This window comes from Quercus suber, unplaced genomic scaffold, assembly GCF_002906115.3.
Source record: "Quercus suber isolate HL8 unplaced genomic scaffold, Cork oak 2.0 scaffold_224, whole genome shotgun sequence".
In the NCBI taxonomy this organism is placed as follows: domain Eukaryota; kingdom Viridiplantae; phylum Streptophyta; class Magnoliopsida; order Fagales; family Fagaceae; genus Quercus; species Quercus suber.
The window spans coordinates 537945-682123 of NW_027069682.1; the positions used below are offsets into that span (position 1 = coordinate 537945).

General features: G+C 36.5%; 3 protein-coding genes and 3 long non-coding RNA genes across 6 annotated transcripts; 2 read left to right on the plus strand and 4 right to left on the minus strand.

Annotated features, from left to right (window-relative positions):
• Positions 1–12136: 12136 nt before the first annotated feature.
• Positions 12137–16018, plus strand: LOC111984387 (beta-amyrin 28-monooxygenase). The gene is made up of 5 exons (XM_065780045.1): positions 12137–12219; positions 13157–14133; positions 15302–15396; positions 15499–15591; positions 15686–16018. Exons 2-5 carry the CDS (start codon positions 13179–13181, stop codon positions 15989–15991), a joined length of 1449 nt encoding a protein of 482 aa, XP_065636117.1. The 5' UTR covers positions 12137–12219; positions 13157–13178; the 3' UTR covers positions 15992–16018.
• Positions 16019–16577: 559 nt separating this feature from the next.
• On the minus strand, positions 16578–17590 carry LOC136070290 (uncharacterized). The gene is made up of 3 exons (XR_010631570.1): positions 17454–17590; positions 16989–17350; positions 16578–16829 (listed from the first exon to the last, which is right to left on the minus strand). It is a non-coding gene; the product is annotated as an uncharacterized LOC136070290 (long non-coding RNA).
• Positions 17591–34627: 17037 nt separating this feature from the next.
• LOC136070291 (uncharacterized) lies at positions 34628–35921 on the minus strand. Its single transcript, XR_010631571.1, has 3 exons — positions 35359–35921; positions 35262–35298; positions 34628–35176 (listed from the first exon to the last, which is right to left on the minus strand). It is a non-coding gene; the product is annotated as an uncharacterized LOC136070291 (long non-coding RNA).
• Positions 35922–41379: 5458 nt separating this feature from the next.
• LOC112036701 (L-type lectin-domain containing receptor kinase IX.1) lies at positions 41380–43754 on the minus strand. The gene has a single exon (XM_024069530.2). It carries the CDS (start codon positions 43658–43660, stop codon positions 41663–41665), a length of 1998 nt encoding a protein of 665 aa, XP_023925298.1. The 5' UTR covers positions 43661–43754; the 3' UTR covers positions 41380–41662.
• A 225-nt stretch (positions 43755–43979) lies between these two features.
• Positions 43980–45943, plus strand: LOC136070292 (uncharacterized). Its single transcript, XR_010631572.1, has 2 exons — positions 43980–44373; positions 45046–45943. It is a non-coding gene; the product is annotated as an uncharacterized LOC136070292 (long non-coding RNA).
• A 29751-nt stretch (positions 45944–75694) lies between these two features.
• On the minus strand, positions 75695–93413 carry LOC136070305 (uncharacterized). Its single transcript, XM_065780097.1, has 4 exons — positions 93058–93413; positions 76892–76952; positions 76517–76788; positions 75695–76418 (listed from the first exon to the last, which is right to left on the minus strand). Exons 1-4 carry the CDS (start codon positions 93411–93413, stop codon positions 75695–75697), a joined length of 1413 nt encoding a protein of 470 aa, XP_065636169.1.
• Between the last annotated feature and the right edge of the window lie 50766 nt (positions 93414–144179).

Consider the following 144179-nt stretch of genomic DNA (forward strand, 5'->3'; position numbering starts at 1 on the left):
ATATAGTTTGCAATATTGTGTTATTTGGCCATTTTCGCCTATATCACACATCTTTTCACAATACACAATCCACTGTATTATCATAGGAATCATCCACAACCACAAATCCAAGTTGTTTAGGTTATTGCATAGCATCAACCATCTATCCTTTATTTTAATCAAACCAAAACACGTACAATATACACCTTGAATGCTCTCATCATGACCCTTCACCCTCTGATCCTGAGAAAACTTCTACTTATGATTTAGCACCTTGTAAAGCTTTACCAAATTATGATTTGATAGCCAAGAATGTATTGACCCCTTTGGTAATTTAATCAATTAATTTAGTCAAGTGAAATTAATTAGATTCAACTACATGCAATAAGCATGGTAGCACAAACAAATCATCAATAAAACTAAATGCAATAGAAAATAAATTTGAACAGGTGATTTGTTTACGAAGGGGGAAAACTACCGAGGCAAAACCCCACTAGGTGAATTTAAGGTCACCATTCCCAAAAATTGACTATTATCAAAATAAGCGGTTACAAGTAAAAGGAATCACAATATCTAATACCAACTTACAGTTAAAGCCTTACCCCAATACACAATTGGACTTGTAATGTAGTGACAATCCTTCCTTTTAATGCACAGCTCCCAGTACATGACTAAGCAATCGATGCATGGATCCAAGTACGTGACTAACACACCAACTTGAGAAAGATGTTGGCTACAAAGTTCTTCAGTTCATATAGACGATGAAGATCAAGAAGCTCCTTAGTTACAAAATTGTTAGGTTCTAAAGATTTAGGATTTTATGTATTTAGAACTCTAATTTGTATTGTTGGCAAACCATGATCAAAACAGGTTGTTCAGTTTTGTTTAGGCTTGCTCAAAGTTGGGTTTTTCATGTAAAGTTGGAATCGAGAGGCTGCAGATGCATTTGTGCATTTCGGCCTGGCTCAATCGATCGAAGGAAAGGCTCGATCGATCGAAACTCAGGCAGAATGTTTTTCTGCAGAATTTTCCAGCTCAGCCTTAACTCATTATACGTGTTGGGTTTTCTATTTTTACCTTAGGTATATAAAGAAAAACCTTAACCACGTTTTTAGAGTTGCTCCAGTTGTATTGTTGCTCATACTTTGTTGTTTTGTGTAAATCTCTTGTAAGATCTAGAGGAGCTTTCCTTTACACAAAACTTAGGGTTTTCAAGGTAGAGATTACTTCAACATCTTGATGATCAACTCGGTTGCTATCATTGAAGTTTAAAGAATATCAAGCGTGGGTGCTTGTAGCTGATTGAAGAATCCAAGAAAGAAGAAGTCCATTCGGAGCTTGCACGTGGTCGTGTCAGTAAGTTCTATTGGTTGGTAGCATTAGGAAGTCAAGCAGGGAGCTTGTAAGTTCTTTTGTATGAACTTCGATTCTTTCGCATAGTGGATTCAAGTTTACCTTGAGGATAGCTAGGTCAAATCCTCCTCAGGTTTTTACCGTGTGGTTTCCTAGGTGATCATATCATTGTGTCTTTTATATTTCCGCCGCATTATACTTATGATATGATTGTATGTTTGTGATAACCTAGAATTACTTAAATTGACTAAGTTAATCATTTAGCTAATTAACTAGGTTAATATGGTTGTTTTAAGGAGTATAAAACCGTTCAAGTGGTATCAAAGCGGGTAGGTCTCTTGTTAGAGATTTTTTGATCTCTGAGCTGATCCTTGACCCCTGTTGTCATAGAGCATGGACACTCTCTTGTTGTTCCTCCTCACTTTGATGGGAATAACTATGGTTATTGGAAAGTAAGGATGAAAGTATTTCTGAAATCTATTGACGAGAGGGTTTGGAATTTCGTTGAATACGGATGGCAGAAGCCCACTACTCCTATGAGTGATTGGCAAACTTCTGAAAAAGAAGCAGCAGGCTTCAATAGCAAAGTTATGAATGCCATCTTCAATGCTGTTTCTATGAAGGAATTTAAGAGAATCTCTAAAGTTGAGGTTGCTCACACTGCTTGGAAAATCCTCCAAACTGTGCATAAAAGCACAAAGGCAGTTAAGATTAATAAACTGTAGCAATTGACTTCTAGATTTGAAAGCATTAGAATGTCTGATAATGAATCTTTTGACGAATTCTATGCTAAATTAAATGATATTGTTAATTCTGCTTTTAATTTAGGTGAAATCTATGATCAACCTAAGATTGTTAGGAAGATACTTGGATCTTTAACTGAAGACTTTAGACCCAAAGTGACTGCCATTACTGAGAGCAAGGATGTGGACACCATCCCTATTGATGAGTTTGTAGGATCTCTTCAGTCTTATGAGTCTAACCTACCCAAAGTGAACAAATCCAAATCAATGGCTCTTAAGTCAGTTGATAATGTTAATGTTGGTGGATTTGATGATGAGCTCTCTGCTACAGAGATTGTTTACCTTACCAAGAACTTTAGAAACTTTCTTAGGAATAATAATAGAAAGGCAAGAGGTACAAACACTGTTGAACCTAGAAACTTTAGGAAGAATGATCCCACTAAGGTTAATAATTTTAAAAAACCTAGAGAAAAAGTTGGTCAATCTTCAAACAATCCTTTGGGTGCTTAGTGTTTTGGCTGTCAAGGGTATGGTCATGTGAAATTTGAATATCCTACATTCTTGAGTTCTAAGGGTAAAGTTATGGCTGTAACCCTTAGTGATAATGAGGTTTCTGATGATGAATCTGGATGTGACGAGGATGGAAACTTCATTGCTTTCACTGCTACTGCTGTAGTAAATGAAAGTATATATGTTGAAGAGAACCCTTCTGATGGTAAACTCTTTGAGGATGCAGATCTTCAAAAGGCCTACAATAAACTTTGCAAAATTACTGCAAAGGATGCTATGAATGTTGAACTTGGCCTGAAGAAAATTGAATCTCTTGAGCTTGAAAAGAAGAATTTGCTTGTTAATTTGTTTGATGCTAATGATCTTTTGAACAATGTTAAATATGAGAACATGCTCTTCCTTGATAAAGTTAAAACTTTGGAACATAATTTATCTGTTGCTAGATCTGCTAGTTCTAAACTTGATCAAATGTTAAATGTTCAAAAGTATCCTTCTGATAAATCTAGTTTAGGATATGTTGAAAGCAACTTTGATTCTGCACCACATTCCACAAACTTTGTTCCTTCATCTTCTTCTGAACCTTCTGCGAGTGAGGTTGTGAGTGAAACTGTTAAGCCCCCTGTGAGTGAGGTAGTCAAACCCATAGAAGTTTCACCACCTAGGAAGATTAGGGTTGATCTAGGAGAGTCTAAACCTAAGGATTCTACCCTTTCTAAGGACAAGATACATGGTAAACCTGCTTGGGTTTGTCACTATTGTGGCAAGTTTGGACACATTCGGCCTAAATGTTACAAGCTTCAAGCTGCTAAGAGAGCAAACAAACCAAAGGTGCCTGTGCCTCAAGCACAAGATCCTATGACACTCATTGGTGAATTGGTAAAGGCGTTGAACCTTTATTCCAATCCTAGAGTTGGAAATCACTCGAATGTGAATAAGAACTCCAATGCTCGTGGTGCATTTAAAAGGTTTTGGATGCAAAAGACTTAATCTAATTGAGTCTTTCTGACACGATCTTTGTGCTTCATTACTCATTCCTTTGTGACCATTGTTCTTTGGTTTTCTGTGTTTTTTGTTCTAGGACTTGCATTGCATTACATTCATGCATTTCATTCTAGGATTTATTTGTTTACTCTTTTAATATTAAAAAAAAAAAAAGGAGAAAAGCAAAATATGTTATGTCACTATGTTTCTTGGTTTTTGAAAACAAGGTTGGTCAATTTATTTACACATAACATGTCTTATGTACCTTGTTTAGCGTTGATGGGCTTATTTATTGCACTTGACTAGTTGAAACTTTGTAGTACATGTTGTGTGGGAAAGATGTTTATGGTTTTTGATCTTTTTGTCTTAATCTTGAAGTCACATGTTATTTGACTGTCGGACTTGATCCTTTTGAGAAAGGCGTAAATAACTATCTCACCACTGTTCACTAGCCAATCATGAACACCTTAGTGCATATCATAAGATTTTGTGTACTTGTTACACATGCACAAAAAGAACATAAGGTGATGCCACGGCTTAATTGCTTAATGCTTAAAATTGGTGTGTACTATTAGGCTTGATGCCATTTCACATAATTAAAATTGGTGTGTACTATTAGACGTGATGCCATTTCACATAACTATGAGGCAAAAATTCAAGAAACTTACATGATTGCAAGATTATGTTCTAGGAGATGTGGGAGTTATATGATGTAACTCTTTAGGTGATAGTCTCTTTTAAATTCTGTGTGATGAATTTTGTAGACTTTGTGATTGATTTTTATTTACATATCACCTCACATGTATCTTAAGTTTTTGCTAGTTTGCACACACTACACAAGTTACTCTTTGCTAAACACTGTACATGTTATTGTGTGTGTTTTTGGTCTGACCATCCAAATTTGAAATACCTTGAGTATTATGCAAAACATTTTTTTTTTTTTACTTGTGAATTTAAAGGAAGAATTGGCTGAAACTTTCCTTGGAGAAACTAGGATTACAAATTTGGGTTTTTGAAAAAGCATTCCATTTCATCTCATACTCATGCATTGTGTTTCATTGATTTTAATGCTTTAAGGAGTTTTCTTCTTTTTTTTTTTTTTTTAAATTTGGTTTGAGTTTTTCAAAACTATAATTTTTCTCAAAATACTGTGATCCACTGCCTGTTTCGATCAATCCATTCTGATTTTCGATCGATCGAAAATGTTTAAAATTCCTTTTAAAAATTTCGGAGTGATTCAATTGATCGAAAGTAATTTTCGATCAATCGAAAGTCGTGAATCAAGTTTTTTAAATAGTACTCTTTGACTGATTCAACTTACTATTTCAAAAGTTTTTTCAAACTTTCTTTTCTCTTTCTGACTAGGCAAGGATCTACAGCAATTTTTTGTCATTTTCCTCCAAAATTTTTGCAAGATTTCTCTTTCCTCAAGCCGGTAAGTCTCTTTTGCCCCTCATTTTTGAGTTTATTTGCATTTTTCATGGATTTTTCCTCATATTTTCGGACCTCTCTCTTTTTGGGATTTTTGATGTTTCAAGCCCAATTTTGTGAAATTGATCAATGGGTTTTTATGGGGACAAGCTATAAACATGATCTTGATAGTTTAATTTAATAAATTTTGAGTTTTGTGGAGAATTGAAATTTCTAGGGTTTATAATTGTTCCGAATTTGGGATTTTGTTCAATTAGGTTGAAATTGATGAAATTGGCTTGTTGATTGGATGTAATTAGGCATTATAATCTATGTATTGTTTTTTCTAATGCTTAATTCATTAATGTGCTTCAAAATTTTTCAAGTGGTTTTCAAATTTTTGGGGTTTTTGGTTAGAAACTCTATGCTCGAGCCAATTTTATGCAATTGAACTTAAAATTGGACTTTTGTTTACTGCATTAGTACATACATCATGACATTTTAACTATTCATGCATCATATAGTTTTTTTGCTCTATATTTTTTGGTGCTAACTTGTAGTCTGCCCTTGGTTTTTATTGTTTCTCTTTTGGTTTTATTTTGTGTCTCTGTCCTTTCGTTAGCATCATGCGTAGGAAAACTAGGGCTCGTAAGTCTATCCCTGTACCTACTCCTTCCCCTCCATCTTTTGACCGAGAGAAATTTCCTAGTGAGAAAAACCAGGAAATCTTTGAGAAGCTGAACCTTAGGTGTAAGATATGGTCTGAGTAGTCTGTCATTCTAGATGAGTTAGATCCTACCATTAGGGCAAACTTAGAGCGTAGGGGCTTGTTACCCTTGGTGGATATTTCTGATCCTCCTCCACCTACTACCTTGATTTGAGAGTTCTACTTAAACATCTTGATCTGCGTATATGATTTCAATACTTTAGTAAAGAGTTGGATATGAGGCATAGAGTACACCATTACTCCTACAATAGTGGCTAATGCTCTAGGGGTACCCTTGGTCCAGCACCCTGTCTACCCTTATGATGAGTCTCTAGTTTTGAGTGATGTCATGTCTTACAGCACTGGGTCATCTATCCAGTGGGGTTCTGATCCTAGGATCACTACTGCTGAGCTTTCTGAGCTACACTATCTTTTCTTTAGGATAGCGTGTCACTGTTTTTGGCCCATTTCTCATCTGCACACCATTCCTCTCGAGAGGTGTATATTTTTCTACGCTCTAGTTACTGATGCTCTTGTCAGTTTTGCCCATTTGTTCCTTCGTTCTTTGAACGAAGTGTATAGGAGTTCATCTTCTTCTTATGCCCTTGTTCATCCTATTTTTATCCATAGGATTCTTCTTTATCTTGATCTTAGTGATTTCCCTTTCTCGAAGCTTGTGCATGTCATTGGTACTATAGGTGCATCTTTTCTTAGACAGAGGGTTGCTCACCTTCGAGCTGGCTCTAAACACCCTAGGTCTACGCCTTTTGGGTCCGCACCTCCTTCCTCTTCTTCTACAGGTCCTACTGGTGAGGATGTTCCTGATCCTAATGCTGCTACTACTATTCCTCTGCCTCCATTGGATGATTTTGATATCCGTCGTACTTTGGAGACTGTCATGATCGTTCAGGCGGCTCATGGTCAGCTTTTGGTGGACCTTTTTGATGAGATCCGTGCGTTGTGAGCTGATCTGGCACATTTTCGTTCACCCTTGCCACCTCCTTTTGATTATGGATTATGATTGCCCTTTGGCATTCCGTCACAAAAAGGGAGAGTAGAGTTTGTGGAGGAGTTTTGTAGTTAGGGAGAGTTTTTTTGTTTTGAAGAGCTAGTGGAGCTGTTAGATTGTATTTAGGCACTTCACCTTGTATATCATTTTTTTTTTTTTGGGATATTCATGTTAGGGGGAGTAACATTGATTGATACACATGTTTTCTATTTGATTCTTGTTTCTTTGGATTCACTGTTTATTGATTTATATTCTATGAGTTATTCATTTGATATATGTCTTTATTATGTGTTATGTGAATCATACAAGAATGTTATACCTGTTTATATACTATTTTCTGTCACACATGCATTTATGCGTTTGTTGAGTATTTCAGGAATATACAGGTTGATTCAATTGAGCTGCTGTCTACACTTGCAACTGATGGATAGTAGTTAGGATTGAATTTTGGTTTGATGAGCATTATTTTTGTAAAGGGCTTTTTAATTGTAAACTTTGAGCTTAGTGTTTGTGTTTTGTCACGGATTGCCAAATGGGGAGTTTGTTAGGTTTTATAGATTTAGGATTTTATATATTTAGAACTCTAATTTGTATTGATGGCAAACCATGATCAAAATAGGTTGTTTAGTCTTGTTTAGACTTGCTCAAAGTTGGGTTTTTCATGTAAAGTTGGAATCGAGAGGCTGCAGATGCATTTGTGCATTTCAGTCTGGCTCGATCGATCGAATCTCGGGCAGAATGTTTTTCTACAGAATTTTCCAGCTCAGCCCTAACTCATTAAATGTTTTGGGTTTTCTGTTTTTGCCCTAGGTATATAATGAAAAACCCTAGCGACGTTTTTAGAGTTGCTCTAGTTGTATTGTTGCTCATACTTTGCTGTTTTGTGTAAATCTCTTGTGAGATCTAGATGAGCTTTTCTTTACACAAAACTTAGGGTTTTCAAGGTAAAGATTACTTCAACATCTTGATGATCAACTCGGTTGCTATTATTGAAGTTTAAAGAATATCAAGCGTGGGTGCTTGTAACTGATTGGAGAATCCAAAAAAGAAGGAGTCTATGGATTCGGAGCTTGTACGTAGTCGTGTTAGTAAGTTCTACTGGTTGGTAGCATTAGGAAGTCAAGCGGGGAGCTTGTAAGTCCTTTTGTATGAACTTTGATTCTTTCGCATAGTGGATTCAGGTTTACCTTGAGGATAGCTAGGTCAAATCCTCTCCAGGTTTTTATCGTGTGGTTTCTTGGGTGATCATATCATTGTGTCTTTTATATTTTCGCTGCTTTATTCTTATGATATGATTGTATGTTTGTGATAACCTAGAATTGCTTAAATTGACTAAGTTAATCACTTGGCTAATTAATTAGGTTAATCTGGTTGTTTTAAGGGGTCTAAAACTGTTTAAAAACCCTTGGCACAAAGATGCAGCAGCTTCTACAAGAGAAAGATGAATTAGGGCAAATTTTCTTTGGTCATAATATGCATGAGTAATCACTTTGCATCAAGTTGCAAAACCTTTGACAGCCCTTAAAATAATCCTTATATATGTCTAGGGTTTTAAGAAAAGAAATCCTACATAAATAACTTGAATATGCGTTGGAAATCTGAATTTCGTAATTCTCGATAGGTATAGCTTTTGTCGAGAGTTATCGAGAATCAGTCATTAAATCTCGATAGATATTATCTGTTGAGCTATCTGTCGAGTTTTAATGAACAGCAATTCTTCACTTGTTTCTTGGACAGATTTGCATAGCCTCAATACTAGACTTGAACTCTTGTTCCTTGAAATACTAAACCCATCCTAGATTTACCCAATTACAAGTAAAGTGTGTTTTCCAAAAGATTAGCCAATTTACAATAACATATGTTCTAACAAGTTCCACATATGTCCTAACATGATCCTCTAGAGTTTTAAGGAACTAAAGTTACTAAACTATGGAGTTTCTAAAATACTATTCATTCTTTTGAAATGCGTGATTGGATTTTATCACATTATCAATATTTAAAATAAATAATAAAATTATGATACTCCACATTCTTTTAATAAGATGGAGAAGAATTATTTTTTACTAAAGAATTTTTACTAAGATTGAGAAGATTTTTTTATTTTTTATTTTATTTATTTTTATCTCCATCTTTTATAATCAGCCCAATGAAAGGTATGTATAGCAAGTTATCAATTCTAGTCCTGTTTGGCTTTTTATTTTTTATTTTTTTTATTCTATCTGAAAACATATAGATAATGGTCATTTAAACAAAACAAAAAAAAATTGCTAAGGTTGAGAAGAATTTTTTTTCTTATATATGTAAAGGTAAAAAGTGGTTGTTTGTAAGGCCATTCGACTTATTAAAAAAATACCAAGATTGACAAGAAAATAATTGTATAAAAAATGAAAATAGATTGTTAAAGCTCACCTAAAAAATATTGATTTTTACATAGATTGACAAGATAAAAATGTAAAAAAAAAAATTAAAAAAAAAAAAAAGAAGAAAGAAAGAAAAAGAAAAAAAAAAGAAAAAAAGAAAAAGTGGTTGTTTGTATGGAGAAGAACTGGGTAGCATGCAAGGAAGGGCGGTGTATTGATTTGTAGGGAAACCCTAATTGAAATTCTCATTCTCATTTTGTAATGGCATTATAAAACAAATAAAAATAAAAAAGAATTTTTACAAAGATTGAGAAGATTTTATTTATTTATTTATTTTAAACTCCATCTTTTTTTTTTTTTTTTGAGAAGCAACTATATATAGCAAGTTATCAATTCTAGTCTTATTTATTTATTTATTTTTTAATTTTAACAAATTAAAAAAAAAACAATATTTTTTCAAGATTAAATAGGAAACTACTTAAAAGGGAAAAAATTTTGAAAACAAATTGGTAATGGTCATTAAAAAAAAAAAAAAAATTTTACTAAGATTGAGATTTGAGAAGATTTTTTTTTCTTATATAAGTAAAGGTAAAAAGTGGTTGTTTGTATGGTGGTTCGACTTATTAAAAAATACCAAGATACGCAAGAAACTAATTGTATAAAAAAAATGAAAATAGATTGGTGAAGCTCATCTAAAAAATATGGATTTTTACACAGATTGGCAAGATATAAATGTAAAAAAATAAAAGTTAAAAAAGTGGTTGTTTGTATGGAAAAAATAAAAAGTAAAAAGTGGTTGTTTGTATGGAGAAGAACTGGATAGCATGCTAGGGGAAGAACCTAAATTAATTTTTTTTTTATAATAAAAAACTAAAGAGAAAAAAAGAGTAAAAAGTGGTTGTTTGTATGGGAAATAACCAGGTAGCATTCTAAGACAGGTCCCGTGTTAATTGATGGTCAAGTTAAGTGTTTATAGATGGCTACCCACCCATGGTGGGTGGGGGTTACCTTCAACCCAAGAGTAAGGGTGCACGCTAAAGATAACTAGATGAACCTCTTCTTGATTGTTGTAAAAAAAATTTTTAAAAAAAAGACTTAATTATGCCCTTAAAATTAATTTGGGTTGATTTTGATTTTGCTCCCTAGCTAGAATTTAAAATTATTGATTTAATTTGTTAGGGTTAAATAAATCCAACATAATTCGTTAATGTTACCTATTGTTTTAATTAAGGACCCTTGCAACCATATCTATGTTGATATGTCACTTAAATGACACTTAAGTCTGTCATATATACTAGTAGGACCAATCAAATCTTTATATATCAATTAAACATGCCAAGTCAGTTAAATAGCATAAAAAATTCCAAAAACTAGAATAAATTCTCTAATATCTAAAAGTAAATCAAACTTTACCAGTTAACAAAAACAAAAAATTTCTTTCTCTCACTCTCATATAAATTTTTGAATACGTAGAATATCCCCTTGTGATTTGAATAAATGTATTTATGTAATTTTTATATGTTTTTGGATTATTAAAAAACAGTACGTGAGATTGTTGGATTCCTATTTAGATAACAAGAGAAGGCAGGAAAGATTGTTGTATTTATGTTTGTTTCCTAAGAAAATCAAATAGAAAATGAATATTTGATAGAAAAAGAAACTGGAAAAATAATAAGAAGTACATAAAGTATGAAATAATTTTTTTATTGACATGGAAAAACAACTACTATTATCCCTTTAAAACTACATTGTTTTGGGCTAGGCTGACATTTAATGTCCATCTCAGCATGAGCATGGCAAGAAGAATTCCCCATCAAAACAATAGATAATATTAGGAAAGTGAATTAAAATTTTGAAATTTTAAGGAATAAAATCAAAATTACCCTAAAATTCTGGGTAATTTGCAATTTAGAAGAAAAAAAAATACCAAGGAGCGAGCTTCAAAGGCATGCAATGGTTGAATATGATGGATAATATTTAGGCTATAATTTATTTTTTTAAAACTAATGCTATAGACACAAAATTTTGCAACATCTTTTACAATATTTGAGCCTACCAATGACACCACTTTTTGGCATATCACTAATGACACTAATAATTCTCTTGAGTGTGAAATTTGTGTCTGTATTCTATAGACTCTCTCTCTCTCTGTCTTTGTATTTAATGGAAGAAAAGATATTGCAATAATCAGGTGTAAAAGATACAAACTTGTCTTTATGAAATAGAAAATAATAAATAACCCTTAGGCTTTTAATTATAAGAAAAAAGAATAAGGTGCAGCAGGTAATTTCTGCTAAACCTCTACCATAAGTTTGGAAAGAACATAAATAAATAAATAAATAAGTAAAAAAGTCAGTTATTAGACCTTTTGAGCGTATTCACACAATATATACATATTCACTCACGTAATGTGGCAACCATGCAAAATGCAAAGTACGTACTTTGCATACATGTTCGTATACGCAACTGCAGAATAAAAATAATAATAATAATAATAATGATACATACATGTTCGTATCCAAAATATATATATATATATATATATATATGATACATAATGCATCCTTGCTTTAAAAATTTTAAAAATCATAATTGTTTTTGGGTTAGGTGACAATTAGTCAAAGCTTAGCCGACACACATGGAGAATAATTTATTTCCATTTTGCCTCTCGGCTTGTAATATAATTACAAGGGAAAACAACAGGGTCAACTTATTTCCTGAGTAGAAAATAATGAGTCCAAATTTTCTATCTCATTCTTCTTGTTCCACTCTATACTCCACAATAAATACTTGTCACGTGTTTACCTAATTGATTAAATGGTGTATAGAATGAAGCAAAAAAGTGAACAAAAGATTTGGACTCAAAAATAATATATAATTTATGTAACGCAAAAAAAAAAAAAAAAAAAAAAAAAAAAAAAAAAAAAAAAAAACCAAAGGGATCAGATTTTGAAGTAGCCACCTACCCGTTGTCTCCTCACCAAACACTCACAAATATCTTTCCTTATTTGGCCTGTCAATTAAGGGTCTTTTACATCTTTCTTTTCTTTTCATTTCCTCACATACACTCCTCTCTACTACTCCCTTACTCTCCCACCAGTATCCCTCCTCACTGCTTCCACCACCATTTTTTTGGGCAAAATCACCGGAAAATTTCATAAGAAAAAGGTAAGGCTCACTCATCTCTACTATTTAAAGTAAAAATTTCCAATATTTTTGGTGGGTTTATATGCTTTGTTAAATGCTTTTTTTTTTTTTATCTAAGCTTTGGTAATGATATCCATGTGATTTATGAGTTTCGGTAGTGATATTCATGCGTTTATATGTATGAGTGTTTTGTTGGTGGAATTATTTGATGTGCGAGTTTATAGTTTTTACAATGGTGGCTATCTAACGTGGTGAAGATTTTGGGGTTTTGGCTCTTTAATGTGAAATAGATGGTGAGTATAATTTTTATTGAGTTATTTGGAGCTAGTAAAATATTTAAATGGTTTGTGTTGGAGAATATTGTGATTTTGGTTTCATGGGTCTCTTGATGATGTGTAAATCTTATAGAAGCTACTCATAAATTGTTAAGATTTAGTATTAAGGAGATCATATTGAATGGGTTAATTTTATAAATTGGAGCCTATGCCTTGTGAATGAATTGGTTGAGAAACTTTGGAAGTGAAAAATATTATTTATGAGGCTAAATACTATGCTTGCCTACTTTAGTGCTTATTTGGCAATTCTTACTTTGTAGCTAGATGTAAGGTCTGTTTGAATACAACTTATTTTTACTGAAACTAAAAACTAAAAACTGAAAATTGAAAATAATGTAGCAAAATAATTTTTAAATGTGTGAATAGTGTTGTGAGACCCGTGAATAGTGAGTGAACAGTGCATTTTGTCTCCTGCACAATGAATCCATGTGATGTTAGTGTTCATGCGCTAAGGAAAAAAAAAAAAAAACGCAAAACTTGTAAACCCAGAAACGCAAACTTGAATCCAAACACATACATAATCTCAAGTTTTATGCTTATTGTGATAGGTTTGTTTGATATTGTTCAGGCTCTAGCTAACCTCCTTTCTAACTTGGAGAATTAGGTCTTGCTCATTTGTGCAGGCAAGAGGGTGTGGAAGTTGGTATGGATTTCTTCTCAAACCTGCTGCACCTTGTACTCCTTTGTATTTCCTTCTCACTCATCTTTCTCAACTATAAACAAAAATCAACTGGTGCCAAGTTTCCACCAGGTAAAAAGGGATGGCCTGTGATTGGGGAAACATTGGAATTTGGCATGGCTGGGAAAAGAGGCACACCAGAGATGTTCATTAACGACAGAATGAGCAAATACTCGCAGGAACTCTTCAAAACCTCACTGTTTTGTGAGAACATGGCTGTGTTTTGTGGTGCTTCGGGAAACAAGTTTCTGTTCTCCAATGAGAACAAATATGTCATCTCTTGGTTGCCGCCTTTCTTCCGAAAAGTTCTCCTTCCAGAATCTCTTGAAAACTTTTCCCCTGAAGATTCTATCATAATAAGGAGGGCTGTGGTTGAATTTCTCATGCCAGAAACTCTTCAATATTTCATACCTATCATGGACTCCATGGCAAAGAAACACTTGGAGACAGATTGGTCTCCTTACAAACAAGTCAAGGCTTTGCCGCTTTCAATGAAGTATACCTTTGCACTGGCTTGTAGGTTGTTTATGAGTATCACAGATCCCAACCATGTGACAACGTTTGCTGATCCCTTTGCCCTTATCGTAGATGGTTTAACGTCTGTGCCTATAAATATCCCAGGCACAAACTTTAACCGCGCCATTAAAGCAGGCAAAGTAATTCACCAGGAGCTTTTAGAAGTAATCCAACAGAGGAAGAAAGAGCTACTATCAGAGAATAATGCGACGGTTGCTCGTGACTTTATAACTCACACGCTTCTTGCATTAGATGAGAACGGCAGATCAGTAATGAACGACTTGTTAATTTCTAGCAACATTGTGGGCTTACTTCTTGCTGGACATGATACCACTAGTTCTGCTATCACATTCGTGTTGAAGTATCTAGCAGACTTCCCTCTTGTTTACAATGAGGTCTTAAAAGGTACTTCTTCTCGACCTATTATGGGCCTATGTCTTCTTTCCGTTAAAACACTATTATGCTAGACTTCTTTCGCTTCAAAAGATCTTCATCATAAGCGTATAATCTACCATTTAATATAGTATATCGTAGATTAACAACAATTTCAATTTAGAGAACATTTTATATATATATATATATATAATCGGTGTAATTCTCTCATAATGTTATGTTTAAAATGCATATCAAATTTCATATTACTTAAATATTATTTACTATTCGATTTATATCTCAAGTTTTGTGTATAATTTTAAATTACAATGACTTAGAATTCTAAATTGTTGTAAATAAGATAATTATTGATTTATGATGATAATGAGTTTTGCAAGTATGGAAACTAAGTGTGCGTTTGGGTAGAAATTATTTCTACCCACGTCTACATTTCCAGCGTTTTTTTTTTTTTTTTTTACAGCACACATTTCAGTGGGACAAAGTTACTGTTCACATTGTTTACGCATTTTTCATGAGTCCAAATATTTTGTCCAACTTTTCTTACTTCACTCTATATTACACCAATAAATACTTGCCACACATTCACCTAATTAATTAATTACTATCATTATTGACTTATTAATACTATAGTTATTAATTAATAGTAGTATTTAATTAATTAGTTGAACACGTGACAAGTATTTATTGGTGGAGTATAGAATGAAGTAGGAAAAGTGAGACAGAAGATTTGAACTCATTATTCATGCACTATTTACGGGACCCACAATGACTTTATTCAAAAAAATTTTAAAAATGGGTCCCACGATACTATTTACCCATTTAAAAATTATTTTGCTATAGTATTTTTTGTTTTTAGCAAAATAAGTTATATTCAAATGGACCCTAAATAGAAAAATGTAATTCTGTAGTAGATTTGTTAAAATACGTATCTAACAAAAATTATTAAAGAGGGAAGTGTGTAACATTATCAATACACACACGTTGTAGATGCAAAACCTCTCGAGGATGTTAATCAACTATATAGTGGCCCAATCTTTTAGCGGCCACCTGTAGCTAGTAATTAAGAAAAATACAAAAAATTCATTTAGTATACTGTATGTAGCTCTTGACACGAGACATACCTCATAAATGCGATTTTGAAAGATTAATCTAACGAAAATGAGGTCATATTGTTAAACAGAGCAAATGGAAGTTGCAAGATCTAAGGGTCCGAATGATTTGTTGAATGGGGATGACATTAAGAAAATGAAGTACTCTTGGAATGTGGCGCGTGAGGCAATGAGGCTAATACCGCCTTCTTCAGGAACATTTAGAGAGGCTATAACTAATGGGGATGACATTAAGAAAATGAAGTACTCTTGGAATGTGGCGCGTGAGGCAATGAGGCTAATACCGCCTTCTTCAGGAACATTTAGAGAGGCTATAACGGACTTCACCTATGCAGGATTTACTATTCCTAAAGGGTGGAAGGTATGTGACACGTACCAGTACATAAGCCAAATTATATAGAAATTTTCTATGTTTAAATAATGATTATTGATGCTCCGATTCCATGTTTTTATAGGCACATTGGACTCCACATTCAACACACAAAAATCCTAAATACTTTTCGAATCCTGAGAAATTTGATCCTTCAAGATTTGAAAGTAATGGTCCAGCACCTTACACATTTGTACCATTTGGAGGAGGACCTAGAATTTGCCCTGGGAGGGAGTATGCTCGATTAGAAATACTAGTTTTTATGCATAATGTGGTGACAAGATTCAAGTGGGAGAAAGCAATTTCGGATGAAAAGATTACTTGTAAACTATCACCTGTTCCAGTTGATGGTCTTCCGATTTACCTTAAGCCTCATAATCATATATATTAGATTGAGTCGGTGACAGGACATAATAAATATGACTTTGAATTAATATGATAATGAATGTAATTAGTATTACTTCAACAACATAATAAATAACAGTTTTAGATTACTAATTTTTTATGATTGATGACATATCAATTCATAAGTCTCATGTATAGAATTTATAAGGAAAGAATTGGCCTTTGCCCCTTTCAGAAAAACAATCTAACATTTTGCCATCTTTTTCAAACTAATTAGAGAAATGTCCCTCTTTTGAAATTCAATTTTCTCAAAATCGAGTTAAGCCATATAGTGACATTTTTAAAGAATTTATAATGACGTTTTGAGGACCTATAATAGCGTTTTGTAACTCGATGTCCATAAAGTCGAGTTATAGGTAAAAAAAGAAAAAAAGGAAAAAAAATTGCATGTAACTCAACTTCATGGAGATCGAGTTACAAAACACCACTATAGGTCCTTAAAACGTCACTATAGGTCCTTAAAACATCACTATAGAGCTCCAGATTCTTTTTTTCTTTTTTACTCGATTTTGAAAAACTGTTTGTACTTTGTTTGGTTGCTGAGAGAAAAGAAAAATAAAGGGAAATAAAAATACTTCAAATCCAATGCCTTTTAAATTATTCTCCTTTCAAAAAGCCAAAACTGTTTCTTTCTTTTTCAAAAATTTCTTGGCAAAACAATAGTGACATTAACTCCACATGGACTATAACCCCAAGCTCGGACAAGAAGTCGGCAGTCATTTCTTCTTGAGTTCCTCTTGTCAGTCGTTTAATCGCAACCAGCTGCCCATCTTCCAATGCGCCCTTGTAAACTTTAGCATAGCCTCCCTCCCCAATTAAATTATCTTCATAAAAGACAAACAGAAATTTTCTATCAGACTACAAATATAGCATTAAAATGGCAGAAGAAAAACATTCTTCCTTTTAATCAACATCAGTACAGTAAAAAGGTTAATCTTCACATTCAAAATGTAAATTAATATCTGAAGAAAGTAACTACTGACCATGGCTGAAGTTGTTGGTTGCAGCTTCGAGCTCTGAGAGTGTGAAATTCTTCCAGCAAGATTTGAAGTAGCAAAGTGCACCATCTATAGAAGGCCTGAGTGCGCCGGAACCATTTCCACTCTAATTCTTCTGCTTTTCCTCCTAGCGAGTTTTGGGACACTTTTCCATTTCTGAAAGCGCACATTCGGTCCTTTCTTCAGCATATGAAAGAAGCCATTCCAGCGTGTAGAGGCTCCTGGATCTTGGTTACCTTCTGAGTCAGAAGTACTGGCCCCGGGAGAAGCTGTTTCAGATTCTAAGCTTCTTGAGCTACCCTCAAGAACCCCTCTTGGAGAGGACTCATACATGCCCCCCTCCATGTCTATGGAATTTAACACTTGCTTTAGTACCATTACAGATGATCCTTAAGTTCAAATACTCATAAATCATGATATCTAAATGACAAATAAAGACAGATAATTTACCATGAGATGAAAAAGAGTCGGAGAACCCAGCTCGTGGCCTTCTGCCTAAAGATGTATTAGCTTCCCATCTTGATTTTGTGTGTCAATGTCATGAGAACCATTGCTGCACATATAGTCCTCATGTGTCAAAAGGCAACAAAGGATATGACAAAATTCAAAAGAGCTAATTAAGTGCAAATTCAAGGCAACCCACAATTGCAGGTACCAACTACCCAAGTTGGACAAATAAGAAGAAACGGCCAAAATTTTTTTGAAGAAATATCCCAAGATAAAATCAACATGTAATTGATTAGCATTAAGAAGAACCAATTAAATATAATGTCATAAAAGAGGAAGAAAAAGGAAATTAATGGACACTAGACAACAAAGCATTGATGTAACAGTAAAAAACATATTATTTTGTTAACAAGCTATGGCATATATTACCAAAAACAAAAACAGAAAACCAAACTTAACAAATATTGGCAAAACCCTGTATATAGGAAACAATCATGATGAGTCTAGATCATACAGTGGTACTTTTTAAGCCCCCACCTTTCATACAATTCCAAGTTTCCCTTTTCTTTTTTCACGTGTGTTTTCACAAACAAATGAAGCATTATGGAAAATAAGACCATATGCAATTAAATTTGCCATTGGCTTATTTTTTTTTTCAAATCTCTTAGTTAATAACATAAATGTAACCGTCCATATACAATTAATAAAGCAGAGGAACTCATCAATGCAGCCACAAAAGTAGAGGTTAGAAATAAAAAACCAATACCATCATACAAACTATAGAGAATCCCATCCCAAAGTACCCAAACCAGCCACATACCAACACATAATTCACAACAATCAAAATCCCCATATACTACAATACAACAAACTTCAATAACAAACACTGATAACTTTGAGAAATGGAAACAAGGATGAAAATACTACCTTGGAAGCAACCAGACCCCTAAGTGCCCCCTGAGAGAGACCACTCCCTACTCCCAAATGCTCCACTGAAGGACCAACTTTCACTGTTGATAGTTGAAGCCCCTAAAACGAAGGCAAGTTCCTCGTTGAAACTGACGATGATGTAAACTGAACTGTAGCTATTTCTGGGTCTACTCTCAAATCCCCAAAAAACAAAAAAACCATATATAAAATTAATAAGCCAAGTCTAGAAAGCTTTATTGAAAAAAAAAAAAAAAAAAGAGCTTTACTTGACCAACCAAATCCAAACACGGCTCAGTCAGAATTAATATACACAAAAAAAATTGTAGGAAAGTTAAGAGGAAAAAATAACAACCTCTCTTAGAGACAGACTTAAAATTAAAAGAAATAACATAAACGATGTAAGATTCAAATTCTGAACTGCAAAATGGATTGGCATCATGATTTTTATATAATTTTTTAATATTTCATCAAATTCTAAATTTCCAAATTACATTAACAGCGAAAACAATAAACGAATAACTTCTATATCTTTGTTCAAGTCTTGTTCCCAAATCAAGGTACTGACAAAGCAAAATCAAGCATTACCTGATGATCAAGACTCAATTTCAATTTTAACTAGCATTTTCATTATACTAATATATATAATGGAAATATTTTCTAAATTGAACTTCTTGTTGAACCCCAACTGCAATATACTATAGTAATAATGGTTGAATGGTAAGATTTTTTTTTTTTTAAAGGGAAATAAATGTAGCATAATAGCCTTTAAACTAAAAGAAACCATAGGCTTGATTTGATCACATTTATCATGAAGCAAACCGTTGCACCGATGCTCTTGCAAAACTTGGTGCATTCTAACCCACCGCCTGTAGTGGAGGAATTAATAGCACTTGATATGGATGGCAGAAGTTGCACTAAACTATATTGCTTCCTAGTTTTACGCAGATCCTTCATACCTGTTGGGTATTACTGCTTTAGTTTTATATATTGACTAACAATTCCCATGTGCTCTACTTCGGGTCAGAGATAAAACCCTTTAATTTACAAAAGTAATGCAAGTTGAAAAGTAAAAGTTAGATTAAAGCATATGTTTGAGGAGTACATACAGATACAGTTATACTTCTATGACTATATTGAAAAGGCTAATTATATACAAAGTCTTTATCCTCTTAAGTATGGAATTTCTTATCAATCTAATGAAGAATAGGACTCTTCTTTAGGCCTTGAAGAAATACAGTAAGGAGTACGAGTAGCTGCAAAAATAAATAATTAAGTCCACCATCAAAATAACGTAATTCTTTCACCTTTCCATTTCATAAAGATCTAAAATTCTGATATTCATAATCTAGTTCTTCATCTTCCAGCCCCAAGAAACTCATAAACACCACTCCATACCCAATCCCTACCACTTTTCCCTCACCATCCCCAATTCTATGCATATTTAATATCATAGAACCTGATATGAATTTCCAAAAAGAAATCTGATTTCCCTAAACCCAAAACTTCTGCAACAAATTTCAGATTGCATTTGCAGAAATCTTACATTCACTCAGCTAAAACAAAACTTTCATTTTGAATGTTCAATATGTGTCTAAAACACCCTTGAACGTTTAGACCCCAAATTACAAATTATCAATTCAAACTTATTATCAAACAATTAATGTGCGGAATATGAACATAAGCCAAACACAGAATTGATAAACAATCTAAGCCAAATATAAACACATCCACAACAGAAAATAAATGGCAAAAATAAAGGGAAGGAAGATATAAACACACGGACAACACACGACGTGTTATCGAAGAGGAAACCGAAGCCCTCGACGTAAAATCTCTCCGCCACCCTCCAAGCGGTAAATAATCCACTAAAGAATGTAGTTGGGATATATGAACAGCAAAAGACCCTCCAAGCCTAAACTACCCAATGTACCTAAGCCCTCCAAGCTTCTTGCTCCAACGAGGTTGCGCCGAACCTATTTCTTCTTTAACTTACCGGATTCCGCTATAGCCCATAGCATCAACCAATAATCATTGGTTCCTTCCAAACTACTTCCCTTAGCACCAAATGAACCTTCTCACAGACGTGGGTGTAATGAGAAAAGGATTTGGTCAATGACCTCTCAAGGATGTAACAATGGAGAGGAAGAGAGTAGAGAAATTTATAGAGACTCTAAGGTAAAGATTATGGATGAATCAATCTTGTTTGTCTCTAGGGTTTCTCCCAAAAATTCTCTCTGGAAGCTCTACCAATTTAGTGGGTATAAGGGTCTATATATAGTAGTGTGTGTTTGGAATACAAAGAGACAGTTTTTGCCAAACAGAGCTGGTTGGCGGCTTGACCTCGCGGCTTGTCCAAGTCGCGAGTTCAAGTCGCGACGAAATGGCCTAGCCAGCCTAGGACTTTTGTCCTATAGTGCGACAGCTGACACGACCCTTCAGCTCCCCTGTGTGCATCTCACGTGCCAGCATTTGGCGGCTTGCCAGTCGCGAGTAAGCCGCAAATCCTAACCGCAAAACTCTGCTTTCTTACACATACTTGAGCTTTTCTTCACATCTTCTCACACACTACCTTTACAATAATCCCACCTAAATACAGGGTTACTAAGTGCTAAATTACAAGCAAATTGGCACGGAATAAAGCCAACAAGATGGTTGATAAATTTCAACCTTACACATTTAATCAAATCAAGACATTCCTCAATTTTCTTCATACATTGCCAAGTCTGCCTTAGGCATGAACTCAATATGAGTTTATTCGATTAAGTTTAGCATAGAATTAAATTTGTTTGTCTCAATATGATCCATTGAACATCAAAGGAAAAAAAAAATAATCCTACTACAATGCTAATTACCTTAATATTTAAGAAAAGCTATTGGCTAAGTATTATAGTACATCAACGAGTATTGTATCATTAAATACAACAACACTTAATTGATGTATTCTTAGGCAGGCAAGCCGACTGTACGTTTTTAGATCCCTTAACACAAGTTATTTAACTTAGTTATTTAGCCAAATGATTACTTAGATAAATTATTCAATTATAGGTTAACACATTAAAATCATATCATGTAAATAAATCAGAAATATAAAGAACACAACGATATGATAACCCAAGAAAACCTAACCAGAAAAAAACCTAGGAAGAATTTAACCTAGCTATCCTCAAGATAAAACAAATCAACTATGAAGGAATCAAAGTTTTTACAATAGAACTTAGACCACTAACATCCTAGTGCTACTTCGCGTAGAAAATATACTACCACGACCATGTGACAGCTCCGAGTCCACGAACTACTTCTTTCTTTGATCTGCAGCAACCATAAGTTCTCCTACTTGTAACTTTGAGACTCCACTCAAAGGTTTCAGATCTTCTTTAAAGTTCTTTATACAGCAACTGAAGAGATCATCAAGGTCTTAACACAAATCTTGATCTTGAAAACTCTTTGCATGAGTATGAAGGTAAATACCTCTAGATCTCACAAAAGATTCAACACACAACTCTCCAAAAAGACTCTTAAAACATAGCTAGGGTTTTTTCTTTTATAATTGAAGTAAAACACTTAACCCTACATGTCATATGGGCTTGGGCTGAATTGGAAATTCTGCAGAAAATTAAATCTACACGAGTTTCGATCGATCAAATCTAATTTTCGATAGATCGAACCTCGTAGATTTTGACCAATAAATCCTGCAATCACTCGATTCCAATTTTACAGTTAAACATACTTTGAGCAAGCCTAAACCTAGACTATGTTTTGATCATGGTTTGCCAATATATTACAAATTGAAGTTCTAATACATTAGTTCTTATAGTCTTAGAACCTAACACCAACATTAGCTAAGATATGTCCAACTTAAGGCTCTAACAGTAATAGCATGTACACATACTAATCATTATTTTCGAAACCTGTAAAATGAATGAATGTACATGCCTCAATTTCAATTTCTCTTCTTGCCCACAAACTACAAATACTGCTTTAATATCAAATAAAATCAATCTAAGCCATCATATACAGTTCATAGAAGTACATGTTTACTCAGCCAAAGTGAAGAAGGCAATTCGTGAAGAAATTGGTAATGTAAAGTTTTGCATAATGGTTGATGAAGCTCGTGATGAATCCATGAAAGAGCAAATGGTTGTGGTTTTTAGATATGTTGATACAAAAGGCTTTGTGAAAGAATGTTTTTTTTGGGGCTTCTTCATGTTATTGACATTGCAGCTTTGACTCTAAAGAAGGGGATATATTATTTGTTATCTCAACATTGCTTAGATATACAAAATATTCTAGGGCAAGAATATGATGGAGCAAGCAACATGCGAGGTATGTATAATGGATTACAAGCTTTGAACTTGAATGATTGCTCATATGCTTACTACATTCATTGTTTTGCACATCACTTACAATTGACATTAGTAAAAGCATCAAAACAAATTGTCCCCATTAGTGGGTTTTTTCTAAAATTGATTTTGGTGATCAAAACTGTTAATGCTTCATACAAGCATAATGAGCAATTGAAAGTTGCCATTGCTAATGAAATAGCATGTTTGATTGATCTTGAAGGGCTTGAGATTGGAAGTGGACTTAATCAAATTGGCACTTTACAACGACTTGTAGAAACACATTGGAGTTCACGTTTTAGATCAGTTTCTAGCTTATTAAGGATGTTTACTGCAACATGTAAAGTTTAATAAATATAATTGATGATGCAAGTGATAGTGAACATTGGGCAGAATCAGAGTTAGCTTATGATTGTTTAAATTCATTTGAATTTGTCTTCATCTTGCATCTTGAGAAGGAAACTATGGAGATCACTAATAAACTTTTTCAAGCTTTGCAAAGCCAATTTGCAATCTCAAGACAGTTTCAATGCCATGCATTTAGTTTCATCTACTAAAGCACTTATCCAAAAATTTAGAAATGATGGGTGGGATGGCTTACTTGCCTTTGTGATATCATTTTGTGAGAAGCATTGCATTGATGTCCTAGATATGAATGCTTGTTATGTTGGGAGGTGAGGCCAAGCTCATAAACAACAAGATGACTTTACAATTGAGCATCATTATCGAGTTAATATTTTTTATGCTACAATAGATTCTCAACTACAGAAACTAAATCATCAGTTTAATGAGGATGCAATAGAGTTATTTAGGCTTAGCTCAGCTTTAGAACCTCGAGAGGCATTAAATTCTTTCAGAATTAGTGATCTTTGTTTGTTTGTAATGAAGTTCTATCTACAAGATTTCACAAATTATGACAAACAAGTGTTGAAGGACCTTTATCATTATGAGCATAATGTAGTCCAGGATCCAAAGTTCAAAAAATTGAAAAGTTTATCTAAGTTGTGTTAATGGTTAGTGAGAACTGGAAACTCAGAACACTACAAACTTGTTTATAGAATGGTGAGACTTGTGCTTACTCTTCCGGTTTCAACTGCAATTACAGAGCGAGCATTTTCAATTATGAAAGTTGTCAAAACTAACCTTTGCAATAAAATGGAAAATGATTTTTTGACAGACTCTCTGATTTTATACATTGAAAAGGATAGAACTTTGACATTTAGTTTAATTTAGATTCAGTCATACATGATTTTGAAGATTTAAAAGAGTGTTGAGTTTCCTTTTCATTGATAATGTATTAAGAGACAATAGTGTTTTGTGTCTTTTGTTTTTGCTGGTAAATGATTGCATCTTAATATATTAATAAACAATGATTTTTGTATATTTGTCTTGGTTGATAGTTTTTTAAGACTATATGGATGTGAATTTGAATTTTTCTTTTGCTTATCTCCGGCCCCACTAGCTTGAATTCCTAGGTCCGTCCCTATTCTCACACTAAATGTTCCACCTATTTAGTGCCAACTCAATCTGTGAGCCAAAGAGGCAACTGCCTAAGGCCCCCAATGAAAAAGACAGGACCCAAAATTTTACCAATAAAGATATTCATGTATCAATTAAGCACAAAATATTTACCAATAATTAAAAAGTAATTTTTTTTTTCAAAGAAAAACCAGTTAAAGAAAAATCTTTTCAATGGATGTAGCAAAGATTGCTCGATTTTCTCAGTTTTAGAGTGTAGAACTCATTAATCTCTTACACACAAATATTAAAAGAACTTATTAGTTTCCCACTTGTAAATAAATATATACTCATGATAGGCCAAAACGTATTGACCCCTTATGATGAAATTAATTGATTAATTAGCTAAATTTATTAATTAATCAAATTAACATGCAAACGCGTGACAGCACAAACAAATCACCAATTAAACTAAGTGCAACGAAAATTAAATTGACACGATGATTTCTTTACGAATGGGGAAAACTAACACAGCAAAAACCTCACCGAGTGATTTTAAGATCACCACTCTTGAGAATCCACTATTATCAAAACAAGCAATTACAAGTAAAAGAATCTAAGTACCTTATACCAACCTACAATTGAACCATTACCCCAATACTCAATTGGACTTGTTCTGTAGTTACAATATCTCCTTGTAATGCACGGCTCCCAATACGTGACTAACCAATTGCGCGGATCCCAGTACACGACTTCAATCACCAACTAAAGAAGGTTAATGGCTGCAAAGTTCTTCAGTTCATCCAAACGATGAAGATCAAGAAGATGCTTAGTCACAAAACCTTACAGTGCACAAACACAACAACTTCTACACAAGAACGATGAACTAAGGCAAATTCTATATCCGGTCACAATTTGCTTGAACAAACTTTGCTCAACACTTGTGCAACTTGTGTCCCCTTTAACGGCCATTAAAATAATCTTTTTATATGTCTAGGGTTGTGAAAGAGGAAAACCCAAACATATAATCACGGATTAGAGTCAAAACAGAACTGAAATTCTATTTTTCATAAACCTCGACAGATACCCTATTTGTCGAGTTGCTATCGAGCCACGGGCTAGAACAGCTTTTCAAGGCTCAATAGATGCTACCTATCAAGCTAGTTATCGAGCTTTAATGAATAACACTTTTCACACTTGAATCTTGGACAAACTTGGATGGTTTCAACACTTGATCTTGAAACACAGTTTCTTGAAATATTAAATACATCCTAGATCTACCTAAATACAAGTAAAGTGTGTTTTGTTAAAGGATTAGTCAATTACATAAAATAGTTTCATATGTTCCTAACAAGTGAATCACATACATCTTAACAACTCAAATTTTATTCAAAGAAATCAAATAAATAATTGTATTAAAATTTTCAATCATAATTTTTTAGTATTTAGTTGCTCCACTCAACAAATAATGTTTATTTTAGTTATATAATCATTAAGTAATACAATGGATTCATTATAATTTGTAATTTTGCATCTAAAAAATAAATTATAAATAAATAAAAAACTAAAAGTTAATTAAATATTTTATTAATATTCAAAATATAAGAATAGGCCCACTTAAACAGACGCTTTAAGCCTCACAATGCATTAGCCACCCTGTACCTATCCTATGTTAGAGTTCCATCTATCCTATGTTCTAACAAGCCCAACATTCGATCAGTCCAAAAAAGGAAAGTACTTGAAAAGATTAACCAGCCCAGTAAAAGCAACTTTCATTTGACTTTTGAACTTAAAAGCAAATCTACCTCAACAAATTTGGACCAAGATTGACAAAAGGCATTACTAGATCGGCGGCCTTAAGATCTTGACGGCTACATACCAACTATTAAAGCTCTAGCTTTCACTATCAACCAATTGAAGGGTATATACTATATATAGTCATCAATGCTTTTCTTATTCAACTTTTTAATTTTTACATGTTGAAAAAATAATAGAGTAAATAAACTTATCAAGTTTGTACCAAACTTGACAACAACAAAAAAAAAAAAAAAAAAAAAACAATTCTTTAACTCAAGGGCAAGAGCTACGGGGCATGCTAAAGATTAGATTAATCATAACATATATTCAACCACTTTATTGCCCCACTTGGTTACAAGCATGAGTCACTAAGTTCAATTGATTTTTAGAAGTATCATATTTTCTTTTACAATGATGGATTTTTTGCATGAAACTATATTTTCAAGGCCAAAATACGTACTCTATTGGTCCTTGAACTTGAGCCCACGAGTGATTGTAATCCCGAAAGTTCAAAGTAATTGTTTATTTTACCTAATGAACTTAATGTGATTGTTTTTAATAACTTAAAAACTTAGAATGCTTAACTTTAGTCCCTAACAAACTTTAAGTTGTTTTCTAGTCTATAATGTAGATAAAATTAAAAAAAATTAAAAAAATAGGTTTTGGGGTAATTTTTATTTCTTAGGACTTTTATGAAAATTTTGAATTTATGTTTTTTGTGGCCCATTGGGAAAATGGAAATTTAAATTTGTTAATTAACCTAATTAGAAATCATGAAATCAACAATTGGTAGATGACTAAATCTTGTTAATCATCTCGAGTGAAGAATTTTTAATTTGGATGATTAAATCCATGTTAATTAATCCAATTAAAAGTCTTGAAATTGTTTTTTGATCATTGAATTTTGAATTATTGAGAAACTAAATCCATGTTAATAATCCGAGGCTAACAATTTTAATTTTAAATTTTAAATCCCCTCTAATTATTCCATTAAAAGTATTGAAATCGTTTGTGGATGATTGGATACATGCCAATTAATGGGTTAAGAATTGTAATCTAAGTAATTAATTCCATGTTCATCAACCTGCTTAAAATTTTTGAAATTTTTTGTGGATGATTTCGATCTATGCCAGTCAATCCGGATTTGGAATTTTAATCTGAGTAATTTAATCTCTGTTAATTAACCTAATTAAAAATCTTGGAATTGTTTGTGGATCAAGATTTTTGTTTAAATACATTAAATATTACAAAATAGACATAGAATGCAACAATAGTTTTAGAAAACAGAACATAATATATAAATAAATTAATTTCTAGTAGAATAATATATATATATATATATATATATATTTTTTTTCCTTTTAAATATGAAGAGCTGGGGGGAGGGGGGGAATTAGCAAAAATTATACATTATTTAAAATTTTTATCTAAAAGAAAGAGGAGGGGCAGAGATTGGAAAAGACAGGGGTGATAGCCCCCTCCCTTTATCCCTAATTAGCAATATTCCGGAGAATTTAATTTTCTTTTTTTCATATTATACTGTGATACGGTCGAATAAGATCATATCTATGTCAAATCAAATGATAAATTTTACTATGTCACATGATCCCTTGTTTTCTTTCAAATATATACATATATATATATTTGTCATTTAGGATAGGCATGTAGCACTACCAAAAAAAAAAAAAGTAAATACAAGGTGGGGTTTTTTATTATTATTATTATTTGTATAACACAATTGAAATTCAGTGAAATTCATAAGTCAATCTCTTTATTTACTTCAGACATAGGCCAGTATAATTATTGATAATTTCTTCCCTTTCTTCCCTAGGCCTATTAGATAAAACTTAAACAATTATTCAACAAAGTAAAAGGAAAAAAAATTAACAAAGATTGACAACAAATTAATTTTAAAAAAAAAAAACTAAAAATAAAAGTAAGAAGTGGTTGTTTGTGTGGAGAATAACCAGGTAGCATGCTAAAAATGGCACCGTGTTTATTAATGGTCAAGTTAAGTGTTCATAAATGGATGCCCACCCATGGTGGGTGGGGGTGCTTTTCAACCCAAGGGCAAGGGGGCATGCTAAATAACCACATGACCCTATTATTGTTTGTTGTAGAAAAAATAATAATAATAAAAATAAATAAATAAATAAAGAAGAAGAAGAAGAAGAAGCGTAACTAGACCTTTAAAATTTGGTGTGATTTTAATTTTCTTGCCAAAGTTTAAAATTATTGATTTAATCTTTTAGGGTTAAATAAACCAACATAATCCCCTAATGTTACCTATCATTTTAATTGAGAACCCTTCCAACCACGCCTTTGTTGATGTGTCTGTTAAGTGACATTCAAGTTTGTCATATATACTAGTAGGACCAATGAAATCTTGATACGTCAATTAAATATGCCAAGCCAATCATATAGCATAAAAAAATTCAAAAATTAAAACAAATTCTTTAATATCTAAAAATAAATCAATCTTTACCAACCAAAAAAGAGAACTCTCTCTCTCTCATGAATTTTTGTTTGTATGCGGAAAAAATTCCCTTGTGATTTGAATAATTTTATTTATGAAATTTTTACATGTAAGATTAATGGAAAATGAATTATTAAAAAACAGTATGCAAGAGTAAGATTGTTGGATTTCTGTTTGGATAACAAGAGAAAGCTAGAAAGATTGTTGTTTTATGTTTGTTTATTGGACAAAATGGGCTTCTGCCATTTTCGGGCAAATTATATAGGGAAATGCCCCCCTTCCCAAACTAAATAAGGAAATGCCCCTCTTTTAAAACTCGATTTTTTATAAATCGAGTTAGGCCTTGTAGTGGTGTTTTTAAGGAGCCTATAATGACGTTTTAAGGACCTATAATGACGTTTTTTAACTCGAATTCAATGAAATCGAGTTATAGGCAATGAAATCGACCTATAGTGGCATTTTTTTTACCTATAACTTGATTTCTTTGAAGTCGAGTTAAAAAAAGTCACTATAAGTCCTTAAAACATCACTATAGGCTCCTTAAAACGTCACTATAGGGCTTCAGGAAAAAAAAAAAAATTCTAACTCGATTTATCAAAAATCGAGTGTAGACGACTAAATTTCTAGTTCAAAATAAATCAAACAAGTAAAATAATTGCACAAATGCGAATTTGTATTGAATATATGTGGTACAATTCTCTGCAATTATAAAAGAGTGATCCTCTGATTCGATCTCCTTGCAAGACTTATTGATTTGGATTTGTGGTAATGTGATTGTGACTTGAACACAAAATATCCTTCAATTTGGTTGAGGGATGGATTGAAGATTGTTGAAACGGAATTACAATGAATCTCTGGCTATGAGCTTGTTAGAAATCCTTTGTTCATCGCATTCTTCGTGTTCTTCGTGTGTTCTTCGTCTTTGAAGGTTTATGGTGGAAGTTCTTCGGGGCTTTAGGAGCTTGGATCCGTAGAGTTTCGCTGATTTGTGATTTGTTGATGTTTTCGGACACTTCAGGCCTGATTCCCGTAAATTTTTGGATCTAGGCGGATGATTTGGATGATTTGGATGATTTCTCTTCGAATGTTTTTCGTATTTGAAGTTGAAGTTCTTGAAGTTCTTGGAGGCTTTAGAGCTTGGTTCTGGCAGAGCTTCTGGACTTCTGAGTGCTTCAAATGGCTTGGTGTCCTCCTAAATGTCTCAGGAAGGCTTCTATTTATAGGAGTTTTGAGGTAGATGAGCGACACGTGGTGAAGTCTGATTGGTGACACATGTCACAGTCTGATTAGTTCGCTTATGTCATCGTTTACACGTGTGAGGTTGCTTAGGTCATTGCTTGCACGTGCGAGGATGCTTATGTCATCGCTTGAACGTGCGAGGTTGCTTATGTCATTGCTTGCACGAGCTAATGCATGATTGGTTCTTGCATGACACTTAGCAAATTTCTGTTGGCTTCTGAATAGTAATAGTAAAACCTAGCAGCAGCATGTGGCATTCTGTAATTGGCTGCATTTTGTGGACTTGGTAGTGTGACGTGTCAGCTTGTGATAGGTCGGGAATTTTCCTTCTCTACAAATGCCCCCTCGAGACTCGTTCGCACACACAATTTCAGAGTGTGGTGTGAGAATGAGTTTCGAAAACAGACTTTTACTCTTGGCTCTTCAAATGAAGTAATTGAAGGTGGCAGAGCTTTTAGCAGGATGAGATAATTTCCGAGGAGTAGACCCACTCATATGAAAGGTTTTGATGAGGCCGAAAAGAGATCTGCGAGTATTTGAATGTACTTGCATGACCGAGCTTTTTCGGCAGAGGTTAAGTTGAAGTAACTTCAGAAGAGTGTTTTTGGATCATTGGCGGCGATCACATGGTGTAGAAGATGGGGAAGACGCGAGGATGGTGGCTGGGTACAGCATGCAGAGTCATGGGGCTAGCCTCGTGTTTTTAAGAATCGCTGGTGAAGTCATCTCAGAAGAGTATACTTAAGATTACGGCGAGACCATGTGGGAAAGTGATTGAGTGTGCATGTGTCATCGCTTTACTCAGGTTAAGTTGAGGTAATTTCAGAAGCTTATGGATTCTGGAGATGATGATGTTGGTGGTGAAGAAGACGAGGATGAAGCAAAGCGAATAGGTGAAACATATGCCACCATGGTACTGGTCCTGCATGTCAGGGACCCTCTGGTGTAGGTGTTTCTAGGAGATACACCTTTGAACATGGGACTGACTGTATGTTTCATGGGGTCTGACAGTAAGTCATAGAATGTGCATGTGTGATTGGACCATACCGACAGATGTTAAGTTGAAGTAATTTCAGAAAAGTTCATTCTGAAATACTTCAAGTTGAATTTAAGTTGGAGTAATTCTAGAAAGTGTGTTTTGAGGTACCAGCAACGATGACCTCTGGATCCCACGCCGATGGGAACATGGAATATGGCTTTGGCAACCATTTACTAGCCCCAAAGGCTGAACTCTGGTGAGCTGGTTCCCTGGAGGTCGTTTCAAGTGTTGGATGAAAGATAATTTGTAGAATACCCCAACACTTTTTACCATCTTTACTTACTGCTACTTGTTGGAAAGGCACAGAAAAATGAAAGATGGAGCTAACTTGTGATTCTGGTCCTAAAAACCAGCCAAATTGCTGTTTGTTCCGAACCGCTACTTCTGTTAGAAGGCCAAACAATTGGAAAGAGACTACGGGAGACCTGAGATTAGGAACCGGTGTCTCTGCTGGACTTGGATTTCCTGGCCAACCAAATCCACAGAAGCATGGAAGGTCGATGCAGGCCTTGTTATGAATAACTTTATGGACAAAGGTAGTTGTTAGGTGGAGAAACAAAATTTGTTTGGATCTCAAAACTACAATGATGCTGTGAAGAGGGTTTCTACCGAACCATGAAAGGGTTGATTTCAAACTGATTATGAAGCGATATTGGTTGCTGAGTGTTGAGAATGATGAAGCCATAGTGAGAAATGGCTGTGAGAATGAGGACTTGAAAATTTAAAAGAAGCAAATCTTCATTTATGACTCAGTGTGTTTTTCTGGATGAGTTCTTGATGAATCTAGCCCTTCTATATATAGCGAAAAGACGAAGAATGGTGGATGGATAGTTGAGAATGGCAGACGTGAATTTTTGGTGAAATCGGCAGATGAGAATGGTAGGTTGGAGATCGGTAGGGAACGAAAATGGTAGGTGAGAGAGATGAAGAATGGTAGGTGGGAATGTTTGGCACCGAAAGGGGAATTGTAGGTTGGACAGGTGACCCAATGTGATTTCAAGTTCAAGACACACTTGTGAGAGTTCATTTGTACTTTTGAAAGGGAAGCCTTGATAAAGTCTGGAAAATAACCCTGAGAGGATCCAAACTAGATGGATGAATCTCGAATTTTGATATCGAGAGCTTTAGTTTTGGACATTGTCAATGCTTCGGAGATGTGAGTTAGATTGGTGATTTCCAAGTCACAAAAAACTGTGCAAGACAAGTCTGGCTCGAAAATCTTGACTTTGGGTTGATTTCAACATAAAAGACAACTATCTTGGAATTGGGTTATTTGTGCAATTTTCGAGTTTCAAATGATGGAACGGACTCCAAAATTGGAATGTACGCGAAAAATTGAGCAAGATAGGTTCATCTTAAAAATTTTGACTTTTGGTCAACATTTACGCAAAAGTCAACTTTTGGGAAATTGGATGTTTGCATACTTTCCGAGCTTCGAATGAAGAAATGGATCCCAAAATTGGAATGTACTCGAAAAACTGAGTGGGACAGGCCTGTCTTGAAAATTTTGACTTTTTGGTCAAAGTCAAAGGCCAAACTTGGTCAAAGTATTTTTTTTTTCTCTTCTTTCTTTTTTTTTTAAGGCGGTTTGGACCGGGTCAAATTTTCGGGTCGAACCGGTCCAGTCTAGTCAAATGGGTCAAGTCAGTGGATGGTGACGTCATCCATGACATCATAGGCCTAGAGCGTGTCAGCGCGTGGTGCGTTTACGCGCGAGTCGCGTGCAAGCGCGTGAAACAGTCCCGGCGCGTGTGAGCGTGTAGATGACAGGAGTGGCGTGTGGAGGCGCGTGTTCTGACGCAACCAGATTTGGCGGCGCGTGGCAGCGCATGCTGCATTTTTTGGGCCTGAAATTTTTGGGTTTTGTTGATCTGAAGCCGTAGAAGACCCCAGTAGTGTTAGTTTTGCAAAATTGTGAACAGATTTTCACAGTTTTGAGAAATTAAATAATTGGCTACCGCGACCTTGTGACGGCGCGTGGTGGCGCGTGGTAGTTCCATTGTTGATGATCTTTTTGGGTTTTGTAGATCGAGGGCCGATGGATCTAGTGGTGTCATCGGTTTTGTAAAAACTTTCTCGGATTTGTGCAGATTTAAATGAGAAACCCGCGGGACGTTGGGAGTTTTTTGGCGGCTTGTGGCCAGACATCTGGACATGGATTTTTCAGCTTAAGCATATCGAAGGTCGTAGAAGATTTCTGTAAGTTGATTTTTGTGAAATCTTGTCAAAAGTTTTAGAAATCTGGACTGCAGATGGCTGGCTTTGTTGGACTTGTTGCCATTTTAGTCTTCTTTGGTGATGGCTCTTCTGACATTGTTTGACAATGGTTAATCTACAATTATTTCTGCTTTCAAGGTTGGCAGTACAATCACTTTGAACAATATTCAGTCTAGAATGTGTAATAGTTTCTTTCTGACAGCATGATGCATTTATGGGCACTCTTTTTTTTTCAAGGTTTGGTGCAGACTTCCCTGACCTTGAGTTTACAAAATCTGACTTTGAGCTCTACAATCCTCTATATAAGGCCATCCAGGGTATGTACTAAATTGCACAAGCAGAGTTTCCATGAGTAGCATAATACTAAGTGTAGAAAAATTATGCAGGGAAATTATGTTTTTTTTTTTTTTTTTTTTTTTTTTTTTTTTTTTGGTGGTTCGGACCGGGTCAGGGTCAAACCGGGTCGGATCTGGGTAGCTGGGTCAAGCCGGATAGTGGAGGATGACGTCATTGATGACGTCATAGAGCGCGTGCCTGCATGTAGCGCGTGGAAGCGCGTGGCGCGTGGGTAAGTGCTACCGGCGCGTGCGCGCGCGTGTGAACTGATGGAGGCGCGTGTTCGTTGACGCAGCCTTTGCCGGAGCTTCTAGAGGCGCGTGGCAGCTGCTTTGGCCCCGAAATTTTCGGGTTCTGTTGCTCTAAGGCTGTAGAAGACCATGGTATTGTCATTTTTTTAAATCTGTAGGCAGATTTGCACAGATTTGAAGGACTAAACAGTTTGTCATTGCGAGCTTATGGCAGCGCGTGGTGGCGTGTGGCGGCTCCGTTGATGATGATCTTTCTAGGTTTTGTAGATCGAAGTCCGTTTAAGGTCCCTATGGGTTCAGTTTTGTGAAATCCTGAACAGATTTGCACAGATTTTGAAAGACTACTCCGTTGGTCACCGTAAGTTCGTGGCCGCGCATGAGAGCACGTTGATAGTCTACTGAGTATGATTTTTTTCTGGGCCTTTGCAGCTTGAAGTCTTTAGAAGATTTCTGTGGGTTGATTTTTTTGTAACCTTGTCAGAAATTTTAGAAATCTAGAAGAGGAGACTGCAGGCATTGTTAAACTTTTTTCCATTTTAGTCTTCATTATGGTTCTGATAGTGTTTGAAATTTCAGACAGATTGACAAATTAGCAAATGTCTCTTTGTTTTTAAGGTCGGTAGCACAATCACTTTGAACAATATCCAGTCTAGAATGTACAATAGTTTCTTTTTGATAGCATGACGCATTTATGGGCACTCCTTTCTTTTCAAGGTTTGGTGCAGACTTCCCTGACCTTGAGTTTGCAAAATCTGACTTTGATCTCCAACTGTTTTCGCATTTCTGAAATGTGAAAATAGTTTTTTTTCACTGGCTGGTTGGTGGAACCATTTGCTGACTTTCTTCATTTTTCTTGCCTGCTATCTCAGAAGTTTTCTATATAAAGGCATGTTATTGCCTTCCTTTATCACTAAGACACATGCTGAACATTCAGCTTTCTTCTCCTGCTTTCAAGAATTTTTTTTTTAATTTTTTTTTTTACGTGCTTTGAGACCTTTTCCTGACAAAATTTTTTTTGTTACTTGTTTTTGTTTTGCAGCATAGTTTTCTTCGGCAATTAAGCCGCACCAATTCTTGTCTTTTCAACGCAGCCATCTCATGAGTTTTTGCAACAATGTTTCTATGAGGATATTCAGCCAGGCAACAATGTTATCACCAATACTTGTCTTTGAAGTCGTACTGGCTCTAATGTAGGCAATGAAGTAATGCTAGCACTTGTTTTTGTATGAAGGTGATCCACACTTGTCTTTGTCATGAAGTTGGGCCAACTCTTGCATTTGCTTTGAAGCATCACCATTACTTGTTGACTGAAGCAATATTTGCACTCGTCTTTTTTAATGAAGCCTTTTCAACATGAAGCCACGTCAACACTTCACTTGCGCCGCAGCCATGCCAATATTCGTCTTTGCCATGACATCTCGTCAACACTTCATCTGTACTGAAGTCGCACCAATATTGGCCTTTGAAGTTGCATTAGCGCCAATTTTTAAAGGCGACAAAGTTCAAACATCAAGGGTACATAGTATTATCGCCAGACAACAAGATTTTAGAGATGTCATCAAGATTTTGAAGATGCAAGGAGCTCATTAAGACTTTGAAGATGCCAACGAACCCTTGAAGTTTCAAGAAGATTGCCACCAAAACTTTGAAGATGAAAGGAGCTCTCATTAAGATTTTGAAGATGCAAGGAGATGCCAATAAAACCTTTAAGTTTCAAGAAGCTCCTACCAAGACTTTGAAGATGCAAAGATGATGCCAACAAAATCTTGAAGTTTCAAGAAGCTCCCATCAAGACTTTGAGGATGCAAAGAGATGCCAATAAAACCTTGAAGATGTGAGAAGAATGCCGCCAAGACTTTGATATTGCACGAACATGCCCTTAGAGGAGAGATGACGCAACACCAACTTCAACACCAACTTTAGATGCTGGAGGAAGGTGACGTTGTCCAAATTTCAGAGACATGATGTGAAACGGCACCACTCAGAAGGGAGATGATGTGGTTCAAATTTCAGAGTTGTGAAGTGGCACAACCTAGAAGAGAGACGATGTAGCTTAGACTTGCAAGGTACAAGAAGATGCCCCCAGAAGATAAGTGATGTAAAACATACTTTAGAGACATGGGAGGATGTCCACAGAAGAGGGGCAATGCCATGAAGACTTCATTCTTTGCAAAAGAGGTTGAAGATTTTATTTTACTCCACAACCAAGAACTAACTTATGTTTATCATTAGTTCAAGGAAAGCCGAGTAACACCAATTCTTTGCAGCTGTCTTTTTCTACCACAATGATCTTTGAGTATCATGTAGTAAGGAATTGACTGATCCTAAGCAACGCCTGCCAATTAAAAGGATCTCAAAAGCATATTGACGACCTTTGAAAAATTCCTTAAGCTAGACTGACAATCCTTCTTCTTTTTCATATGACTGAACTTAGTGACAAGCACCAAGCTACCTACGTACCCCAGAGAGGGATCAAGTCATCACGTAGTTCAAATGGTTTTTTTTGTTTTTTTTGTTTTTTTTGCAAAAAAGGAGGGCTCAGTGTGTAATAGTGGGTATCACCACTAATCGAACCCGAGACCTCTCAAGGGCGACTTGGGCATCCAACCACTACGCCACACTAGCAATTGGTGACATAGAGTGGGATTAATTTCTCTTTATTGGTATGCTTTCAAAGGTAATGGGAAGACATCATGTACCCTTGCAGCATTACAGTGGGCAGTTTAAGCTCTTGCCGAGGAGCAATCCTCGATGTTCAAGCGTAGAAGTGTTTAAGGAACTTCCCATTGATGGGGCCGATCCTTGCATCATCATTGTTGATCAATTTGTAAGCTTGGTTGGTGTTTGCCCCCTGCTTGAGAGTTGGAAGTACATCACAAGCAACGGTCACATGGTTTGACCCGACAACTTCATCAAAGTCTAGATCAATCTTGTTTTCTTTGGCAAGCTTCATGATTTGTTCTTTGAAGACGAAGCATTTTTGGATTGGGTGGCCAATGATGCGATGATATTTGCAATAGTTAGGGTCATCAATTTTCCCTATGTCTTGTGGTCGCCTGCATTCTGGCAATTCAATCAGCTTCAATTGCAATAATTGTTCTAAGATGTTTGGCACATCTTCATCGGGGAACGGATATGCTTTTTGCTCACGTTCCTTAAAAGTTAGGCGACGCACTTCGTTCTTTTGCCATCCTTCAAGCTGTTTTTCATTTGCCTTCGCTCCTCTTCTTGGAACCTTGACTTCGGTAGTGTTAACAACCATTGGGTCTTTGAGGCTGACTTTTGCATTCCTATCATTCCTCCTTACTTCCCTTTTGCTTTCCTCAGGTATGGGAGGGTTTGTACTTCCATGGCTAGCAATACTCAACTCCATGTCGTGTGCACGAGTTGCTAACTCTTCAAATGTTCGAGGCTTTATCCCTTGAAGGATGTAAAGAAGTCCCCAATGCATGCCTTGGATGCACATCTCTATAGCAGAAATTTCAGAAAGTCTATCCTTGCAATCTAGACTCAAAGAACGCCACCGATTGATGTAATCAATGACGGGCTCATCTTTCCACTGTTTGGTATTAGTAAGCTCTATCATGCTCACTGTACGACGCGTGCTATAGAATCGGTCAAGAAACTCTCTTTCGAGTTGTTGCCAACTGTCGATTGACTCGGGTTCTAAGTCTGTATACCAATCAAAGGCATTTCCTTTGAGCGAACGGACAAATTGCTTTACAAGGAGGCCTCCTTGAGTCCCTGCGTTCTCACAAGTTTCTACAAAGTGAGCAATGTGTTGCTTAGGATTTCCATTGCCATCAAATTGCAAGAACTTGGGGGGTTGATACCCATTTGGCATCCTCATATTGTCGATGCGCTTTGTGTAGGGTTTTGAATATGTGAGAGAACTTGTAGAAGAACCTCCATATTGTGCTCGGATGGTATTTGTTATCATGTCTTGTAATTGTTGGACTGACAACGAAGCAACCGAAGTAGATTGTTCTCGTCGGGGAGTGTTTTCAATTTCTCTCTCTTCGTCATCCTTTGCAGATGCGAATTTATGACCATGGCTTGATTCACCAAGATCTTGTACTTCGAGTTTGTTCATTAAAGTTGCAATTTGGAGGTCCTTATCTTCAAGTGCTTTTGTGAGAAGGACGACCCTTTGTTCCATTTCAACCATCTTTTCTTCCATGGTAGAGGTGTTAGTCATCATGACTGACACAACTTCCCAAGATGATGGAGAAGGAAGTGAATTGAAGTGGGCACGTGAAATCTCATCTTTTGGGTTCCCTTTGATGGGAGAGAAATCATGCGACCAACTTCTTGTGAAGGAAGAAGGGGATTTGCCCCCATACTTGAGGTGTTCCAAGGTGGAGATGTCCTTGTTGATGACCTTGTTTCTTGTAAGAGGGTCTAAGGAGATGATTGTCTGGACCTTGGCTTCCTTGGTTGATTGAGATTGAAGTTGATTATTTGCTTTGGGTTGGCTACAATTGATTGCACCAATGTAGTTGTTGGTGGTAGCCGTACCAAGTTTAGTTGAAGAAGCTGTTGAAGCTTGGATGTTCTTGCTAGTGGCCATTTGAGCTGGTAGCAAGATGATGAAGATTTCTTTCTTTGAAGGAGAATGAGATGAGAGGCAGAGATGTCCCACTGGGCGTGCCAGAATATGTGGACGACTAAATTTCTCGGTTCGAAATAAGTCAAACAAGTAAAATAGTGTCACAAATGTGAATTTGTATTGATGAATGTGTGGTACAATTCTCTGTAATTACAAAAGAGTTATCCTCTGATTCGATCTCCTTGAAAGATTTGTTAATTGGATTTGTGGTAATGTGATTTTCACTTGAACACAAAGTATCCTTCAATTTGGCTGAAGGATGGATCGAAGATTGTTGAAACGGAATTACAATGAATCTCTGGCTATGAGCTTGTTAGAAATCTTTTGTTCTTCACGTTCTTCGTGTTCTTCATGTTCTTGATGTGTTCTTCGTCTTCGAAGATTTGTGGTGGAAGTTCTTCAGTGCTTTAGAGGCTTGAACCCGTAGAGCTTCACTGATTTGTGTTTTTTGAGGTTTCTGGAGGCTTTTGAGCTTGATTCCAGTGAACTTTGAGATCTAGGAATATGATTTGGATGATTCCTCTTCGAATGTTCTTTGTATTCGAAGGTTTGTGGTGAAAGTTCTTCGGGGCTTTAGAGGCTTGATCCGTAGAGCTTCACTGATTTGTGATTTGTTGATGTTTCTGGAGGCTTTTGAGCTTGATTCCAGTAAACTTTTGGATCTAGGCGGATGATTTGGATGATTTTCCTTCGAATGTTCTTCGTATTCGAAGTTTGAAGTTCTTGAAGTTCTTGGAGGCTTTAGAGCTTGGTTCCGGCAGAGCTTCTGGACTTCTGAGTGCTTCCAATGGCCTGGTCCTCTCCAAATCTCTGGATCTCCTCAGCTCTCCTTTAGATCTCCTTCTCAGATCTGATCTCCCCAAATGCCTTAGGAAGGCTTCTATTTATAGGAGTTTAGGGGTAGGTAAGTGACACGTGGCGGAGCTTGATTGGTGACACGTGGCAGCGCTTGATTGGTGACACGTGGCAGAGCTTGATTGGTCCGCTTATGTCATTGCCTGCACATGCTGGACTGATTGTGCATCGCTTACACGTGCGAAGCTGATTATGTCATTGCTTACACGTGCGATGATGTGTGATTGGTTTTTGCATGACATTTGGCAAATTTCTGTTGGTTTCTGAGTAATGATAGCAAAACCTAGCAGCAATACGTGGCGCTTTGTAATTGGCTGTATTTTGTGGACTCAGTAGTGTGACGTGTCAGCTTGTGATAGGTCGGGAATTTTCCCTGTCTACAATTACAATCCGAAGAGGTCGCCTTCTGTCCGAAGAGGTTCCTCTGACGCGAATAGTATGGATCAATTGAACGTATAAAAGGTCAAGATGATCTTCCGAGGACTCCTCCTAATCAAGATAAGCTCTGAGTACACTTGGAGACGATAAGGATGAAGAAATATCTAAAAGGAAAGCTGTTATCACTGTATTTAATGCTCTGCAGCAACTTTTCTGGCCGCATTTATGTGGAGAAGACCCCTAAACAGTGTATCCTCACATACCGCCACTCACACAGAGCTAAAGGAGATGCTTGACATGACATATACTCAAGTGAACTTACGGATGAGGTACAAGTGGACGATGGAGATGAGGAGAAGGGAGGTTATATAAAGGAAAGAAGCTCCTGAGGAAAGGAGAGGAAGAAAAAGAAGAGAGAAGAAAAGAATAAGAGCTTTATTATAACCCTAAGATCTGTATTCACCACATAATCAATAATATAGCTCTTTGGACACCCATTATTTACGCGTAAATTCATGTTGGTTTGTGCTTGAGGGTTGTGATTAGTTGTTGTCGATTCCATAATCAACCTAGCTCTTTCACCCATACTCTACAAATTCATTGTTTTGGGCTTGAGCTACAAATCCTAACCCTACAACATTAGTTTAAAAATATTTTAGAAATATTTATAGGAAAAAATGTAATTGATTTTTTTTGAAAAATTTCTATATTTTTTTTGAAATATAGAATAAAAAAATTCTTAAAATAGTTCAATATTTTTTTATATTTTTCATGAAAAAGATTTTCCAAAATTTCTACTTGCAAACTGAATAAAGATTCCTAACTCTAGTTGAGAATATCACCCAATTTTTTTTCAATTATTTCTAGACTGTTTAACTTTTAGGTAGGGTTTTCGTAAAGATTCTATCTGTAATGTATGTCCAATATGATAATGATAAATTGTCCTTTTATTTGTTTTTTAATTAATGGGTATGATATATAATGATAAATTGATAGACTGTGGTACCCCTAATTTTTTTTTCCCCTTAAATGTAGATTTGGTTCTTAATCTTTGAACCTCATATAACATCGTTTCAAACATTTATAATTTTCTTTTTAATTTAATCCCTATATTTTAGTAACATCACAAACATAGAGGATTTAAGATCATCACATTAACCATAATTTTTAGATCGTGTATATAGGAGTATTATTATTATTATTATTATTATTATTATTATTATTTTTCAGGAACGTTATTTAATATTTGAACTTATAAACACGTGCCTCATCTCATTGTTGGAAAAAATCTATATAAATGAAAATAAATGTTAGCAGCATAGTAGAAACAAATCACAAAAAAAAAAACACAAAAATTTACACGAAAAATCTTTTCAAAGTTATGAGACAAGCTTCTAATAATTTTACTATTATCAAATCAATCGAAATAAATTTTTTATATATGTTTTACGGCAAAAGAAAAATCTCATTATTTTTTTTCTCTTATACCTACTATTTTTCTTTCACAAACCGCAACCCTTTGCAGTTCTCTCTCTCTCTCTCTCTCTCTCTCTCATATGTTGTTCTCATATTACCAAATGGTCGAATGGCCACAATTAATACCTTCAACCTTTTTACCTCTTCTGCGTGTGAGAGACACTCAAAGTCTTTGCCCAATAAATGGTAAGAAGACTTTGTGTCTTCCTTAATGAGGTGTCTAATTGAGTGTGATGAGCTGGACAACAATGGTCCATGCACTGTACCGAATACTCACTCCACCAATCAAAGTCTGGGTAAAAAGAACGTAATAATACTTCTCAATAATGAATAGAAAATCTACAAAGAATTAGATGGTGAAAATATTTAGGGTTGTAACAAATTGGTCACGCGACATAACTGTGACTTCCTTAAGGTAAAGTGTGAACAACTAAACGACATGTAGTAAGAATATGCTGTGAACTGTGAAGAACCAGTGTTGCTACCAGGGCTTATGAGAGATTTGCTAAGAATGAAATTCTCATTAACTTGCTTAATGATAAACGGGATTGATCCTTATATAAAATCAAAGGCTAAGTAACAAACTTAACAACTATAACAACTTCTTAACAGAAAAACTAAAAGCTCACACGTGCACAGTCACGTGCATCACTAAACTATTTAGATGACTAACTAAACTACACACAATTTAAGCTATATAAAATACATAGACTAAAACTACAAGTAGGTAAGCCATGTACATCTTCACTGATCTGCTCTGCCTCTTCTTGCCCTGAGTCTTGATGCTTTGACCTCTGATAGGGCTAGATGACTAAGCATCGTGGTTTTCTGATTTACTAGTTGAAGATGTTGATGCAGTACTTGGAAGGGAAAGAAAGGTTGTTACAGGCAACTTTGGTTCGAGAATGGGTAATGTATCTTCAAAATCAAGCACATGAATGACTTTTCTTATTGACGGTCTGGCATTGTAATCTGGATGAGCACACCAAAGTCCAACAGCTATCAACCGTTCCATTTGCGGCTCATCAAAATCTCCACCCAATCTAGGGTCAGCTGCCTTAAGAAGATTCCTTGCTCCATAAAGCTCCCAAACCCACTCTAACATAATAATTTCATCTTGTTTTGCATCGGGTTCAGCTGGTTTTCTTCCACAAGCTATCTCCAATACTACAATCCCGAAACTATATACATCTGTCTCCTTGCTGGCCCTGCCCGACATAATACATTCAGGGGCCAAATAACCCCAGGTCCCGGCCAAAGCTGAGGTTTGTGATCCTTTTACATGGTCCACGAGTCTAGCTAAGCCAAAATCCCCAAGCTTTGCATTTAAATTTGAATCCAACAAGATGTTGCTTGACTTTATGTCCCTATGCAACACGCATTGTTCCCATTCTTCATGCAAGTATTGCAGTGCTGATGCTAGGCCTCGAACAATATTGTACCTCTCCACCCATGTTAACAAGCTTTTATCTTTGAAAAGATGCAAATCTAAGCTGCCATTTGACATGAACTCATAAATTAGAAGAAGATCATCTTTCTCGTGGCACCAACCAATTAATTGCACCAAATTTCTATGCCTGAGTCGACCAATAATCCTCACCTCAGATATATACTCCTTTATCCCTTGGGCAGATCCCCCTGAAAGTCTCTTAATAGCAACATAGGAATTTATGACCTTTAAATATCCTTTATAAACCCGACCAAACCCTCCTTGTCCAAGCTTATTTTCCTCTGCAAAGTTGCTCGTTGCAGAAACTAATTCGTTGTACGAAAACTTCTTTGGTCCAATACCTCGTTCGAATTCCTCATCCATTGAAAGATTAAAGCTAAGCTCCTCTTCTTTTTCTCCATTCCCTTCACGACACTTTTTCCTATACACAAAGCAAACCAACACCAAACCAATAATTAAAATGCATGCACCTAAACTCAGACCCACCACTAATTTTGTCTTTGGCTCATCTTTATTCTTCCCCACAGGAGCTGCTGGCGATCGCTGAATCGTAGAAGGTGAGGTCGATTCGAAAGACCAAGTGGAAAGAATATGCAACTCAGAAATCAATCCTGTCGAAGCTGAGAACCCAAATTCAACTGATTCTGGTAAATGATCTGTCAAATTAATTACCAAAGAAAGGTTCTGTTGAATAGGGGTGTTATCATAATTGAAACCAGTGAAGGTAACGCTTAAATTTTGCGTACTAGAATCGTAATTGATACTTGCACTATATGTTCTATTCTCCGTTATAGTACAATACCATGGTGTAGAGATCTCAGACTTCATGTTGTTGATATTGATACCAACGTGTTCACCAACTGAATCCAGATCAAATTCTTCATTTCGAAATGTATCAAACTCCACTGCAACAAATTTATTTGCAGCCAGGAAACTGGGTTGTCCCATTTGTCTGCGGCTCAAAAGGCCGAGGCCGGCGCCATCTGTTGGTTTAGGTGCAGGGAAATTTGGGGTTGAGAGGAAGAACATGATCCCATCTGAATATCTGTATTTACCTTGAGAATAGATGATGAAGGAGAAGTTGGAAGTGAAGCTGGCCACCTTTTCTGATTTCTCGTCCCAAAGATGCATCTGCTCTGAATATGTGGCTCGACCCCAGTTGTCCACTTCATCTGGCGTGAGTTGGATCACCGAACCTGATATCGTAGCGTTTCCTGTTCGGATTATAGGTTTGTTGTTGATTGTTTGACTGAAATCGGTGTAGTTGAAGAATATCTGAGTTGCACAAGGGTTTATGAGCAAGAGGAAAATGCTTATTAACAAGTAGATGATACGGAGCTTCGGTGCCTGGAAAACCATGGCTAGAGAAAGTGGGTTTGGGGCTTAGAGGTTTGCCAATTGTTATCAAATAGGATTGGGAATGGACGGCTAAGACATCAACCTGAGATACCATCCATCTTTAAAATTATTGACTCACCTACAAGTCAATATATATTATATTGCTTATTTTATTCTATTCCTATTTCCATTACTTATATTAAAAGGTCCACTTAAAGTATAGTATTTATTAATTTATTAATTGCTAAAAAAAAGTATATATTAATTATTTATTTTGATAATTCTTTTATGAAAAATTGAAAAAATTAACAAAACTTTGGTGAATCCATATTAAAAAGAGCGAAGAGATAGTTTGAATAGTGTTTTGGGCGGTTTAAAAATTTTGGTGAGTCCGTTTATTCGCACTTATGGTTCTGAACTAGACACTACACATCCTTCAGAGTCCGGACAATAGCGAGGAGCTACTCTTAGAAAATAGGAGACAGAGGGCTGCTTTACCTGCTCTACCCAATCTTTGATGAGATGGTAGCTTTGCCCGAGTGGTTGGGCAATCTTTCCTCTCTTCAACGACTGTATATTGTGAGTTGCTGCAATCTGGCGCATCTACCCAAGGAGGAAACCATGCGACGCCTCACCCAATTGAAAACGTTGATCATTTTTGATTGCCTTGAATTTTTTGAAGACAATGAGCGGATCAAGATTAGCCACGTTCCATGGGTTAAAATCAATGATCGGTAAGTCTACTCATACTAGCCTACTATTTCCTCTTTTTTTTTTTTCTCTTATATTCGTAATGGGTGAGAGTATTCCGGTATAAATACTTAATTGGACCCGATTAAGAAAATACATATATAAATACTACAATTTGGGTTAATGCTTCTTCAAATAAATAGTACAAATTAATCTCACTAACCCTTCAGCTTACACTTAATAAATCCAATTCTCTTTTTTTTTTCTTTTTTTTCTTTTTTTTTTTCAATTTATGAAATTATTTGCAATCATTTGAGAAAAGCTTTTAAAACAAGAGTTTAATTAGAAATTTTGGGATGGCTACTATTCAAATTGGCTTGCCGCTATTCAAATTTTTGTTGCTGCAAATTACCAAAATAATTAGAAGCATAGTCTATTTAACAATTTTTTGATTGTTACCTATTGTCTGTTTTTCTTTATACAAATTTTTCAATACTGAATTTTTCTGGACATTGGGAAATTTGGAATATGTATTTAAATATGGCTACTATCGAATTTCTGTTTTTCTTTCTACAAATTTTTCAATACTGAATTTTTCTGGACATTGGGAAATTTGGAATATTGAATCAATCACTGTTAGAGCTGTCCACATACTCATTATTTCGATCAGCATTTTGATACTGCAAGAGGTCATGGATCAGTTCTTTTACTTGCAGCTATCTAAAACTTGACAGTAGATTTTATTGATTTGCATTGGGTCGGGTCGAGTCGGCCGGGCTTAGGGAAGCGAACGGTCAGGTCAGTCGAGTCTAGTGATGAGCGACGGCAAACGGAGGAGAAGATCTCTCTTCGTTAATCTAAGTTGATGGCCGACCAGATCTAACGAATTCTCGCCAGATTTGAGTAGATCGGAGCCTAATCTAACCAAGAATAGCCAGATTTGTGTAGATCTAAGTCAGATCTAACCCAATACCGTCGGATTTGAGCTAATCTGAGCGAAGGAAGAGAGTAGATCTTGAGCGAGGATGGCTGGTCGAAGTTGAGGAACACTGGATTTGAGCGAAGGAAGACCAAGGATGGTCGGATCGAAGCTGAAGAACACCACAAAGTCACCGGATCTCGAAGGATCTCGCCGGATTTGGTCAAAAATCATAATATTTCACTAGAGAGGATGCGTGTTTCGGTTCGGGTCGGGTGTCATGGGTTTTGAAACGTGAAACCGGCAATTGACCAGCGTGGGGTTCGATTAGAGAATTCAGACCCGCATCCGACTGCTGGAGACGTCGGATCGGGCGGCGGAGGGTCGAGCTCGGGCGGGTGGCCAGGTGGGTTGGACAGCCCTAGTCCAGACTACCTAAATGCGCCCCACAATAGGTTCCACTATGTTCTCTCCTTACTCCATACTCCATACAGCAAATAAGTATTCTTGGAGAAACCTAGACACAATTATTTCTTGTCAAATGTCAAATTCATTTGCAACTCCAATTCAAACGAGTGGGGATTTTGTTTGATTTTATTTGGCCGACAAATATTTCTCTATATCTCTCAACTTTTAGTCTAAGCTTGACATTATTATTATTATTATTATTATTATTTGATTGATTGATTGATTCAGCAAGCCATTCAAATATGTGGGACTTTAAAAGTGTAGCAAAATAATTTTTAAATGTGTAAATAGTACAGTGAGACCAATTTTTAATGAAAAAGTTGCTAAAAAGTAAAGTTTGTGGGTCCCGTGAACAGTGCACGGGACCCACTGATGTGGCTGAAAATGAGTTGAAAGGTCAAATAATGCGGCTACTATTCATAAATGCACTCTGCACAGGGATTACAACTCCTGAAACGTGTGAAAAAAAAATGTAATACGCACAAACGCACAAACGTGGACGCTATTTCAATGGATCCAAACACATACAAAATATACAATTTACCGTGGTATTATAAATATGTTCACCTTGTTGTAAAAAATAAAATAAAATGGAGAATTGATAAGAGGATTTGACAAGATAGTGCAATTGACAGCCAGGCACGAACTCTGGCTCCAACGAGCCACCAAAGTCGGATCTGGTTGGATCTCCCCTGCCCTCTCTCAAAGCTGAACTCTAATTTTCTCTCAAATGTTAGTTTTAACAGTGTAATAACAGATGTAGTGAGTTAGCACATGTGTGTAGTTCAGGTACTAAAATAGCTAAATTAAAAGTTCATGGATGTTATAGCAACCACACCAAAATTTAGGGGGTATCTGAACATTTTTTTTTCCCAATATGTGATAGCTTCTTTCTTCAAAAATTATTGACTTGGTCAATAGCATATTGCTGAAGTTCTCGAGTGGCATTCTAAACGCACCGGCATGGCTATCATGAATAGCTTCATCTTCTTCAAAGACATAATGGGTCCGTTTGGATAGCACTTATTGTTGCTGAAAGTTGCTGAAAACTGATTGTTGCTGAAAACACTGTAGCAAAATAATTTTTAAATGTGTGAATAGTGTTGTGGGACCCACTTTTAATATTAAATATTACGTGAACAGTACGTGAACAGTGCGTGAACAGTACACGCACAGTACACGCACAGTAACTTTGTCCCCCAAAGTCAACAGTTGCGGCAGAAGAAAAAAAATTGAAAACTGATTGTTGCTGAAAACACTGTAGCAAAATAATTTTTAAATGTGTGAATAGTGTTGTGGGACCCACTTTTAATATTAAATATTACGTGAACAGTACGTGAACAGTGCGTGAACAGTACACGCACAGTACACGCACAGTAACTTTGTCCCCCAAAGTCAACAGTTGCGGCAGAAGAAAAAAAAAAAAAAAAAAAAAAAGAGAAAACGCAGAAGGAAACGCGCCGTGCCGCGCTATCCAAACCCTCACAAAGGCATTACTTCAATCTTGCTCTTCAAAGGCCAGCGTCAAAGCTCCACCTTGACAAATCTAAAATCCAACTACTCTTAGTGCAACACTTGGTGACAAGCCTACATTACGATTTACGAGGCCTGGCACTTCCATCTAGATATGAATGTCTAAACAATATGGTAATCATTAGTTAATAAATAACAATATATACGTTGTCAATATGTTTCTCTCCTTTGCTGTCCACATGAATTTCTTTAGTTGTGGATTTTGTTTTCTCCCAAAAGTGGATCATTTGGCAAGATATATTGTTCAGTAGGAAGTTAAATGTCAAAAACTAGTTTGAAAAACTTATGCAAATATACTGGCTAAATTAAATCAAATCACTTAATTTTTTGTTTATTTACTATATCAGTCATATAACTTTCATTTATTTTCAATTTAGTCATTTAATCTATTTCCGTTTGATGGGTTGCCGTTAAGTGTCTCAAACCACATAGTTTTGGTATTTTTGTTCATTTCCAATTATATTGCTCTTAACTTAAGAAAGAAAGTATGAAAAATAGGGTTAATGGAATTGGAGAGATTAATTTGAACCTTTGATTGTTTCAGTGAGAAACACCAAAAAAAAAAAAAATACCAATTCATCTACAAGATTTTAGGTAATTAATTATTTTTTTTTAATTATGTGGCAATTACAATTGTTAATAAAAAAAATGTAAACCATTCTTTTTACCGGGGCAATTATGCATTGCTTGCAACCAGGTGAATAAGTACCATAGAGAATAGACTATATTAGAATGACAAGCTTAATTAGCAAGGAAATATAATATATATGTATATATATATATATATATTAGAATTTCCTGAGAAAATAAAATATAAGGACAAGAAAAATAAAAACAATTTTAGGTCCTCATCCCTCCATTAATAAACTCTCAAGGAAAAAAATCATGTGTCCCTTACTTTTCTTCAACAGTTAAGGAATATTCGAAGTATTGATGCCATGTCCTTGTCTCCTTTCATCTTTAATCTTTTGATATTTCCCTTTTGTCCTTAATTGACCCTTGCATCACAACTTACGCGCTACATTGTATTGACCACATGATCCATCTCGTTGAAATGTCAAAAGATATCTTTAATTACTGTTTTTTTTTTTTTTTGGGGTGCAAAGAGAAATTTTGTATAAAAGAAAACAGATTATAGGATCATACGGTTGTAGCATGGACACTTCTCTATAATCTTTAATTACTGTTGATGATGTAACTATCTAACCCTGTTTTCGACCAAAAGTTCTAGCAAAATACCACTGTTTTGAAAATCGATTTTATAAAAATCAAATTTTAGTAAGAAATTCAAATTCCTTGAAAAATTTCAAATGGAACTCAAGTTCCATATTTTTTAATTTTTTTTAATTTTTTTTTTTAAGTTTGATTGCCTATAGCCCGATTTGTATACAAATCGAGTTTTACATTGAAATTCGATTTTTAGAAAATCCAGTTTCAGAACAGGGGCATATCGCTAGATAGTTTCAGAACATGGATATTTTGCTGGAATTTTTGGGCGTAATGGGTATTTTGCCATTGCTTGTTGGTCCTTATGGAAATAAATAACAAAGAAAAAAAGGAACGGATATAACGTAAAACAATCGTTTAGGAGGTAGAATGAGAAGGTATTCAACTACCATTAATAAATGTAAATTGCTTGGTACATTATGACACTCACATAAGGCTTGGGCAGTGCATCCATGCACTAGAATTGTTGGGATATGGACACATAACAAATGTTCGACGGCCAAAATGGGGATATACCATTTTCGCCAAAACTTTCCAGCAAAATGCTCCCGTTTGAAACCATTTGGAGATATGCTCCTGTCTTAAACTTGATTTTCTAAAAATCAAATTTCAATGAAAAACTCGATTTGGCGAAAATCAAGTTATAGGCAATCAAAGTTAAAAAATAAAAATAAAATAAAATAAAATTGGAACTCGAGTTCCATGCTAGTTTTTCAAGAAACTCGATTTTTGGTAAATCGAGTTTTTCATTAAAACTCGATTTTCTAAAAATCGAGTTTCAAAACAGAGGCATATCCCTAAAGAGTTTCAGACGTGGGGCATTTTGCTAGAAAGTTTCGGCGTAAGGGGTATTTTGCCATTTTGGCCTTTCACTTACTCAATAATTTTCACATGAAATTATAGCCAAATAGATCTGAGCTGTGTTGTCTACAAATTAAATCTCCCATCAAACCCACCCCTAAGTCCTAACCAGATGCTACTGCCAACCGCAACAGTGGACCCAAGCCTTCATTGTATTGCAATTTGCAAGTGAAGATCTCAGATCTTCTTTGCTAGTTGTTTTTCATGTGACGCTATCCCCACCTGCGCAAGCTTGAATATGGGTCGTAGTTGGATATCTTAACATTTCACCTACTAAACGATTGTCTTACATTATATTCGTTATTTTTTCTTTGTTATTTATTTCAATATGGACCACCACATTAATCCTAGTACTATGGAAATTAAATGTGACTCCAATTCAGACAGCAATTGTTATCAACCCCCTCCCCCCAAAAAGTCTTATATGTTTCTTAAGAAAAAAAGTAAAATAGAAAATGGATTGTCATGAAAATTTATTCAATATTGTTAGAGTCTAGTATGTGGTACTCCTTGCTCTTAAATGAATAGTAGATCCTACATGAGTTTAATTTGTAGAGCATCATTGAACTGGAAAATTATCCTATGCACTTGATGTATGGAGTGCACTTCTCATAAGCATGGTTTTAAAACCCGGACTGGACCGTACGGTCTGACCGAGTTAACCGAAAACCGTTCATCAACACGGTTCTTTAAACCCCAAGAACCGGCCTATGTGAGAAAGTCAGTGAACCATTTCGACTGCAGTTGAACCTTCCGAGTTTGAAAACCATAAACGGTTTTCAAAGGTCAGACCATTAGAATTTTTTTTTTGGATACTTATAGATTTACAGCCATTGTTAAAGGCTGAAGCTTCAACTACATGAGATGCTATCAGACCGTTAGAATTTCTATTCCTATTCTTTGTCTCGCTTGCTCTCTTTCTCTCTCTACATTTTTCATTTTTGCCGATGTTGTTTCTGCATTTTTGGCCTTTGAAGTATTGAGGCCCCGTTTGGTAGAGCATCTTAGCAACATGTTTTCAATTTTTAAACAATATTACACGTATTTCCACACACTTTTTCACCCACAAGTATTTCAAAAAAAAATACAAACAACATTAATCGAACTCCTCTACCAAACGGACCCAGTCTTCTTCTTTGCTACTTCTGAAGTATTCATCTTTGCTGCTGCTTGCTTTAGTGTCATTATGTCAACCACTAATATTTGCTTTGCTATCAACTATTAACATATAATGCTTGCTTGATGTTGAGCACTTCCTTCTTGGGTTTTGTTCTTTATTTAACTTTAACCAATTTTTAACTGCATTAACATCTTTAGGTCTTCTAGCTTTTGATTTTTATTTGTTTTTTATTCCTAATTAATGGTGAACACTGACTATTCAAATGGTCTTGGGGGGGAAAAAAAAATGATCCGCAGTCAAATGGGCTTGGCCATGGCCCATGGGCAAACAAATTAATTTGTCTCTTAACTATTTTATTGGGTTTCATAAAATAAAAATAAAAATAAAATTTATTGGGTACTAAACTGTACTTTGTCATGACTTAAAAATAATTCAGAAACTCTTACTTAAGTTATAAAAAATACTATCTATATTTATTTTGGATTATTTTAGTTAAATTTTCAATTTTTACTAATTTAATATATTTTCTATAATTTAAATAATTATTAAATTAATTATAACGTCATCGTGGCTCAACCTTCATTTTGAAACTTTTTAGAGATACGCACCTTTCGCCAAAATGGCCAAAATGGCATATGTCCTTGTATTGAAACTCGATTTTTAGAAAGTCAGGTTTCAAATTTACTGAAAATCAAGTTTCTTGAAAAATCCAGCATGGAACTCGAGTTCCTCGAATAGAACTAAAGTTCCATGCTAGTTTGTTTTTTTTTTTTTTTTTTTTTTTTTTTTTTTTTTTTTTTTTTTTTTTTTTTTTTTTTTTTTTTTTTTTTTTTAAGTTTGATTGCCTATAACTCAATTTTCGCCAAATTGAGTTTTTCATTGAAACTCGAATTTTAGAAAATCGAGTTTAAAACAGGGACATATCTCTAAATATAGTTTCAAACAGGAGACATTTTACTGAAAAGTTTCAACGAAAGGGGTATATCCCCATTTTGGTCTAACTATCTATATACAATCATATATATTATTTGTGAAAACACAATTTCAATTATAATTATAAAATTGTAAAATCTTGTTTTGAAAATACGATTATATCATTTTAATTAAAATAATATTTTTAAAACACAATTTTATTCTCTGTGTAGACCCTGTAAGTAATAATCATTACTTTTTAAAAAAAAAAAAAATTGTATTATTGTGATTGCTGCCTTCTATGGTTACGGCTCCATCATGTAATAACAACTTATAAATAAATAAGGTTGGTCCATGCTGATCTCACTCTAAGCCACTATAGTCTACTAAGCTATTTGGCGGGTTAGCATTAAAAATGTTCTTTTAAAAAAATTTATCACAAATTACAATTTGTTATTGAATAATCTCAAAATATAACTAATGCACACAAAAAACTAAGGACAGATTTCATTAAATAATCTCAATTCCAACACAAACATGGGGTCAATGAAAAAGAGATATATCATCTCTATCAAACATTGTCTACTGAATAAAAGAAAAAAGGGGGGAAAACAGTAAGCTACTACCTTACAACTTAGGAAAATTAAATCAATAAACCGAAGGTCTTAACATTCCCAAAATCACATCAAAGATTCAAAATAATAACATACCAACCTAGCAAATAAACTTCAAAATTGTATGCATTGTCACAAAAGCCACAATGTAATCAAAATTATACTCACTAAAAATAAACACAAGTCTAACAAAAGTTCTTCACAAAATAGACCAAATCAATCAATTTTAAGTCTAATACCACTCCAAAAATTAAGCTGTATTCCTCCAAAGCAAGTAGCAACCTAATCAATCATCCAAAACATAAGATAAAATGAATGTTACTATTATTATATTATTCATGCTATCATTTATAATGTAATCAATCTAATCAAGTTTAAGCAAATGGAAGATAGAGAAAGGATGTTACATACCTATGCCAAGTTCCTTAAAAATATGGGGCATTGATTATAAAGATGATTCCATAAATTACTAGTCCCATCCCTTTTCCCACAACACCCATAATCTTTACCATAGTAATTACATGATGCTCTAGGGTGATTAGGATCACAATCACCCATCATCAAAAAGTGATCCCAAAATTCAGATTTGTTTTTTTTTTTAGGACACTTAGGAGGAAGTGCATTGGTATTACTTGTGGTTGGAGACTCGGGTTTGTCATTGTGGGTACTAGATGTTCCACCCTCCATCACCTATTAAAAAAATTTAGGCAAAGATAGAGAGTAAAATGAACTGTAAGAATATGTAATATATAACATATTAACCTGAATATAAAATGAACCAAATAAAAAAGAATGTAATGAAAAGAAAAGAGAGAACAAAGATTTTCAAAAGTATTTGCTATGGACTGAATAATTATGTGCTTAACATTAATTAGTAACTAAATACAGAGTATATATACTTTTGATAAACTACAGAGTATATATACTTACATACTAGGATAACCAACCTTGGTGACTATTGTATTACAAACTATAAGAATGACTAAGAGTATCACAAGTGCACAACAGTGTAACTAACTCTATTATCAAAAACAAAATGACCTCTAGCTTTTCAATTTTGTGTTACATGTGGTTTTGTATTTGCTTGCATCTTCATAGGTTTGATTTGAGTTTGTAGGTATAGCTGGCTTTCCACATGTAATACCATAACTTTGTTTTTTTATTTAATATATAAAATGGATCAAAAGAAAGAACATTTTATAGATTTACAAGAATATATGGGACCCAAGTAAAAAAGAGAAACAACATACTCAATAAAATATAGATACAAACAGGCAATACATAGTGTGGTATACGGATGAAGTAAATGGGCTAGGTGGTAGGTGAGTTTAGAGTTTCAATATTGACTTTTTGGAATTTGTTTAAGGAATTGATTACTGATTAGCTATAATAATTGATTAGGAGAATTGATTAACTTTAAAAACAGAATATATTGTTGAATATTCTAAACTCATATATATATATATATATATAATGTAAAATTAAGGAGGCAATTACAATTGTTAATAAAAAAAAAGTAAAGCATTCTTTTTTACTAGAGCAATTATGCATTGCTTGCAACTAGGTGATTAAGTACCATAGAGAATAGACTGGATGTTAGAATGACAAGCTTAATTAGCTAGGAAATATATATATATGTAATAATTTCCTTGGAAAATAAAATATAAGGACAAGAAAAATAAAAATCATTTTAGGTCCTCATCCCTCCATTAATAAACTCTTAAGGAAAAAACACAATTTCAGTTATTCAGCAAAAAAAACAATTTCAGTTATAATTATAAAATTGTAAAATCTTATTTTGAAAATATGATTATATAATTTTAATTAAAATAATATTTTTAAAACACAATTTTATTCTCTGTGTAGAGACTATAAGTAATAATCATTACTTTAAAAAAAAAAAAAAATGCATTATTGTGATTCCTGCCTTTTATGGTTACGGTTTCATCATGTAATAACAACTTATAAATAAATAAGGTTGCCAAGGTTGGTCCATGCTGATCTCACTCTAAGCCACTATAGTCTCCCAAGCTATTTGGCAGGTTAGCATTAGTGTAAATAACAACATAATTTTTTTTTTTTTTTTTGAGAAAGAACATTGTAATTTTATTGATGAATAGCCGAATCGGCTTGAATTACAGAAACAAAGTGTGGAGGAACATCCTCCATCCATACCGTAAACTCGCTAACATGTCTCGCATGTCTAGCAACAAAAATTTAATTGTCATACAAACATAATGTAGATTTTACCTTAATATTAGTTAAAAATGTACATTTTACCTTAATATTAGTTTTCATATATATATATATATATATATGAAAACTCTTAAGTAATTAACATACCCTGTGAAAATTATAATTACTACTCATATAATTACTACTCAAGCATAAATCTTGAACCTAAAAAAGGTTAGACATTTATTAAAATTATCAATTAACAAGTAATTTGATTACTTATGAGCTATTTTTTGTATTATTTATATCCCTGATTTTTTTAAAAAAATTAGATATTTTTCCCCACGCACTTGTCAGCCCTCTATTAGATAAGGTTAATGGATAAAATACGGTCAAGAAATCGGTGGTTTAAAATGATTTTGTGAATTTATAATGAAAAAAGTAAGAAAATTGTTCACCAAAAAATAGTAAGAAAAGGAAGAAAATTTTCCCACGTCTGATTTACAAATTTTCCTCCCTTTTCATAGAGGCGAGAGAGAGATAATATCATATGCCGTGTTGGTCAATTCTCCACTGCCCACTTCAAAGGATTGAGATCCACATATTATATCGTATGCAATTGCTCTTTTTGAGACTGTGAATTAAAGAAGTATCTTTCAATTTCAGTTTTTGAATTTTTTTTTTAAATTAAAAAAAAATATTAAAAGATAGGAAGTCAAGAAGTAAAGAAATAAAAATAGAAAATTGTGAGATGAATGAGAGTAATTGCATCCCATGGATCTGATCCCACTTGAAAGATGGATTCCAAACACTTTTACAATCCCTAATGTTGAGTAGGCGGAGTTTCAACCACTATTCATTTTCGGGCAATGAGACTTTTTACACTATTTTTTTATATAAATTTTTTAACGTCATTTTCATGTTTTGAAATAAGAACATTTTTGTATTAATTAATTGCTGATATGGATGTAAAATAGTGAATATAAAATCGAGTATGACAAGGTACTTTCCCATCTTTTTAATCAATCCACTAATTCTCCTATTTCTCTTTCACGTACACCCTTTTGTTATAAGCTTTTCAAAATGAAAAAGTAAAATGCGAAAACTCTAGTGTATTGTCAAAGTAACTTTAAAAATATATAATTTTTTAATGATAATTTGATAATTAAAATAATGGGAACGAGGATTCCACCATTAATTTTTATCATAAAAGACAACAAATAATAGTATTGGATTACAAGACTAAAGGCATACTGTTTATATAATAATATTATTTGAACTCGTACATTTTTTTTTAATTTACTAATCCTTTTCAGACGTTTTCTTTTCAAATTTTGAATACGACTAGTTACTATCTACTACTGTTCCTAGTTTTCAATTTTAAATATTTTGTCCCATTTTTTTTTTTTATTAGGCATTTTAACAAGAGGAGCTGGGAGTGGGACATCCTGGCTCTTAACGTCCCCCTTCGAAGAAAATATGTTTCCACGGACTTTTTTAAAGAGGTTTTCTTTCCAAGTGTTGTCCCACTTCCGTTGCGATAATGTTTTGATGGAAAAAGATGGCAACCGAGTGTGATCAATTATTAAAACATAGGCTTGACCTTAATATATACAACAAAAATTGAAAACGATGAAGAGATATATAAAGGGACGTGCCCACTTTGGGTGTCCTACTTTTCTCTCAATTTCTAACAAAGATGAAATAAAAATAAGAATGAAAATGATGGGAGAGAGACATAAGTTTAAATGATGATAACCTTGTAATTTAAATGACACTATTAGATTCTATCAATGAGAATATTCTAGGATCAAATCATCCACTTCTACTTCTTGTTAGCAACAATGAAAATGCCTAAGGTTATAATTATTTTTTCCAAAACAAATTTACAATTATTAAAGGCAACAACCTGTTAAAATAATGAATAATTTAAGTGGTTCCATTGATAAGCTAGCCTAGATCAAAATCATAACAACTTATCAACTAAATAATTTATGAAAAACAAATTTTGTAAAATACTATTTTGGTCCTTAAACTTTACTAAAAAAAAAATTTTTATTTGTAAAATTTAAAAAGTTTTTTTTGGGCCCTAAACTATTAAAAATTTCATTTTTTACTCCTAAACTAATTACAATGTTTTACTTTCTATTTTAAACTTTACTGAAAGTTTGCTTTTCATCTCTAAATTATTAAAAAAAAACTTTTTTTTTATCCTTATTTTTGTCTCTAAACAATTATATATATATATATATAGATATATAAAACTCTAAAGTTTAAAGATGAAAAAAAAAAAAAACTTTTAAAAATTTAGGAAAAAAAACTTTTGATAAAGCTTAGGAACCAAAATAGTATTTTACTCAAAAGAATTTATCACGTATTGGTGATAACATAGTTAATGTTGTGGCAATTGGCAAATTAATGGTAATAGCCAAATAAAGTAAGTGTAAGGACCTGATTTGAATGCCTAGCCCAAAGTGTGGATGGACTTAGGCTTAAAAAGTCCAAAATAATGAATTTTTAGAGAATGAGTTGGAAAACTGGGCTTTAGTTAATCAAACAACAAATTTGGTAGGTCTTGATGACAAAAGAATGAAGATAAATAAGTTTAAACTAAAGAAAAAATGTCCTCAACAAAGTCCAAGGAGACTGGTTCTCATGTATTACTCTTAAATATTGTTACAAGTTTGGTTCCTGATTGCTATAGTGTTTCTTTCTTAATTTTCTGATCCCCCTTTCCTTAAGGGTTTCCTACATTATATACCTCCCTTTCAATGATCATGGCCCTCCATTTGTTGACCATCTAGGCTACTCCTTGAGTGCTTGTCCTATCAGACACCCATTCTGACCCTTTGTGAATTAGATTAGCCAATGCAGCACCATTCAAGGATCTTCTCCACATAAATGCGGCCAGAAAGTTAGCTATGGAGTATTAAATACGATGGCAACAGCTTTTCCTTAAATATTTCCTAACTCTCATCCTTCCAGTACGTTCATAATGCACGTCCCTATCAGCGGAGTTTCTTGGAAGGTCACTTTGAATGATAGGATATACATTTGATCTATGCCTCATTTATTTGAGGAGATACTACTCCTCGGACCAACTTCCCCAACCTCTCCATTCGCAACGTAACCATGGGACTCTAAGCTTAACACCCCTACTATTGTTTACTCGTTCTCGGACCAACCAATGTCGTCAGCCAAGGCTCAAGGCCCATTATATAATCTTAGGCCTTTATCCCTACAATAGCCCCTCAAAACTCCGGTTTTCCCTTCTATCCAAGGAGAAAAAGTGGGGTCTTGATTTTTCAAGAGTTAAAATCATTCATTTCTGGGGTTTACACACATAGGAGTACTGTATTGCACGCCATATAACTGTTATTGATGCTTCGGAACTTGCGATGCGTCATTAATTACTCTAGGTGACGCTTTGTCCCTTGCATCCAACGGTGAGACACAAATCCTATGGTTGACATTTCTCCTTGAATTTTAAGCGGGATAACTCCCACTCAATTTCACCACTTATATAAGGTACCTTGGGAAATCATTTTTCCCCATTTCACTAGTCTTTAAGCTCTCCAAATATTCCAAACGCATAGACCCTTAAAGCTTTCTAAGTTACCTAATTTCCCAATTCTCCAAGTCTTTTTCTCTAAAAAAATTTAAATATCTAAGAAGTACCAGAAGCAACTAACGTACTCATTCTTGTAAGTTTCCTCTTTTCTAGGTTATTTTCTCCTCGGCCGGTCTTCACGGCCCTTTATTCTTTGTTTCTTCCCTTTGAAAATTTCTCTCGCATCTCTTTAGTTCACCTAGATGGGTAGGTTCAAGCACCTTGTAGATTCTCCGACTAGAATGGAGGGCTTTAGGGCCAAATACCATATTCCATAAGAAGTAACCTTGCGGTATTGTCCCCTGGACTGGATAATCACAAATAGAAAAGAAAAGGAATTTGTCATTCCTATGATTACTTTCATAGAAGGATGAATGACACTTCCCATGGGAAGGGTGACCCGAGATTACCTAATCAACCACAAGTTGTGCCCCACTAGTGCGCCCCTAACTTATTTAGGATCTTAGGTAGCGTAGATGCTCTCAATGAGCAGATGGGTCCGGGACTTACATGGCACGATGTAGTTCACATGTATGAGTGCCACTCACTTGCCAATGCGGGATATTACCTCAAGTCCCGATCCACCATTTTTAGGCTAGTATCATGACTCCCCAAGTCTAATAAGGGCATGAAAGACGACTACCTGATCGCCTTTGGGGAATGGCCCAATGGTCTTCACTACCCTACTTGGGAGGGAAAACCACATGGGATACTCTTGGGTTAGGTTCCCTAGCATGAAATTTAAATCTTTTAGCCATACTATTATTATTTATCATCATTTTTTTGTTCTCCTTCGATGACGGGTTCTAATAGTCTGACCATTATTTGCTTCTCAACTTTTTTGTAGATAAAAGGCATGTAACGCCCCGCCTAAGCTTGGTCAATGTCAACGACCTCAACACAGTCCTTAGATTCGAGGTGTTCGTAAGTGAGGATAGGCAGTTGAAGGCAGTGCACCTGATTTTGGACTTCCAGCCTATCTTGGATATTTTTTAGGAAACAGGTCACGCAATTAGGGCAAGTAACCCTAAACTCCGCAGAATAGACGTTTCTTATCCCCACTCTCCCTGCAATAGTGGCTCCAAGAGAGGAAATTGCCTCTTCACACCTATCCCTTGAAATGGAGATAGACAAGTTTCACTTCAAGTAAGAGGAGGGTTAAGGAAACCAAACAATTCCCATATCGGACGCCAAGGCTGAATCTGATAGGCTCTAAGGTGTTCACGCCCCAATCCTTATGGTAGCCCATCCGAATAGCTCATCCGAGGAAGAGAAAGAAGACATGGCTTTGAACCAAAGGAAAGGTCTGAGGGATCTGATGGTCGGGAGGAACAAGGTGTCCACATTAAAGGAAGTTCCCAAATCCCAGATTCCTCCCAATCTTCCCCCTCCTCCACCTCCTCCCTTAACTGAGCTCTACCTACTCCCTATTCCTGATCTCAAGAAGAAGAGGAAAGAGCAAGATCTAGAGAAATGGGAGGTGGTACCTTAGAAGGAGATGAAGCAGCAAAAAATGCTAAGGAAGGACAAAAGGACCACCTCCGTCGATAGTAGGGAAGAGCCCAGTGGGGCCGAGGTGCGCATTTAGCAACACATATGGTCTCTTCAGCTAGAGGTGGATGGCATTGCCATCCCCTAGAATTCCTCTATCAAGGACTTCTAGAGAGGGCATACTGCCCACATTGCTGAGGCCTTGGAGTAGCCCCTTCACCTGCCCATAGATATGGATGCTTTTAGGTGCATGAGGCAGTCGAACCTCTTCTTGTCCCTAAAGAAGGACCTTATCCTAGTAAGTTCATAACCACATCTTTTACTAAATATTTACATGCCTTCCCCACCCCCCCTCCCCCCTCTTTTTTATTAACATAGGATTGCTTTATCATCCTTGTGCAAATTATCCAGGAGCTCTTTATGGCTGAGGAATGGGTCAAGGAGGCCCAGAATGATGCTAGGAACGAGGCCCACCTCCGTGTCAAGACTGAAAAGTCCTTGGGGGCCGCGAAGCAAGAGTGCAAGGAGCTAGCCTCTAAATTAATTGCTGAGGAGAAGGAAGGAAGGAGTGCTGAGGCCAGATTAGAGAATGCCTAGGATCAAGCTAAAGACCAACACAAGTTGCTTTATCAGACTGAGATAGAGTTGGCCAACTAGAGGCAACTGGTCCTAGAGCTAAAAGCAAACTTACAAAATGCCAAGGAAGCAGCTCGGGTAGATAAGGAAGTGGCTGAGGCATCAAAACAGGCATCCTACCTCCATGTCGTGGAGGAAACTAAAATTAGGCTAGTTGAGGAGCTGGCCGAGGTGTGCAGGGATTACTGCAAGGTAAAATGGAAGGAGACCCTTAACCTTGTAGGAGTCCCTATAGACTCAGAGTGGAGGCAGCCTGGGAGTGTATACTACCACCCAGAGATTCATGAAGTCCCAGATGCCATCCCACCTCCCCCTCCCTGAGACTTCGAAGGGATCCAGCCAAGCTAGTGATCAAGGCCAAGGGGTTGAGGTGGCCAAAGACAAAAGCAAGGGTAAGGAAACCAAGCCCCCCCTCAGAGGTCAAGGATGTTGCAAAGGCCAAGGAAGTTGCAAATAAGGCTAAGGAAATTGAGGTCAAGACCAAAAAGGATGATTCCAAGGCCAAAGACATTTCTGCTCCTCAGCCAAGACATAAAGAAGACCCTCCTCCAAAGGCCGAGACGTAATAATTAGGATTTTCTTTTTTAGTTTTCTTTATATATTTTCTCTTTTGTAGTGGCACTCTGTCATTAAGCATAATGTACTTCCTTTTTCATTCAATGAAAAGACATTTCTTTTGACTCTATGTGCTTTTATCTTTAACAATGTTGTAGATAGCAGTGGGCTACTGTTATTCCTTTAATAAAAGCTAACAGTAACACATTACTAATGATCTAAATAAATTGAACAAGCACCAGCAATAAGGAGAATTATCACACACTTGTACTAAAAATTTAACCTTCTGTAGGAGAGGTAGGATCTTATAGAGATGAATAATATTCCTTGTAAGAAATAAGCAAGGTAGGCAAATCTCATTTTGTTCAACACTTAGATAAAAATCCAAGAACTTTAACTTACTCAAAACCATTGATATGAGGAGTTGGGTATAACCTGGGATTTGTTTGATATTTAGGAAAATAAGTGGATGTCATGGAGTGTTATTTTACCCAAAGCATATGGTCCAAGGAGTCAGGCATAGCTAAGGTTTTGTTTGATACTTAAATGTTAGGGAGTATTTATTTACCCAAAGCATGTGGTCCGAGGAGCCAGGCATAACTAAGGTTCTGTTTAATACTTAGAACAATCATTAAAAGATATCAATTTTCCCCAGGTATGTGGTCCGAGGAGCTAGGCATGACTAAGGTTCTATTCAATACTTAAATAAATGTTATAATGTGTTAATTTTCCTAAAGCATATGGTCCGAGGATCCAGACAAAGCTAAGGTTTTGTTTAACACTTAGAACAATCATTAAAAGATATTAATTTTCCCAAGGTATGTGGTCCAAGGAGCCAAGCATGACCAAGGTTTTGTTTGATACTTAAATAGATGTTATAATGTGTTAATTTTCCCAAAGCATGTGGTTCGAGGAGCCAAGCATAGCTAAGGTTCTGTTTAACACTTAGAACAATCATTAAATATATCAATTTTCCTAAGGTATGTAGTCCGAGGAGCTAAGCATGACCAAGGTTCTGTTTAATACTTAAATAGATGTTATAATGTGTTAATTTTCCTAAAGCATATGGTCCGAGGAGCCACGCATAACTTAACATATCAATTTACCCAAGCTATGTGGTCTAGGGAGCCAGGCATGACCAATGTTCTATTTAATACTTAGATTGATGTCAGAAAGTATTAATTTACCCAAAACAGATGGGTCAAGGAGTTAGGCATAGTTAAGGTTTTGTTTAATACTTAGAAAAATGTCATATTGTGTTAATTTTTCCAAAGCATGTGGTCCGAGGAGGCAAACATAGCTAAGGTTCTATTTAACACTTAGAAAAATAACTTAACATATCAATTTACCCAAGGTATGTGGTCCGGGGATCCAGGTATGACTAAGGTTCTGTTTAATACTTAGATTGATAGTAGAAAGCTTCCATTAATAATAATACCTTCTCAAGTTATTTACATTCCAGGGGTGTGATACAGCCTTTTCATTTGGATCTTCAAGATAATATGCACCTATTCCAGCCACTGATGTGATACGATATGACCCTTCCTAGTTGGGTCCCAATTTTCCCCAAGATGGGTTCTTTGCAGTTTCTAGAACCTTTCTTAACACCAAGTCACCAAGTGTCAGTGGCCTTAACTTCATGTTGGCATCGTACCCTTACTTGAGCTTGTGTTGATAGTAGGTTAATTGGACCATGGCATTTTCTCTCCGTTCTTCAATTAGATCCAAAGTCTTCTCTAATAGCCCATCATTGCTGTTTAGAGTGAAGGAACTCATTCTCAGCATAGGGAACCCAGTCTCTAGAGGAATGACAACCTTGGCCCTATAAGTCATTGAAAATGGGGTTTCCTTAGTAGACTTCCAAGGTGTTGTCCAGTATGTCCAAAGGACGTGTGCCAACTCTTCCACCCATTTCCCTTTACATCATCTAGTCGTTTCTTAAGTCCACTCACTATGACCTTATTTACAACATCGGCCTGTCCATTCCCTTGTGGATAAGTTGGGGTGTAATATCTATTCGTTATTCTAAGGTCGCAGCAGTATCTCCTAAAGGATTTACTGTCAAATTGAAGTCCACAGTCTAAAATGAGGGTATGAGGAATTCCAAACCGGGTGACAATATTCTTCCAGACAAATCTTTTGGCATCCACGTCCCTAATATTTGCTAGTGGTTTAGCTTCAACCTATTTGGTGAAGTAATCAATGCCGACCAAAAAATACATCTTATTCCTTGCTATCTTAGGAAAAGGGCCAATAATATCCAAGCCTCATTGAGCAAAAGGACAAGGGCTGGACAAAGGATTAAGAACTCCTCCTGGTTGATGAATGTTTGGTGCAAATCTTTGTCATTGGTCACCTTCTTCACATATTCTTATGCAACTTGTACAAAGTCATTGTGCATGCAAATTATGACCGAAGACAAAATTTGCCCTATTTCATTATATTCTCTCTAGAAGCTACTGCATCTTTGCGTCAAGGGTTTTGTGACCAAGAAGCTTCTTAATCTTCATTATTAGATGAACTAAAGAACTTTGTAGCCAACATCTTCCTCAAGTTGGTGTGTTAATCACATACTAGGATCCATGCATCATTGGTTAGTCACGTATTGGGATTCGTGCATTGAAAGGAGAGACTGCCACTACATTACAAGTCCAATTAGGTATTGGGGTAAGGGTTCAACTGTAGGTTGGTATTAGGTATTGGGATTCCTTTTACTTGTAACTGCTTATTTTGATAATAATGGATTCTCGAGAGTGGTGATCTTCAATTCACCTGGTAGGATTTTGCCTCAGTGGTTTTCCCTATTCGTAAACAATTACTTATGTCAAATTTATTTTCCACTACATTTAACTTAGTTGGTGATTTGTTTGTACTACCATGCTTATTACATGTAATTGAATCTAATTAATTCACTTGACTAATTAATTGATTAATTTACTGAAGGGGTCTATAAATTCTTGGCCTATCAAGTGGTATCAGAGCGGGTACACTCTAATTAGAGTTAATTTTTGCTATGTGATCCATTGACCCTTGTTTGTCATGGATAGATGATAGTCTCTTATTATACCTCCTTTATTTAATGGCACTAACTATGCATAATAGAAAGTACACATGAGAGCTTTCTTGCAGTCCTTAGACGAGAAGGTGTGGCAAGCTATAGAGATTGGCTAGACTAAGCCAAAGGAAGCCCTAGTTGATTGGGATGATGCTAAGATCAAAGCGGCAAACTTCAATAGTAGAGCATTAAACGCAATATTTAGTGCAGTCACCAATGAAGAGTTCAAGAAGATATCCTCTACTGAAACTGCTAAGGAAGCATGGACTATCCTCCAGACAACCTATAAAGGGACTAAGGCTGTCAATGATTCAAAACTTCAAAGGCTTACTTCTAGCTTTGAAGAGATTAAGATGGAGGAGGATGAGTTGTTTGACGAGTTCTATGTCAAGCTAATGGACATAGTCAACTTTGCCTTTAATCTTGGGGAAACTATTCCCAAACCCAAGGTTGTAAGAAAAGTGCTTAGATCTATGCTTAAGAGATTCCATGCCAAGATCACTACCATTGAAGAATCCAAGGAAAGATAAAATTCCTTTGATGGAGCTAGTCAGTAACTGGCAAACCTAAAAATTAGGTTTGACTAGAATCGGGAAAGCAAGCAAAAGTAAGAGCATGGCATTGAAGGCTAAAAGCAATGAGACTGATGAGTCTTCTGATGATGAAGATTCCAAGATGAAATCCTACATCACTAGGCAATTCAAGAAGCTTATGAAGAATGCCAATACAAAAGGATTTTATAAAGACCAAAAGCAATCCAGTTCTTCTTAATTGAAGAGCCAAGACAGAGGAAAGAAGGAAGCTAAGGGTGGCGGTCAGTACACCATTCCCTCTAGACCAAAGTTCTTGGATGTCAAGGTTTTGGACACATGAAACAAGAATGTCCAACATATCTCAAGACAATTGGGAAAAGCAAAGCTCTTGCTGCTACCTTGAGTGACATCGAGCTTGAGGATGAGTTAGATGACAACGATGACGAGGGAATCTTGAATGCCTTCACTGCCATAGTGAATCCTACTGAGGGGATAATAAAAGAGGTAGATGAAGAAAAGGACTTGGTGGATTCTAAGTTTGAGAAAATGGATGAACAAGATGACATCCTTATAGCCTATGCTAAGTTGTATAAGGTTTCCGAGAAGCATGAGAAACTTTATAGGCTGGCCACCAAGAAGTTGAGTGATGTAGAGCTAGATCGAGAGGAGCCCTCTACAAAGGTTGATGAAGTAAATCAAACTATTGGAGCTTTGCGGTTCGAGAACAATTTCCTTGTTGAAAAGACAAAAAAAACTTGAAGTAGAACTATTCCAGGTTAAAGCTCAATTGGAGAGGACTTCCAGAGCAAAACTTGATGAGATGCTAAGCTTTCAGAAAGCTACTTCTAATAAAACCTGTTTGGGGTACGATTTCTCTTCTCCTAATATTGCCTCATCTAATATTACTGTGTTTGTCTCGCCTGCTAATAATGTTAATTTTGAAAACAATGAATGTAAAACTAAAATAGATAGTGAGAACGTAGATAGCGACAAATCTATTCTAGAAGCACCCCCTAAGGTTGAAAATAAAGAGACTAGAAACTCTAAGACTAAGAAGGTTAACAACAAAAAGTCTCAACCGAAGAAGTTGCATCTTTGTCATCACTATGGAGTTTCAGGGCATACTCGTCCAAATTGCTACAAGTGGTTAGCTACTCAACAAAGCAATAGTATGCTCTCATCCGGAAACTAGTATCAGTTTTCATCCTCTTTTACTCCTCTTGGAGATCTTTTCAAGGCCCTCATGTTCCTTTCGAACTTGAATGATTTCAATTCTTTCTCCTCACCACCATATTAAAGGTTTGCTCAAAGGAAAGGTTCTTCCAAGGTGTAAAAGGAAAAAGGCTCGAAGTGATTTAGTCACTCTCTCTCTCTCTCTCTCTCTCTCTCTCTCTCATGGTTATGCATTACTTGTGTGTTTTGCTTTCTTGTTTTTGAGTCAGTCTAGTTTTATGCTTTGCCTTATTTAAAATGTTTTTGTTTGTTTATTTTCAGTTTTGCTTTTATTTTGGTTGGTATAAAAAAAAATTGAAAAGCCAAAAAAATACAAAAATAGTATATGTTTTGTGTACATTGGTACTTATGTACCTTGGATGGCCATTGAAACAAAGTTTTCTAAACTTTGTATCTTTTATAGCTTAGATGAGCATTTCAATGCACAACTAAGCAAGTGAGGTTTGTGGCTCGTGTGTGTGATAAGTATGACTAAGTAATCTCTTATATTTAACATTCATAACACTCTTTTTGACGGGAAGGACAAAAAAAATCCTAAGAGAAAGGCATAAATACCCATCTCACCACTAAAGCCTGCCAATCATGAATAACATCTGTATGCTTAGGCATAGCAAAATTGTGGTGTTTAAGCTTACATAATTGGGTATTTCTTCTCTCTCTCTTATATACCCATGCACGATATGATCAAAAAGAAAAATATGTAAAGAAAAACAAAAGCAAAAAAGAATCAAAATGCTCTTAAATATGGTTGCAAGCATGTTTTTACGAGATGTGGGAGTTATAGGATGTACCTTGAATGTGATAGTCCTCATCAAGTAGTTATAATTGTGTGTGAGTGAAATTGATTTTATCATATCTCAAATTGTCATAATATGAGGTGCTTATGCACTCTTGCTATGTTTTTACACCCAACACGCAAATTCTTTGCTACTTTTGATACATATGTAGATACAATGTGATTTGACTGTCACAAGGAATACATGTGTTAAGGTATACTCACTAAACTGTTTTAACTTGTTTTTGAAATATAAAATTGGTTAGATTTGTTTAGTATGTGTGTGTGTGTGTGTATGTGTGTGTGTGTGTGTGTGTGTTTTTAATATATATATCATGAATGCTTTGCATTTTTTTTTTTTTTTTTTTTGTTGAGAGATGTTTTTGAGAGCTTAATATGTTGATTGGATCTATGTTTGAGTAGCTTGCTAGTTGCATTCATCTTTATGTGTTTTTCCTCTATTTGAAAACACCTTTTCTTCAAGCTCGACAGCTTCTCAATAGATCCTCAACAAATTCTCATCTATCGAGCTCCTCTTTCTTCATTTCTCAACAGAAGTTAGCACTATTTCGATCCATCGAGCTTTCTGTAGTTTGTCTCGACAACTTCTCGACAACTTCTTGATCCATCGAGAAACTTTTTGTCTGGCCTATAGATTCTCGACAAAATCTCGATCCATCGAAGTGTTTTTGCCATTAGCAGATCCTTGACAACACCTCAACAAATTCAAATCTATCGAGAATTAGTGCTTGACAGATCTTGACAAATACTTCGATCCATCGAGATGCGATTTCTATTTATATATGGAGCACGAAATTAGATTTCATTTTCACTTCTCTCTCTCAACCGAAAAACTTTTCTCTTGCCCCAAACACTTCTCCCTCACTCAAATCTCTCTACCCACTGCATTTTTAGCATCTACCAAGATCAAATCACTTGGTAAGTGTCCTAAATCTCTCATTTCTTATGCATACATGCATTTTAGACCTAGGTTTTTGGGTTTTTGAAAATTTTTGGGGTTTTTGAGATTTTTGTGAAATTTTTGAGTTGAGTGTTGTTTATTTGGTGATATATGATCATGCATTGCATTCCATTAGCATTATAACAATGTTTCATGCATTTAGATGTGTGCTTGATTATTGAAAATTGTGAGCTAGTAGGTTTGTGAAAGCTTGAAAATGTGTTGAAAATACAAGAGCTATTTAGACCCCCAAATTAAAGGTATGGCTCGATAGATTTTACACAAACTTAATACAAAGTGCAGAATAGTGTAAAAGCAAGTGGATAAACAAACAAGCTACTCTAATCCTTAATCAAAGAAACATAGCAGTAAAATGGAATGTAAAAGAGTAGGGAAGAAAGATGCAAACACAAGATAACACGCCGATGTGTTATCGAAGAGGAAACCGAAGAACTCGACGAAAAACCTCTCTGCCGCCCTCCAAGCAGTAATCGATTCACTTGACAATCAATTGGGATATATGGGTTAGCAAGAGACCCTCCAAACCTAATCTACCTGATGTACCTAAGCCCTTCAAGCTCTTACTCCAACATGGCTTCTTGGAACCGTGTCTTGTCTAGCTCTACGTTTCCCGTAATACACCCAATTGCATCCACTAAGCCTCACTGGCTTCTTTTGGCAAATCCTTAAGCTTCCCAAGCTCCAAAACACTTTCTACACTCTGAATAGGCGTGGGTTGTATTTGGGTACAAATCTCCTCTTAAGATATGACAATGGGAGAGGGAAGGAGAAGAGGCTACAATGACTTCTCACTAAGGATGAGTAGCTCTCTCTCTAAAAGATGGGTGTGTGTGCTGTGAAAAGCTTATCTAGGGTTTTTCTGTCTAAATTGCCCTCCTCAACATTTGTGGGCAATGAGGGTATATATAGTATGGGTGAAGGGTAAGAAAGTCACACATTAAAATCCTCTAGGTAGAATGTTGCACAACTACCTCGTGAGAAGGCTTTACCCTCGAGACACTCGCGAAAACGATAGCCTGGCACGACTCTTCAGCTTCCAGTCATGTGCTTCTCACGTGGCTCTTTCGTGGATTAGCTTCTAGTGAGACACTTGCAAAATCCACTGATTCTTCATTTTATGCTTGATTCTTCACCAACTAAATACTAAACCCAATACAATAAAATCCCACAAAATACAAAGAAATAAATTAAAGAAAATACAACACATTTTGTCATGAAATAAAGCCAACATAAAACCTAGTTATAAATCACAACTTTACAGTTTGGATTGGGTTTCAACCCATGATGCAATTTATTTTTAGCACATCATATGTTCATGCATATTTCATGCATACGTACCCTTTCTTTTCTTCCTATTTATTCTGGTTGTGATGTGTTCTCTCTCTCTCTCTCTCTCTCTCTCTCTCTCTCTCTCTCTCATAGACTGCGTGTGGCATCTAATCACAAATCTACTCTGGCTCGGAACCAGGGGCGGAGGGAGGGGGGGCGAGGGGGGGCAGGTGCCCCCTCTGAACTTCCAAGATTTTTATTAATAATGGCACTGTATTGCATTGAAATGTATTATTTGCCCCTCTACACAAAAGACAAAAAACTTTTCTATTTATTGGCAACAACCTACTGCTGCATGCTTTAGAACTCAGTAGCCTTAACTAAGAACTCTGAGACTACTATAACTCTAATATAAAACCATGGGTCCCACCTAGTAATCATTTTAAAAAAAAAAAATTTACTACTATACAGAATAGGAATCACAGCAGCCTAATACTAAATAGAACTCTGAAAAAAAACAATGTATATATAAAGCACTATAAAGCACGCCTCCCATTAATTTAAAAAAAAAAAAAAGTTTTTGGGTGTTTTCAAAATTAAGCAAGTGGAGGAGAATAATTAGGTTTTTCGTAGTTTGTAATTTTGTTAATGTGGTAAAAGTAAATTTGATCATTTATTTGGTCAAACATTTCTATACTCTATTCTTCCTCCATCTCTCTCTAATTTGGGAGAATTAAAAATGAGGTATTAGAAGTAGTTAGAACCCCTCCAAATCCCTCCACCTCCTCCTTTAAAAAAAAAATCCAAATAAGGTAATTTATCTTACTCTTCCTCTCTCAACTCTACTCCCCTCTATTCTCCCTCTATTCAAACAAGTTATTAGAGTTTCTTATGAGTTTTTAAAAACATTCGAGTTGAGTTTTTAAAAAGCATTCAAGTCATTGAGTCACGTTTAAATATTCACAAGTATATTGCATACTCTTAATATTCATGTTTAAATTTTTTTAGATTAGTTTTTTACTTTCAATCTTGTTATTTAATCTTGCCCCCCCTGACCTAAATTTCTGGCTTCGTCACTGCTCGGAACCCTCTTAGTTCTAGATCTTCTTCTTCTTATACACCCCCTATTGAAATTTGGTTCTGTGATGAGAAGGCCTATCAGGACTTCTCTAAGAACTTTCAGAAACGTGGCATTCATCCAAAGCGCCATGTTATTTTGTCGGACTTTTCCGACACTCCTCTACCTAATGACATTCATACTCGAGGATGTGAATCTCTTTGTCAGATACCCTTGAGGTGTCTCATCACATTTATATAGGAGTTTTACTCCAATATACACGGTATCGATACCTCTGTACCTTAGTTTTCCACGACACTCAGAGGTACACGTATCGTAGTCACTCCAGATGAGAATGACAATGATGGTGATAAAGATGATAATGACAATGATGGTGATAAAGATGATAATGAGGATAAGGATGTTAGCTCTTCTAGTGATGATGAGATGATGACCTCTTAGTGACTTACCCTTTATCATTTGTGACAAAAAGGGGGAGTAGTTTTGGATGATGAGAATAGTCTTTTATTTAGGGGGGAGAGTTCGCATAGGACATTTTTGTTAGGGGGAGTGTTTAGATTTTTGAGAGATGTAGTGAGGAATTTATGTACTTATCTTTTCTTTCTCTTTTGTTACATTATCCTCTAGTACATCGGTCTTGTGACCATTTATTTATGACATACATTGTATTTATTTTCATATATATATATATATGATAATGCATGTTGTTTTTCACCTATCTCTCCATGTGTTGTTTCTTTTCTTTCTTTATACACATGTTTCTTTATGTATGAAATCTTTATTTCTATTTCACACTAAAGATGCCTTGATGAATTTTGTTTAAAGCGTTTCAGAAAGATAGGTTCTTAAAGTCTACCATGCCATGAACTCTCTTCTTGCAAATTTTTTCGAGAGCTTGTGTTAGGGTTAGATTTGTTTGTATTCTAACAAGTGGTTATGAGTTTAGTGATTTAAGACTTCTCTCATGATTCATTTGTTTGTTATGGTTTTGTCACGGATTGCCAAAGGGGGAGATTGTTAGGACATGTGTGAGAATTGTTAGAGACATATGTCATGTAAATTGGCTAATCCTTTGACAAAATGCACTTTACTTGTAATTTGGTAGATCTAGGATGGGTTTAGTACTTCAAGGAACAAGAGTTCAAGTTTAGTGTTGAAGCCATACAAATTTGTCCAAGAAACAAGTGAGGAAGTGTTGTTCATTAAAACTCGACAAATAGCTTGACATAATCATATCTATCAAAGTTTAATGATGAAGCTCAATAGAAGCTGTATCTATCAAGGAGTACGAAATTAGAATTTATAGATCTGATTTCACGCATATCCATGGGTATATGTGTAGGGTTTCTTTTCTCACAACTCTAGACATATATAAGAACTATTTTAAGGGTCATCTCAAGCGATGCAAGGTGATGCAACTTGATGCAAAGTCATTGTGCATGCAAATTGTGATCAAAGACTGAATTTGCCCTAGTTCATCATTTTCTCTCTAGAAGCTACTGCGTCTTTGCGCCAAGAGTTTTGTGACCAAGGAGTTTTCTAATCTTCATTGCTGGTGTGTTAGTCACATACTAGGATCTGTGCATCATTGGTTAGTCACATACTAGGATTTGTACATTGAAATGAGAGATTGCTGCTACATTACAAGTCCAATTACGTATTGGGTTAAGCGTTTAACTGTAGGTTGCTATTAGGTACTGGAATTCCTTTTACTTGTAACTGCTTGTTTTGATCATAGTGAATTCTCTGGAGTAGTGACCTTAAATTTACCTAGTAGGGTTTTGCCTCAGTGGTTTCCCCCATTCATAAATAAATCACCTGTGTCAAATTTATTTTCTGCTACATTTAACTTAGTTGGCGATTTGTTTGTGCTACCATGCTATTGAATGTAATTGAATCTAATTAATTCACTTGGCTAATTAATTGATTAATTTACCAAAAGGGTCAATATATTCTTAGCCTATAATAATCTTCACTCTAATTCCACTTATGCCCAAGAAGTATGATCTCTTAATTAGTTTATACATATGTGTTCAAGGGAGAATAAGAGAGTGGCTTACACTCAGATACACACCATTTTCGTACCATACAAAATTTTGTATGTTTATCTCCTTATATATAACTGATTATCTAATTGGGCTAGCTTTCTGAGCCATTCCAATTGGGTTTCAGTATGTGGCTTAGAGTGGGATCAAAAGGGACAAATAAGACACTAGTTCCAATGGATTTTGGGCCTTTCTATCAACTCTTAACAAGCCCAAGAAGCCCAAAATTACCATTAGTTATATTTAATACTACTATATAAATATAATTGCACTCTAGGCCTAATTAATAAATTATTTCTCAAGACTTTATTATACATTCAACCCCTTCATTAAAATATTCATAATAATACAAAGTCATGAATGTTGACTGCCACTTTGAACATTACTACATTGTAATCTTTGAGCACCTGGTTTAATCATTTAAGTTATTCATCATATACTTATGAAATCCAATTTCATAAATATATACTTCAGTAACTTCTTACTAAAATGATTAAGCTTAACACTCTGAATAATCAAACCCATTAAACTTATCTCAATAAAATATTTTATATCTCCATTAAGAGATTATGAATTCCATCTTGAGAATATATGTTCCTTCAACATTAAATATGGCTGCCCAATATACTGAGATTTTGATCGTGATTTTAGATTTTACTCCTGATATATCAAAGCAACCTACAGTTAATGATCAAGTTCATTATTCTCTTAGAATTAAGAGTTCATGTAAATAGCATTCATGAGATTTATTATTCACTTAACAGTTGTTAGTAGAATAATAAATCTCACAGTGGTCTAGTTCAATATGTCTTAACACTTAAAACATATCAACATATTAACTAGAAGTCTCTACTTCCATGATCAAGACAAATCATCTTAGTTGATATGTTATAGTCTTCGTAGATGAAATGCCAAATTTCATCACTGATCACGAACTAAAATTCTGAGTTTACAAAAAACTTGTGATTTATATCTTTTTGTGACTAAATCACATAAATCACATACTATGCATCTCATAGACTATATGATAAATCCAATATTCATGTTACCATTAATTTAGATAATAATAAAACAACTTTATTAATCACAACATAATATTATATACAATGTCATACATAGCATCATACAATAGGATTTAAAGGGCACATGTCCTAACAATTAAAGCCAACACAATGTAGTTGGAAATCACAACTTTACAATATTCCTACAACTTCAGTTCATTTTCAATGTGGTCCATCCATCTACTTTCATGAGAGGTTTAACTGTTAAGTGTCCCAAAAGGATATAGTTTTGATGTTTTCAAATTTAAAAAATGATGTCATTTTTAGGACATTTAATGGAACAATATGACACAATATGATATATATATATATATATATCCAAATATCTTAAGTTTTTGACTATTACCTCAAGTGTATGTAACCCTCCTTCCCTCAATCCTATAGACTACACACTATTACAAATATAATTTGTTAGAGTCCTTAGTAATTCACTCTCTAATTCTCTTACTCACTCAATATGGTAGTTCTTCGAGGGAACTAGTCCTCCACTGATTCTTCGAGGGAATCAACCTCCAAGTTAGTCTCAATGAGAGCTAAGTAAATGTATTCTTATTATCCCTTCTGTTACAATCATTTCAGTCTTTATACTAGTTATTGTCTTACTGTTGGTACACCTTATTACAGCACACACTCCAACTAACAATGTACAATACTTTGATGCTTGCTCTAACTGATTTGCTCTAACTGATTTCGTACAAGTACCTACTGCACACAATTTCCTCAAAAACCACAGCAAAGTCCTCCAGCAAGGACTGCACCTCTGGTGGAAGAGGGTGCTGTACAGATGATTCCAGTGGCTGTTGTGACACAATTTACAGAAGCAGCCCCTTCTGATTTGATTGTTTAAGAAATTGATCTCCGTCTTGTATTACTGAACCTGTGGGCTTGATGCCTTGCAGCCACACCTTCGAACCTTGATGCAAGAACTCCATCTCCAATTGTTTAAAATCCCAACTGATCAGACCCAGTGTACTTAACCATTGGGTGCCTAAAACCACATCACAACCCCCCAATGTTAAAACATGTAGATCTACCAAGAAGTCTGTGCCTTGCATTTTGATCAACAAATCTTTACATTCACCCTTAGTTCTGATCAATTCCCATTAGCCACCCTAACCTCCAAAATCCTTGTAGTATCTATAGCCAATTGCAAGGTTTTAACCAACACAAAATCAAGAAAATTATGAGAACTTCCAGTATCCAAAAGTATCACAACCCAATGCCCTTTAATCTGATCCAAAACCCTCATAGTTCCTGGTGAAGGGCTGCCCAACAGAGCATATAAAGTAATATCAGCTTGATCTAACTGAAAGTCTGCAATATCCCCAACTTCGACAACTTCAACTTCATTAACCTCTTGCACTTCTTCTATCATGAATAGCTTCAGACCTTTACACTTGTGTCTGGGCTGCCATTTCTCATCACAATAGTAACAGAACCCCTTTTTTCTTCTTTCTTCCATTTGAGTTGAAGTAATCTTTTGTATAGGAACTCTTCCCGTTGGTTGTTCTTGCCAATTGCTTCTGCTAAACTCAGAAAATGGCCTATAGACCTTCTTGCAAGTGGACAAATATTCTTCCTGAATTTTAGCTAACCCAAAGGCAGCATTCAGAGTTCTTGGATTTTGCATCCTCACTGCCAATCTAACTTCATCTCTTAAACCACTCAAAAAACAACTAAGCTTGTGAGATTCAGATAAGTTTCTAATTCTGTTACTTAACATCTCGAATTGGCCCTTGTAAGCAGCCACAGTAGTAATCTGTTTTAACTTGGTTAAAGCTTCCATGGGATCATCATATGATGAAGGTCCAAATCTAACTTGAATGGCCCTGACAAAGGTCTCCCAAGAATCCAAAGATCTTTCACAGTCTTGGAACCATATCAATGCCTCATCATCAAGATGATAAGAAGCATTCAAGATCTTTTCTTCCTCAGGTATTTCATAGTAACGAAAAAATTGCACAGCCCTAAAGATCCAAGCAGAAGGATCACCACCACTAAATCTGGGAAATTCTAACCTAATAGGCCTAGGAATTAGAGCACCAACCTCAGGTCGTGGATGGCGCATAGGCTGTTGCAGCACCTCTGCTTCAGGACATCGATTTTCTTGGTGATGAGCTGTTCTTTCCCCTTGATTAACTGGTTGCTGTACTGCTGGTAACCTCTCTTCCATCATAGCTTGCATTCCTTTGAAATTGCTATCCAATTGTTCCAATCTTCTTGAAATAATCTCCATGGTAGAAGCATGATCATCCAATCTCTGTTGTACCAGCGAAACAGAGTCACTCAACAGAGAATATCTGGTTTCTTGCACCATGGCTGAACCGGCTCTGATACCAAATGGTAGAGTCCTTAGTAATTCACTCTCTAATTCTCTTACTCACTCAATATGGTAGTTCTTCGAGGGAACTAGTCCTCCACTGATTCTTCGAGGGAATCAACCTCCAAGTTAGTCTCAATGAGAGCTAAGTAAATGTATTCTTATTATCCCTTCTGTTACAATCATTTCAGTCTTTATACTAGTTATTGTCTTACTGTTGGTACTCCTTATTACAGCACACACTCCAACTAACAATGTACAATACTTTGATGCTTGCTCTAACTGATTTGCTCTAACTGATTTTGTACAAGTACCTACTGCACACAATTATCACAGCTATGATGTCTTGTACCTAACATTACCCTCCCCTTTTAAAGAACCTTGCCCACAAGGTGAGGGAATTGGTGCTGCAGCCTGTGAAGGAGCTCCCAAGTAGCATCATCTGGTGAAGAGCCATCCCACTGCACGAGAACCTCAGTAACCTGTCTCTGCCTCCTTAACTGGACTGATCTCTGCTGCAATATTGCAACTGGTTCTGGAGATAAGTGACCCTGGTCATCCACTGGTGGTAGTGTAGGAAGAGGAGAGATGTGCTGACCAAGCTTAGCCTTCAAGCATGAGACGTGAAAAACAGGGTGAATGCATGAAGTTGGAGGTAAGTCCAGCTTATAAGCAACAGAACCAATCTTCTGTAGAACTTGAAAAGGGCCAAAGAACTTAGGTGCCAATTTCCCAACCTTCTTTAATCGAATGGTCTGCTGTCTAAAGGGCTGCAACCTGAGGAAAACCCAATCCCCCACCTCAAAGTGTCTCTCCACTCTATGCTTGTCAGCCTGAAGTTTCATTCTGTCCTGAGCAGCAACTAAATTAGTCTTGAGAAGACTCAAAATCTGCTATCTATTCTGCAAATACTCCTCAACAACAATAGCCTTAGTGAGTCCAGGAATATAATCCAAAAGTGTGGGTGGTGGAAACCCATAAAGAGCTTCAAAGGGAGTAAGTTTAGTAGCTGTATGATAGTTGGTATTAAACCAAAACTCAGCTAGAGGCAACCACTCCACCCATTGCTTAGGTTTGTCTCCTGCAAAGGCTCTGAGAAACTGCTCAAGGCTTTTGTTGACCACCTCTGTCTGGCCATCAGATTGAGGGTGATAGGCAGATGACATAGCCAACTCAACCCCTTGCAATCGAAATAATTCCTCCCAAAACTTAGAAGTAAAGATAGGGTCCCTGTCACTAACTATAGAGGTAGGCATCCCATGTAACTTGAATATGTGTTGCATGAACAAAGAAGCAACCTTAGCAGTTGTATAGGGATAGGATAAAGGGATGAAATGAACAAACTTAGTAAGTCTATCCACTACCACAAGCACAACCTCCTGTTTTTGAGATTTGGGCAATCCTTCCACAAAATCCATACTGATAGAGGTCCAAGGAGTATGAGGAATAGCCAAGGGTTGTAAAAGACCAGCAGGCCTACTGGTTTCATGCTTGATTCTCTGGCATATATCACAGCATTTAATATAGTCCTTTAAGTCCTGTTTCATTCCCCACCGAAACCAATCTCTTTTGGCTCTATGAAACGTTTTCAAATAGCCTGAGTGCCCACCTAAAGGACTGTCATGCACCAAGCTCAACACTTAGACTTCAAACTGCAGTTTCTGCCCAGAAAAATTCTACCCTTGTAAAGCAACAACCCATTCTGCAAACTGAACCTGCCAGAAGCTTCAGAACTGCCAGCAATGGACTGCAAAATCTGTTGGACCTCTGCATCTCCATGATAACTAGCCTTAAGCTCTTCAATCCAAGTAGGAGTAGGAAAGGAAATGAGAAACAAACAGCTATTGGAATCAACTTGGAAGTCAATCCTCAGGTCGTGGATGGCGCATAGGCTGTTGTAGCACCTCTGCTTCAGGACATCGATTTTCTTGGTGATGAGTTGTTCTTTCCCCTTGACTAACTGGTTGTTGTACTGCTGGTAACCTCTCTTCCATCATAGATTGCATTCCTTTGAAATTGCTATCCAATTGTTCCAATCTTCTTGAAATAATCTCCATGGTAGAAGCATGATCATCCAATCTCTGTTGTACCAGCGAAACAGAGTCACTCAACAGAGAATATCTGGTTTCTTGCACCATGGCTGAACTGGCTCTGATACCAAATGTTAGAGTCCTTAGTAATTCACTCTCTATTCTCTTACTCACTCAATATGGTAGTTCTTCGAGGGAACTAGTCCTCCACTGATTCTTCGAGGGAATCAACCTCCAAGTTAGTCTCAATGAGAGCTAAGTCAATGTATTCTTATTATCCCTTCTGTTTCAATCATTTCAGTCTTTATACTAGTTATTGTCTTACTGTTGGTACACCTTATTACAGCACACACTCCAACTAACAATGTACAATACTTTGATGCTTGCTCTAACTGATTTGCTCTAAATGATTTCGTACAAGTACCTACTACACACAATTATCACAGCTATGATGTCTTGTACCTAACATAATTCCCTTGGGGGTGGCTCAGAGATGGTTCAAGAGGTTTTGAACCTAGAATTTTATGGATATCATGAGGTCTTAGGAATCACTTAACTAACCATTGACAACTACCACTTTTAGTAAAATGAAAATTATCCTTTTACTGGAGCAATTATGACCCACTTGCAAGTTGCAACCAGGTGAAGAAGTACTATGGACTAGATTTCAAAATGACAAGCTTAGAAAGGAAATCAATCCCCAAAAGAGAAAATAATATATATATATATATATGTGGAATGGAGGGATTTGGGCCCAAGTTCATCTGTTTTTTCTTTTCTTTTTCTTGATAATTTAAACCCATGTTTCTTTGTGTGCTAAAATTTGTATATTGAATGGTATTTTTTTAGTATTTAATACGGGGAGCTTTTAAGCATGTGATACTCTAAATTGTGTGGATTTTATTGTATTAGATTTTATAAATGTGTTCATAGGAGCACTTCATTCGACCAATCGAATATTGTAGATCAAACCTGATTGCAGATTTTAAAACTCAACCCATCATCCAAACTACAAGGATTTAGTGCTACTTTTGCCACACTATAAAAAGAGACTATAAGGAGTGAACTTTAATAGAGAGAGAAGGGCCTCCTATTTTGTATTTAGGGTTTCTGTACTCGGAACTCTTTCATGCCTTCTAACGGTGATATTCCTTGAAGAAACTCAAAGTTTAGTGTTGTAGAAGTTGCTACCTCATCCATAAAACATAGTTGCTAGAAATCTAAATCTTCAAGTGTGATATTGGAGACATGGACTAGAGGTTCATGTTAGGAGCACATCCATATCAAAGAAGTTTGTGGATTTTGGAGTTGAATTTGGTAAATTTATTTAAGTTTAAGAAGAAATAAGGTTACTTAATATGTAAACTTCTATTTGATAGTGGATCTATTCATCTTGGGATTGATAAGGTCAAGTTTCTCCAAGTTTTTATTATGGAACTAGTTTGTTTCTCTAATTTTCCGAAGTCATCATATTTTGTGTTCCTTTATATTTTTTATATGCATGATTTTGATGATTGTTAAATTAACCTAAGGTTGTTTATAATAAATCTAATTAATAACTTGGCCTTAAAACTAGTTAATAATTGCTTTGACAGAGGTCTAAAACCAACATATTTTTAGCTATTTAACTTTGTTAATAGAAGGAAATTATAAAACTTTACACATTTTAGTGTCTTTTTTTAAATGATATCCATATATTTAAGTACTATTTTTATTAAATTTTTTATAATTTAAATTTCACAATGATTACTCTAAAAAAAAATTCTTGAAGGTGCGCCCCTAGATAACCTAGACCTTACTATTCGTGTGATTCATTCAAAGTCCTCTTTTAGGAGTAAAAATGTGTTTCCGCCAACTTTCTTTAAAGACGTTATTTTTCCAAGAACTTCCCCACTTCCTTCGCTATAATGTTTTTATAGAAAATAATGGCCAGTGGGTGTAAATTGAAAAAGTTTAGGACCACATAATTTTTCATAACTTTTTGCCACAACTATGACATGGCAGAGTATGATTGGTAAAGAAAAAATAGTAGGTCCATATGTAGGTGATAGTTAATCACTCACAATCTGCCACATTAGAGTTATGACAAAAAAGTTGTGAAATAGTTTATGGTCCTAGAACTACTTGTGTAAATTTCAATTTTAAAACATTGGACTTGACCTGACCTTAATGCGGACAAAAAAATTGAATGTGAGATGTAGCGATAGGTTTAAAGATTGTCAACAACTTTGTAACTTTGTGGTTTAGCAACCAAAAAAAAAAAAAAAAAATTTAGGACCACATAATTTTTCATAACTTTTTGCCACAACTATGACATGGCAGAGTATGATTGGTAAAGAAAAAATAGTAGGTCCATATGTAGGTGATAGTTAATCACTCACAATCTGCCACATTAGAGTTATGACAAAAAAGTTGTGAAATAGTTTATGGTCCTAGAACTACTTGTGTAAATTTCAATTTTAAAACATTGGACTTGACCTGACCTTAATGCGGACAAAAAAATTGAATGTGAGATGTAGCGATAGGTTTAAAGATTGTCAACAACTTTGTAACTTTGTGGTTTAGCAACCAAAAAAAAAAAAAAAAAAAGAAGTAAATGTACTTTTGTCCCTACATTTTGCACTTTTTCATTTTGGTCCATACATTTTGTTTTTACCACTTTTGATCCCTAAACCAATTAACGCCTGACATTTAGGTCGTTTCCGTCACCCAACTAATAGCAAAAGCTGACGTGGCTGATGGTAGAATAAAAAAAATAATATAATCACACATTAATTAATTAAATTATAAAAATATTGAAATAAATTATAAAAAAAGAAAAGAAAAAAAAAACTCATTAGTTTTTGGGAAGAACATGAAGAAAATAAGAACTCGAACCCAAATCAAAGAACTTAAGAACACAAACCTAAACACAAAATTTTCTTTCTAGCCGAACCCAAACCTAGAAATTTTCTTTCTACCCAAATACAGAAAAAATCTAGCCACCACCTCCATCGATCAAACCCAGCCAACAAACATAAACATAAACCCAACTAATAAACTTAAACATAAACTCATAAATTTTCTTTCCACCCGAACCCAAACCCAGAAATTTTCTTCCTACCCCAGCCACCACCTTCACCAATAAAAAAACCACCACCCACCATCACAGCCACCACAACCCACCATCCCAATTGCCATAACCAATCCCAACTCGGTCTCAACGCCAGCCATCTCGATCTCTACCCACCCACCCTAATCCAACCTCAACCCCAACCACCTCGACTCAAGCCACCCCAGCCAGCTTATAACCCACCCACCCCAACCCAACCTCAAACCCAGCCACCCTGAACTCAACCCCAGCCACCCCGACTCAAGCCACCCCAGTCGGTCTCAACCCACCCACCCCAGACCAACCTTAACCCATCCACCCTAACCACCACCCACCACAGCCATCACGAGCCATTGCTCCACCAGTTACCATGAGAGTGAGAAACACAAATGCGAGAGAGAGAGAGAGAGAGAGAGAAGAAAAACTAATTTAATAAAGTGAGAAGGAAGAGAAAATAATTTGAACCCATTTTGTGATCTCTTCCTAGAAGTGATCATTGAGTCAAGATACTTTTTAGATCTTAATTTTAGTAATTTTTGGATTTGATTCTTTTTTTTTTATTTAGTTAAAATTAATAAATTAATTTTTTAAATTTGTATGCTGACGTGGCATTATATTTTGTGTGATTATATTGTTTTTGTTAGGACATATGCTAGGAACATATGTTAATATTTTATGTAGTTGGCTAATCCTTTGACAAAACGCACTTTACTTATATTTGGGTAGATCTAGGGTGTATTTAATACTTTAAGGAACAAGAGTTCAAGTCTAGTATTGAACCCATGCAAATCTATCCAAGAAATAAATGAAGAAGTGCTGATTTTTTAAAGCTCGATAGCTGCTCGACACCTCTCGACAACTACGCTATCTATAATTATTTTTAAAGAATCAATCATAATTAAATTAATCATAATTGTACATGATCAATCATAATTCTGGGAATGTATTCCACCCGCTAAAATATATGTTCGTATCGATCTTACAATTTGGTAGTTGATTAAGCATATGAGATGTCATTTTCTTCTTGTATAAAACTTAGATACAGTATTTTAGGTGTTGTTCCTTAGGTTTCCCTCTTATGATTTTGTCATGTGTGTTAAGGACATATTTATGTAATTGGCTAATCTTTGACAAAATTACTTTACTTGTAATTTGGTAGATCTAGGATGGGTTTAGTACTTAAAGAAATATGTTGTTCAAGTATAGTAATAAAGCCATGAAGATTGGACCAAGAAACAAGTGAAGAGAAGCTGTTCATTAAAGCTAGACAAATAGCTCGATAGCTGCCGATAGATAGCTATTTATCAAAATTTAATGAGTCTCGACTGCTCTCGACAGATAGCTATCTATTGTGGTCTCGATAGCTGTTGACAGATAGCTATCTATGAGAATTACAAAATCAAAATTTTCAGATCTGATTTTCGGTCCATGTTGACATATATGTATAGGGTTTCTTTTCTCACAACCCTAGATATATATAAGACTTATTTTAAAGGCCGTCACATATCAGAAAAAAAAGAAAAAAAAAAAAAGAAAAAGAAAAAAAAAAAAGGAGAACACATGCAAAAAGTTACCAATGCCTTATTCTCTCTAAAAGAAGCTACTGCGTCTTTGCACCTTAGAGTTTTGTAACCAAGTGCTTCTTGATCTTCATTGTTGATGAAGTGAAATTTGTAGCCAACATCTTCTTTAAGTTGGTGAGTTAGTCACGTACTAGGAGCCATGCATCTTTGGTTAGTCACGTACTGGAATCCATGCAAAAATGGTGGCGTTGATATATTGAAGAGTTTAAAGGTTCTGAAGCGATAAAAGGTTTCTACTATAAGTTCATCTACGAGAATTGTAGAGTTTAGGGACAAAGGTTTTGTATTAGATCTGAAACGTTTCTTTATTATAGTGGATTACTTTTCGGGAAGGTTTCCTCCCAGGTTTTTTACTGTGAAACTAGTTCGTTTTATTGGTTTTCATGGGTCATCTTATCTTGTCTTATTTACTTTTCCGTTGTGCATGATTTTGACATGATATTGATGTTTGTTTTTTTTTTTTAACAAGTTTTATTCATAATAAATCTAATTAACAACTTGGGTTTAAAACTTGTTAATTCTATCAACCGGGGTCTAAATTTCCCAACAAGTAGTATTAGAGCGGGTACACTCTGATTGGATTAATTTCCTGAGTGTGATCCTTGACCCCTGTTGTCATGGATCATGAAAAATCTCTTTTGATTCCTCTTTTATTTGATGGCACTAATTATGTGTATTGGAAAGTTCGTATGAAAGCTTTTCACAGGCTCTAGGTGAACAGGTATGGCAACCTGTTGAAGTTGGCTGGATTAAGCCAAAGGAAGCGCCGGTAGATTGGGATGAAGTAATAATCATAGCGGCAAATTTCAACAGTTAGGCCTTGAATGCTTTGTTTTGTGGGATGACCAATGAGGAATTCAAGAAAATATCATCCACGGAAGTTGTTAAGGAAGCATGGACCATTCTTGAGACCACCTATGAAGGTACCCAGGCAGTAAAGACTGTGAAGCTTCAACAACTCACTAGTAGTTTTGAAGAAATAAGGATGGAGGACCATGAGACCTTTGATGAGTTCTATACTAAACTCAAGGATATTGTGAATTCTACCTTCAATCTTGGAGAATCTATTGCAGAATCCAAAATTGTTAGGAAAATCCTTGGGCCCTTACCTGAATGATTCCAGGCCAAGATCATTGCCATTGAAGAAGTGAAACACATTGATCAACTTCCTTTGACTGAACTTGTAAGGAACCTTTAAACCTATGAGATGGGATTAGGCTCAATGGGAAAATGTGGAAAGAGTAAAAACTTGGCTCTTAAAGGTATAGAGGAAGAGATTGAAGACTCTGAAGATGAAGATGAAAGTGAAGATAAAGATAAAGATGATGATTAGGATGAGGATCTAACCTTCATAGTAGATGAGATTATCAAGCTTCTTCCATTTGGAAAAAGGATAAGTACAAACCTCCTAGGAAATCTAAATCCTCTAGAAAGTGTAAGAATAAGAAACCCCATATCTTGTGCCATGAGTGTAAAGGTTTTGGTCATATGAGGATAGAGTACTTAAACTATCTTATGAAGGAAAAGACCAAGAATTCAAAAGATAAAAGGTTGGTTGCTACTTGGAATGATACTAAGGATGACTCTTTCGATGAGTATATGGATGAATGTGGTCACTTTATAGCTTTCATTGTCACAACCGATAAGGTGATTGTGGAAAGTGCTAGTGATAGTGAGAATTCTTCTGATGATGAAGTACCCAAGAAGATGACCCCTTAGGAAGCCTATGATAAGCTATGCGTTGAATTCATAAAATCTAAAAAGACTTCTCATCTTTGTAGAAAAGAGCTTAATGAGGTAAAAACTAAAAAAGTTGATCTGTTAGTCAAGCTAGATAAGACTACAAGGTTAGTTAAGACTCATGTTGTGGAGAACACCTCATCAGAAGAGAAGGTCAAGAATCTCGAGGCTGAGCTTAGTCAAGCTAGAACTCAAATGGAGAGAATGTTTAGTGTAAAGCTTGATAAAGTATTGAGTACTCAAAAACGTAGTTCTGATAAGACAAGCTTAGGATATGTTGTTTCCTCCGGCCCCTCCTCTTCCACGGCTTCTAGATCAAAGACTGTCTTTGTGCCCTAATCTGAGAAAGGTGATAAAGGTATGAAATCCAAAACTGATTTGGCTAATTCTAAATCCTTTGTTAGACCTCATGTTCGTCATCATTGTGGTGTTTCTAGACACATTCGTCCTAATTACTTTTAGTTGTATCCTCAAAAGCAAGTGTCCAAACAGTTACAGGTTTCCTTTCAAAGACCAACACTTTTGTTTGGAGAGTTATTAAAAGTTTTGAGCTTTTTAACTCAATTTCAGGAGAATTTTAATTCTTCTATGCCCTTTAGTAGACATACTAGGACATGTGCATTTTCATCTTCAAGGCCAAAGACTTGTGCTGTGTGGGTGAGAAATGAGTCTAAGACTTAATTGTCTTTTCTGTTTGTCCTCTACTTTAACTCTTTCTATCTATAGTAGGACTCTCTTTGCTTGATTTCTTATATGCTTTTGGAATCATGCTTTCATGCATCTACATCTTTCTTTCATACTTTCATGTTTTTTGTCTATTTTTGTTTGGTTGTTTAGTCTTTATTTTGTTTATTTTTCAAAATAAAAAGAGAAAAATCAGAAAAATGCAAAAACAGTGTGTGTTTGTGTATATTGGTACTTGTGTACCTTGGATAGCCATTGAAACAAAATTTTCTAAATTTTGTATCTTTTGTAGCTTAGATAAGCATCTCTATGCATAATTAAGAAAGTTAGCTTTGTGGCTCGTGTTAGTGATGAGTAAGGTTAAGTGATCTATTGCACTTAACACTCATATCACTCTTTTTGATGAGAAGGACTAAAAAATCCTAAGAGAAAGAAATAAATAAGCATCTCACCACTGTTACCTGCCAATCATGAAATGACATCGGTATGCTTGGACATATCAAAAGTGTAATGTCAAAAAGTTTAACATAATTGGGTATTTCTTTTCTCTCTCTTATATGCCCATGCATGATATGCTTAATAAAAGAAAAATATGCAAAGAAAAATTAAAGCAAAAGAAACAAAATGCTTTATATATGATTGCAAGCATGTATTTTAGAAGATGTGGGAGTTATAGGATATACCTCAAAAGTGGTAGTCCCCAACAAATTGTCATAACATAGAGCTGGGGTACAATATGCGTGTGCACGGTAAGATGGGAGTAGACAATTTTGTGGTGCTACAAAATAAGTGAGAAAATTAAAGTTTTAGTGTATACAATTTAGTGTGGCAGTTAAAATAATAAATAAATAAATAAAAGAGGAAGATGTTTTATGGGCCTCTTGGAGATTGAAGAGATAAGTTCAAGTGGGTTTTTAAACTCCAGCCCACTACCCCACTAAGCCCATATCTTTGATGTGTTGAATATAAGGTAGAGGAAAAGATAATTAGGGTTTTGATAAGGAGGGATTCATCACTAAGGAGGCTAGGAGGTAGGGGTGTGCAGAAAACCGACCGACCTGCCAAACTTTACCCGACCGAACCCGATTCGCTGAGTTGGGTCCGTTTTTAAGGCTTGGTGCCAGGAGGTGTACTCTCTACTTGGAGTTAATTAAAAAGGCAACCAAAGAATGCTAGGTATGATTTCCCATTTGTTAGAATCAAAGAATTAAAAAGTTAGAACCTTATCAGGGAATCGGTAGTGATGGGTACATTGTTTAAAAAGGGATTGTTTAAACATAAAAGCCATGTACATAATCAAACTGTGTAACCCGTGGCTTTACTCTAGCAAGTTTCGTAATCCATGGCTTTATCTAGATACACATAGTGGGCAACCTAGGATTTAATATACATATAACCAAAAGGAGAAGTAAAGCCATATACATAACCTTTTTCAGTTTATGGCTTGTAAACAATCCCCTTTTAAACAATCTACCCATCACTACCGATTCCATGATAAGGTTCTAACTTTTTAATTCTTTGATTCTAACAAATGAGAAATCATACCTGGAATTCTTTGGTTGTCTCTTTAATTAACTCCAAGGAGAGAGTACACCTCCTAGCCTCTTTTGTGATGAATCCCTTCTTATCAAAACCCTAATTATCTTTTCCTCTACCTTATATTCAACATATTAAAGATGTGGGCTTAGTGGGGTAGTAGGCTGGAGTTTAAAAACTCACTTGAACTTATCTCTTCAGTCTCCAAGAGGCCCATAAAACATCTTCCTCTTTTATTTATTTATTTATTATTTTAACTACCACACTAAATTGTATGCACTAAAACGTTAATTTTCTCACCTATTTTGTAGCACCACAAAATTGTCTGCTTCCATCTTACCGTGCACACGCATATTGTAACCCAACTCTATAATAATAATGCTGATGACAGTGATGATTATAAAATCAAATCGGGGTATTACAACATGTGTTAATGTATGATCACTAAACTGTCTTAACTTGTTTTCGAAATATAAAATTGGTTAGACTTGTTTAGTGTGTGTGTGTGTGTGTGTTTTTGGATCTATGTGCTTAACATTTTTCTTGATTAAGAGATGTTTTTAAGAGCTCAAAATGTTGTTTGGATCCTTAGTTGAGTTGCATGTTTGATTGCATTCATGTTTGTGTTTTTCTCTTCTTTGAAAAGCTGTTTTTAAGTAATCTTGATTGCTCATCGACACCTTTTGACAGCTAAGCTATCTATCGTGCTCTTCAACTTCTTTTTATCACAATCTCGATAGCTTCTCTATCCATCGAGAAAGTTACTGTCTGCTTGATAGATTCTCGACAGAGTCTCGATCCGTCGAGGTTGGCTCGATAGCATCTCGACAGCTCTCGATCCATCGAGATTCTCTTGCATACATTGTTTTCACATGTTTTGCATCTTTCTATTATCTTGTCATCCATAGCATCTTATTTTATTACATTCATGCATTAATATGGATTCCTTGTGCCCCCTCCCCCTTGATCTTCTTTGATCATCTTTATGTTTCTTGGGTGAAGTTTTATAGCTTCTCATACCCTTTGTCAATCATGACAATAAGGGGGAGAAATTGTGGGGAATTTGTGGTTTCTTTTTAAGATTCTACAAGTTAGGAGGAGAAATACATACTCCTGTAAGGGAGAGTTGTGTTTCATCTTGTTAGGGGGAGTGTTTACCTCCTTGTTGTTGTAGGAGCTTCTTTTAACTTCTTCTTCTTGTACACCAGTCTTGTGACCATGTTTACATACATTGTGCTTATCTTTGATATATAAATATATATATATATATATATGTGATGATGTATGTTTTCTTCACCTACCTCTATATGTATTGTTTCTTTTCTCTCTTTATACACGTATTTCTTTAAGTGTATGCAATCTTTTATTTCTGTTTCACACTAAGATGCCTTGATAAGTTTTGTTTAAAGTGTTTCAGAAATACAGGTTATCAAAGTCTACTTGCCATAAACTCTCTTCTTACAAAATTTTCAAGAGTTTGTGTTATGATATATTTTATTGTATTCAATAAGTGAATATGAGTTAAGTGATTTATGACTTCTCTCATATGTTCATTTGTTTATTGTGGTTTTGTCACGGATTACCAAAGGAGGAGATTGTTAAGGACATATTTTATGTAATTGGCTAATCATTTAACAAAACACACTTTACTTGTAATTTAGTAAATCTAGGATGGGTTTAGTACTTCATGAAACATGTTGTTCAAATCTAGTATTAAAGTCATGAAGATTAGACCAAGAAACAAGTGAGGAGAAGCTGTTCATTAAAACTAGACAAACAACTCGACAGCTGCTATCTATCAAGGATTAATGAGTCTCGACAGGTCTCGACAAATAGCTATCTATCGAGGTCTCGACAGCTGTTGACAGATAGCTATCTATCGAGAATTACAAAATTAAAATTTTCAAATCTGATTTTCGGCCCATGCTGACATGTGTGTGTAGGGTTTCTTTTCTCACAACCCTAGACATATATAAGGCTTATTTTAAAGGCCGTCACATATGAGGGGGAAAAAAAAAAGAGAATACATGCAAAAAGTGACCGATGCCTTATTCTTTCTAAAAGAAGCTACTGCATCTGTGCCTTAGGGTTTTGTAACCAAGTGCTTCTTGATCTTCATTGTTGATGAAGTGAAGAACTTTGCAGCCAACATTTTCTTCAAGTTGGTGAGTTAGTCACATACCGAGAGTCGTGCATCTTTGGTTAGTCACGTATTAGAATCCATGCAGAAAGGGTGGCATTCATATATTAAAGACTTCAGAGGTTCTGAAGCGGTAGAAGTTTTCTATTGTAAGTTCATCTACGAGGATTGTAGAGTCTAGGGACAAAAGTTTTGTACTAGATCTGAAACTTTTCTTTACTATAGTGGATTGCTTTTCAGGAAGGCTTTCCCTAGGTTTTTTTTACTGTCAAACTAGTTTGTTTCATTGGTTTTTCTGGGTCATTATATCTTGTCTTATTTACTTTTCCGCTGTGCATGATTTTGACATGATATTGATGTTTGTTTGTTTTAACAAGTTTTACTCATAATAAATCTAATATTAACAACTTGGGTTTAAAACCTGTTAATTCTATCAACCAGAGTCTAAATTTCTCAACAATGTAGAATGTATTTTTTAATTAAGTAGCCACATAGTAGAATCTTAAAAAATGAATCTAAGAAACAACATATAAGTACTGTAACTAAGTCTTAGCTTTTCGTCTTTAAGACATTCAAAAGTCAAAGTTACGATTTTCCCCTTATGTCATAGAATGATAGTTTAACCCTTGGAGAGATTAAACGGATGTAAGAGATCACAATCTCAGCCCAATTGTTTCAATTTAAGGCCAAATCTATGTGAATATGTGAGACCTTGTTCAAAATGGAGACTCAAAGGTTATCATCCCTCCTAGGTCAAGAGCTATACATTTGGATTCACCATCTATTTTAATTTATGGAAAAACAAATAGAAAACCTCATAATAAAATAAATTCCTCATTTTGTAGTTTGAATAAAAAATTATGAAATTATATTTGATGAAAATTAAAAGAAATACACCGCCATGGTCCTTGATATGATCTAATAAAATATAGGACTTTGATTTCTAATTATATTCTAAAAAATAAAAAGTATATGTAATAAGATCTAATTTATGAATCATTGATTTAAGATCGAAGGTTAAGTTATGAAATAGTAAGTTGTTAGACACCTACTCTGTCTAACAAACTGGTCTTTTAGAATTTAGTAGCAATAATTCATGTCATGCAATCAAAGCATCCAAATGAGCTAGAGCAACAAAGCAGCATGTCAACAAGTGAAAAATGGATCAAGAAATTTAGATTTTGGAAAAGGTTTTGAGAATCAAAGTATGATTATCCCTCTCCACCGTATAGTCCACATCAAAATCAAAGGGGCACTTTTCGGAAATGCATATCTGTATTGTCTTCAAAACTCCATTACGTTTTTTTTAGTTAATCTTACAATATGATGATTTGAACCCAAGAAAAACTAAAGGAAGAACCACAGTTGTATATGAATTGAACAAAAGAAGAAAGAGCCCTGTGTATTGTTACTATTGTACCGTTGCTCACTATAGGAATTCTACCTGCACTGAACTCCCCCATCTCATTACTGAAGATATACCCTACAGTATCTTCAGTTCTTCTTTTCCTTGCTTCTTATTGATGCAATCATGCAAGTTGAGTGAGTCGTTTAAAAGTTAAAACTCTTGGTCTGGGGCTGGCCACTGGAATGGTGGTTTAGCAAATCATTCATAATACCTTTTATTTCTTACGTCTTTAACTGTAAAATCAACAAATGATTGGTTGAATACTGATTCGGCATTCAAAGAATTAAAGAAGCAAAAAATACAGAAAAAGTAACCAAAAAATTGACCTACCAAAATCATTAGGACCCAACTTCGGAATCCTCATTTTCATTTTATTAGTTTTTTTTTCCTTTAAATTTTGTTATCCGAAACTATGTTCATATATATATATATATATTATAAAAAAAGGGTTTTCTTAATTTTAACTATGGAATTCAAACTTTTTAATTATAACAAAATTTAAATACAATATTTTAGACGATGTTTCTTAATTCAACTAATCGCATTAATATCTCTTTGTTTTTCTATTTTTACTCTATTTTTCCCTGGGTTGCGTTAGAAAACTCGGCCCACGAGAAAAACCTCAGAACCCAACCTCTCTAGCTCAGCAGAACTGAACCGCCACAAAGCAGCTGGAACGTATTGTTCCTTATTGTTACCTATGGTGGCTATCAAATTTGAGAGAACACAATGAAAATAATAACTGGATTGTTTGGAGGTATCCAGCCTCCTTAGTATTCACTTTTATAGATAATTCAGATGCCTTCATTTGAAAATACTTCAGCAAATTAAATACAATATGGATAAGTACTGAGCAACCCAAAATAAAAAGGACCACTAAAACTCAACTTCTAAAGATTCGGACTACTACTTAACAACCGTAACGTTAACAACAACGTTCTAATCAAATTTACTAATTTGACTCAAACATGACTTTTATTGAAATCAAATAAATAACAAACAATCACATAACATCAAAAACACAACTCCTGTTCCTCACGTTTCTCATACCAGCGAACAACTTCCTGCACGTGACAGCAGCCCTCCACGGATCTGCTTCACGTGGTCGAGGAACCACTGGACACTGATACAAAATGAACCCACTGCCTCACATGAGCACCATTAGTGTCTCTCTCCAAACTCGATCTGATAAAGCCCTAAGATTTAGAATTCCAAGTTGAGATTTCAACACAGATAGTGGTGACACCAGGATTTTTGTCCAGGATGTTCCTATTCCACTTTGATAAAATTTCGAGTCATTTCAGTCTATTTCAGGTGTTTCGGGATGTTTTGGTAAATACCAACCGAAATTCAAGATTTAGACTTTAAAATATATATATATATATTCTTAAAACCAAAACAAATTTGCATTCTGTACATCGAAAAACCTCAAAAGAAAAAAAAAAAAAAAAGCAATAAAATGAACAAAGGTACATTAGACTTTAAAATATATATATATATATTCTTAAAACCAAAACAAATTTGCATTCTGTACATCGAAAAACCTCAAAAGAAAAAAAAAAAAAAAAGCAATAAAATGAACAAAGGTACCTGTACAATAAACTATAAATTCATTTGAAATATTAATAAAATTATTAATTATTATTTTTTAGTTGTTTCATAAATTTGTTTGTCTTTTATAAACTATAATTTGTTGTATTGTTGTTTCATTAGTTATTAAATTATTTATTATTTTTTAGCCTAACATAATTTAATTTGTTTAAAAGGTATGAACTTTCAGGCTCAAGGACACTTATCAGTTTATCAATGAGAATTCTGAGTGGTTGAAAGAAGACAAGCAGGAGCGAGTAAGAGAGAGAATGGAAGCTGGGTACTGCAATGAACCACCAAGATTAAGTGAGGAAGAAGATGAGTTAGGACACAGTGTTAAGACAGTTTAGTGAGCATACATTAGCACATGTAAACACTTGTGATGGCCAAATCACATTGTACCTGCACATGTATCAAAAGTAGCAAAGAATATTGCGTGCTGTGTATGAAAAACATCGCAAGATTGCATATGTGTATACATGTGATGACGATCTGAGATATGAGAAAATAACTTTAACTCACACACAATCATAACTATTTGATGGGGACAATCACCTCTGAGGTACATCCTATAACTCCCACATCTCCTAGAATACACGCTTGTAACCATATTTAAAGCATTTTTAATCTTTTTGCTTTTTATTTTCTTTGCATATTTTCTATTATTTTAGCATACCATACATGGGCATATAAAAGAGAGAAAAGAAATACCCAAGATGTTAAGCATTTGACACTGCATTTTTGCTATGCCGAAACATACGGGTGTCTTTAACACTGCACTTTTGCTATACCGAAGCATACAGGTGTTATATTATGATTTGCGAGCAACAGTGGTGAGATGATTATTTATGCATTTCTTATAGAATTTTCTAGTCCTACCTGTCAAAAAGAGTGATATAAGTGTTAAGTTTTAAGAGATAACTTAATCTTACTCATCACAAATAAGAGCCACAAAGCTCACTTACTTAGTTGTGTATGGAGATGCTCATCTAAGCTACAAGAGATACAAAGTTTAGAAAACTCTGTTTTATTGGCCATCCAAGGTACACAAGTACCAAAGTATACAACACATACACTGTTTTTGTAATTTTCTAATTTTTTCAATTTTTTTTATTTTTTATTTTTATATAAAAAACAAAATAAACAAAACTGAAAGTAAACACACAAAAACATGTTAAACAAAGCAAAACATAAAACTAGATTGACTCAACAAAAATGCAAAATACATAAGCAATGCAACAAACAAGAAAAACAAGAAAAGAGAAGAAAGTGATGAAATCACTTAGAGTCCTTTTTCTTCCACACCTTAGAAGAACCTTTCCTTTGATTAAACCCTTGAACCGGTAATGAGGGGGAAGAATTGAAACCGTTCAAGTTCGAAAGGAACATGAGGGCTTTAAGAAGATCACCAAGAGGAGCAAGAGAGGATTGAAGCTGATTTTGGCTACAAGACGCGATCATGCCATTGCTTTGTTGAGTGGCTAGCCACTTATAGCAATTTGGTCGAGAATGACCGGCAGCTCCACAATGATGACAGAGATGCTGCTTCTTTTGTTTAGGATACTAAGAGTTAGCCTTCTTAGCCCTAGGGTTTTTAACATCTTTCTTATCTTGTTTAGGGGGTGCTCCTAAGATAGATTTACCCTTGTCTAAGTTCTCACTAGCTAATTCAGTTTTATCATCAGTGTTCTCAATATCAGTGTTATTAGCAAGAGAAACAAAAACAGTAGCACTAGTAAAAGCAATATGAGATGAAGAAAGACCATACCCTAAACCTGTTTGATTCGAAGCAGATTTCTAGATGCTGAGCATCTCATCAAGCTTTGCACTTGAAGTCCTCTCCAATTGAGCTCTGACTTGAAACAGTCTGCTTCAAGCTTCTTGGTCTTCTCAGCCAAGAATTTGTTCTCAAACCTTAGTGCTTCAATAGTTTGATTCACCTCATCAAACTTTGTGGACAACTCATCACGATCAAGTTCCACATCACTGGGCTTCTTGGTGGCCAGCCTATACAATTTCTCATGCTTCTCAGAGAGCATGTAAAGCTTCTCATAGGCTGAATGGACATCATCTTGATCATCCATCTTCTAGAATTTAGACTCCACCAATTCTTCTTCTTCGTCCACTTCTTCAACAATCCCTTTAGTAGGATTGACTATGGCAGTGAAGGCATTTAAGATTCTGTCATCTTTATTGTCAGAATCATCTTCAAGCTTAGTGTCACTCAAGGTTGCAGCAAGTGCCTTACTCTTCCCAATACTCTTGAGATATGTAGGGCATTCATACTTCATGTGACCAAAACCATGACATTCAAAACATTTTGGTCCTGCCGGAATAGTGTACTGACCGCCATCCTTAGCATCTTTCTTCCCTTTGTCTTGGCTCTTACACTAAGAAGAACTGGATTGTCTGCGGTCCTTGTCGAAGCTCCTCCCATTGGCATTCTTCACAAACTTCTTGAACTGCCTTGTAATGTAGGACTTCATCTTGGAATCTTCATCATCTAAAGAATCATCTGTGTCATTGCTCTTTGCCTTCAAGGCCATGCTCTTGCCTTTACCCGACTTGCCAATCCTAGATAATCCTATCTCGTAGGTCTGCAAGTTTCCAACCAGCTTAGTTAAAGGAATCTTGCCAATGTCCTTTGATTCCTCTATAGCAGTAATCTTCGCATAGAATCTCTTGGGTAGAGATCTGAGCACCTTCCTTACAATCTTGGGTTCAGGGATGGTTTTCCCAAGATTGAAGGCTGAGTTTACTATGTTCTTGAGCTTGGCATAGAACTCATCAAGCGACTCATTCTCCTCCATCTTTATTTCTTCAAAGCTTGTAGTGAGCATTTGAAGCTTTGAATCCTTGATAGCCTTTGTACCCTTATAGGTTGTCTAGAGGATGGTCCATGCTTCCTTTGCAGTTTCAGTAGAGGATATCTTCTTGAACTCCTCATTGGTGACTGCACTGAATAGGGCATTCAATGCTCTGCTGTTGAAGTTTTCCGCCTTGATCTTGGTGTCATCCCAATCGGCCGGCTCTTCTTTTGGCTTGGTCCAGCCAATCTCTACAGCTTGCCACACCTTCTCCTCTAAAGACTGTAAGAAAGCTCTCATGCGTACTTTCTAGTATGCATAGTTAGTGTCATCAAATAAAGGAGGTATGATTAATGACTGTCCTCTATCCATGACAAACAGGGGTCAATGGATCAACACAGTAAAGATTAAACCTACTCAGAGTGTGCTTGCTCTGATACCACTTGATAGGCCACAAACTGAATGACCCCTTGTGATTAAACCAATTAATTAATTAGTCAAGTTATTAATCAATCAATTTATCATGCAAACACATGGAAGCACAAACAAATCGCCAAAAACTAAATATGCAGCGGAAATTAAAAGACATGGTGATTTGTTTACGAATGGGGAAAACCCTTGCGGAAAAAACCCCACCGGGTGACTTTTAGGTCACCACTCCTGAAACTCCACTATTATCAAATCAAGCAGCTACAAGTAAAGGAGTTCCAAGTACCTTACCAACCTACAGTTGAACCCTTACCCTAATACCCAATTGAACTTGATCTGTAGTGACAGTTCCTCCTTTTGATGCACGACTCCCAAGTACATGACTAACCAATGCGTGGATCCCAGTACGCGACTTCAAACACCAACTTAGAAGGAGAGGTTGGCTACAAAGTTCTTCAGTTCATCCTACACGATGAAGATCAGGAAGATGCTTGGTCACAAAATCTTTTGGTGCAAATACATAGCAACTTCTACAGAGAAGATGAATTAGGTCAAGAACTTCGTCTTTGATCACAAATTGCTTGAACAGAGTTTGCTCAATGCTTGTGCAACTTGTGTACAATTTGATGGCTCTTAAAACAATCCTTTTATATGTTTAGGGTTAGGAGAAAAGAAGGCCCAAAAGCATATTCACGGATCCCAAGAAATCAAGTCAGAAAATCTGATTTTATAAATCTTGACAGATAGCAGGTGTCGAGGAGCTATCGAGCAGGTGTCGAGCTTTAATGAAATTGCACATTAGCTTGTTTTTCTTGGACAGACTTGATGACTTCAACACTTGATATTGAAACCTTGTTTCTTGAAGTATTAAAAACACTTAGAACTACTCAGTTACAAGTAGAGTGCGTTTTGTCAAAGGATTAGCCAATTTACATAAATAAGTGACATATGTTCTTAACAAGTGAAAACACATATGTCCTAACAGAGGCCCTTGGTTTATTGGTGAGCACTTCTTGGCTATCAAGCCTTGGGAACCTTACTTCAGAGCCTCAGGTGATATTCTAAAGTCTGTTGCTGTGTGGGTGAGGTTTCCTGAATTACCTATTGAGTTTTATGATATGGAAGTATTGAAGGAAATAGGTAGTGCTATTGGCCTAGTGCTTCGTATTGATTCATATACGGCCACTAGATCACGTGGAAGCTATGCAAGGCTCTGTATACAAATAGACCTGGATAAGCCCTTAATTAATTCCATCGGGATAGGTAGGTTGGTGCAACAAGTAAAATATGAAGGTATTTCTTCCCTTTGCTTTTGCTGTGGGAGGCTTGGGCACAAACAGGAGAACTGCTGTTATTAGGTTAAGGAAAAAGAAAAAAAAAATGGGCATGTAGAAGAGAAAAGTCTGAATCAGTTACGGGAGGAAGATAAGCCAGATGATAGTGTAGTAGAGAAAAGCCTGAACTAAGTTAGTGAGGAGGAAAAATCAGATCCTAACTTTGGTCCGTGGATATTGGTTACAAGGAAAATGAGTTTGGTTAGAAATGGACGGTCCAGATCTCACTTTAGGAGTGATTTAAAGGGCGATGTCAATCCAAAGGGCATGAACGTCCAAAGAGGGGAAAACTTAGAGGGTAGTTTAGTCAAACCCATTAAAGAAAGAGTGTTGTCCACTTAGTCTGATCACACATGTGCTGTGAGGAACAATTCTATCCAAGGGATAGCACCGAATGAAGATTTGGGAAATCTGGAGATCACGTTTAGTGCGTCAAGTCCAAAACAGGGAGATGGGGTGACACGGACTGATGGGAAGCTTCAAATGGGTTTCTCGGGCTCAGGTACAAGAAGCAATAGAATTAATAGAGGGAAGGGCTCTAAGTCTTTGAAGAGATAGCACCCATCTTCTTCTACGTCTTCACAGAGAGCTAGTTCTTCCAAAAATCTACAGAAAAGAGAGAATGGAGGGGCTCCGTGTGGGTTGAAGTAGTCCGATTTGCAGTCCGAAAAGGAGTGGCTGGACAATTTGGCACCGGAGCAGGCTAGTAGAGGTTCTAGACGAAGTCATTCTTTAGATAAGGGCATCTCTAATGAAGGACTTGGAGTGGTGCGAAGTGGAGTGGGCTCCGGTGTGGAAGAATATCTTCCCAATCACTCTGGAGAGTCGCAGAATAGGGACAATTCCATTGGATCATCCGGCATGGGGGCTAACGACCAATCCTTGGTGGAACTTCATATTGGATGTGCCTTTAATTTCTTGGGAGGAGTCCGAAGCCTTGATCAAGCAAAGAAAGCCATCGGTGGTGCCTTACTTCGACGAATCCGAATGGTTGATTCAGGAAAGGAAGTTAGTGGACCAGAGGGGTATGGATATGGCACTAATGGGGAACAACCCAATGCTGATACTAATTCAGATTCTCATTTCGGTGGAGAAGTGCGATGTGTTGATAAGTTGCAAGGAAGATGTGGTAGGGATACTGAAGTATATGATGATATGGAAATCGGAGTGGAAGCACTCGAAGGACTTGTTGAGAAGGCTGGGATGGAGTATAGTGGAAGCTGCAACTATGAATCCTAGTTGTGTTGTGGTTCCAATGGATCAGTTTGAGAAGATGAACATTCTAATGTGGAATTGTAGAGGTGCATTGAATCCGAAATTTAAAAGGAGGGTGTTTGAAATGGCTGTGAACCACCGTCCTTTGATAATGGTTATAACAGAGACTAGAGTGGGGGGTAGCACAGCTGAGAAGATCATTGATGTGCTTCCATATGATGGCTTCATCACCACAGATACTATTGGATATACAGGTGGATTATGGATTTTATGGAGAAGTGAAGATGCGGAAGTTAATCTGCTATCAGCAACAGAACATGAAATACATGCGACGGTTAAGGTATGTGCTTCAAACCTTTCTTGGTTATTTACAGCAATATATGCTAGTCCTCGTTTAGTTGAGCGGAGAATCCTGTGGTCTAATATAGAAAAGGTAGGGCAATTGCATAATCTTCCTTGGTTGGTGATTGGGGATTTCAATGAAATACTTGATGGGGAGGATAAATTTGGGGGGAACCAAATTAATTTAAACAGGGCCCTTGAGTTCAAAGAATGTCTGGATTCGTGCAATTTTGTTAATCTTGGGTTTGCAGGCCCTAAGTATACGTGGACTAATAAAAGGCAGATTTCGGATTTGATATTGTAAAGATTGGATAGATGCTTTGCCAATCCAATTTGGAGACTGAGGTAGTTGTTACTCATCTCCTTAGAACCTTCTCTGATCACCATCCTGTTTTGATTGAATTATGGAAACCTAATGCAAATGGTTTGGACCGGCCTTTTCGCTTTTAGACTATGTGGCTTCTTCATCTGGGTTTCTATAGGATTGTTAGAGAAGCTTAGCCTGAAGGTGCTAATTTAAAAGTGGCAACTACAGATTTTACTAGGAAGGCCAAGAAATGGAATTATGAGGTTTTTGGTAATCTTTTTGCGAAGAAGAAAAGGGTGTAAGCTAGGTTGAATGGTACTCAAAAGGCGTTGGCTGACAATCCTTTTGAGTCTCTTTTGAGGCTTGAGAATCAACTTATTGAAGAGTACTCCTCTATTTTGCTTCAAGAAGAGGAGTTTTGGGCTCTCAAGTCCAGGATTAATGTTGTTGCCTTTGGGGACCAGAACACCTCTTATTTTCATATGAATACGGTGGTGAGGAGGCAAAGGAATAAAATAAGGTGTTTGAAGGATGGTATGGGTGAATGGATAGTTGAGGAAGAGGCAGTGAAGGAGCATATTTTAAATGGGTTTATGAAGCTTAATTCTACGGGTTTGGAGGTGTCCTACAAGTCTTCCGCTGTTTCTGAATTCTCAGGTAGTTTTCTCTCTAAAGCAGATAGGAATTGGATGGGAAGGGAAGTGTCCGATGAAGATGTGAGGAGTGGTTTGTGGGCTTTGAAGCCTTTTAAAACTCCAGGGCCAGATGGTCTCCATGCTAGCTTTTATCAGTATTTTTGGCATGAGGTGGGGAACTCAATTTGTGAGGAGGTGAAGAATATTTTCAAGGATGGTATAGTTTCGTACCATCTCAATGATACGCTTGTGACATTAAAATTGTTTCTAAAATTGTTTCTAAGATTCTAGTGGAGAGGATCAAACCTTATCTTAATAAGCTTGTATCTCTTGTCCAAACAGCCTTTGTTCCTAGAAGGAAAGGATTAGATAATGTATTAGTTTCTTAAGAGCTTTTCTATGCTTTGGATAAGAAAAAAGGCAAGGAGGGGTATATAGCCATAAAGATTGATTTGGAGAAAGCATAAGATAGAATGGAATGGTGTTTATACACAAAGTTCTTCATGCTTTCTATTTTCCTCAGAATCATATTAGGGTGATAATGAGTTGTGTCACTTCCACCAAGGTGTCTATTTTGTTTAATGGAGGGAAGTTGGAGGCTTTTAATCCTTCGAGAGGTCTTCGACAAGGAGACCCATTATCGTCGTATCTTTTCATTCTATGCATAGAGTACTTTGGCCACTTAATTGAGAGGAAATGTATGGAGGGAGTGTGGAAGCCTTTGAAAGCCTCGAGAGAGAATATAGGTATATCCCATCTCTTTTTTTGCGGATGATTTAATTCATTTTGCCAAAGTAGATGAGGATGCTTGTGAAGCTATCTCGGAAGTGTTGGATGAATTTTGTGAGGACTTGGGTCAAAAGGTGAGTATGGAGAAGTCAAGAATTTACTTTTCCCCTAATATGCAAGCCGAAATTAAGAGTGGAGTCTGCTCAAGGTTGGGAATTTAAGCCACGGTGAATATTGGGAATTATCTCGGCTTTCCAATCAAACATTAAGGGGTTCCAAGAAATAGAATGAACTTTATAGTTGAGAGAGTTATGAGCAAGTTGGCTGGTTGGAAGACTAAATTTCTTTCCTTTGCAGGCAGATCGGTATTGGTGAAATCTGTCATGTCTACTATTCTAAATTATGTAATGCAGGCCGCTGCCCATCCTACTCACCTTTGTGATAAATTGGATAAAATTAATAGGGACTTCTTGTGGGGTTCAACATGTGAAAAGAGAAGACTTCATTTGGTTGGGTGGAGTAAGATTATTAGGCTGAAGAAGAGGGAGGCCTTGGAATTCAAGTTGCTAAATTTAAGAACTTGGCATTATTAGCAAAGCTAAATTGGAGGCTGAATAAAGAAAAAGAAAGTCTGTGGGCTAAGGTAATTCTAAAGAAGTATTGCTCAACAGATAGAATGAAAGCTAGAGACCCGGATAAGTTGCCATGTTCTCTAAATTGGAGAGCTATAAAGGCTAGGTTTCAGACCTTTGCTGATGGTATTTGTTGGGGGGTTGGGAATGGAGAAAGAATTAATCTTTGGTTGGATAGTTGGATAAGGGGATGCTTATTGAGAGAATTGATTGAAGGCCCTTTGACTCAAAGGGAGATTGATATAAAGTTGTCAGAGTTGTTTCGTGATTCGGAGCAAGGGTGGAAGTGGGAAGCTTTATCCTTTGAGTTGCTAGTTAGTATTAAAGATAGGATTAAAGCTATTCCAAGGTAGCTGGTTGGAAGAGGAGAAGATGTGATTATGTGGAAGCTTTCTAAGGATGGAGAGTTCACTACTAATTCTGCCTATGCTTGGTTGAATGGATCTCAGCAAGAGGAAGTTAATTTCCAAGGGCAGTGGATATGGAAGATAGACATATTGCCAAAAATTATTAATTTTCTTTGGCTGTGTATGCATAACAGTCTGTTAGATCTGTTTTGGTTATGAGGGTTCTAACATGGGAGAGTTGCTGCCCTTTGTGTAATAATTCTTCGGAAACTATTAGTCATTTGTTGAAAGAGTGTGTGGTGGCAAAATATTTCTGGTTTAAACTTAAGGTTCCCCATGAAATGGTTAGTTCTTTTGCTGAAATGGATTTGTTTGATTGGCTGAAAGTTAATTGCCAAAGTAAGGCGTTATATTATTCTTCTGTGTCGTGGTCACATGTATTTTCTTTTGCAATTTGGAATTTGTGGAAACATAGAAATGGCATGGTGTTTAATAATAATATCTTGAATGGAAGCTTACATAGTGTTAGTAAAAATCAAGCTTTGGAATATTACTACTGTGTGGGTAAGATTAGGAGTCAAAAGAATAAGGTGGTATGTAATATTAGGTGGGAAAAACATCCCTTAGGATGATGTAAATTAAATACTGAGGGGGCTTCCTTTAGTAATCTGGGAAGGGCAGGAGGAGGGAGGGTTATAAGAGATAGTGAGGGTAGATGGTTGAGAGGTTTTGCTCAGTCTATCTGCTTCACAACCAGTATCACAGCTAAGTTTTGGGCTTTAAGGGATGGTTTGTTGCAGGCTGTTCAGATGGGGGTGCAGAATCTTGTGATTGAAGTAGATGCTAAGGTGGTTGTTAAGCTGGTGCAGTATTACTTTCCCTCTAATGCTTTTTATTCCTCCTTGTTGGCTAATTGTAGGTCACTTCTAGGCAGGTTTTAGCACTATAGAGTGCAACATGCATTCAGGGAAGCGAATAGAGTTGCTGATGCTATGGCTAAGTTAGGTTGTGTGATGCAAGACCATTTTGTATTTTGGGATAAACCCTCATCTAATGTAATTTTAGCTTTTGTGTATTCTGATACTATTGAGGAAACTGTATGTAGGCTTGCTACCTCTAATTTAGCCATTTTGGCTTAGTTGTTTAATAATATTTCCTGTTAACCAAAAAAAAAAAATTAATTTTTTTGTCTTTTATAATGTATTAGTTAATTAAATTATTAATTATTGGTGTTCAGTTGTTTCATTAATTTTTTTTTTAGTTACTAGCAGTCTAGCTAGCACACTGTGCATTGGCACACACTAGCACACACCCCGGCCTTTGCATGCCTTTACTTTCCCAATTCAAATATCCCACCCCTGACCCCACACCACACGGCCCCATAGCCCCATCTACCCCCACTCTGTAAGGTTGAAATTTATCAACCATCTTGTTGGCTTTATTCCGTGCCAATTTGCTTGTAATTTAGCACTTAGTAACCTTATATTTAGGTGGGATTATTGTAAGGGCAATGTGTGAGAAAATGTGAAGAAAAGCTCAAGTATGTGCAAGAAAGCAGGGTTTCGTGGCTAGGACTCGCGGGTGACTAGCGACTGGCAAGCCGCCAATTGCAAGCACATGAGATGCACACATGGGGAGCTGACGGGTCGCGCCAGCTGTCGCACTACAGGACAAAAGTCCCAGGCTGGCCAGGCCGTTACGTTGTGACTTGGACAAGCCACGAGGTTAAGTCGCCAATCAGCCTTATTTGGCGAAAACTGTCTCTTCGTATTCCAAACACACACCACTATATATAGACCTTTATACCCACTAAATTGTGAGAGTTTCTAGAGAGAATTTTATGAGCGAAACTCTAGAGAAACACAAGATTGCCTTATCCCTAATCTTTACCTTAGAGACTCTACAAATTCCTCTACTATCTTCCTCTCCATTGTCATACCTTTGAGAGGTCATTGATCAAATCCTTATCTCACCACGCCTATGTCTGTGAGAAGGTTCATCTGGTGCTAAGGGAAGTAGTTTGGAAGGAACCAATATACATTGGTTGATGCTATGGTCTAGTAGCGGAATACGGGAAGCTAAAGAAGAAATAGGTTCGGCGTAACCTCGTTGGAGCAAGAAGCTTGAAGGGCTTAGGTACTTGGGGTAGATTAGGCTTGGAGGGTCTTCTGCTGTTCATGTATCCCAACTACATTCTTTAGTAAAAAAAAAAAAAAAAAAAAAAGCAATAAAATGAACAAAGGTACCTGTACAATAAACTATAAATTCATTTGAAATATTAATAAAATTATTAATTATTATTTTTTAGTTGTTTCATAAATTTGTTTGTCTTTTATAAACTATAATTTGTTGTATTGTTGTTTCATTAGTTATTAAATTATTTATTATTTTTTAGCCTAACATAATTTAATTTGTTTAAAAGGTATGAACTTTCAGGCTCAAGGACACTTATCAGTTTATCAATGAGAATTCTGAGTGGTTGAAAGAAGACAAGCAGGAGCGAGTAAGAGAGAGAATGGAAGCTGGGTACTGCAATGAACCACCAAGATTAAGTGAGGAAGAAGATGAGTTAGGACACAGTGTTAAGACAGTTTAGTGAGCATACATTAGCACATGTAAACACTTGTGATGGCCAAATCATATTGTACCTGCACATGTATCAAAAGTAGCAAAGAATATTGCGTGCTGTGTATGAAAAACATCGCAAGATTGCATATGTGTATACATGTGATGACGATCTGAGATATGAGAAAATAACTTTAACTCACACACAATCATAACTATTTGATGGGGACAATCACCTCTGAGGTACATCCTATAACTCCCACATCTCCTAGAATACACGCTTGTAACCATATTTAAAGCATTTTTAATCTTTTTGCTTTTTATTTTCTTTGCATATTTTCTATTATTTTAGCATACCATACATGGGCATATAAAAGAGAGAAAAGAAATACCCAAGATGTTAAGCATTTGACACTGCATTTTTGCTATGCCGAAACATACGGGTGTCTTTAACACTGCACTTTTGCTATACCGAAGCATACAGGTGTTATATTATGATTTGCGAGCAACAGTGGTGAGATGATTATTTATGCATTTCTTATAGAATTTTCTAGTCCTACCTGTCAAAAAGAGTGATATAAGTGTTAAGTTTTAAGAGATAACTTAATCTTACTCATCACAAATAAGAGCCACAAAGCTCACTTACTTAGTTGTGTATGGAGATGCTCATCTAAGCTACAAGAGATACAAAGTTTAGAAAACTCTGTTTTATTGGCCATCCAAGGTACACAAGTACCAAAGTATACAACACATACACTGTTTTTGTAATTTTCTAATTTTTTCAATTTTTTTTATTTTTTATTTTTATATAAAAAACAAAATAAACAAAACTGAAAGTAAACACACAAAAACATGTTAAACAAAGCAAAACATAAAACTAGATTGACTCAACAAAAATGCAAAATACATAAGCAATGCAACAAACAAGAAAAACAAGAAAAGAGAAGAAAGTGATGAAATCACTTAGAGTCCTTTTTCTTCCACACCTTAGAAGAACCTTTCCTTTGATTAAACCCTTGAACCGGTAATGAGGGGGAAGAATTGAAACCGTTCAAGTTCGAAAGGAACATGAGGGCTTTAAGAAGATCACCAAGAGGAGCAAGAGAGGATTGAAGCTGATTTTGGCTACAAGACGCGATCATGCCATTGCTTTGTTGAGTGGCTAGCCACTTATAGCAATTTGGTCGAGAATGACCGGCAGCTCCACAATGATGACAGAGATGCTGCTTCTTTTGTTTAGGCTACTAAGAGTTAGCCTTCTTAGCCCTAGGGTTTTTAACATCTTTCTTATCTTGTTTAGGGGGTGCTCCTAAGATAGATTTACCCTTGTCTAAGTTCTCACTAGCTAATTCAGTTTTATCATCAGTGTTCTCAATATCAGTGTTATTAGCAAGAGAAACAAAAACAGTAGCACTAGTAAAAGCAATATGAGATGAAGAAAGACCATACCCTAAACCTGTTTGATTCGAAGCAGATTTCTAGATGCTGAGCATCTCATCAAGCTTTGCACTTGAAGTCCTCTCCAATTGAGCTCTGACTTGAAACAGTCTGCTTCAAGCTTCTTGGTCTTCTCAGCCAAGAATTTGTTCTCAAACCTTAGTGCTTCAATAGTTTGATTCACCTCATCAAACTTTGTGGACAACTCATCACGATCAAGTTCCACATCACTGGGCTTCTTGGTGGCCAGCCTATACAATTTCTCATGCTTCTCAGAGAGCATGTAAAGCTTCTCATAGGCTGAATGGACATCATCTTGATCATCCATCTTCTAGAATTTAGACTCCACCAGTTCTTCTTCTTCGTCCACTTCTTCAACAATCCCTTTAGTAGGATTGACTATGGCAGTGAAGGCATTTAAGATTCTGTCATCTTTATTGTTAGAATCATCTTCAAGCTTAGTGTCACTCAAGGTTGCAGCAAGTGCCTTACTCTTCCCAATACTCTTGAGATATGTAGGGCATTCATACTTCATGTGACCAAAACCATGACATTCAAAACATTTTGGTCCTGCCGGAATAGTGTACTGACCGCCATCCTTAGCATCTTTCTTCCCTTTGTCTTGGCTCTTACACTAAGAAGAACTGGATTGTCTGCGGTCCTTGTCGAAGCTCCTCCCATTGGCATTCTTCACAAACTTCTTGAACTGCCTTGTAATGTAGGACTTCATCTTGGAATCTTCATCATCTAAAGAATCATCTGTGTCATTGCTCTTTGCCTTCAAGGCCATGCTCTTGCCTTTACCCGACTTGCCAATCCTAGATAATCCTATCTCGTAGGTCTGCAAGTTTCCAACCAGCTTAGTTAAAGGAATCTTGCCAATGTCCTTTGATTCCTCTATAGCAGTAATCTTCGCATAGAATCTCTTGGGTAGAGATCTGAGCACCTTCCTTACAATCTTGGGTTCAGGGATGGTTTTCCCAAGATTGAAGGCTGAGTTTACTATGTTCTTGAGCTTGGCATAGAACTCATCAAGCGACTCATTCTCCTCCATCTTTATTTCTTCAAAGCTTGTAGTGAGCATTTGAAGCTTTGAATCCTTGATAGCCTTTGTACCCTTATAGGTTGTCTAGAGGATGGTCCATGCTTCCTTTGCAGTTTCAGTAGAGGATATCTTCTTGAACTCCTCATTGGTGACTGCACTGAATAGGGCATTCAATGCTCTGCTGTTGAAGTTTTCCGCCTTGATCTTGGTGTCATCCCAATCGGCCGGCTCTTCTTTTGGCTTGGTCCAGCCAATCTCTACAGCTTGCCACACCTTCTCCTCTAAAGACTGTAAGAAAGCTCTCATGCGTACTTTCTAGTATGCATAGTTAGTGTCATCAAATAAAGGAGGTATGATTAATGACTGTCCTCTATCCATGACAAACAGGGGTCAATGGATCAACACAGTAAAGATTAAACCTACTCAGAGTGTGCTTGCTCTGATACCACTTGATAGGCCACAAACTGAATGACCCCTTGTGATTAAACCAATTAATTAATTAGTCAAGTTATTAATCAATCAATTTATCATGCAAACACATGGAAGCACAAACAAATCGCCAAAAACTAAATATGCAGCGGAAATTAAAAGACATGGTGATTTGTTTACGAATGGGGAAAACCCTTGCGGAAAAAACCCCACCGGGTGACTTTTAGGTCACCACTCCTGAAACTCCACTATTATCAAATCAAGCAGCTACAAGTAAAGGAGTTCCAAGTACCTTACCAACCTACAGTTGAACCCTTACCCTAATACCCAATTGAACTTGATCTGTAGTGACAGTTCCTCCTTTTGATGCACGACTCCCAAGTACATGACTAACCAATGCGTGGATCCCAGTACGCGACTTCAAACACCAACTTAGAAGGAGAGGTTGGCTACAAAGTTCTTCAGTTCATCCTACACGATGAAGATCAGGAAGATGCTTGGTCACAAAATCTTTTGGTGCAAATACATAGCAACTTCTACAGAGAAGATGAATTAGGTCAAGAACTTCGTCTTTGATCACAAATTGCTTGAACAGAGTTTGCTCAATGCTTGTGCAACTTGTGTACAATTTGATGGCTCTTAAAACAATCCTTTTATATGTTTAGGGTTAGGAGAAAAGAAGGCCCAAAAGCATATTCACGGATCCCAAGAAATCAAGTCAGAAAATCTAATTTTATAAATCTTGACAGATAGCAGGTGTCGAGGAGCTATCGAGCAGGTGTCGAGCTTTAATGAAATTGCACATTAGCTTGTTTTTCTTGGACAGACTTGATGACTTCAACACTTGATATTGAAACCTTGTTTCTTGAAGTATTAAAAACACTTAGAACTACTCAGTTACAAGTAGAGTGCGTTTTGTCAAAGGATTAGCCAATTTACATAAATAAGTGACATATGTTCTTAACAAGTGAAAACACATATGTCCTAACAGAGGCCCTTGGTTTATTGGTGAGCACTTCTTGGCTATCAAGCCTTGGGAACCTTACTTCAGAGCCTCAGGTGATATTCTAAAGTCTGTTGCTGTGTGGGTGAGGTTTCCTGAATTACCTATTGAGTTTTATGATATGGAAGTATTGAAGGAAATAGGTAGTGCTATTGGCCTAGTGCTTCGTATTGATTCATATACGGCCACTAGATCACGTGGAAGCTATGCAAGGCTCTGTATACAAATAGACCTGGATAAGCCCTTAATTAATTCCATCGGGATAGGTAGGTTGGTGCAACAAGTAAAATATGAAGGTATTTCTTCCCTTTGCTTTTGCTGTGGGAGGCTTGGGCACAAACAGGAGAACTGCTGTTATTAGGTTAAGGAAAAAGAAAAAAAAAATGGGCATGTAGAAGAGAAAAGTCTGAATCAGTTACGGGAGGAAGATAAGCCAGATGATAGTGTAGTAGAGAAAAGCCTGAACTAAGTTAGTGAGGAGGAAAAATCAGATCCTAACTTTGGTCCGTGGATATTGGTTACAAGGAAAATGAGTTTGGTTAGAAATGGACGGTCCAGATCTCACTTTGGGAGTGATTTAAAGGGCGATGTCAATCCAAAGGGCATGAACGTCCAAAGAGGGGAAAACTTAGAGGGTAGTTTAGTCAAACCCATTAAAGAAAGAGTGTTGTCCACTTAGTCTGATCACACATGTGCTGTGAGGAACAATTCTATCCAAGGGATAGCACCGAATGAAGATTTGGGAAATCTGGAGATCACGTTTAGTGCGTCAAGTCCAAAACAGGGAGATGGGGTGACACGGACTGATGGGAAGCTTCAAATGGGTTTCTCGGGCTCAGGTACAAGAAGCAATAGAATTAATAGAGGGAAGGGCTCTAAGTCTTTGAAGAGATAGCACCCATCTTCTTCTACGTCTTCACAGAGAGCTAGTTCTTCCAAAAATCTACAGAAAAGAGAGAATGGAGGGGCTCCGTGTGGGTTGAAGTAGTCCGATTTGCAGTCCGAAAAGGAGTGGCTGGACAATTTGGCACCGGAGCAGGCTAGTAGAGGTTCTAGACGAAGTCATTCTTTAGATAAGGGCATCTCTAATGAAGGACTTGGAGTGGTGCGAAGTGGAGTGGGCTCCGGTGTGGAAGAATATCTTCCCAATCACTCTGGAGAGTCGCAGAATAGGGACAATTCCATTGGATCATCCGGCATGGGGGCTAACGACCAATCCTTGGTGGAACTTCATATTGGATGTGCCTTTAATTTCTTGGGAGGAGTCCGAAGCCTTGATCAAGCAAAGAAAGCCATCGGTGGTGCCTTACTTCGACGAATCCGAATGGTTGATTCAGGAAAGGAAGTTAGTGGACCAGAGGGGTATGGATATGGCACTAATGGGGAACAACCCAATGCTGATACTAATTCAGATTCTCATTTCGGTGGAGAAGTGCGATGTGTTGATAAGTTGCAAGGAAGATGTGGTAGGGATACTGAAGTATATGATGATATGGAAATCGGAGTGGAAGCACTCGAAGGACTTGTTGAGAAGGCTGGGATGGAGTATAGTGGAAGCTGCAACTATGAATCCTAGTTGTGTTGTGGTTCCAATGGATCAGTTTGAGAAGATGAACATTCTAATGTGGAATTGTAGAGGTGCATTGAATCCGAAATTTAAAAGGAGGGTGTTTGAAATGGCTGTGAACCACCGTCCTTTGATAATGGTTATAACAGAGACTAGAGTGGGGGGTAGCACAGCTGAGAAGATCATTGATGTGCTTCCATATGATGGCTTCATCACCACAGATACTATTGGATATACAGGTGGATTATGGATTTTATGGAGAAGTGAAGATGCGGAAGTTAATCTGCTATCAGCAACAGAACATGAAATACATGCGACGGTTAAGGTATGTGCTTCAAACCTTTCTTGGTTATTTACAGCAATATATGCTAGTCCTCGTTTAGTTGAGCGGAGAATCCTGTGGTCTAATATAGAAAAGGTAGGGCAATTGCATAATCTTCCTTGGTTGGTGATTGGGGATTTCAATGAAATACTTGATGGGGAGGATAAATTTGGGGGGAACCAAATTAATTTAAACAGGGCCCTTGAGTTCAAAGAATGTCTGGATTCGTGCAATTTTGTTAATCTTGGGTTTGCAGGCCCTAAGTATACGTGGACTAATAAAAGGCAGATTTCGGATTTGATATTGTAAAGATTGGATAGATGCTTTGCCAATCCAATTTGGAGACTGAGGTAGTTGTTACTCATCTCCTTAGAACCTTCTCTGATCACCATCCTGTTTTGATTGAATTATGGAAACCTAATGCAAATGGTTTGGACCGGCCTTTTCGCTTTTAGACTATGTGGCTTCTTCATCTGGGTTTCTATAGGATTGTTAGAGAAGCTTAGCCTGAAGGTGCTAATTTAAAAGTGGCAACTACAGATTTTACTAGGAAGGCCAAGAAATGGAATTATGAGGTTTTTGGTAATCTTTTTGCGAAGAAGAAAAGGGTGTAAGCTAGGTTGAATGGTACTCAAAAGGCGTTGGCTGACAATCCTTTTGAGTCTCTTTTGAGGCTTGAGAATCAACTTATTGAAGAGTACTCCTCTATTTTGCTTCAAGAAGAGGAGTTTTGGGCTCTCAAGTCCAGGATTAATGTTGTTGCCTTTGGGGACCAGAACACCTCTTATTTTCATATGAATACGGTGGTGAGGAGGCAAAGGAATAAAATAAGGTGTTTGAAGGATGGTATGGGTGAATGGATAGTTGAGGAAGAGGCAGTGAAGGAGCATATTTTAAATGGGTTTATGAAGCTTAATTCTACGGGTTTGGAGGTGTCCTACAAGTCTTCCGCTGTTTCTGAATTCTCAGGTAGTTTTCTCTCTAAAGCAGATAGGAATTGGATGGGAAGGGAAGTGTCCGATGAAGATGTGAGGAGTGGTTTGTGGGCTTTGAAGCCTTTTAAAACTCCAGGGCCAGATGGTCTCCATGCTAGCTTTTATCAGTATTTTTGGCATGAGGTGGGGAACTCAATTTGTGAGGAGGTGAAGAATATTTTCAAGGATGGTATAGTTTCGTACCATCTCAATGATACGCTTGTGACATTAAAATTGTTTCTAAAATTGTTTCTAAGATTCTAGTGGAGAGGATCAAACCTTATCTTAATAAGCTTGTATCTCTTGTCCAAACAGCCTTTGTTCCTAGAAGGAAAGGATTAGATAATGTATTAGTTTCTTAAGAGCTTTTCTATGCTTTGGATAAGAAAAAAGGCAAGGAGGGGTATATAGCCATAAAGATTGATTTGGAGAAAGCATAAGATAGAATGGAATGGTGTTTATACACAAAGTTCTTCATGCTTTCTATTTTCCTCAGAATCATATTAGGGTGATAATGAGTTGTGTCACTTCCACCAAGGTGTCTATTTTGTTTAATGGAGGGAAGTTGGAGGCTTTTAATCCTTCGAGAGGTCTTCGACAAGGAGACCCATTATCGTCGTATCTTTTCATTCTATGCATAGAGTACTTTGGCCACTTAATTGAGAGGAAATGTATGGAGGGAGTGTGGAAGCCTTTGAAAGCCTCGAGAGAGAATATAGGTATATCCCATCTCTTTTTTTGCGGATGATTTAATTCATTTTGCCAAAGTAGATGAGGATGCTTGTGAAGCTATCTCGGAAGTGTTGGATGAATTTTGTGAGGACTTGGGTCAAAAGGTGAGTATGGAGAAGTCAAGAATTTACTTTTCCCCTAATATGCAAGCCGAAATTAAGAGTGGAGTCTGCTCAAGGTTGGGAATTTAAGCCACGGTGAATATTGGGAATTATCTCGGCTTTCCAATCAAACATTAAGGGGTTCCAAGAAATAGAATGAACTTTATAGTTGAGAGAGTTATGAGCAAGTTGGCTGGTTGGAAGACTAAATTTCTTTCCTTTGCAGGCAGATCGGTATTGGTGAAATCTGTCATGTCTACTATTCTAAATTATGTAATGCAGGCCGCTGCCCATCCTACTCACCTTTGTGATAAATTGGATAAAATTAATAGGGACTTCTTGTGGGGTTCAACATGTGAAAAGAGAAGACTTCATTTGGTTGGGTGGAGTAAGATTATTAGGCTGAAGAAGAGGGAGGCCTTGGAATTCAAGTTGCTAAATTTAAGAACTTGGCATTATTAGCAAAGCTAAATTGGAGGCTGAATAAAGAAAAAGAAAGTCTGTGGGCTAAGGTAATTCTAAAGAAGTATTGCTCAACAGATAGAATGAAAGCTAGAGACCCGGATAAGTTGCCATGTTCTCTAAATTGGAGAGCTATAAAGGCTAGGTTTCAGACCTTTGCTGATGGTATTTGTTGGGGGGTTGGGAATGGAGAAAGAATTAATCTTTGGTTGGATAGTTGGATAAGGGGATGCTTATTGAGAGAATTGATTGAAGGCCCTTTGACTCAAAGGGAGATTGATATAAAGTTGTCAGAGTTGTTTCGTGATTCGGAGCAAGGGTGGAAGTGGGAAGCTTTATCCTTTGAGTTGCTAGTTAGTATTAAAGATAGGATTAAAGCTATTCCAAGGTAGCTGGTTGGAAGAGGAGAAGATGTGATTATGTGGAAGCTTTCTAAGGATGGAGAGTTCACTACTAATTCTGCCTATGCTTGGTTGAATGGATCTCAGCAAGAGGAAGTTAATTTCCAAGGGCAGTGGATATGGAAGATAGACATATTGCCAAAAATTATTAATTTTCTTTGGCTGTGTATGCATAACAGTCTGTTAGATCTGTTTTGGTTATGAGGGTTCTAACATGGGAGAGTTGCTGCCCTTTGTGTAATAATTCTTCGGAAACTATTAGTCATTTGTTGAAAGAGTGTGTGGTGGCAAAATATTTCTGGTTTAAACTTAAGGTTCCCCATGAAATGGTTAGTTCTTTTGCTGAAATGGATTTGTTTGATTGGCTGAAAGTTAATTGCCAAAGTAAGGCGTTATATTATTCTTCTGTGTCGTGGTCACATGTATTTTCTTTTGCAATTTGGAATTTGTGGAAACATAGAAATGGCATGGTGTTTAATAATAATATCTTGAATGGAAGCTTACATAGTGTTAGTAAAAATCAAGCTTTGGAATATTACTACTGTGTGGGTAAGATTAGGAGTCAAAAGAATAAGGTGGTATGTAATATTAGGTGGGAAAAACATCCCTTAGGATGATGTAAATTAAATACTGAGGGGGCTTCCTTTAGTAATCTGGGAAGGGCAGGAGGAGGGAGGGTTATAAGAGATAGTGAGGGTAGATGGTTGAGAGGTTTTGCTCAGTCTATCTGCTTCACAACCAGTATCACAGCTAAGTTTTGGGCTTTAAGGGATGGTTTGTTGCAGGCTGTTCAGATGGGGGTGCAGAATCTTGTGATTGAAGTAGATGCTAAGGTGGTTGTTAAGCTGGTGCAGTATTACTTTCCCTCTAATGCTTTTTATTCCTCCTTGTTGGCTAATTGTAGGTCACTTCTAGGCAGGTTTTAGCACTATAGAGTGCAACATGCATTCAGGGAAGCGAATAGAGTTGCTGATGCTATGGCTAAGTTAGGTTGTGTGATGCAAGACCATTTTGTATTTTGGGATAAACCCTCATCTAATGTAATTTTAGCTTTTGTGTATTCTGATACTATTGAGGAAACTGTATGTAGGCTTGCTACCTCTAATTTAGCCATTTTGGCTTAGTTGTTTAATAATATTTCCTGTTAACCAAAAAAAAAAAATTAATTTTTTTGTCTTTTATAATGTATTAGTTAATTAAATTATTAATTATTGGTGTTCAGTTGTTTCATTAATTTTTTTTTTAGTTACTAGCAGTCTAGCTAGCACACTGTGCATTGGCACACACTAGCACACACCCCGGCCTTTGCATGCCTTTACTTTCCCAATTCAAATATCCCACCCCTGACCCCACACCACACGGCCCCATAGCCCCATCTACCCCCACTCTGTAAGGTTGAAATTTATCAACCATCTTGTTGGCTTTATTCCGTGCCAATTTGCTTGTAATTTAGCACTTAGTAACCTTATATTTAGGTGGGATTATTGTAAGGGCAATGTGTGAGAAAATGTGAAGAAAAGCTCAAGTATGTGCAAGAAAGCAGGGTTTCGTGGCTAGGACTCGCGGGTGACTAGCGACTGGCAAGCCGCCAATTGCAAGCACATGAGATGCACACATGGGGAGCTGACGGGTCGCGCCAGCTGTCGCACTACAGGACAAAAGTCCCAGGCTGGCCAGGCCGTTACGTTGTGACTTGGACAAGCCACGAGGTTAAGTCGCCAATCAGCCCTATTTGGCGAAAACTGTCTCTTCGTATTCCAAACACACACCACTATATATAGACCTTTATACCCACTAAATTGTGAGAGTTTCTAGAGAGAATTTTATGAGCGAAACTCTAGAGAAACACAAGATTGCCTTATCCCTAATCTTTACCTTAGAGACTCTACAAATTCCTCTACTATCTTCCTCTCCATTGTCATACCTTTGAGAGGTCATTGATCAAATCCTTATCTCACCACGCCTATGTCTGTGAGAAGGTTCATCTGGTGCTAAGGGAAGTAGTTTGGAAGGAACCAATATACATTGGTTGATGCTATGGTCTAGTAGCGGAATACGGGAAGCTAAAGAAGAAATAGGTTCGGCGTAACCTCGTTGGAGCAAGAAGCTTGAAGGGCTTAGGTACTTGGGGTAGATTAGGCTTGGAGGGTCTTCTGCTGTTCATGTATCCCAACTACATTCTTTAGTAGATTATTTGACCGCTTGAAGGGCGGCAGAGAGGTTTTATACTGAGGACTTCGGTTCCCTTTTCGATAACACATCGTGTGTTGTCCATGTGTTTGCATCTTTCTTCCCTTTATCTTTGCCTTATATTTACTATTGTAGATGTGTTTTTATCTGGCATAGATTAGTTATCAATTCTGTGATTGGCTTATGTTCATGTTTCGCACATTAATTGTTTGATTATAAGCTTGAATTGATATTTTATTATTTGGGGTCTAAACGTTTAAGGGTATTTTAGACACATATTGAACTTTCAATTGGTATCAGAGCGGGTACACTTGTTGTGGTTTAAATACCTGAGTGTGATCCTTGACCCTTTTTGAGATGGATAGGTCTCAATCCTTAAATGTTCCACAATTTTTTTATGGTAACAATTATGCCTTCTGGAAAGTTAGAATAGGGCATTCCTATGCTCTATTGATGACATCGTGTGGGATGCGGTTGAAATAGGTTGGACCAGGCTGGAGGCTGAAAAATCCACCTAGGATAAGGCAGCTCTTGCAGCAGCCAATGTTAACAGTAAAGATTTAAATGCTATTTTTTGTGGTGTGTCTCCTGATGAATTTCACAGGATCTCTCATATGACCGTAGCCAAAGAAGCTTGGGTGATTTTGGAGACTACATATAAAGGTACTAAAAAAGGTGAAGGACATAAAGCTCCAAATGCTTACCACCAAGTTTGAAGAGCTCAAGATGGGTGAAGATGAATCGTTTGATTTATTCTATGGGAAGCTCAACGAAATTGTCATTGCTAAGCTCAATCTTGGTGAGAAGATTGAAGATACTAAGGTGGTGAGAAAAATCTTAAGGTCCTTGCCTGAAAACTTCAGAGAAAAAGTTACAGCCATAGAAGAGAGTAAAGACCTGGATGAGATCAAAATTCAGGAGCTGATTGGGTCTCTCCAAATATATGAGCTTGGACTGCCTTCCCATAAGATGAGTAAATCGCTTGCTCTTAAAACTATCATAAAAAAGAATGGATAATCCTTCCTAAGGAGATGGAGTGGAGAAGGAAGTAGCATATCTTGTGAAAAACTTCCGCAAATTTCTGAAGATGAAGAACAGTGTGAAACCATTCAACAGAGGGAAATTTTCATCTTCAAGAGGTGATAGGAAAAAGCTTACGAGGAAAGAAGGGAAGGATTTTCAATCTCCTTCAAACATTGTGTGTTTTGAATGCAATGGCCATGGGCATCTCAAGAAGGAGTGTCCAAATTTCTTGAAAAGGAAAGGCAAGGTGTATGCCACAACACTAAGTGATATAGACTCTTCGAGTTTTGATTCTGAAGAAAGTTGTGACGAAGAAGGAAACTACTTCGCATTCATGACCATTACACATGTGGAGTCATCAGATGATTTGGGTTCACTTGTGAAGGAACTTGGTGAATATTCTGATTTTGGAGTCCATTGGGATTGTTGAAGAATCAAAGGCTAAAGAAGAAGAAGATACATCTAGTCTTCAAAAGAATTACGCCATACTTCTTGAGAAATTAGGTGAATATACAAACATGGTAAAGGCGGCTGTGAAGAAGATGAAGAGAGCTGAGGAAGACTACAAAAGTCTGCTAGTAAGATACAAGGAGGCAAAGTGTGAGATTGAAGCACTTAATGGTGAGCTATCAGAAGCTTATACAAAAGTGAGGTTTCTTGAGCAAGAGGTAGTGCAAGCTCATGTCAAGGTAGATAGAGTCTCCTCCAGGAAACTGGACGATGTTATTTCATCTCAAAAACATGCCTCAGACAAGTCCGATTTAGGATATACCGGAGGAAGTAGCTCGTCAGCCAAAGTCACCAAAGAAGTGAAGTTTGTGACGGCTAAGGAGACGACTGTGGATAGGTCCAATCCTGAGAAAATTAAGGCTGAGAAGAAGAAGAATGTGGCTGATCAACGAGTGATAAATAAGTCCTATAATCAATTAGAATCCAGATATGAAGCTAGAGGGAGGTTAGTTCCAAGATCACAACAGGGTCCGAGAGCGGAATATGTTTGTCACTATTGCGGATTGCAAAGGCATACCAAACCCAACTGTCAAAAGCTGAGAGCAGACAACAATGCAAGTACACCTCAGACATGAGAAAGAAGAAATGACATGAGGTCCTAGGGTGGTGAGCAATCAAAAAGTCAAAACTGTGATCCAAGAATGATGGACGTGATGAAGATGATCGGTGCCTTCACCAATTGCCTGGAAAGCTTCACACGAAGGTTTGACAGTCCTAACTCTCGGACCCGATCCGTTAAGGATATCACCCCAAACGCATGTGACGTGTGGGTGACAAAGGATACTCATGCATAAGTATTACAACATGTCCATGCATCAATACTTCCCATGCTTGTGATTATTCTTGGTTGTGTACTTCTTGCTAGTATTTTTTTTTTTTTTTTTTGTGTATTTTTGTCTTTGCTTCAAATGTTTTTACTTTTTTTTTTTGTTATGTTTTTGACCAATCTTTTACAACTTTTGTGTTAAAAATCCAAAAACACATAAAAAGTAGAAAATCCAAAAAGTTTGATCGGCTTTGTTGAATTTTGTCTCAAAGCATGTTTTGCCTTGTACCTTTGTACTAATGGCTTTGTGCATTTAACGAGCTTAGCTTGTCTTTCTTGCACTCATATCATTGTGGAAGAAATTCTGAAATCTATGTGACTGTTGTAAATAGATCTTCAACCTTGTCATGAATAATTAGTGAATAGTTTTGTTGATCTTGAGACATGCATAGACTCATGCCTATATATCTTCCCACTTTTTATTTTTACGCTTAAAAGAGCTTTCTAAATGTAAGTCTCCGAATGAAAAGAGATATAGAGCTGCAAAAGCCTGTCGCACATACTAGTATTCGACTAGGAAAAAAGGAAAGCGACCAAAATAAAATGTTTGATGCCCAAAAAGCCAAAGGCTATCTCATCAATTGAAATATCAAAAGTTTCAAGCATCTATCTCAAAAAGATATTTTCTTTGCTCAAAAAGTGCAAATGATATGCTGAATATAAAGCCAAATGAAAAGCTTCAAAGAATTGTTATCAAGTGCTTGTGGGAGGTCATATATGCATGTTTCTATAATTAAGATAGGTCACATTATCTAGTGCTAGTTGTGTATGCCTTGATTGAATTGATCATTGAAGCTTCACATTAGACTAAGGACTATCTCATTTTTGATATCCACACACAACACATAAGTCTATGTTCAATAAATGCCATATTCATTTGTGTGATTGTACTTGATTAAATGTGTTTTCACAAGTTCAATCTTTATTGATCAAACACAAAAAGATTTATGAGTGTTTTTAGTTTGTTTTTGGAAAGAATTTTGTTTTACAAAAAATGTCAAAATTTTCAAAAACAGTGTTGCCCTGTTTTGGCGACTCAGTCGCGAGTAGGTCCAGTCGCATGCTCCAGTCGCGAAGCTCACTCCGAGAGTTTTCGCGGGTCACTGGCGAGTCAAGGCTGCAGTGGTGAAAAAGACTTAGAAAATTTTCAAAATTTTGAGTTTTTGTGGTTTTCGCGGCTCAGTGTGGCGACTTGTTCATTGGTGGAGGTCTAGTCGCGAGGGGTACACAGAGATTTTCGCAGCTCCCCTGGTGACTATCTCGCGGGTAAATCTTCCAATCGAGAAAAACACTTAGAAGATTTTTCAAAAATCTTGCTTCATAGTGTTTCGCGGCTTACCCTGGCGACTTACTGGCAACTTGATCTAGTCACGAAAAACGCGTGTTTTGCGTTTTATAAACAGTTTTAAAAATTGTTTTTCAATTTTTCCCTCGAATATCAGTGACTGTTCATTGTCTTCTTCATTTCTCTCTCTCAAACACTTCGAGTCTCACTGAAAAAGATTTCATTTTTGCATCATGTCTTCATCAAACACCAAGAAAACGGTATGGGTTTTACTTTCTTTGCTTCATTCTTACTATTTTGATCTTTAGTTTCTTAATTTGAATGTTGCTTCTGTGTTTTGCAATATATTGTGTTCTAACATGGGTTTGCCTAAAATGTTGAGAATGGTTTTGTGTAGTGTTTCTGTTTTGTTGAAGATTTATTGGGCTTGAACTTTGTTTGAGGGTTTATGAATGTTGTGTTTTGTTGTTCCAGTTCTGCCCTTACTTTGGTTCTCACTATATATGTGCGTTTTCATGTTTCTATCTTTTGAGAGACTGTGCTATTTACTGTGATTCATGAATGTGTTGCTCCATTCATATCTTGTTCCTGGCATTTTCGTCATTTGTGTCTTTGTATTACACATTGCCCTATTGTCTCTAAGTTGTTACTGTTGTTTTGATTTTGTGAAATCTCTTGTCACACTAAAACTAATCACTCTAATGTTTGCTTCTGGTGGGATTGTATTTTGGTTCTTTTCTGTATGTTGACTTTGTTACAGATAACTCGTTGTTCATCCAGAGGGAAAGGCATTATAACTGATGAACCGTCAACTCTGGTTGCTAAACAGATACGATTATCGTCTAAGTCATCCAAGGACTCTACCATTGAGAGATTTAGGACTCCTATTGACTCAAAGACCTACACAGACATCTTCAAAGAGTCTTCTCCCATTGTGGAAAGAGTTGTCATGTTTGACACACTAGGGACAACATCTATCCCTAAGAATTTTGAAGAAAGAGATTGGGCTAATCTATTTGGAAATTTTGAGGATCCATCTAAAGAATTGGTCAAGGAATTCTTTTCAAATGCCAGATACACAGGAGTCGAGTTGAAATGCTGGGTACGAGGAAAAGAATTTTCCATAAATACAGACTACATTGCTAAAGTTCTTCACATCACCAGACCAAAAGATGTGGATCGAACTCCATATGATGACAAGGAACTTCAGACACAAGACATCCTTCATGTTCTTGGGAATGAACATGAAGTGGGAAGCATAGGATCATCTATAAGCACTGCATTGTTTTCTCCTGAACTAACAACTTTAAAGCCGATCATGTTCTCCAATCTCTACCCACTATCAAATACTACCTTCATCAATCTTGGAAGGGCTAAATTCCTGTGTGACCTCATTATTGGTGCACCGATTGACGACTATGCTTATATATTCCAAATCATTGGGAAAATATCGGCCCGTTCAGCAACACGAACAATTCTTCCATTCTGCAGTCTAGTCATAAAGATTGTTCTTACTGAAGGTATTAGTCCTTCATCAGATGAGAGACTCCTGCCTCGTCCTCGACCAATATCCTAGTACTCTCTCCAAGCAGGCAAGAGTCACTCCTCCAAGAAACCTATGAGTGAGCCATCCACACATGCATCTCCAACTGCTCAGGCTATAGCTATTCCTATTCAATCAACTGGGACTCCATCTGTTCCTCCTGGATTTCAAATGCCCAAGCAGAGATACTACATCGAGAATGTGTTTCATCGGATTTCTGATCTAGAACGGCTTCTCAACTCCTTTCACAATCAAACTCAGATGCAACTCACAACTATCGAGACTCAGCTAGATGCTATATAGCAAAAGCTTGACGATAGTTTCTAGCTATTCCTGACAAAAAGGGGGAGATGCACATAGAAAGGGGGAGATAGACAAGGAAATAGAAAGCATAGTGAAAAGGGGAGATTTCTTTATCACTTAATGTTTTGTTTGTAGCTTTGATATTTTGTTGATTAACTATTGTTATTATTGGTCCTAGTCTTATTTTGGTTTAAACTCATAACTCTTGAATGTGTTTAATACTTGGTTCATTTATATATTGTTGATGTTACTCAGTTAAGTCAACATATGTTCTGTTTTGTTTTCTGATTTGTACCCATGTTGCTTATATAAGCTTTGAGGGTTTATTTATGCACACTTATAGGCCTTTGTGGTTTGTGCCATACTTTATGCAGCCTTTGTGCTTTTTTAAATCAGTACTTCTAACCTAATGCTATACATTCATTTTTAAGTACTGTCACTCTTGTGCCTATGTAGGATTTTTCCTAGATGCACATACTTCATGTATTGTGCATTGGTTGAGTGTTGATCATTCAAGTGATTTGCCTTGTGTTTGTCATTTTGAATGTCCAGATGTTCATTCCAAGTGTGAATGAGCATTGTGATCACTTGGTTATAGCAATTGCATGATTTGGTCTTGCCATGGTTTATTGCTTTATTCCATTGTGCTTGATTACATTGTGCTTGTTCCATTTGCTTTACAAGTTTTCTGCATACAATGAACTTATTGTGTTGTTGTGTTTCAGGAGTTACTTATTCTTATGGTTCTAAAGCTCCACAAATTCTAGAGTTCGGTATGAGTGAGTTTTCCAACTGTTCCTAAATCACGCATTAAGTCCAGAGTTTGTTTTAGAGTTTTGTCATGGAATAGCCAAAGGGGGAGATTCTAAGGTTGAAATTTATCAACCATCTTCTTGACTTTATTTCGTGCCAATTTGCTTGTAATTTAGCACTTAGCAACTCTGTATTTAGATGGGATTATTGTAAGGGTAGTGTGTGAGAAGAGATGAAGAAAGGCTTAAGTATATGCAAGAAAGCAGGGTTTTGCGATTAGGACTCGCGAGTGACTCGTGATTGGCAAGCCGCCAACTACAGGCACGTGAGATGCATGCATGGGGAGCTGAAGGGTCATGCCAGCTGTCGCACTATAGGACAAAAGTCCCAGGCTGGCCAGGCTGTTACGTTGCGACTTGAACTCGCGACTTGGACAAGCCGCGAGGTCAAGTTGCCAATCAGCCCTATTTGGCAAAAACTATCTCTTCGTATTCAAAACACACGCCACTATATATAGACCCTTATACCCACTAAATTGTGAGAGTTTCCAGAGAGAATTTTGTCAGAGAAACCCTAAAGAAAAGCAAGATTGCCTCATCCCCAATCTTTACCTTAGAGACTCTACAAATTCCTCTACTCTCTTCCTCTCCATTGTTATACCCTTGAAAGTTCATTAACCAAATCCTTATCTCACCACACCTACATTTGTGAGAATGTTCATTTGGTGCTAAGGGAAGCAGTTTGGAAGGAACCAATATACATTGGTTGATGCTATGGTCTAGTAGCGGAATCTGGGAAGCTAAAGAAGAAATAGGTTTGGCGTAACCTCGTTGGAGCAAGAAGCTTGGAGGGCTTAGGTACTTAGGTAGATTACGCTTGGAGGGTCTTCTGCTGTTCATGTATCCCAACTACATTCTTTAGTGGATTATTTGACCGCTTGGAGGGCGGCGGAGAGGTTTTACGCCGAGGACTTCGGTTTCCTCTTCGATAACACATCGTATGCTATTCGTGTATTTGCATCTTTCTTCCTTTTATCTTTGCCTTATATTTACTGCTGTGGATGTATTTTTATTTGACATAGATTAGTTATCAATTCTGTGATTGGCTTATGTTCATGTTCCACACATTAATTGTTTGATTATAAGCTTGAATTGATATTTTATTATTTGGGGTCTAAACGTTTAAGGGTGTTTTAGACACACGTTGAACTCTCACACTCAACAGATAAGATTCACACAAGAGGAGTCAATCAGATAAATTCAACACTTGAAAGTTCAATACGTGTCTAAAACACCCTTGAACGCTTAGACCCCCAAATACAAAGTTACCAATTCAAGCTTTATATCAAACAATTAATGTGCAGAACATGATAACACGGTCATAACAGAATTGATAATACTTCTAAGCCAAATATAAACACATCCGCAGCAGTAAATATAAGGCAAAGATAAAGGGAAGGAAGATGCAAACACACGGACAACACATGATGTGTTATCGAAGAGGAAACTGAAGCCCTCGGCGTAAAACCTCTCTGCCGCCCTCCAAGCGGTGAAATAATCCACTAAAGAATGTAGTTGGGATACATGAACAGCGGAAGACCCTCCAAGTCTAATCTACCCAAGTACCTAAACCCTCCAAGTTTCTTGCTCTAATAAGGTTGCACCGAATCAATTTCTTCTTTAGCTTACCGGATTCTGCTACTAAACCATAGCATCAAGCAATAGTCATTGGTCCCTTCCAAACTGCTTCCCTTAGCACCAAAAGACCTTATCACAGACGTGGATGTGGTGAGAAAATGATTTGATCAAAAACCTCTCAAGAATGTATCAATGGAGAGGAAGAGAGTAGAGGAATTTGAGAAGTCTCTTAGTGAAGATTGGGGATGAGGCAATCTTGTTTTTCTACTAGGGTTTCTCTCTCAATTTTTCTCTCTAGAAGCTCTATCAATTTATTGGGTATAAGGGTCTATATATAGTGGTGTGTGTTTGAAATACGAAGAGTCAGTTATTGCCAAACAGGGCTGATTGGCGACTTGACTTTGCGGCTTGTCCAAGTCGCGACGTAACGGTCTGGCCAGCCTGGAACTTTTGTCTTGTAGTGCGACAGCTGGCGTAACCCTTCAACTTCCCTGTGTGCATCTCACGTGCCAGCATTTGGCGGCTTGCAAGCCGCGAGTTAGCTGCGAGTCCTAGCTGCAAAACTCTGCCTTCTTGCACATACTTGAGCTTTTTTTCACATCTTCTCACACACTACCCTTAAAATGATCTCACCTAAATACAGGATTACTAAGTGCTTAAATTACAAGCAAATTGGCACAGAATAAAGCCAACAAGATGGTTGATAAATTTCAACCTTACAATCTCCCCCTTTGGCTATTCCGTGACAAAACCCTAAAACAAACTCTAAACTTAACGCGTGAGTTGGGAACAGTTGGAAAACTCACTCACACCTAACTCTAGAATCTGAGAAGCTTTAGAACCATAAGAACAAGAACTCCTGAAATATAACAACACAATAAGTTCATTGTATGCAGAAAAACTTGTAATGCAAATGGAGCAAGCATAATGTGATCAAGCACAATGGAGTAAAGCAATAAACCATGGCAAGACCAAAACATGCAATCACTATAACCAAGTGATCACAATACTCATTCACACTTGGAATGAACATCTGGACATTCAAGTTGACTAACTCAAGGCAAATCACTTGAATGACTAACACTCAACCAATGCACAAAACAGAAAGTATGTGCATCTAGGAAAAATCCTACACGGGCACAAGAGTGACAGTACTTAAAAAGGAATGCATAGCATTAGGTTAGAAGTACTAATTTAACAAAGCACAAAGGCTGCATAAAGCATGACACAAACCGCAAAGGCCTACAGGAGTGCATAAACAAACCCTTAAAGCTTATATAAGCAACATGGGTACAAACCAAAAACATAAACCTTAAAAACCTACAAATGTAGTAGGTACAAATAGTAAATAGTACTTCCCATATCATATCACTCCCCCTATCATGAATCATAGGAGCTGTGATGAACTTGGAACATATATACTTGTAACTTGAAACACTTGCACAAAACACATTAGACCTTCAAGGTAAAGCAAGTAATAAACGGACAAGTATAATGTAACAAATAAATTGCGATCAAGTAAACATGATGTGAAACATGTGAGCAACTTGATCAAACACCAAACACCAAGACAAAGTATTTTTTATTAGCTCAATGTCTTCTCCCCCTTGGTACATGCATCTCCCCTATGGAATATCTCTCCCCCTACAAGTGTGCACGAGAAATAGAATTTCTCCCCCTAAGAATGTGCACAAGGGTCATATAGAAATGATAAAAACTCTCCGATATACTCCCTAGAGTATAACACTAAAAGACAAACTCACCAAGTTATGATTTGTTGTGAAAATGTTGTGAACGCGGCACCTCTCTCTATCTAATATCTATAGCGTTGAGTTGGTTTGCGAACAATCTGATTTGAATCGATGGCCATGGGAAACATTTATTTACTAAATATGCCCTTTGGGTTGGGACTGGCGAGTGTGGATCACGGTGGTTGTCTATTTTGTTAAGATTTGTGTTCAGCAAGTTCCTTCAACAGGCCATTGCAGACAACAACGTTGGGTTAAGGTGGCCAATTTTTTCCTGTGTAATCTTGTCAGCAAATCTGGTGGATTTTATTTTGTTGTCATCGTTAAATAGGAGTGTGACGCTGTGTTTGCTAAGTTGGATAAGTTGGACACGTGAAATAATTTAATTTGAGAAACTAAAGAACTGCATATAAGGTACTGTACCTATGTTTTTCTCTTTTAATTAATAGTTAATAGTATTTTTAGATTAATTATTGTGGTATATTTATTTAATCATCTGTTTGCACTTTCTTTTTCTTTTCTTTTTTTTAATTTTTGCATTATTCATAAAAGTAAAAATAAATTATCATTCATCATTTTCGAAAACTTAAGATCATGCTAGATCAAAAATATTACAAGCAAATAATTGTTCTTACATATGAAGTGACGATCTAGTTTGTAATGTGCTAGGAAATCGTTAAATACGAAGAATCTGCCATATTAGATTAGGCTTTTGAATTGATTGAATTCATAAAATCTCATGTGCCCAAGATGTAGATAATAAATTGTATCTCATGAAAATATCTTGAAAAAAGTCACTTAAAACTAATAATGAGAAAAGATTAAAATAAAGGCATCATTCAAATGCCATGTAGATTAGGTTCATGTATTTTGTTTATGAAATATGAAAAAAAAAAATCACATGAAATGATGAAGAATTGGTTGAAAGGTTTTTTAGTTGTAATTAGGAAATAAGCCTTATATTTTCTTTTCATTATATTGTACCTTAGGCTAAAGCCATCTAATTTCATTTATTCATCAATAAAATATATTTGAGATTTTTGTTAATTTTCTTTAGAACCAAACTAAGTAGCGGCTCTATGTAAGCTCCTTAGGCTCTAGGGGGACAATAACTATAATTGAATCTCTATCTTGGGATATGCCAACGAGTGGATACATAAAAAAGAATTTATGATCTGCTTTCATAATAGTGATTTCACTGAGGATATTAAGAGGTGGACTCCAAGATTAGGATACAATGGCAAATAGGTTCATTTTGTTTTCATTTGATTGTTATTGCTTTAATAACAATAAAATTTTCTTGATTACGCATCGCACTTGGTGCTCTACTAGCATTATTTTGAGTGATTACTATTAGTCTGGAAGCTTTGGTAGTAGCTTCCATGGGTTGCAATCTCCTTTTGACACATATATCCTTGGAAGAGACAGAACCAGGATTTTGCTGCATAACCGTTGAGGTCTTTTTTTATTTATTTATTTATTTTTATTGTGTGCGTCTACTACTGGGTAAGAATCAAATTATTTTTTCAAAAAATTTTAAAGAAGTTGTTTGTTTTGGGTAAAATAGATTTATTGGGCTTAACTTCTTTTTAGCTTTACTTGGTAATTTTTGTTATCGGATTAATTTTTTTTGCCTTGCATATTTTGTTTTATATTTTAGATTTATAAAAAAAAATTTATGGCCTTTAAAGGAGGAAAATGCTAGAGTTACAAACAACTTATACAAATTATTAATGTGGCGAGTGGTTATAGATATATGAAAAAATGATTTAAGTGGCAGGCCCAAATATGAACCAATAAACATTTTCTATCTCAATAATTTATAAAAATTTTGTAAAATACTTTGTGACTATAACACCACTTCTAAAGAATCAATGATATTACTTAAGTATAATTTTATAGAAAAAAAATTATTAAAATTGGTACTTATATATATATATATTGACGATGCCAAAAATTGTCAATGAGCCGCACGGTCGTCGTGTGCTTTAGACAGAACCTGCAAAACAAAAACGAAGAAGACCTTGTAGAGAGTACCGGTGTGGTACCAGTCAAATACCCTCCAAAGGTTAAGTTAGAGAACTTTCACAACTCTAGAGTGTCAGAGTTGAGGCAAATTATGCATACCTTGTTTTTTGAGGGTTCTGAGTTTTATAATAGTATAGAACTAACCTTCGTTTCTTGACTAAGAAGATGTTTCCTTGTGGAGAAGATTTTAATTAATGTACGTATTTTGCAGGATTCTTCCCATATAAGGATTCTATTGACTAGGGTTAATCGTAGGGTGCAAGACATTTGCATTTAGGGTTCCTTGGAGACCACTTAAGCCACGTAGGTGTCGTGTGGCCTTGATATCCTTCCCCATTGTGTCCGTATAGCTAGAATCCGTCCACTATGGAGGATCCATCCGCCTTGTATATTATCCGTCTGACATATCAATCTGTCGTCTTGTCCTTATGTTTTGTTCATCCATTATCTCGATACTATCACTTATGGAAGGCTTCAATCGACAAGTTCGTCTACTTTAATTTTATCCTCTTCAGTTGCCCCTTCACTCTATGGGTTCGTTGTCTTATCTCACAAACAAGCCAATGGAGTGACGGTCTAAATCAACCTTTGGAAAACGGGTTATGATTGACAGGCTAGCCTAGAGTCATTAATGCAATAAGGGCACGTGGCATGTTTTTAGTGGTTAATCATTAGAATTAAAGCATCTCTTCGTCTTCCGTGTCGTTCCCTTTATGTATATATGTTGCCTCCCCCTTTCATTTTCACTTTTCGGAACAAATTTCCAATTAGAGTGCCACCACCCTTTTCAACAAACTGTTATACCGTCTACCTGGTGTGATCATTTACAACGCTTTCTCTGTCTCTTTCTTCACACTGTTCACTAGTAAGTATCATTTGCCTTATACTAAACTCTTCCTTTTATTTATTTATTTAAATATCGCATGCCCGTTGCCTATGTAGACCTTTAGAGTCTTAGGGGTTTACCCGTCGCGTGTAGGTGACAGATGTCTAGTGAGGCGTCGAGTGAACAATCATGTGTCCGCGAAGAAGCGGGCTATGATGAAGTGTTTCTGTCAGGTCAGGATGACCCCTGCACCTCCTATGATGAAAGGGTTTCATCTACCAACTCACCTTTCACAGAGGAGGATGAGGACCTGGATGTGGACAGGTCAAAGAGTGATTCTAATGATGAAGAAGACATGGTCAGTGTTGAATCCCCCATTCAGTCTGTCATAGGTCCTAATAGTCTTAGGGAGTTTATCACACTTTTGTTGTGGATGATAAACGACTTTAATTCTTCCATAAAAAAAAAAAAAAAACACTTCAATACTCTTAGGGAGAAATACCAGACTCTCGTCAACATACCAATCTGTGTACCCTTTAAGTCCAAAAAGTGTTACTATTGAGGTGCTAAAGACGTTGGAGTATGCGAGCAGATGTTGAAAGCGAGACTTAGATTCCCTTTAAGTGCTCTTCACCGTCGTCTTCTTTAGTACCTAGGATTGGCCATCACCCAAATCTCTCCGAATGCCTGGAGAGTCTTCCTAGGTGCGAAAGTCTTATACGGAGTGTTATCTGATGGGGCGCGTAGGATGACGGTGGAGGAGTTCTTCCACTGCTACTGTCCATCTAAAATTACCCAAAGTGTATATACAGTTTCTTGCCAAGGAGTCCATTGCTTAGGCTAATGTGTGAGACCCTCAATTCAAACAGAAACTAGAAGAGTCGGTATTTTTTCATCCAAAGGGACGACTGGATGTGTCATCCCTATGATCAAGAGTATATTATTGTGGACAAAACCTGGGGCATAATGCCCTCGTCTAGTATGTGTCTGTCCGTCTTAGGTTTCATTTTCTATCACTTGTTTTGTTTGATATTCTAACCGTCTCTTTCATTGTAGCTCGGGATCGCCCAGAAGTTACTCTCGAGTAGTAAAGCTTTTTGGAGAAGATCTTCAGGACCACCAAGTTGTTGGAAAGAACATGGATTAAGCTGGTTCCCTAGGACACCCTACACTGGTATTGTGAAGGTCTTAAACCTACTGCAACCGCCCGTCGCTACGATAGTCAAGCGCGCAAACATAAGTTCGTTTCCCATTACTTGCTTTCCTTTTTAATTTTTAGTCATTTATCTAACTCCTTCCTTCCATCCACCTTTATGCATAAATGGAAGATAGTAGGAGGAGGGCCTTTATCAAGTAGCGGGCTAAGGAGAAGAAGAAGCTGGAAGGTAGTTTACCTTTTAAGGTTATAGGTTTAGCTAACCCGTCCTTAAAAAGGAAGTCTTCTGATAAGGTCAACCGTCCCCCAAAGAAACCCAAGGTGGCGACGAGGTTAATCGTTGGTGAGATTCTTGATGCCAGCAAGTTGCCCCCTAAGCCTGGTCCTGGGAAGGGAAAGGGCCTAATAAGGGGTCAGGTTCCTGCTGTGGAAAAGCACCCCATACTTCTCCGTGAAGACTTATGGTATACACTCAAGTAGCTCTCGTCCATCAGCAGGGACGAGGCCTATGAGGACTTGGGCAATCATGCTACGAAGGCCATGGGGGAGACGGGCCTCTTTAGTTTGGCACAAGTATGCTTATCCATCCCTTTTCTTTTTTTTCTTTTTCTTTTTTTGTTTCATCCTATTGTTGTCTTGCTCTAACACTAGTTTTTGATTCTTGCAAGGGGTGCTTATGATGAAGGGACTGATGGACCGTGGTGCATCTCATGAGATGGTGGTAGGCCATTTGAGAGAGAAGGTGAAGGCCAGAGAGACGGAACGGCGAGAGCTGATGGCCTGGAAGGAGGTCTGGGTTAACAAGCTTGACTTGTCAAGGAAGCTCTTAGAGGACTCAGAGGCGCAAGTCGAGGCACTGAAGATAATACTTAAGGACAAGGAGGGAGAGATCTCGACAGTAAAAGGTTAGCTCCGTCAGGCTAAGGAGGACACGGTAAGGGAATATCGTGACTCAGACGCGCTCCTAAAGGAGCTTGGTGGCTCCTTCGTCGACGACTTTGACCATTGCTTCCGTCAGGTCAAGGCCTCTTTCCTAGATCTAAACCTTTCATATATTTCCATTAATGTCAAGGCCCAGACTCCAGCCACCCCATCTACTCTGAGGGCATCGATGAGTTATTCGTAGACGACTCCACTCATGACCCTTAAGGCACCGGGGAGACTGCTCATGAAGACCAAGGAAAATTTGTTGAGGATGAGGCCCGTCCAATCAAGGGGAACCGTGCAACTGAGGAGAAGGATGGAGAGAACCCTACTGATTAGTAATAGTTTCTCAAATGTTTTGCTATCTTTCTTTTTTTTTTTTAAATTATTGGGAGAACAATATTGATCCCTTCTGTTGCCCATTTTTGGGTTCTTTTAGATGTAAATGCTTGCCCTTTTGTGGGCTTTTATTTACTATCTTTATATATTTGTTGCTTATGTTTGCTCGTTTATCTGTTGTTTTCTGTTTCCTATCTCAAACATGTTTTTGTCCGTCTACTTGAAAACTTAATATATCCAGTTTTTTACGGATTTAAAAATCCTAGATCCCTTCTAGGATGAACCTGTCCACTTATGGACTTAATAATTTTTAAGTAGAAATGTAGATAGCACACATGTGGTATCTTTGAATAACTACTCTTATTGTGATGAACCTGTCTACTTATGGACTTAATAATTTCAGGCTACTTCTTGGGATGACCCTGTCCACTTATGTACTTAACAATTTTAGATCACACCTTGCGATGAACCCGTCCACTTATGGACTATAATTTTTAAATCATCCCTGGGGATGAACTCGTCCACTTATGGACTTAATAATTTTTAAATCATCTCGTGGGATGAACCCATCCACTTATGGACTTTATAATTTTTAAATCATCCCTTGGGACGGACCCGTCCACTTATGGATGTCTTGGGACGGACCCGTCCACTTATGGATGTCATGATTTTTAAATCATCCCTTGGGATGAACCTGTCCACTTATGAACTTAATAATTTTGGATCACCCCTTGACATGAACCCATCCACTTATGGACTTAATAATTTGAAGGCATCTTGTTTAGGATGAACCTGTCCACTTATAGGCTTTATATTTTTTAAATCATCCTTTGGGATTAACCTATCCACTTATGGATTTAATAATTTTAGATCACCCCTTGAGATGAACCCATCTACTTATGGACTTCATAATTTTTAAATCATCCATTGGGACGGACCCATCCACTTATGGATGTCATGATTTTTAAATCATCCCTTGGGATGGACCCATCCACTTATGGACTTTATAATTTTTAAATCATCCCTTGGGGCGGACCCATCCACTTTTGGATGTCATGATTTTTAAATCATCCCTTGGGATGGACCCATCCACTTATGGACTTTATAATTTTTAAATCATCCCTTGGGGCGGACCCATCCACTTTTGGATGTCATGATTTTTAAATCATCCCTTGGGATGGACCCATCCACTTATGGACTTTATAATTTTTAAATCATCCCTTGGGATGAACTTGTCCACTTATGAACTTAATAATTTTGGATCACCTCTTGACATGAACCCGTCCACTTATAGATTTAATAATTTGAAGGTATCCTGTTTAGGATGAACCTGTCCACTTATGGGCTTTATATTTTTTAAATCATCCCTTGGGATAAACCCGTCCATTTATGGACTTAATAATTTTGGATCACCCCTTGAGATGAACCTGTCCACTTATGGACTTCATAATTTTAAGGCATCCTATTAGGATGAACCTGTTCATTATGGACTTTAACAAGTCGCAAGGCATACGCTCACATAAGATATTGGTTGTAGACATGGTTTTGTAGAAATGTATATGTGTGCATGATATTTCAGAAGAACTCCTCTTATTGTGATAAATATGCGTAGAAATTGTTCTTGAAAAATGAAAAGCTGCGCTTCAGGCTTAAAAGTACTATACATAGTAAAAATTAACTAAAAGAAAATAAACTGGAAATGAGGAGTGTTGTTGTCCATGCCCGTCTACTGGTAGTACTTCTTTAGGTGCTCTATGTTCCATAGGTGATACAACTTTTGCCCATCTAGTGTCTCCAAGTGATAAGTCCATTTCCTCTGCCATGAAGCAATCCTGTAAGGTCCTTTCCAATTTGGTCCTAGCTTTCCCTAAGAGGTGTCTCTCATGGCGCCTGTCACCTTTCTCAAGACGAGATCTCCAACCTAGAAGTCCTTATGTTTGACTTTGGCGCTGTAGTGCTTGCCCATGAGGTCCTGGTACTGCGCTAACCTTTGCTCAGTCGTTGCTTTGACCTCATCCACCAGATCAAGCTGCAGGCACATAGCTTCATCATTCCTACTCTTGTCATGGTTTCCCACTCTGTAGCTTATGAGTCCTACTTCAGTTGGGATGACTGTCTCGCTTCCATATGCTAGTCAGAGTGGTATCTCTCCTGTAGGAGTCCTCGTCATCATCCTGTATGCCCATAAAACACTTGGCAATTCTATCGGTCATATACCCTTTGCCCTTCAAACCGAACCTTGATGATTTTGAGCAAGGATCGATTCATGACCTCAACTTGTCCATTGGCCTAAGGGTGGGCAAGTGAGGACTAGTGGTTCTTGATCCCTAGTTGTGCGCAAAATTCTCTGAATGAGTTGTTGTCGAACTGTTTCCCGTTGTCTGAGATCAGTACTCTGGGTATACTATACATGCAGATGATGTTCCTCCGTACAAAGCTCGCACATTCTTCTCTATGATGATGGCCAGGGCTTCAGCTTCCACCCACTTGGCGAAGTAATTTATGTCGACTACCAGGAATTTCAGCTGTCTAATTGCTGTTGGGAATGGACCCATAATGTCCAATCCCCATTGGGCAAAAGTCCATGGGTCCATTAGTGGAGTGAGTTCTTCTGTTGGCTGTCGGATAAGGTTTCTAAACCTCTGACACTTGTTCCAAGTTTTGACGTATGCATGGGTATTCTTTTGCATGGTAGGCCAATAGTATCTAGCGCGAATCAGTTTGTGAACTAAAGACCATGATCTAGCATGGTTTCTGCAAGCTCCTTCATGGATTTCTCTCATGACATAGTCTGCCTCCTCGAAACTAAAACACCTCAGGTACGAGCGGGAGAAGTCTCTTTTGTATAAGATGTCTTTGATTAGCACGAACCGTGTTGCCTGAACCTTTAACTTCCTTGCAACTTCCTTGTCATTAGATAGCATGCCGTCTTTTAGGTAGGAGATTAATGGTGTAGTCCAGTTGTTCTCAGAACCTATCTCTTGCACACTGAAGCCATCTATTAACGGTGAGATCTGAATAAAGGACAGTACCTGACTAGAAATGAACATTTGCTCTGCTGATGCAGCCTTGGCAAGATGGTCGGCTTACTCGTTCTCTTCCTTTGGGATTTGAACAAACTTCGCTTGAAGGTCATTTGTCCACTTCTTCACTTGCTCCAAATACTTCTTCAGTCGTTCACCCATACACTTGTATTTACCATTTACTTGACTTGTGACTACCTAAGAATCGCAGTAGATGACCACATTTATGGCTCTTGCTGCTTTGGCGAGATCCAATCTTGCTACTAGAGCTTCGTACTCCGCTTCATTATTAGTTGTAGGGAAATCGAGTAAGACCATGCATTCGATCTTGTCCCCTTCTGGGGAATGGGGTACTATACCAGCTCCGTCTACCTGTTTGTTGGATGACCCATCCAGGTGGATACTCCATTGAGGACACGCTCCTACCTCCCAGCCTTTCATGTTGGTGAATTATGCAATGAAGTCAGCGACTACTTGCCCCTTCATGGCCGTATATAGGCGATACTATACGTTGAATTCACTCAACTCAATTGCCTATAGCACCATCCATCCAGCAGCTTCAGGACTGCTCATTGCTCTTCATAGGGGCTTGTCAGTTAGGTCGACCACAGTGTAGGCCTAGAAGTATGTCTTGAACTTACACACCGCAATTACTAATGCGAAGTCGAGCTTCTCCATCGGGGGGTATCTCTTTTCTGCGCCTTGGAGCACCTGGCTTGTGTAGTATACAGGCTTTTGTACCCTATCCTCTTCTCTGACTAAGGCTGCACTAACGGCTGCTAGGGAGATAGCGATGTAGAGAAACAGTTTTTCCCCTAGTTTAGAGGGACTTAATAATGGTGGAAAGGATAGGTATGACTTTAGGTCTTTGAATGCCTGCTGACATTTTGTCGTCCACTTGAAGGACTTCTTCAATGTGTGGAAGAAAGGTAGGCATTTGTCCGTTGCGCTTAAGACGAACCTGTGTAGTGCGGCTACTTTGCTGTTAAGGCTTTGTACTTCTTTGATGTTTGTTGGTGGCGTCATCTCCATTATTGCCCATATCTTGTTTGGGTTGACCTCTATACCTCTCTAGACACCATGAACCTAAGGAACTTTCCAACCGTCACCCCAAATGCGCATTTGTTAGGTTTAGCTTCATGTTGCAAGAGCGAAGGGTATCAAAGGTTTCCTTGAGGTCTTCCAGATAGTAGTCTTCCCATTGGCTTTTAACCAACATATCGTCTATGTAGACTTGAACGTTCCTTCCAATCTGATGTGCGAACATCTTGTTCATCAACCTTTGATACGTAGCTCCTGCATTTTTGAGTCTGAATGGCATTACTTTGTAACAGAAGAGCCTTTGGTTGTTGACAAATAAGGTCTTTTCTTGATCGGCCTCATCCATCTTGATCTGGTTATAGCCAGAAAATGCATCCATGAAGCTCAGCAACTAGTGTCTTGTTGTTAGATCCACCAAGATATCAATCCACAGAAGTGCGTAACTATCCTTAGGGCATGCCTTATTTAAGTCTGTGAAGTCTACGCACATCCTCTACTTTCTATTGGCCTTTTTGACCATCACTACATTGGCCAGCTAGTCGGGATAATATACTTCTCGTATGAAGTCTGCTTCCTACAAACATCTTCTGTTATGGCCTTGTCTAGCTCCTGTGCGAACATCTGTTTCTTCTGACGGATTGGAGGAAAAGAGGGTGATACGTTCAACTTGTGGACTATGACCGAAGGATCAATTCTGGGCATGTCTTCATGGTTCCAGGCAAAGACGTCCTGGTTCTCCTTTAGAAATGTTGTGAGCACCTGACGAACTGGTGGGCTAGCGAGAGTGCCAATCCTGGTCATTCGCTCAGGCCTAGACTCATCTAGGAGTACCTCTTCTAAACCTTCCACGAGTTCTACCACTGTCCAATTGTTCTTCTATACATATGGTTTTTAAGTGATCATCCATCTCCAGCATGGCAATGTAGCATTCACACACCGCTACTTGGTCTCCTTGTACCTCTCCTACTTCATACTCGGTGGGGAACTTGATCATCAGGTGGTAAGTTGAAGTTACAGCCTTTCATGAGTTAAGGGTCAAACAGTCGAGTATAGCATTATAGGTGGACAAATAGTCAACAACCAGGAATGTGACATCCTTCGTAGTCTGTTTGGGGTAATCTCCAACTGTCACGGGCAATGTAACCACATCAAGGGGGTATACTTCTCGTTCCTCCAAATTAGACAAGCAATGCGTTAGTTGGAACCAGCTACTCCTACTCAATCCTCATATGTTGGAATGTTGGGTAATAGAGGATATCAGCGAAACTCCCATTGTCTATAAGGACCCGATGAGTGTTATAGTCCCCTACTTGTATGCTAACAACGAGCGCGTCATTGTGCGGGTGGTGAAGACATCAAGCATTTTCCTCCAAAAACCCAATTATAGGGTTATCGACCCGTGCCATCTTTGGAACGAAACCCATCAGCTGGTCGCTCTAAACCATCCTTAGGTAAGTTTTACGTGCCTTTTTGGATAAACCTGATGTTGTGGTACCCCCTACAATCATCCTTATATCCCTTAGGGTAGGCCTAGGGCGCCTGTCCTTCCTTCTGGCAGCCTACTCCTGTGGTGGGTTGGCCCTTTCTTTGCTAACAAATCGCTGTAGTTTCCCCTGTCTGATTAAGGTCTCAATCTATTGCTTCAAGTCATAGCACTCAGATGTGTCATGACCGTAATCCTGATGGAAACGGCAATACTTGTCTCTGGACCTCTTACTGGGATATCCCTTCAATTTGCTAGGCCACGTCAAGTTCATATCATCCTTGATTTGCATCAATACCTAATCAATCGGGTTAGTAAGCGAGGTGAAGCTGGTGAACCTTCTAGTGGGGGGCTTGGAGTGCCTATCCTCCTGCCAGTCTCTGGTCCTAGCCATCTTTCATCCCCTACCTTGCCATGCATCCTCCTGTCTCTTCCTCTTCTTGGGTTTCTTTTTTCAGGCTAGCAGTACATCTTCTCCGTTCATGTACTTAGTAGCCCTGTAAAGTACATCCGACATGGTTTTTGGGTCGTTTTTATATAAGGAAAATAGAAACTTCTACTTCCGTAACCCATTGGTAAATGCAGCCACTAGTATCTTGTTGTCCACTTCATCAATCGAAAGGGCCTCCTTGTTAAAGTGGGTTGTATAAGATCTCGGCGTTTCCTCCTCCCGTTGCTTGATGCTCATTAGGCACGCAGTGGACTTCTTATTCCTATGCCCCCTATAAAGTGCGAGGCAAACTACGCGCTCAGCTCCTTGAAATTGTTGATAGAGTTGGGCATTAGTCTGCTGAACCATACCCTTGCAGGACCCTTCAGCATAGTTGGGAAGGCTCGGCATATGATTTCGTCCACCACGCCTTGCAAGTAAATTAGGGTTTTGAATGATTCTAGATGATCTAAAGGATCCTTTGACCCGTAATAGGTTTCTACCGGTGGCATACAGAACTTTGGTGGAAGTGGAAATGAAGTGACAAGTGCGGTAAAAGCGAGTTTGTTTGGTGGACTAACTCATCGAGGTCGTTTGACACTTGTCCTCTGAGGGCATTCATCATGAAGTCCATCCTTTCTTTCTTCATCTACATCTCTGCGACCATGTGTGGTGGTGCTGTTTCCACAACGGATGGATGGCTGGTATCTTGTCGCTCTTGTTTGCTTGGAGCATTGCTGTCTTCTGGTCCTTCTCGGTCCCTTATTTTGGCGCTAGTGCCCTCTTGCTCTTCTCTGTGACTTTTGGGCCTAGCATCCCTTTGGCGTAGTTGTTCCTTTAGGTCACGGTTTTGTTTAGTAAGGCATTCTATCGTCGTAGCTAGGGTCTGCACTTGTCTTTCAAAGGTAGTAATGCGTGGTTCATCTCTATTGTTGTTGGTTTCCATCGAGCAAGTACCATGTTTTTTTTAGGGTTTTGGGTTTTTATAGTAGTGTAGAACCAACCTTCATTTCTTGACTAAGAATATGTTTCCTTGTGGGGAACATTTTCATAAATGTACATATTTTGTGAGATTCTTCCCATATAAGGATTCTATTGACTATGGTTAATCGTAGAGTGCAAGGCATTTCCATTTAGGGTTCCTTGAAGACCACTTAAGCCATGTAGGTGCCGTGTGGCCATGATATCCATCCCCCTTGCGTCTGTATAGCTAGAATCCATTCACTATGGAGGTTCCATCCATCTTGTATATTCTTCGTCCGACATATCCATTTGTCGTCTTGTCCTTATGCTTAGTTCATACATTATCTCAATATTGTTGCCTATGGAAGGCTTCAGAGGACGAGTCCGTCTACTTTAATTTTATCCTCTTCATATATATATATATATATATAAGTAAATTGGGAGTGGCCATTGCCCCAACATCCACGAAGCACAGTAACTTATTTGAAATTCACCATCAAGCTCTAACCTCTCCCAACCTTTCTCCTCCATATCCATAGGATTGATCATTGAGAGAAAACTACAAAGAGAGAGAGGTATGGCTAAGGTTAGGGTTGGTAGGGAATTGGGATGAGATGAGAGACACAAACACAGAAACAGGCACAAAGTGTAAAATAAATATAAAAGAGTTGGGGTTCTCAAGTTATATACTACTCGTAGTCGGTGTGTCGTTTGTGTATATTCAATTCTTGAGTTTTAAGATTTTTTATTAAAAGAAAATTGATTTTTTTTTTTTTTTTTTAAAGATGAGACTTATACTAGACCAAGCATAATTATACATAAAAATAGATGAAGTTACAAAATACAAAACTTAATAAGATTAGAAACTATTATTCAATTCAATTGGAATGTTTGATATGTATGGTCGTATGGGCATGCTATATTCTCGTTCCTAGGCTTAGAATCACGATACGCTTGTGATATGTCCCAAATGAAACTAGTTTTTGCCAAGGGCAATGCTACGTGTTAGTCTTGTGGTCACATGATCACACTGACCTACAATATATTTATATCCTTAAAAAATTAAAATAAATGGATTATTGACCACCGGGAAAGATATTTGAATCCATTACACTACAAAATACAGGGACTATCCCTGCATTTTTAAACCGCTGGGATAGCCCCAAAAAGTGTTGGTGTAGACCAAAAAGGCCTATCCTAGCGATTTATTTCCCGGCGCTTTGTAGCTCTGCGCAACGAATGTGGCAATAGTTCAGCTTAACCTACACCAGCCCTTTTGAAAGTGCCAGTATAGCTCTTGGCGGTTTCGAAACCCTATCCCTGCACTTTTAAACCGCTGCTATAGGGTTTTTTTTTTTCTTTCCCTTTAAATAGAAGCTATAGCATCGGTTTAAAAGTGTTGACATAGGTCTTTTTTAAATATAGCCTAAGTGGCAATTTTAAAAGCGCTGCTATAAGCCCTTTTAATATAGGAAAAAAGGCCTATAGCGGCGGTTTTAAAAGTGCTGCTATAAGCCTTTTTTAAATACGAGAAAGTGCCACTATAGGTCCTTTTAAAAAAAAATTTGGGCAAAAATGTTGCATTTTGTTTTCCCAAACTGTTTATAGCTAAAAAAAAAAAAAAAAAAATCAATATAAAATAAAGAACTAGATTTAGCTAAAAATAAATTTTGACCCTCCAAAGTCTTGGCCCGTTGAAGGTTGAATAAAAAAAAATCCCAAACAAATACTAATTAGTCCAAAAGCCCAAACAACAACATAAATCAACTCAAAAAATTTAACAAATTAATAATACACTAAAAATCTTGGTACCCCTCATCAACTTCTCTACAAGCTACAGAAACTATTCTGGTTTTGACCAACAGCTAAACCATCAAGCCCAAATCGCCCCAAGATCAACATACCCTCCGCCCTTGTCTACTCATCGCTCTTTGGCGTCTCTACCTAATCTGCCATTGTCATCCACCTATTGATCAGGTATCTCAGTAGTCAGTTACCTCTCTTTCTCTCTCAAACTGAATAGGTTTTACCGATACTAAAGTCAAATGTGTTCCCTTTATTCATTACAGGTATTGTTATTCATAAAATAATTTTGAAAAAATAAGGAACTGGGGCATCTGTTGGGCCACGGGCCAATCACCAGTACCTCCGTTTAAAATTGTTTTTTAAAGCATTGGCATCAGGTATGCCAAAAGCTAAAATTTTGGAATTTGGCACACCAAACACCAAAATTCATGGCTCATGAGGTGTGTCAATTGCCAAAATATTTCTTATTATTCTAAATTAATTTTCCCTCTCCTCTATAAATCTCTCTCTCTCTCTCTCTCTCTCTCTCTCTCTCTCTCTCACACTTTCTTCCTCAACCACCGCTAATCTCACCAAGCCACACTGTTGATCTCACCCTTCTTAGTAACACGCTGCCATTCTCACCCTCCTCCTTAGCCACATTGTAGATCTCAACCTCCTCTTATTATTTCTTTTTCTTTTTTTGTTATGGGTTCTTTTTTTTTTTTTTTTTTTTTGGGTGGCTGTTGTGGGTTATGTTTGGTGATTGTTTATTTTTGCATGGTTGTTGTGGGTTGTGTTTGGTGGTTGTGTTTTTTGGGGTTGTTTTGGGTTGTGTTTATGATGATCAGTGGTGGTTGAGTTGATTTTGGGTTATGGCTATGGTGGTCAATGGTGGTTGGTTAATTTGAGTTGTGGTTGGTTAATTTTGAGTGGTGGTGGGTTTGTAGTAATGGTGGGTTGTGGTGGGGGTGGGCTATAGGTGGTGGTGTTAGTGGTGGGCAATGGGTGGTTTTGTGGTTTGACAAGTTTGTATTTTTTTTTTTTTATATATTGTAGGAGTTGTTTAAGGTTATTTTATTATGTTGTATATATTATTATAATATATTGTACAAAATAAAATAAAATACAGGATCTAATGTATGCTGCAATGTTAAAATGTATAAAGTAGGCTTTGGTGTGGTAAAATGGCATTTTAGATAGTAAAGCTAATGCTAGTGCTCTTAGCTTGTGGGATAGTGGGTGATTCATCTTTATTACTATATGAATTGTTGTTTAGTGTTTATACACTTTATTTACCGAGGCAGTGGGGTGAGGTCTAATGCAACAAAAAAATATTTGAGTTGAGTTGAATTATTTATAGAGTAGTATTATGGATAAAACAAAAATTAATTTTTAAGAAAGACTTTTCTTAATAGATTAATATTATGCACACAACAACAATAATACAACAACAAAAACTTAATTAAGTTGAATTTTCATCTTGATAAAGTGTATACAACATAAATTCTTAAGATGAAAACTCTGTAAATAAAATTTTGAAGCTATCATACAACGATTTTAAAATATAAAAACTTACAAAAGAAAATTTTAATTTTTATGTATTCAAGTATTTGCAGATTTTTAATGTTGATATGTGCACGTTCTTTTTTTATATTAAATTTTGTATAATTTAAGTTTCTTGATGATGACTACCTTGAAAAAAATTCTTAGAGCCTCCACTAGTTTTTATGCCAATGTATAATCCTCATTAGCTAGGTTCAAACCATAGTCCTAATGTACAATTAATTCTTCAGAAGCTATAAAGTTTCATTTCAGTCCATTTCCAAAATCATAATCTAGAAAAATTCCATAAAAAATGTTGTTCTTTTCAAAATTCATACATGCTTGATCCAGATTGGGATAAAAATAGGAACTTTTCAAAATTCAAAGTTCTTTCTTTAAATAAATCAGATTAGCTGAATAATTAAATAAAATATTTGAAAGGAGAGAAAAAGGAATAACAAATTATTTTATTTATAGGAACTGAATTTTGCACTCTATACCCTTCATCTAAGGTCTTTAAGTTGAATCGACATCTTCTGTCTCACACTCCCTATAACACTTTGTGTTCGATAAATAAAAACTTGACATGTATCCACTATTTTAAGAAAATCCAAAATTTATTCTTATTCTTATTTTAATTACTTAAAATAAAATATATAGCCAGCATATCCCACTGTTGCCACCACCAGTAGTATAGATTAGCGACAGCAACAACACCGCCTTTCCACCGCCACCAAGGTTTTTGAGCTGATCAGGAGAGGGAGAGTCAAGAAGCGCTGGATCTAACACAATATTTGGATGAATGGAACAAAGAAAATTCCATCAAAGCAACCATTTATAGCCATCCAACCGTCGGCTCTACCAAAGATCTGAAGCCCATCATGTCAATACCTCAACTCAAGCCACTGGAATTTTCTTCTAGAGATCCTTTTCGTTTTGATTGTTGGGTTCAAGATGTAATACATGGATTCTTTTGATTTAGATTCAATAGCCTTTACATTGGATTTGTTTCTATTTTTTTGCCCTCCATCTTTTATTGTTGATGTTGTCTCTTAATTCTTTTTTAGAAATAAATTAATTGCTAAATACACACACAAACATGCTTAATTACACTCTCTCACCAAACTCAAGCACATTACTTCACCCAAAGTATAACTGCAAAAGGCCTAACTCTTGTAATAGTAGAGTAGGGCTTTAAGCAATGTTGTTTCTTAATAAACAGTAAAGAAAGATGAGAAATAAGATCAAATTTGTTGGTGTTTTTGGTGGTGAAGTGAAGGTGGTTGGCGGGATTGGCTTAGATCTCCAATGGTGGTGTAGATTAGGCGATGCTGGTGTGGACACGATGGGAAAATGGAGTCACCACCTAGTTTTGAAATGGCCTAGAAACCATGAATATAGTGTCCTTTTGGGGAAAGACCACTAATCTTACTACCAGAGTATGAGTTCAGAGTTTAAGTATGCTCTTAGGAAGATATTAGGCGTCCAAGACCGCCCAACCCTAAGGTTAGCTTTCTCTCATTGTGTCTTGTATCTTAATCCTATTAAAGACATATCTAATATTGTTATCTAACTCACACACAGGCTAGCATACATCTAACAATCAATATGGCATCAAACATTCCTAAACATACACCTATCATACTTCCATCATGCTATATCACAAAGAACACCCTTCATTTTAATTACCTAGATTTCCTATTTCAATAATTCAAAGTCGAAATGCTAGCCCCATATGCAGTATTTGCATGGAAATTCAAAAAAGCCACAGTTACATGCTCACATCACAAACTTTATTTTACATCTCATCGCACTAGAACAATATTAGTCTCTGAGCAGCTCTTCTATGAGATTTATACGGAAAAATTATTTCACTCATAAACACATAAATCTTGGTTCTATACTTTTGTGATCTTGTAATATAATTTTTGTGATTCATTTCGATGTTAATAATATTATTACTTTATGTTTTGTTTCCTCCGTTCTTGGTTGATTTGTAATTTCCAACCCGGCTCATTTTTCCCATCATATATTAAAATTTCAAAATCAACAGAAATATCAACTGATATATAGTTCATGTGTAGATGTTAGAATGGTTTCATTTCATTTTATTCTCAGAAGAAAAAAAATTTAAAATAAAGCTTGACAGGAGAAAGTGACATTAATGATGGCGTTGAGATTTATATTTGGTGATTGGAATGCTGCCAGGGAGTTCCTAATGGCCCTCCCCATATAATAAGTGCAGAAATCGCAATTAGGGACAAGACGGCTCTTCATATTGCTGCTGAAGCTGGGCATGTGCATATAGTGGTGGAGTTGAACATAGAAAATTTGGAAATAAGAGATGACGACGGCCTCACAGCTCTAGCTCAAGCATCTTTATTTGTCGTGGAGTTAAATTTTCCAGAATCTGTGTAATTAAAAAAATAAAGGATAGTGGAAACGCCATGTGTGTCAACTGTCGAGTCTTTTGTTTTTTTACGGCCGTACGCGTTTTAAAGTTTGAAGTTTGAAACAGCTAAGAAATTTCCAACCTTGCTCTCTTTTCCCACTATTTTTTTCTCATCATGCATGCCTAACCCTCTTTTCTAAACGTTTCTTCCTTGTTTCTCTCTCAGTGACTCTTCATTAGTCTCTCATTCTCCTTTCTTTTTTGGTTTTCACACCAATTCTCTCTCAATCTTCAAGAGTTCCTCTTGTCACCGGTTCCTCTTGCCAAGAGTATCGATACAAGTGCGTGTTTGGTGGTCATTGAATTTGTGATTTTGTACACAGTTTTTTTTTTTTTTAAATAATTCTGGTTTGTTTCTCGCCATCATTTTCTTTTTTCTTTTGTTTTGATTACGAGAGAGGAGGCCACGCCACCGCCGCCAGCAGGCCGATCGTCTTCTCTGTGTCGCCGCCTCATCACTGGTATTTCTTCTCTTCTCTCTCTCTCTCTCTCTCTTAGATTTGATCTACTTTTATGGTTTCTCTCTCTTTCTTTCGCACTCTCTAATCTCATCCCTTCTCTAGCTCAGCTTTTATCGTCGTTGTGTGGGTTGTGACTTTTGTCTGCCTTTCTTGGTTCTTAGCAAATTTACTAGTTTGAGGCTTTATTTACTTGTAGAACTGGTAGTAAAGTTTTGGGGCATTTTTATTTGATTGGTTAATAGTTCCAGCAAATTGCATTGGGAGTGGGTCTATGACTCTGTGGTCGAAATAATTTTTTAATTAATAAAGTTGAGTGATCATGTCATTGGTAATTTTTGTCTTCTTGTTTAATTGAATAATTAATTTCAAATGACATAAAAATTCAGTGCATTCTGAGAATAAATAAATTTATTGTATGGTTGAATAATTAGTTGCATGAGTGATGATTTAGAAATTACAAATTTTATTATATGGATCTTACAAATTGATGGGTCACATGTTATAAAAAGTAATTAATACACTAATAATTTATGGCTCTATATAGTTAGAAAATAGGGGTTTGGGACGAATTCTAGGCGCTGTGGAATTTGTTCCAAATCTAGTTTAAATGAAGAAATTTTTTTTTCATAGTTTCTGAAACCTTGGCATGTGCATGCATACACGTGTATGCGCACGCATGCATAAAGCATGCGTATGCAAAGCTCAAGGGTGCGTACGCATACACGTCATGTATGCGTACATACACCCTAGGGTTTCTGTGTCCTCTCTTTTCTAAAAATAGTTCATTTGGTCCAAAAATAAATTATGTTTTCCATAAACATTTTCTTCAAGTCAATTTCCATCTGATCGAGCCCTAAACCAATCTTGAGCTTTAGAATTTTAACATCATTGGGGAACGGAGGCCCGTGACGTAAGGGGTACAAAATACAGTGTCTACAGTCAACATAATATAAATATAACATTAATACAAACTAATGAAAACCTTATTTTTCATATATGACAAACGCAATAATTATTTTTTTTTCATCTAAAAATAAAATAAGAAAAGCATAGTGTTCAAATCACTAAAACTCCAAACTCAAAATAAAATAAAAAGTTTGTGTGTTTTTGTTTTTGAAAATAAAGAACATTTTTATTAGAGATTTTTTTATCTATCTATATTTAGGAATATATTTCTTTAATATGCTTTGGTTTAATGATATACTAATATTATAAGGGTAATAAATATAGAATATAATTCATTAGTCATTAAATATTGACCATACTAACCACCAGTGGGTGTGGTGCAACTGGTAGGTGACTGCTGAGGCTTCACCACATCTTAGGTTAGAGTTCTCATGGAGACTGTAATTGCAATTTCTGGTAAGTTCCAGAAATCAATAGAGCCTGGGGTGTGTGTGAGTTCGTGGTCTTCAAGTTCCAATTTGAGCTGGTGGTACCCATGGGTTTACCCAAATGTATTGTGGGCGTGGGATAATGACTGCCACATGCAAGTCTCCTTTTTTTGTTTCTCAAATATATATATATATATATATTGACTGTACTTTTGTTACATTTGGTGGTTCCCTTATTTTTTTTATCTCATATTTGATGGTTCTATCGTCACATAAGGGTCATACCAACATCATATATGACCTTACTTTTGTTTTATTTAGTGGTCCTATTATTTTTTAGTCTCACTTGATAATTCTAATGTCACATTAGGTAGTATCAACATCGTATATAACTATACTTTTGTTGATTCATAACAATCTTGGTAATAATTAAATTGTTAACAATGAATTCTCTCAAAATAGTTATCAGCATAAAAATTAACAAAAATACTCTGGAAATTAAGGGTGTCAAAAAAATACTCCTAAAAATCTATAAAATTACTAAAATACCACAATGCCTTGAATATTACCAAAATACCTTCATCAACATATTAAATGACTAAAATACATTATTAAATTTCCAAAATTAACAATAAAAAACACTAAAAACAAACAAAATATAGCTAAAAACACCAAGAATAATGCAAATATCCTTTAACCTTCAAGATGATTAAAATACTAAAAATTTGGAAAATTACCCTAACAGCATCAAAACCACTAGATTTAGTCATGTTAGATTGTAGTGATAATTTGGCCATATAAGAGGTTGCCAAGATAGCTTGGTTATTTTTGAAATCTCATGGGTATTTTAATTAAACATCATGGCATTTTTGGTACCCTTATAGTGTTAAATTTTGTCAATGAACAAAAGGTGACTCAAAGCAAATTTTATTTGTTAGGAAACATTTGCTCCTCAAAATGATTCCAAAGAAGCTATAAATTTAGGCCAAATACTGTAACTGTGAACTCTAAAGAAGAAAAAAATAATTGAAACCTAAAACAATTTAGGCTTCAGTGTATTTTCTTGAAGGACTTGAAATTGAAACCTAAAACAAATTTAGGCCGCAGAGTGTGTTCTTAAAGACTTTGATATCCCAAATATGAAGGAAAGAGAGAGTACAGTAGAGAATAAAATAAATTATCCATTCTAATGATAATAGCAAATGATATTCTTGTTATGAAATAACAAAATGAAGCAACCAAGCAAAAGCAAAAACACATCAAACCAGCAGCAAGCTATAAGTTTATAACTACATTTCAAAATAATTCTAGATTTCATAACAATTTCTTCTCAAGTCTCTCTCCTTGAGTCATGGTTCCTGGGAACAAAATTTTTAGCAAGCCCAATGAAGGAATAGGTAGTGAGGGCATACCAAATCAAATCTAACCAAAAGAAAAACCCAAATCAATTAAAAAAAATAGTTTTTTTTTTTTTTACTCTAAGTAGATCCGTTGGTAACTGATATCCATACTTAAATTTATTAACGGTTAGGATTGAGGGAAGTAATATGCAAGGTTTAGATTTGAGTGGGTACCATACCCCAAAAAAACAAAAAAAAAAAAAAGGGTACTATAGAATGACCCTTGATTTGATCAATTATGTATGGTAGTAATAAGAGAGAAATAAAAGTGTATTATCATTTACCTCCACCACTCACAACTTGTTTTGTGAGTAAATAGTTGTGATACTAGCATTCATTTGACTTTTTAATCATTTGAATGTTACCCCTTTCTTTTCACTTTCTTAATTCCTTGGTTCTCTCTCTCAATCGCTCTTCCCTTTATTTTTTCTTTCATCACTGATTCTTTCTCTCTCTCTCTCTCTCTCTCTCTCTCTCTCTCTCTCTCTCTCATAACCGATTTTCTCCTAATCTTCAAAAGATACTCTACCATCCTCTTGGCACCATTCCCTTTCCCTTTCTTGCCACCATACACCAAGTTTGTTTGGATCTCGGTAAGTACGAAGTACTGTTATAGTAGCTTGTCATTTTTCTCTTGTGTGAGTTAGTTGCTTGGTGTCAACACAATTTGGTTATTTTGACAGATCAAACATGGAAACAAAGCCTGCTTTGCATGCTGCTATTCTTGTAGCTCTTAACAAAGACAATTATTTG

Excerpts from the sequence above, each read along its gene's own strand:
- LOC111984387 (XM_065780045.1), top strand. The coding sequence starts at position 13,179 with ATGGATTTCTTCTCAAACCTGCTGCACCTTGTACTCCTTTGTATTTCC. Across the intron at positions 14,134-15,301 it reads TTACAATGAGGTCTTAAAAG|AGCAAATGGAAGTTGCAAGA; the intron begins GTACTTCTTCTC and ends ATTGTTAAACAG. Across the intron at positions 15,397-15,498 it reads CTTGGAATGTGGCGCGTGAG|GCAATGAGGCTAATACCGCC; the intron begins GCAATGAGGCTA and ends GTGGCGCGTGAG.
- LOC112036701 (XM_024069530.2), bottom strand. The coding sequence starts at position 43,660 with ATGGTTTTCCAGGCACCGAAGCTCCGTATCATCTACTTGTTAATAAGC.
- LOC136070305 (XM_065780097.1), bottom strand. The coding sequence starts at position 93,413 with ATGGAGGAGAATGAGTCGCTTGATGAGTTCTATGCCAAGCTCAAGAAC. Across the intron at positions 76,953-93,057 it reads ATTACAAGGCAGTTCAAGAA|AGCCAGTTCAGCCATGGTGC; the intron begins GTTTGTGAAGAA and ends ATTTGGTATCAG. Across the intron at positions 76,419-76,516 it reads AGTTCTGAAGCTTCTGGCAG|TCCTTTAGGTGGGCACTCAG; the intron begins GTTCAGTTTGCA and ends GGTGCATGACAG.